The sequence below is a fragment of the Chelonoidis abingdonii genome, chromosome 8 (genome assembly GCF_003597395.2).
Source record: "Chelonoidis abingdonii isolate Lonesome George chromosome 8, CheloAbing_2.0, whole genome shotgun sequence".
NCBI lineage: Eukaryota > Metazoa > Chordata > Testudines > Testudinidae > Chelonoidis > Chelonoidis abingdonii.
In genome coordinates this window covers 55,811,958-55,956,136 of record NC_133776.1, presented here as the reverse complement: position 1 = coordinate 55,956,136, position 144,179 = coordinate 55,811,958, and the positions used below count along the sequence as shown (strand labels likewise).

General features: G+C 46.5%; 2 protein-coding genes across 2 annotated transcripts in view; one reads left to right on the top strand and one right to left on the bottom strand.

Annotated features, from left to right (window-relative positions):
* The first annotated feature begins 53,472 nt into the window (after positions 1–53,472).
* Positions 53,473–109,083, top strand: LOC116818669 (ovotransferrin-like). Its single transcript, XM_032769799.2, has 25 exons — positions 53,473–53,654; positions 57,936–58,099; positions 58,358–58,466; positions 61,100–61,285; positions 61,905–62,043; positions 64,035–64,090; positions 65,190–65,362; positions 65,504–65,675; positions 68,151–68,299; positions 68,699–68,792; positions 69,643–69,681; positions 71,679–71,837; positions 72,857–73,007; positions 73,910–73,974; positions 75,115–75,299; positions 77,501–77,684; positions 79,296–79,356; positions 83,443–83,710; positions 83,950–84,109; positions 85,167–85,261; positions 87,175–87,252; positions 89,109–89,191; positions 98,549–98,685; positions 100,036–100,090; positions 105,272–109,083. Exons 1-25 carry the CDS (start codon positions 53,612–53,614, stop codon positions 105,486–105,488), a joined length of 3,222 nt encoding a protein of 1,073 aa, XP_032625690.1. The 5' UTR covers positions 53,473–53,611; the 3' UTR covers positions 105,489–109,083.
* A 27,956-nt stretch (positions 109,084–137,039) lies between these two features.
* RAB6B (RAB6B, member RAS oncogene family) overlaps positions 137,040–144,179 on the bottom strand; it is a 148,724-nt gene continuing 141,584 nt past the window's right edge. Inside the window, exon 8 of the mRNA XM_032769806.2 lies at positions 137,040–138,226. Coding sequence (XP_032625697.1) covers positions 138,162–138,226 — 65 coding nt within the window. The 3' untranslated portion in view covers positions 137,040–138,161. The remainder of the gene's footprint in view (positions 138,227–144,179) is intronic.

The window sequence follows — 144,179 nt, the reverse complement described above, 5'->3', positions numbered from 1 at the left end:
TAATCTACTAACGTCATAGTGACACACACGGGCAGATCAGCAGTTCCCAAAGCAATGGGTCTTGAAACAGCAGGGTGCATACATGGCTATGGGTTGTGGTAATTTTATGGTACAGCAACCCCTACTGTGTGAAGTTCTATCTGCATGTATCATTACACTCTAGGAGCGCTGCAATGAATAGGAGGCAGACTCGTGAATAGAGTTTGGTGGTGGAACCAGGCATGAGAGTGCAGGAGACCTGTATCTCCATCCATGGGTCCATCAAAGGGCAGTAAGAAGGCAGGGTGGACATGAGCTTCTGGTCTGGAAAATATAGCAAATTTCAGCAGTAATGACTGAGTCTACTTATGTGCCCTTCACCACCATAGCATGTGAGTACTTTAGAAATACCTTCATGCCACCCTGGGAGGCAAGGAGGTATCATTCTCCCTTTTACAGGAAGGGAACTGTGGCACAGAGAGAGTGTGATTTGCCCAAGGTCACACACAGTCTCTGGCAGAGCTAGAATTGAATCTAGGCCTCTTGAGTCCTAACTGAGTGTCTTAACCACAAGGCCATCCTGCCTCCCCGTTTGCTATGATCCCACCCCATAGCCCCTCCTCCTTTCACACTCCATCCTTCAAGGTGTGGAGACTCTAACAGCTGCTGAGAATCAACCTGATCCTTTCAGAGCAAATGCCTAGGGCCCGTCTCAGGCATTCCAGAGGGCATCAGTCCCTCTTCCTTTCTCAAGTGTGCATAAATCTGCAATGGTGCTTTCCTGCACATCTTATTTTGGCCCAGAGCCTTGTAAACTCAAGGGCTGGCCCTGCTCCATCTAAAATATCTACCCATTAAAAATGATAGTAAATCTCTGACCTTCATGTAGTCAATCCTAGTTACTTCACTGCTCTGGCTATTGGTAACAGAGGTTTCCATTCTCCCAGGTTGGCTACTTTTAAACCTTCAGCTCAGGTGGACCCAGATTACAGAAATGCAAACCAGCTCCTCTCTGACGCAAGAGCATTCACTGATTATTTTTAGTGACACCCTCCGGGTTACGCAAACCCTACTTATGCAAATCCACACTTATGGAAAAAGATCTGTAAGCTAGAAATAGGAGGGTTGGGTTTTTTTGTGTAATTGTTGGATATACATTGCTGACTTCACAAAATTCAAGTTACGCGAGGCATTCTGACACCGAATGCTTGCGTAAATTGGAGAGCGTCTGTATTTTGTTATCATAGAGCCTAGGCCTAGCTCAGGACCCCACTGTGCTGGGCACTGTACATATGCAGAGCAAAAGGATGGTCCCTCCCCCAAGACGCTTACAGTCTAAGACAAGACACAATAGTTGGATACAGACAGGGGAGTACAATGGGACTATTCATCAACAGGATAGGCTGGCATGGCAGGCCAATCGGAGGCGAGCACAGGCAGTGAGAGATGAGAGGCAGGGTGGGGATTGACTGGGATGGGCTTTGAAAGTGAAGACAAGCAGCTTATGTTTGATGTACTAGAGAAGTGGGACCCAGTGGAGGGATGCAGACAGAGGGTGATGTGGGCAAAGTGACAGGCTAGGCTGCTGCATTCTCAATGCCATGTCCAGTCACTGCACAGAAGACCCTGCCTTGGCTGTTGTGCAATAGCACCACCTAGTGGGGTGATTACTGTGCTTTTTCAAATTTAAAAAACCCTAAAAATTTAACTTCTCCCTTTGTAAAGTGTAGCGAGATCTGCGTATTACCAGCTGTTTATTCACTGTCATGAAGCATCACACTGAAAACACTGAACTGGCCAAGGAATGTCAGCATAACAAACACAAAACGCCAAGATGTGATTTCTGGATAAATGGGTGAGACCTCTCCCATTGGCTCTAGATACCTGGACTCTCAGTGGGGACTGGAGGAACCCAAAGTTCCTTGTTGGTAAAGTCCTCACATGCCTGCTGTCAGCAGCCTAGTCTGAGGTCTTTGTGTAGCTTCTCTTTCCTGCCAGGTGAGCTCATTGCTCTAGGTGCTGGCTAGAACTGAAGAGAGCTCAGGTAGCCATTAGCATCAAAGCCCACTGTACTCAGTGGGAAGATTTCTCCCTGACTTCCATGGACTCTATATCAGCTCTTTAGGATCGGCATAACGTGTGATGCAGTCAGTGATGTACTGAAACCATGGCTGTGTTAACAAAGGCAGAGGGGAGAGTGCTGTATGAGACTGAAGCATTGCAATGCCGTTGGAGTGCCTCTCCACTTGGCCCTGTTCCCAGCAAGCCCACTTTTGCAGTTCACCCAGCATTGTGGCTTTCCAGGAGCAGCCCTTACCCTGGCTGTAACTAATAGCCTGGCCTCTGCTTTTGGAACCAAGAAGGGACAAGATCAGCCAGAAAAGTGTTACAAGTGATGGAGGTCTCTGCAAGGTGCACCAGGGAGACCCTTTGCAGCAAGGGAAGGGAGTGTGGGGAGAGCACCAGGACATGAGCTGTAAGAGCTCCTGGGGAGTGTCTCCAGGTGCAGCATATGTGGGAGCTGGATTTTATAATGTACTATGAGAATTAATGTATGATTTGATTTCATCCTGTCAGCCATCCTTTTTGAATAGCAGAGAGGAATGGCAGACTAGAACAATCCTCCTGACTGATTATGGTCATCTTTTGTTTTAGGACAAGTTATAATGTCTACTATGGTTTCCCATATGTATTTACAAATTAGGCACTCTAGTTAAATATACATTTCTTTGTTTTAAGGTTTAATAAGTAAAAGACAGGATTCTCTATGGTGTCTATGTTAAGTAGATTAGAGAAACATTGAAGGCAAGGTTTAATTTGCAATGCCTTTCTGCCTGATATGAAATACTACTGTGTATTCTCAATCTGTTTGTGTGAATGAGGATGTATGCATCAGGAAAAGATAAGGTGTAAAGGTCATTGTTATAGCCAGAGTCAAGGAAGAAGTAAAGAGACATCAAAGAATCATCAACGTGCATCCATAATGAAGGGCAGATTGACGACCCTGAGGTAAAGGCTGGCACCCCTGAGGACAATTGATTAAATCAAAACAAAGACAGGATGACCCTCTCGGAGGTGTATTGGAATGTTTACACCAATTAAGAAGTAACCGATCACAAACTGATATAGCAAAATCCATAGACTTCAACAATGGAAAAAAACAAACCTATCAGAACCAGGGTGCTTGGCCATGGAACTTGGGTTAGTCTTGCCACACTCCAGGAGCATCGGATTGCGACTGACAAGAGCCCAGCTCCATGCTCATGCTCAATCTAATTGGCCATTGGATTGACTCGAGCTGCAATAGACTGGTAACTATGAACATCACTGGCAGGACTCTGTGTGTGTGTGTGTGTGTATGTGTGTGTGACTGAAAAGCATATGCTAACTGTTGTATTCTCAATAAATGCTGTGTATTTACCTTCCTCTATAAAGATCCCGTGTGCTCTGTATGAGCATAACACATGGTGTAGATTCTTGGGGAAGGAGGAATCATGTTGAGGTCCAAAGTTGCAAGAGGATGAGCACAGAGCAGTGTAGAGACCAGAACTACCAGCAATTCTAAATGTAACTTGTGTGACCCTTCTCCCAGTCAGAATTAGCTGCAACAAAGGGCTGTGTTCAGTATCTAGGGGTTCTTTTTCAACAATACAACACAAAACCAGCTCGAGCTCCCACCAGGGACCTGGGACAATTACACGCCAGCCTCTGGGCACCGCTGAAGAGACAATACTTCCCCTCTCGCAAGCACAGAGTCTGAGCATAGCAAAAAAACTTTTAATAAAAGAAAGGAAGGAACTTGGCATTCATTTGGGAAAACACTACAAACAGGGTTCATAAACATATACCATGAGCAAAAGACCCACCCCCATGTAAGTTGGGCAGTGTCTTTTTCCCCTCAGGTTCTTAAGTCCAGCAACCCCAAAGTCTCTTTAACGTGCACATCCCTTTTCTGTACCCCATTCATAGTGGCTGTCCTTGGTCAGTGCAGACCCTAGTTCGGAGGTGCATCTGCAGAGTTCACCTCCCACCCTGGGTGGAGGGGGTGGTAAGGAAGCACCTTACTCTCTCTTCTGCTCAGCCACTCAACTCACCGCCCCTCTCTGCAGGGCTCTGCTCTGGCCCTCTCCACTAGCCGTCTTACTGGCTGCTCACTATGTCTCTCCACCAGCCAAGATGTCTTCAGGTTCTACCACTTAACACAGCTCTCAGTGATTTCAGTTGTTAGTAGAGAATCTTTGTTGCTGGTGCACACTGGGCAGCCTCTTGCATCTAACGTAGATCTAATACTTAGACCTAGATATCAGCAACTTCACTAGTTAATTAGACTCTCAATAAAGTCTGAATTAGCTCTTTTATTACACTCCAGGGGAAAGAGAAATAAAGAGAGACAGAACACACAGGGAGACAAAAAGACATGTTCAAATAGCACTTAGATCCTTTCAACCACACCAACACCACCAACTACAAACATATATCTCAGTCCACTAGCCTCTGGAACTCATATCCCCTGTCTAACAAGTGCCGCCTACCTGAGGGCGAGTCCCTCCATCGGGGTATGCCAGGCACAGTTCTGCTGCCATCAATTCACACATCAAGGAGAACAACTGCTCCCACCCCAACAACAAGGAGACAGGGCATCCAACACCAGACGAAAGTGATCATTTGGGCAAGCAATCCCATCATGTTAAGCACCTAGGCAAGGTGGGTGTGCCCATGCAAACGAGATCAGCTCCTGAAGTCCTCGTCCACAGCTCATCACTAGATGTCAGTGAAAAGCTCATTCAGACTCTGCTTATACTTGTTTTAAGGCGGGGGTTCTCAACGTTTTTCTTTCTGAGCCCCCTCCCAACACCCTATAAAACCTTCACGGCCCCCTTGTGCCAAACAACTGTTTTTCTGCTTATAAAAGCCAGGGCCAGCATTAGGGGGCAGCAAGCCAGGCAACTGCTTGGGGCCTCATGCCACAGAGGGCCCTATGTAGCTAAGTTGCTTAGGCTTCAGCTTCAGCCCCAGGTGGTGGGGCTCGGGGCCCTGGGCTTCAGCCCCAGGCAGTGGGGCTTTGGCTTTCAGCCTTGGGCCGCAGCAAGTCTAATGCTGGACATGATTGGTGGACCCCCTGAAACCTGCTCTTGGCCCTTTCTGAGGGGCAGGTGAGAGACAAACTCAGCAGCGCTGGAATCTTCCTCAGATCCCTCACAGCTTAATTGTTTGGTGTACAGCTGTTTGTGATATGTACAGCAAATGTCTCTAGCTGGAGTATGTTAGAAGATGGACTTCCCCCAGAGAAAGAAACAATAAAGGAACTAAGGACAGAGCCTAGAGGGACCCAGAGGAAGAGCAGGGAGGATGAAGAGCCACCTAAGAGGAAAATGCAGGAGGAGAAATCGGAGTCAGAGGAGAAGACCCAAGCGCAAAACAGAGCTATGAAAACCCCACCAGGGAGGGATTGACTATGTCAAAGACAGTGGAAATATGAAGGAGAAGAGGGCCTCAGCCTTAGCCAGCAGTAATCCTGATTGGTAATAATAATTAAAATAAATACTACGTTAGCTCTTGTACAGTACTTCTCATCCCTGGATCTCAAAGCGCTTTACAATCTTAGTACTGAAACATCCATAGTAAGACATTACTCACACTAGACATTCATCCCAGCGCCAGAATTTCAAGTCCCTGGAGGGTCCTAGAGAACGTATAACAAACTCTCTGTCCCACGGAGAAAATAAGTCAGAATTAAGTTTACTGTCCTAGTCTAGTTACCTGCCTCATGCACGGCTACTGTATAAATGTAGACACAGGAGCTCTTCCACATAAAGGATTTGTGAGGCACAACGGCATCTAGACTCTTTACCACTCATTCCTGTAGGGGTCACCAAAGCAGCATCAGAACCTCAGGCAGGCTGCCTACAATGCCAGGAGAAGCCAGGCAGCCACAGCAGGAGTCTATGGGTACGTCTTCACTACCGGCCGTATCGGCGGGTAGCAATTGATTTCTCAGGGATCAGTATATCGCATCTCATCTAGACGCGATATATCGATCCCTGAACGTGCTCCTGTTGACTCCGGAACTCCACCAATGCGAACGGCGGTAGCGGAGTCGACGGGGAGCCGCGGACATCGATCCCATGCCATGAGGATGGTAGGTAGCTTGATCTAAGATACTTCGACTTCAGCTACGTTATTCATGTAGCTGAAGTTGTGTATCTTAGATCAATCCCCTCCCCTAGTGTAGACTAGCCTTATGTAGCACTCAAAAACTCCCCTGCCCAGATGTCATGCTAAGGAGAACTTTGACTTAGCTCTGTCTCTGCCAGGGACATTTGACCAGGCTGTTGAGCAGCTAGTCCCTGTCCCCCTGCCCATGGCTGATGATGCTGATGGGGCACAATGTCCTGTGTAGAGCTGGTCAGGAATTTTGTGGCAATACATTTCTTCGTTGGAAAATGTAGATGTGTTGATACTGGAACTCCACTCTGGGTATGCTAGCGCCCCCTGCACCTTTGAGGAGAGATGTCTCATAACAGTGTCTGTTCAGCCAATGCATGTATTCTAGTCAGTCTCATGCTCCATGCCATTGTTATATAGTACTGCGAGGGTGAACTGCCCTCAGTTCCCTCTCAGCTGCCTTGGCTTCTGGCTTGAGGCAGCTGTCCCCTGGAGATTATCTCAGCTGTGTTCTGGTTTCTTAGTATTCATGTAATTAGTTAGGAAGTAACAGTAACTTTAGCTTCCTAGTTTAAAGAATAAAATGTATTTAAAAAGTCCTATATCTGATATTCAGACAGATGTTAGTTAGTACATAGGAGAGTTCTTGTTCGTGGGGCAGTTATGCACAGTTCACCCGCTTTCAAACGTGTATTTCGTGCCGGGGAGGCAATCCTGGCAAATGACAGGCACTCACAGTGCATGACCATAAGAAAATCTCTTGATCTCTAAAAAACTGCTTGCTTAGAATGTTTTTTTAAGGGATATGTCATTATGTTACTAATGTATAAATAAAGGGGAAAAGTTTGAGGTATTCAGACTTCTCAGAAGGGGCTTCTCTGGACGCATCTTGGGGTCCCACTGGCAGATGGAAGCCTGGCCAGCAAAAGCCTCTTACCATGCTCAGCTTTGGTAATTATCGAGGGTTGGGGGTGTTTTACTAACCTGTTGCAGACATCTGTAAATGCTTGAGACTGTAAAGTGTAGCTTTAAGTGAAAACATTCTTGTGTTGTCCTGTTTGTGCCAGCCATCTATCGGACTGCCGTGTCTCCCTTGATTTATTTCCTAATACCACCTCACAGAGAGTAAAAGTTACCAAGAGCTTTGGGTTGAAAGAACCCTGGGTAACACCAGGACTGGAGCGGGCAACAAACAGTTTTCCTGTCCTGTAAAAGTTCTCAAGACAAAAAGCCAAACTCCAAATTTTCATAAGCCAAAATTTCTAATGACTTTTTGGTTGGGTCAATCTAAATATTTCAATTCAATTCTAAACATTTTTATTTATTTTTTACTACAATTAACTTAAATCTTAAACAAAAAATTGTTTTGAAACAGAAAACCAGAATTTTTCATTGAGAAAGTGTCACAAGAAAACATTGCCTAGTTCTACATTTCCTCAAAACTTTTGGATAAGGAAAAAATAATCAAAACCCATCTTTTCCCACAAAAAGAAATGGTTACTTACCCTGTGCCGTATCTGTGAGTCTTGGTGATGTGTGTCCCTCTTGGTGCTATGGTAGCACACCTAGAGGAGAGTCTATTTCTTGATGAAGCAATCTCTTATAAGAGGGGTCCCTTAAGGGTATGAGAAAGGTGGAGCTGCTCAATAAAAGAGTAGTAAAGCGGATGGAGTACCCTATGGAAGTAATTTCCAAAACCCACTTGTCTGTAGTAATCAACTCCCAAGCGGTAAAGTCTGTTACTGAAGGGAGGAAGGCAGGTGAACTGGTGCAGCTGGTAAGGAAGAGGATGGTAATTCAAACCCTCAGCCAGCCTGTCAAAATTGCTGCTTGGAGGTAGAAGGCTGAGAAGTGGACAGTTTCCTTCTCTGGAATTTCTGTCTCTTTTGTGGCCCCTGTGAGGTCAGGAATTGAGCAGGACAGGATCTCTGAGCCATCTGGGGTGTGCTAAACTTTCTATTGTAGGCAGGTGTATAGATCCCAAGAATACGCAATGTAGCTCTGAAGTTTGTGCTATCCACAAGCAGTTTGGACTCATAAGATGGGGTGAATGAAGGACATCAAGCAGCATATAATGAGGTTCTTTAACCTTCTTCAGAGGGATCTGTAAGGAGTCAGCAATTGTCTTGATCAGATCCTGGAACTGCTTTTTTCACCCTACCTAGTGAACTTGGGGCACGGTCATTGGAAGACTTATGAGAGGAATCTTGCATCTTCCTCTTAGATCCCCTAGAGGAAAGCAGCAGATTTGCTCAGAGACTGGTGTATAAAAGGGTGTCCTTGGACCTGGGTCAGAAGCCGGGCATAGCAAACACTCCATCACGAGGAGACAAAGTTTGATCTGCCTTTTTTTTCTGGCTCTAGATTTCAGTGCAGACAGAAGTTACATTTATGTGCAGCGTGCGATTCCCCAAGGCAATGGAATTTACCAGATATGTTTGTTTTTTTAATTCCAGAGTATCCATGCCTTGGGGCCCTGACAAACATTCCTGGGGGCACATATAAACAGACTTCTTGTTTTTCTAAAATACATGCATCAGCCATTTTAACATTCTTAGCAGGAAAGGCATGGGGTCAAACTGCCTTGTCTGTGGCACCAACCCTCCCACCCCCCGTCTTGGTTATGCTAAGACCCCTGCATGACCAATTTACGACCTGCTGACTTAGCTACCTTTAGCAACACGCCATAGTGGTTCAGTACAGCTTGTTAACTTGACTACCATTAGCAACAAGCAATAGTGGTTTAGGTAATTTACTGGTTTGCCAAAATCTCCCCATACACTGGAAGCCAGCAGAGAAGGTGGAGTCACTTCTGGGGACACGCCAATAGCTCCTTCCAGTTCTAATGCAGACAGAAGACACTCCCTTTTCCTATGTACACACTGGTGTGTCCATGCCTTGCTTCTCCTACATTCAGACCCCCTTCACCAGCCTTCTGCCCCAAAGGATTTGCTAGGACAACCATACAAAAGAAGAGCTCAGTTTAAAGCCCAGATTTCTCCTGACTGCAGCATAACTCAGCAGTGACAACCCTACTGAGCCATGACTCCATCTCTTATTGACATGGATGGAGGGAGCCAGAGACCAAAGTCTCCTGTTCTGCAGGGCTGGGACATGTGAGTTGCAGAACAAGAACAAACAAATCCAAAATATAATTCCCCAAAAGCCAAATAGAATAAAAGCCTCAGACCAATTTTCAAAAGTTGTCCATGCAAACATTAATTGGATGACTCCAGAGTTGTACCTTGTAAAGGGAATTAAAACCAATAGTAAAAAGGTCTTTAGTCATATAAATAAAAACAAAACAAGGAAGAAGTGAGACTATTAAGCACTGAGGATGGGGTGGTGATTAAAGATAATCTAGGCATGGCCCAACACCTAAACAAATACTTTGCCTTGGTTTACAATAAGAATCTTAGAGGTAGTGGCAGGGTGGCTAATGGAAATGAGGATTATGGAGGTAGAAATGACCACATCCGAAGTGGAAGTCAAACCCAAACAGCTTAATGGGACTAAAGTGGGGGGGTCCGGATAACCTCCATCCAAGAATATTCAAGAGACTGCCACATGAAATTGCTAGCCCAAAAGGATTTTTATTGAATCTGTAAACTCAGGGGTCGTACCCTATGACTGGAGTATTGATAATATAGTCCCTATTTTTAAGAAGATGCGGGGGGCGGCAGGAAGAGATCCGGAAAACTACAGGCGTGTTAGTTTGACCTCAATTGTATGCAAGGTCTTGGAACAAATTTTCAAAGAGAAAGTAAGTAAGAGGTAAACATCAACTGGGATAAAATACAACAAGGTTTTACAAAAAGTAGATCGCACTAGACCAGCCTGATATTCTTCTTCCTTGAGAAGATAATTGAGTTTTTAGACAAAGGAAGTGCAGTAGATCTAATCTGCCTGGATTTCAGTAAGGCATTTGATACAGTTCCACATGGGAAACTATTAGTTAAATTGAAAAAGATGGGAATTAATAGGAGAATTGAAATATGGATAAGGAACTAGTTGAAGAGAAGACTACAACGGGACATACAGAAAGGTGAACTGTCAGGCTGGAGGGAGGTTATTAGTGGAGCGCCTCAAGGATTAATCTGGGGACCAATCTTATTTAACGTTTTTGTTACAGATCTTGGCACAAAAAGTGCAAGTGTGGTAATAAAATTTGCAAATGACACAAAGTCGGGAGGTATTGCCAATACAGAGAAGGACCAGAATATCACACAAGAAGATATGAATGGCCTTGTAAACTGGAGTAATAGAAATGGAATGAAATTTAATAGTGCAAAATGCAAGGTCATGCATTTAGCGACTAACGACAAGAATTTCTGTGTAAGCTGGGGATTTATCAGCTGGGAGGAACAGATGAGGAGACAGACCTGGGTGCATTGGTTGATCAAAGGATGACTATGAGCAGTGTATGTGATGCACCAATGAAAAAGGCTAATGGAGTCCTAGGATGTATCTGGCAAGATATTTCCAGTAGAGACAGGGTGTAGCAATGCACACTCACCCCTGCGGCACCTCCTGCTGTTTGTCCTTGGGAATTAGCTCTTCCAGCATCCAGAGCGTCCTCTACAGGCTGATGATCTGCTACCGCTTGCCCCCCCCCATGTCCCTCCCAGACCCAGTGTCATGTCACCTGGGATGCTGCCCCCTGGCAGTAATCCCTCAGTCTTAGGGTCTCCCCTCCCTAGGGAACCCTCACCCATTATCCCCACCTCACCTCAGTATACAACTACTGCCAGTCATTGTCTAGCCCTCACGCCCTGGGGCAGACTGCAGTATCAGCCTACTCATCACTGGCAAGGTTGGGTTTGGACCTGATGCCTTTGCCTACCCCTGGGCTGCCTCCTGCAACCCAAGTGCCCCTTTGGCCTTACCCTAGACCTGCAGCCTGAGGCTTTCTTAGGCCAGAGCTCCCCAGCTTCCTTGGCCTTTCCCCAGTCCTGCTCCACTCTAGGCACTTGGTTAAGCTCCCTGCAGCCAGGTCCTTTTCTCTCTGAACACAGAGGAGGACTGTCTGCTTAAGCACTTGGCTCCCAGCCTTTTTATATAGGCCAGCTGTGGCCTGATCGGGGTGTGGCCCAGCTGTGGCCACTTCCCAATGAGCCCAGCTTTTAGAGCTGCAGCCCTCTCCAGGGCTGCTTTTACCACTGCGGCCCTCTTTCAGGGCTGATTTCAAGCCCTTCAGGGCAGGAGTGGGGGACCACCTCGCTACACAGGGAACTGTTAGTACCATTATACGAGGCACTGGTGAGACCTCATCTAGAATAGTGTGTGCAGTTCTGGTCACCCATGTGTAAGAAAGATTAATTTAAACTGGAACAGGTGCAGAGAAGGGCTACTATGATGAGCCGAGGAATGGAAAACCTACCTTACGAGAGGAGACTCAAAGAACTTAGTTGTTTAGCCTAGCCAAAAGAAGGCTGAGGGGAGATATGATTGCTCTGTATAAATCTATCAGAGGAATAAATACCAGGAAGGGAGAGGAGTTAAGTGCCAATGTTGATACAAGAACAAATGGATATAAACTGGCCATCCACAAGTTTAGACTTGAAATGTGATGAAGCTTTCTAAACATCAGAGGAGTGAAGTTCTGGAACAGCCTTCCAAGGGGAGCAGAGGGGCCAAAACCCTAACTTGGTTCAGAACTGAATCTGATAAGTTTATGGAGGGGAAATGGCATGTAGCCCGTCTGCAACTGCTTTTAACAAATATCGCAAATGGCTGGAGATGGGATACTAGATGGGAAGGACTCCGAGTTATTACAGAGAATTCGTTCCCAGGTGTCTGGCTGGTGGGTCTTGCCAAAATGCTCAGAGTCCACCTGACCGCCATCTCTGGGGTTGGAATGGCAGCGACTGTGGGTTTTTCATCTTTCTCTCCAGCATGGTACACAGGTCACATGCAGGTGTAAATGGAGGATTCTCTGTAACTTGAAGTCTTTAAATGAAAATTTGAAGACTTCAGTAACTCAGCCAGAGGTTAGGGGTCTATTACAGGAGTGGGTGGGCAAGGTTCAGTGGCCTGCGAAGTGCAGAATTTCAGATTAGATGATCATGATCGTCCCTTTTGGCCTTAGAGTTTATGAGAGCTGAAATGAAACTTTAAAAAAAATGTTTGGTTCATCAAAAAGTTCAAAACAATTCAGTTTTAGGTCAACCTGAAATGAAAAAAATCCATTATTCCCACAGCACTAGCAATGATCTTAGTGAAGGCGAGTCCCAAAGGGTCACTGGTCTGCTCAGCTGAAGTACAAGAGAAATCTGCTGTGTTACATCAAACACGAAGTGGTGCAAACACTCCTAGAGTCCAGGAATGTCACAAAGGGCCCAGCACACAGTTTTAGAATCACATGCCCAACCCCTATAGGTAGCGCCTCCTATTGGAGTGCTAGTGAACACCTTTTTCCTAAATCTTTGGGAGTAGGCTGAGCAACACCTGCTGAGCTCTCTGCCCTGATACCTTGGGTTCTGCTACTGTCTTTTCTGTGGGTGAACCAGGGTCACATTTCACCAACATTCAGTGAAGTTTTGCAGTGCTGGTTCGAAGTTATCAGTGGCCAAAGCACCAGCTGAGTCACTCATAGTCTCTCAAAGGCTTCAAGAACCAGATAGGCAAAGATATTTAGGCTCGTAATTTCCATGGATTTCAATACAGACGAGGTGGATGAGGTAATATCTTTTATTGGACAACCTTATGTTGGTGGAAGGGCCAAGCTTTCAAGAATCATGGAGCTCTTCTTCAGGTCTGGGAAAGGTGTCTGAGCTAAATATAAGTTGGGATATAAGGGGTTAACACATTAGGAAAAACTATTTCACTAGGAGGGTGGTGAAGCACTGGAATGGGTTACCTCGGGAGGTGGTGGAATCTCCTTCCTTAGAGGTTTTTAAGGCTCAGCTTGACAAAAGCCTTGGCTGGGATGATTTAGGGTATGTCTACACTGGCAACGTCAAAGTGCTGCCGAGGGGATTAGCTCCAAGCGCTGGGAGCGTGAGTCCCAGCACTCGTAGCCTGCCTACACTAGCGCTTTAAAGCACTCAGACTTGCTGTGCTCAGGGGGGTGATTTTTCATACCCCTGAGCCAGCAAGTTAGAGCGCTATAAAATGTAAGTGTAGACAAGCCCTTAGTTGAGGCTGGTCCTGCTTTGAGCAGGGGGTTGGACTACATGACCTCCTGAGGTCTCTTCCAAAGCTAATCTATGATTCTATGCTGCAGGAGGCAGCAGAATGTGTTACAAATTGTTGTAATGGGCTGTAAGACCAGTGCCTCTGTTTAATCCATGGGTTTTAGTCTCTAGCAGAATTATGAATTTAAGCTCCCAGGCTCATCTTTTGAAGGTGTTGTGCAGGTTTCCTTTGAGGATGAGGACTCATAGGTCAGATATGGAGTGATTGCATTGTGAGAAGTGTTCACTCACAAGTGACAGGGTGTTTTTGTCTTTTGTTCTATGTGAGTGCATTCGAGAGCATAGTGATTGTCTACTTTTGCCCACATAGTTGTTGTTGGGACATGTTGCGATAGGCATGCATAGCACCCATGGATCTTGAAAGGTGTGTTGTGAGGGTACCAATCATTGTAGCAGTGGAGAGATGTCTGCAGGTTTTTCTGGAAGGGTCTGGTGCTGGTTTGAATTGCTGTGTCCTGGTCTGTGGGAACTTGCTTCTGACGATGAGTTTAGTGAGGCTGGGGGGTTGTTTGAATGCAGAAGAGGGGTTTCAGGAAAGATTTTTTTCAGGATGTGATCCCCATGAAGTATGGGTTGTAAGGATTTGATGTTACCCTGTAGGGGTGCCAGTGGGGGGATAGGTGACAGCTAGGGTGTGCAGTCACTGGAGGTTTTTCTGTACTGAAGCAGGTTCTGATTTCAACGGACGACAGGCGCCCAAATACCTTTGTGGATATGGGCAAGGATACTAGTACCAGTAATGATTATTTGTCAGACCTACCCCATCTGATTGCATTAATTTTCTTGAGTTTCATGTTGACCCCTCACTTATCACTTCCCCGTGTGATAATTCACTAGGGGAGAAAAGCTAACAACAGGCCTTGAGAGAACCGGTTGCAAAATGAATGACTGTAGCCCTCTGTCATGAAACAATGAATAATGCTGCATGGGCAAGTTCCTGGGCACTATCCCAGGGTCTGCAGTTTGCAAATGAGACCTTTTGCTTTCTTTGCAGATTGCTGCGCACAAGACAGAATAAGCTCCAGCCATGGTGTTTGATCAAGGACTGTGCAAATGGCAATAAACCCTGGGCCAGTGCTCGGATTTCAGCCTACCGAGTGCAGCAGGTCAGCAGTTCAGAAAGAAATAGGATTGAGGTCCAAAGTACATGCAGTGTGAGAGCAGTAATTAACCAGCTATCTCTGGGGTGCACACCAGTGCTGAGGGCAGGCTGGGAACACAAAGGCCGCCCAGGGTCAGTGCTAAGCAGGGAGAGCATGAGGCTTGGCCAGAGGGATGGGACTGGCAGAGGGTGGAGTAGGCTTTCAGGTGCCTCATTGAGGAAGGAGAGAGTGAGCTAACCGAAATCTTGCACATCAAACCCTGACTCCAACAGTGCTATGGTGACTTATAGCATCTGGGGATCTGGGCCATTGGCTCCAATTTTTTCAAGATATGCTGGCAAAAATCTGCCCAAACAACACTCAGAAGTCTGGCCCAAAATAGCAGCTGCTGATTGTATGCCCCCCCGCGCCCCCCCCCAAGGAACAATCATCACAACCAATGAGAGCGCTTGGAGCAAATCAGTGAGCCTCCCTGCCCAGGTAGGCAGACTTGCACTAGCTTAGCATGCTAAAAATAGCAGTGTGGACGCTGAGGCATGGCCAAGCCCACCCAACGCTCTGGGTCCGAGCTCGAGTGGCTAGCCCGAGCCACCACACTGCTACTTTTAGCATGCTAGCTCAGGAGAAGTTAGCATGTCTTTCTACCCTGGCTGGCAGGCAGCTCCCAGCTGCATTGTGGACAATCCCTGTTTGCCCTCCAGCCTAGTGACCCTACGCTCAGAGCCCAAAGCTCTCGATTAAATATTTCTGCAGTTCTATAGCTGCAGGTGACAGCAACCCTGAACCCCACAACTCACCTAAACTTGCCCAAATAGCAGCTCTGCCCAGCTGCTTCAGCAGCCCACCTCCTTTTAGGGTTACCAAAATATGCCCAGGGCTGTGGGAAGCCCAGGGCCATGGCAGCTGTGTTTGCCTAGCCTGTAGAGCAGGGGTGAGGAGGGATTGATTAGGTTGCATTTTAGTTGACCTTTGCTCTTGGGAATTTGCTGCGTGATTCATCCTCCTGCTACGTCTGCCTCAGAACCCTTATCACTTATTGACTTTGCCTCTTGCACTGGGATACAAATCTCTTCTTGCCTCTCCTATGTCTGTCCAACCCCAGGGCTGTTGGTAGGACCCAGGTAGTGTGAGGAGTGAGGTCTCTGACATTCTTAACTCACCATCCCTCCTGTTGAGGTCAGGGCACAAGGCTCGGATGTCCCTGGCTCACTCCAGCCCTACCTAGGTGCAGGGCTGATGTCAATACAAAACCTTCTACCATCTGACAGGGGTGTAAGAACCTAGGACTTCTCTGCACTGTGGGACTGTCAGGGCTCAGGCCTTTCTGAGGGTAACATGGGGGCTCAAACCATGTTGCTGTTGAGGTACAGGCCTCTGTGAGCTCTGTGTCCCATGCACCTCTAAGGTACTGCAAGGCAGAGGTCATGCTATAAGTTTCTGAGAGTTGCCTGCTTCTGGGCTAGTGTCTATTTCCTGCCTTAGCCGATCCTATTCTGTAACTCTGGATAGTCCGTTATCCACGATGTGCGTGACTCTCTCAGCTTTCCCTGTCTGATGTCAGAACGCTGGCCCCTGACATTTCTTCCTCACTTGCATCTGCCTTTCTGGAGGACTGATGTGAGGGCAGAACTCTGTGAGGGCTCAACCTCATGCAACTGTCCATAGCCACAAAGGAAATGAAGCAGGAAGAAGGTGGTGGTGGGAGTATGGTTAAATGGCAAAGCTCAAGAAGCCAAGTATGTATACTCCAGACATGGAAATCCAGTACTAGTAAAGTCAATAGAAAAAACACATAGAATAGGGCATGGGAAGTGACAGCTGGAAGTTATGAAGGGTAAGAAAGAACTTGAAGAGGACCAGACGGTAGCAAATATTGTACCTGGCTGTCAGAGGTGCTTAGACCAGCTGCTGAAGCAGAAATTAGCATTTGTACTACCAAACTCCTAAAGCATATAACGCATTTGTACTTTCAGAGAGCTTTGGATAAAGTTCCTCTTAAGGTGCTATTAAAGGAAACTGAATAGCTCTGGTGTTACACAAATCGCTGCCATGGATCAGGACCTGGGCAAGCGAGAGAAACAAGGGGGAGGAGTAAGTGGTCAATGTTCAGCATAGCAAAGGTTTAACAGCAGGGTACCCCGAAGGTCCATATCAGGACCAGGATTTAACTAATCAATTTTAGGGAGGAGGAATGGTGATCAGTGAGGTGCCAAACTTGTTGAAAACAATGTTTAGGTTGGTCAAAAACTAGAGAAGCCTGTGAGGAACTTCAGAGGGATGTGTGCATGGGCAACGCAGTGTTGTCTGTGACATTTACTGTATGCATACAGCACACAGGGTGAGGAGGTACAAGGATAAATTATACCTTCCCCTCCGTCCCACCCCATCCCATTGCACAGGCTGAGCTCAGTCGCTGTGCTGGCTTTCCACATGGTGCACATGGTTAGCACTGCTAACCCATCACAAAGGCAGCAGGCAGGACAAGGAGAGAGGCAAGCTGAGGCCCTGCACCCATAGCCAGCTAGCAGAATTGGCCAGTCATGGAAAGAAGTTCAGGCATTCAGGGCCAGAACCTCAGCTGGTGAAAATCAGCATAGCTCCATTGACATCAGTGGAGCTGTTTACAGTTGCTGACTACCTGGCTCCAGACATACGTCACACATTCCCTTTGGTGAAAGCTTCTTCACCATAGCTGTGAGATGAAGCAGCTGCCCAAGTCTTTCTCCGGAGTGGATGAAGTGATCATGGAATCCAGGAAGGTGCCCAAGTAGTTCTAATTATTCCTTCTGAGGTGCAGAACTTGCATTTCTCAGTGCTGAACATCTGCCATCATGCTGCCCATTCATCTAACTTAGCTGCATCACAAGAGCCCAATGACCCTGTCTGCATTCCCTTCACTGTACAGTCCAGCCATGGTGAAGGCAGAAGACTTTATTTCACAAGACTGTGTCAAGACACCCAGCTTGTGTGCTGCCTGCCAGAGTGCTTGGTCTTCATCACAGCCAGGTGACGTGAAATGTCTTGGTAAACACAGAACTAGGAAGTTGCACTGCACCAACAACAGCCTGTTGCACAAGGAAGGACTATTGATACCTACGTTTTTATTTATAGACGAGAACTCACCAGGGCAGCTCTTGGACCCTGCCTGAGCTGCTGTCTTCACAGCTCTGGAGGGTGTCAATGCAAGGTGACTTTAAGCCACATTTACACACCCTTCAATCTTAGCCCATCACACTGCTGGATCAGTCCCTGGGGCTATCAAGAGCAGACTCAGGGCTGCTCTAAATTGCATGTGGTTGCTCATGGCCTAATCCTGAACCTGAGTATTGCAAGGGTACTGTGGCCATGCCCCTTTGCCCTGGCAACACCTGCTATGCCTGGGGCAGGGTGGAACGATGGTGTAGGTGTAGCTATGTTGGGTCTGTGCCACCCAGGCATTCTCCTTATGCAATTACATTGTTTTTCTGGCACTGAGGGTGAGAAAAGTAGTGGCTCTGTCCCTGGAAACATCAGAGGGTTCAGGAGGAAATATGGGGAGTTAGTCTATGGAGACTTATCTTGAGATTGAGATGCAAGTTGGACATCCAGATATTTGAAATGTAGCTGGAGATACCAAGGGGATAGGCTGGGAGGAGATAGACAGATGTGTGTATCTGTCATAGGAAGGTTGTATGTGAGCCATAGATGTACCAGGAGAAGTTGGTGCAGGTCAGGAATATGTTGTACCATAAGAGCTGTTTGATACAAACTCACAGCTCCTATGGCAGCTCTCCTGGTTCTAGGCAGCACTGCCAGCCCCTCTGTGTCATGAGCACTGAAATTCACCCCAAACTCAACTTAAAATAACATGGAAATTCCTCTCCACAGCAGAAGTAGCTCAAAGGAGACACAGGCTCCCTCTCCCCAGATTTCATGGAGTGCTTTATATAAATGGAGCCCCGTTCTTTAGATTCCTCACAGTCACAATATCCACCTCTCTGATTAGACTAGAATAAATACATACTGAAATGAGAAACAGTCCAAAGCTGCTAACTGGAACACCTCTCCTGAGGACACAGTTTATAACTCATCAGGCCCTTCATTAAGAAGCTAATTTACTTGTGTAACTTGCACTGAAGAAATCATATTGATCCTCCTGTTGACTGACTGATTTCAGGACTGGTTTAACATAAAGCTGCCCCAGAGAAGTAAAGACTTCTGGATTTTGCCCCAGCCATGGGCTGTGGTCTGAATTAGATTTTAACTGAATGGAATGGAGCTGTATTGTACCTTTGTTTAGGAGATGGATTCAGTTAAGCTGGGCTTTCAAAATGATGGTGCTAGCTACCATCTTTTTGTGCTCTGTTTGTACAGCACCTAACACAACAGGTGATAGACTATTATAGTGATAGACTCTAGGAGCTCAGTCCATTTAACTTAACAAACAGAAGCTTAAGGGGTGACATGATCTGTAAGTAGCTATATGGAGAACAAATATTTAATAATGGAATCTTCTATCTAGCAGAGAAACAGCTAACATGACTCAAGGGCTGGAAGTTGAAGCTAGACACATTCAGACTGGTAACAAGGTGTACAATTTTAACAGTGAGAGTGGTTAACCACTGGCACAACTTACCAAGGGTCATTGGAGATTCTTCATCACTGACAACTTTTAAATCTAGGTTGGATGTTTTTGTGAAAGCTCTGCCCTATGAATTATTGTGGGGTAGTTCTCTGGCCTATGTTATTCAAGATGTCAGACTAGATGATCACAATGGCCCCTTCTGGCCTATGAATCTATGAAACAACAGAATCTTGGTCGGTAGCTAGGGCTCCTGGGCCCTACATGAACACAAGTAATAACAATAATAATACAAACAGTGCCAATCTACAACATGGCAATGGGCTGCTGCTTAGGGATTGTCACAGCACCAGAGTGTCTGGAGCAAGATGGCCAATGGGAGGGGAGGTTAACAGCACCAGTAAGTGAGGGACCTGGTTCACTGTCCCACCTTCTGATTTCAGCATCCTACACTGAGTCACCAATGCATGAACATGAATGAGATTCTGACAGCTCTGAGAGCTATAATCTCCAGGGTCCTCCCCCAGTCTCAGGAACCCATCACTCTGTATCTCAGAGCTCCAGAAACCCCTCCCAGTGTCAACACAATTCAAATTCACTTTGCTCCTTCCTTTGAGTAAGCTCTTGCACTGGACTAGAATTCTGGCATTCAGATTCTGCTACGTTCATTTTGTGTGATCTGAATCTCTGCCCGTCTCAGTTCTCTGTATGTAAAATAGGGATCACAATACTTTGTGTGATTTGAATGTAAATTCTTCAGTCTCTGTTGGGGCCTCAAAGAGCTACCGAAATACCAATAATAATTCATATTTTCTGTGTGTCTCTGAAAAATGAGTTTAATGAGCTCTGGTCTGGATTGAAACATGTAACTGATGATTGCTAAGATCCTTGCATACACCTACAGATGCTTATCTCTGTATCCAACACATCTCTCCCATACCGGATGGTGGAGCCAGGACAAAAGATGTGCTTTGGCCAAAGAGAGATGTTTGCAGTATGACTCTTGCAGTTTCTCCCTATTGACCATGAGAGCACTTTATCATCACATAAATTGGGTATGGCTACACTTGAAATTTCAAAGCGCTGCCGCAGCAGCGCTTTGAAGTGTGAGTGTGGTCGGAACGCCAGTGCTGGGAGACAGCTCTCCCAGCGCTGCATGTAAACCACATCCTCTACGGGTGTAGCTTGCAGCACTGATTACACTGAGGCTTTACAGTGCTGTATCTTGCAGCGCTCAGGGGGGTGTTTTTTCACACCCGAGCGCGAAAGTTGCAGCGCTGTAAAGTGCCAGTGTAGCCAAACCCAAATGGTACACTGTTGGCTGGAGGGCAAACCTGTTCTGTTGCTGTAGCTTTCCCATTCAAATGGAATGTACTAAAGGAGCAGATGTTCTGTTTGCATTAAGATGTACTGGATCTAAAATACATCCTTCCCATCATTTCTTGCATACTTATCTATATATAGCATGTTAATTGACTGTGGTAGTGGGGCCCATGCTATGCTGCAGGGCAACACGGTGGAGTCCTTTTAAGAGAGAGCTCTCATAAAGCACCTCAATAGAGACATGTTGTACCAGTTACACAGGAGGTGTTTATTGCTCCACGTAATATACTATACAGATGAGTAAACTGAGCCGTGACTAGATTCAGTTGTTTTACCCATGGCCCACGAGTGAGTCAGTGGCCGTCTCCTGGTACCAACCTGTTCTAATTACTAGACAATACTCAGCATTGCTACTGATCACTCAGCATTCTTGGATGTCTGTAATTTACAGCACTAGAAAATGAGCTAACAGCAAGGCTGGTCTCAGCAGCTGGTAAGTTTGATTTAAAATGACAGGTGTTCCTGATAATGAGGTACAGTTGATAGGAGTGATCAACTGAAATTTTAAAGCTCTCAGATCAAGGGACAGTATTGCGCAAAATTAGTGAGCAGAACCTGGGTGGGGGATGGGAAATCCTGCAGACTGTGTGTTCAGGGATCACCCAGCTTTTCAGGGGCTTTTATTCACTGCTCAGGTAGTTGAGCTAGCTAGATTAAAGCTAGTTTAGGTACGTCTACATGAGCAGCAATCACACCCCATGACGGCAGAGTTAGCCAGATTCTGTGTCTAGGAAGCTCAGCCCTTAAAGGCACAGTCCTCGGTACCATATGTTTCTGTTGCAAAAGACATAATCGAATGAAAGGTGGAGGAGACTGGAACCCTAATGAGTCATTAAAACAATGCCTCCCTACAAACGAACAAAGCTCCTCAGTATCCACTAGAACACAAATGAGGCCGGTGCAGTTAGAAGAACAGTAGCATAGGGCCATTTTTTCTCCACCAAGAATACAATGTTCCCTCTGTGATACGCTCCACTGCACACAAGACGAAAACAAGCTCCCTCTCCTTGCATCACTTTTTGTAAGGTATCTGAGGCAAGAAATTCTTTTGTTCCTTCCTTATTTGTATGACACAACTTGTTTTCAGAAACTGGTTCAGGCCATATCAGATGTTACCCAAGCTTTCTTTAAATCCCTCTCTCATGCTGAGAAGCAAAGCATGTGGCTTCCCTTATTGCAAGGTGTGCTACAGACCTATGTGGTTGACAATGGCAGCCTTTTTCTGCAAAAGAAAACTGAAAGAAAAGAAACAACTTTAAACATTTTAATAATAAAATAAACATTTTAAAATTTTTGCTGAATTTTTCTTCAAAGCAAAAATGGCTGTTGTGATTCAAATCAAAATGATTTTTTTGGTTTGTCCCCCTTCTGCCCGCCCCGCCTTAAAGGGAAAGGGAGGAACAAACAAAAATGCATTTTGATTCAAATCAAATCGTTTCTATTATGTTTTTTAATTCAAATGGAATTGAACTGATTTTTGTTGTTTTGAACTGAATCTAAGCACCATTTTTCATGGCCACGTTGATGCTGCCATGGGTTTAGTGCTCTTGTTGCTCGAGCTAGCCAGATCACAGCTAGCTTGGATGTGTCTACCTGGGCTGCAGTCACATCTCCAGCTTGCTGTGTGGACAGAGCCTCACCTTTCCCTGGAATTCAAAACCTTCAGCAAATGCTGCCCTTCCCCATGAATCTCCTTTCTTTCCCTTGCTCCCCATACAGAGCCAGTGCCTGCTTAGAGCTCTCTCCTGGGGCTATGCATCTTGGGCCCCAGTTGGCTTCAAGCACCTCCTAGGTCAGTCTTCCTTCATGAACCCATCCATTACTGTAGGGGGATTGCCGGTGCCACTGCAGCTGTGCTGGGCAGGCTGCCTGGGGGAGGAGAACATGGCACTGGCCTGGCTCAGCACTCTTTGTTAGAGCAACAGCTCCCACCAACCGAACTGGGGGCTTGGCCCAGCTAAGGAGACTGGGAAGATGGGGCCCCAGCCAATTCTCACTGCCTCCAGTGGGAAGCAGGTCAGCCCTCACAGACTATTTTAAAGGGACCATTAAATCACCTAGACTGACCTCCTGCATATTACAGGCCATTAAACTTCAGCCTTGTGTGGATCCCAACGACTCTACAGATACTAAAGCATTTCAGCTCTCAGGGAACTAAACTGTTTTGTGTCATTTGTGGAGGATGGGGGACTAAAGTGCTACCCATGCCCAAGGCCTCTGCAAGGGCAGGAAATTGATGGGGGCATGCCCAGATTATCCTCCCTGGTGATTCACACTGCAGAGCAAGGTGAACTCCCTGTCCCCAGTCCCTGCCAATCAGACATGGGGAAAAATTCTTCCTTAACCCCAAATCTGGCAATGAATTTGACCCTCAACATGTGAGCAAGAGACACCAACCCAACAGCTGAGAGGATTCTCTGGACCACCTCAGAGCATTGGTCCACTCTGTCTGGTATCCTGTCTCCAGTTGTTGCCAAACTCTGATGCATCAGAGGAAGGCAAAAAAGACCTTAGACTACATCTGGCCAATTGTACATCAGGGGAAAAGAATTAATTTCTGACCCGAGGAGGTGGGTGGCTGAAGCCCTGAAGCATGAGATTTGATTATAGTCATTGTTTGAATGCAGAGCTCCAAGTGTTAAGAGCATGTGCAGGGCAATGAAGAGCTTCCTGTTTTCCCCATGGCCCAGGAAAGAAGGGGCTGAACAGAGGAATTCATAGATTCACTGATTCCAAGGCCAGAAGGGACCACCAGTACCATCCAGCCCGGCCCCGTGCACACACAGGCCATAGAATTTCTCCCAGAAGCTGAATTAAAGTGTGTTTTCCACAACGCCATCGAATCAATGTGCTAATGGAATCTTGGCATGTTGTGCTGACCCCTGGATGGCTGCTTGGCCTGCATAATGCACACTCTTTTCGTCTATTATTTCTGCTTAGTCATCCTTACAGAGGGAATTGTCAAGAAAATTAAAAGGATAAGGAAAAATGAAAGCCTTGAGGCAGGGGTCTTCTGTCCTTTGCTAGCACCCCTTGGGCCATGAGTGTTATCTGATAGCCGAGACTTATTTCCTTCATTGCAAAACTTCAATTACTGGAAGGCAGGAGGAAATTTTACAGGCAGTGCCAGTAGCAGCTGCAGAGCTGTGCCAAACTCGTGCGCAGAAGAGGGCAAGAGTGAGCCAAACATGGGGATTTGTTTTCTTTCCTTCCTTGCATCCTGCAGGTATCTGGGTTTGTCATCTCTGTGGGGGTGAAGTCTGATTAACAGCCCTGGAAAGTGAATTCCTGATGGTTTATGGGACTCTTGGCCAGCTGCTGCCAGCACTGTGTCTGCTCTGTGCAGAGGGGGCTCCAGAGCCTTCTGCAAACAAACCTGTACCACAACTGACATATTAAATAGCAAATGAAAGAATCCCACGTTCTCTGCTCTGTCTCATATGTAGTGAGTGATGCACCAGTTACACAGGACTAGCCTACTAACTACTAACTCTTTAAAATAATGGTCACATGTAAGGCTGTGTTCTGTTTTTTTAGATATTAAAGTTACCAGTGACCAAACATTTTCATGGCAGAGCCCCTGTGATAGCTGCCATCTAGACTGATATACCAGAGGTTGTACTGGGAGCTCCTGAGTGAAATGTGTGAGCTGGTACAACTAAAGGGCCAAGTTCTGTAGCTAGAACTGTAATAGTTTCATTCTCTGCAGGCTGGGCACAGAGGGGGACCCGTAATACACACTCCCCAGGACAGCCTTGTAAACCGGAGTAACAGAAATGGGATGAAATCGAATAGTGCAAAGTCCAAGGTCATGCATTCAGGGACTAAAGAGAATTTTTGCTATAAACTGGGGACTTACTTATCAGTTGGAAGTGACAGAAGAGAAGACCTGGGTGTATTGGTTGATCAAAGGATGACTATGAGCTACCAATGTGATGCAGCTGCAAAAAAGGATAATGCAGTCTTAGGATGCATCCAGAGAGGTATTTCTAGCAGAGACAGGGAAGTGTTAGTACCATTATACAAGGCACTGGTGAGACCTCTTAGGGAATACTGCGTGCAATTCTGCTCTTCCATGTTTAAGAAAGATGAATTCAAACTGTAACAAGTGCAGAGAAAGGCCACCAGGATAGTCGGAGGAATGGAAAACCTACCTCAAAGAGCTTGGCTTGTTTAGCCTAACCAAACAAAGGCTGAGGGGAGATATGATTGCTCTCTATACTCACATCAGAGAGATAAATACCAGGGAGGGAGAGGAGTTATTTAAGTTAAAAGCCAGTGTAGGCACAAGAACAAATGTCTATAAACTGGCCAGCAACAAGTTTAGGCTCAAAATTAGGTGAAGGTTTCTAACCATCAGAAGAGCGAAGTTCTGGAAGTCCAAGGAGAGCAGTGGAGACAAACACCCAAACTGGCTTCAAGGCTGAGCCTGATAAGTTTATGAAGGGGATAGTAAGACAGGACTGTCTACAAGGGCATGTAGCTGATCTGTGACAGCTAGCAGCAAATAGCTCCAACAGCTGGTGATGGGACACTAGATGGGGAGGGCTCTGACTTACTACAGAGAATTTTTTCCCTGGTGTCTGGCTGGTGGGTCTCACCCACATGCTCAAGGTCTAAGTGATCACCAAATTTGGGGTTGGAAGGAGAATTTCTCCCCAGATCAGATTGGCAGAGACCCTGGGGGGGTTTCGCCTTCCTCTGCAGCAGGGATGGCCAACCTGAGGCTGAGAAGGAGCCAGAATTTACCAATGTACTTTGCCAAAGAGCCACAGTAATACGTCAGCAGTCCCACAGCAGCTCCCACTACCCGCTCCCAGCGTCTCCCAACCACCAGCAGTCCCACCAATCAGCGCCTCCCTGCACCTCCCGATCAGCTGTTTTGTGGCTTGCAGGAGGCTCTGGGAAGGAGGGTGGAGGAGTGAGGGCACAGCAGGCTCAGGGAAGGGGGCAGGAAGGGGTGGAGTAGGGGCAGGGCCTGTGGCAGAGCCAGGGGTTAAGCAGCAAGCACCGCTCTCCCCCAGCCCCAGTACATTGGAAAGCTGATGCCTATAGCTCCAGCCCCAGAGTCAGTGCCTATATAAGGAGCTACATATTATGAAGAGCCACATGTGGCTCCGGAGCCACAGGTTGGCCACCCCTGCTCTTCAGCATGGCACATGGGTCATTTGCAGGTTTAAACTGGTGTAAATGGTGGGTTCTCTGTAACTTGAAGTGTTTAAATCAAGATTTGAGGGCTTCAGCCAGAAGTTAGGGGTCTATCACAGGAATGGGTGGGTGAGGTTCTGTGGCCTGGGATGTACAGGAGGTCAGACTAGATGATCATGATGATACCTTCTGGCCTTAAAGTCTGAGAGTCTATGCTAGGTAAAGCAGCATACTTTATGGTGCCAGTGCCACCGCACAGGAAATCCTGTAAACTGAACGTGTTTCTTATTCCACAGGGTTCCACTGCATATAACACCGAGCTCCTGTGAAAAGTCACTGAGTGAAATCCTGCCCCATTGAATTCAGCAGGAGTTTTGCCATTGACTTCAGTGGGGTCAGGATTTCACCCATTCACCCCTTTCCTGTAGGGCAGGTGGACTATCTAGGCACCCCCCTCTTCAATCCCTTCACACCAATCTCGTCTGCAAGCAGCCACTGCAACAAAAGAACATTAATTAATGCTGACTCATAGGAAAGTAGCTCTGATCCATGGGAGATGGGTGGGACCATTCATAGAGTAAGGCACTGCTCAGCATGAGTGAGGGAGGCAGAAACTGGTCCATAAGGTGCAGCACATGCTGTTTCTCAGTTGCCAGTGGCTCAATTTTGCCACCCTTGCTCCCGTTGGATAAGTACTCTACTAAGCAATTTCATTCCAATGGGTCCAACTCAATGGGCATAAGAGTGGTGGAATCCAGCCCTCGGCACATGGACAAAACAGTGAGACACCAATCTCTCTCCTTCAGCTGAGATATTAAACCACAGTTTCTCCTGCTGAACGCCCAGAGACTGCTGGCTGAGTGGATGGTAAAACTCTCCTGACACTCTTTCAAATAGAATACAGGAGAACATGGTGACCGGTCAACATTCCCTGTCACAATATAATTAATGCCCAAGGCTATGTTTCAGCTGTGACGAACGTTGCTGCCATGTTTACCTGCACAGTCACTGCCCTAGGATATTCTAGCTCATCGATTTGGAAATGTGTATACAATGGTGCCAGGGAAAACGAAGTTCTCTCCTCTGTTGTTCTTTCTCTTCACAAAGCAGGAGGGAGTTGCAATTTGGATTGATTAGCGGCAATGGTGAATAACATACCGATTTGTTGGAAAAGTGTACAGCCAAATAGCAAATGGTTGCCGGCTTTCCACCATGGTTTTGCGTGTTGTAATTGGGATCAGGCCACTGTGAGAGAGGAAAACCTCCATGGAGGTGTGTGCAAAAAATATTTTTGACTAATGGATTACATGCATTGTTTGCAAATGATGTAAGAGACGAATGCCATACTACAATCTCTCTCTGTCCATGCCAATTTCCGGAACCAATTATAGTGGTAACTATTATAACAATAATAATAGTAATTAGGCATTTGACGCATGCCTTGATTTTTGGGATGTCTTGGGTGGTAGACAGTTTTAATTATACAATCAGTTCTCTCAAGGGCACAGTTGTATGTCAGAGTCCTAGCAAAACTCTAAGCTCCCTTTTCAGAATGTTCTACAGTGTGTGTTCAGTGCACTGAGGCATTTTATATAAACTAAATAATGCCACACATGACCCAACAATTCATCTGTGGATATAAAAAAATAAGATGGATGTTTTTTAAATCCTGTAGGTGTATGTATTCAGCATGGTTAAACATACACCATGACTTCAGTTTATCAGCCCTCCAACAACTTCGGAAACAATATCAAACATGCAATTTGCGGTCTTGATCCTAGGAAGATTGTCTAGGCATCCAAAGCACGGTTTCTTCAGTCACATTTTCACTTCATTTTAAGCAAATTAATAATTTGCATATGTTGATGTTTATCATTTTGAGACTTAGCCAAACAACCATATAAATTCATTTCCAGATGTAATAGAATATTAAGACTTACCAAAAATCATGCATGCTTACTCTCTTGCATCAGTGCATCAAAAGGGAAATATACTGACTAGTTTTCCATAATTATGTATTAATTGATGGTTATATTTTAATTAGCGAATGGATTAAAAAGGTTATAAAACGTGAGATTTTAGCCACTATAGCTGTCGTGTGGTTGACTTGCTAAATCTACTCGTACATATCAAACTTAGAGAGAATGATATTAGCTGGAAACTGGAATCTCCAGTTTTAAGCTTATTAAGCCCTACTTGTATTTTGAAGGTCATTTTCTACTAATATGCTAGAATGTCTCTATTTTCTCAATATTTTGAGTGTGACAAAAATTCTCAATAAAGGAGGCCCAATTGAGATAACTGATTTGAACTTTCATAAAGACTTTATCCATCACAAAGGAAATTAAGTAGTTGTGGGGCAAGGGGTGAAGTGCTGTCATGGATCAGAAAGTGTCTAAAAGATGGAAAACAAAGAGTAACAATATCTACCCAATTTTTTGTCATAGCTGTGATGGGTTCAATCACAGAATCTCCCTGGGAGCTTCCACCCAATGTGCCAAGACTACTTCTGTCCCTAATTTCCCTGTCGGCTTGGGACTCCAGCACCCTGTCTTGCTGAGCCAGACACGACAGTCTGCTCCAACACAGACCCAGGGTCTGAACCACGTGCCCCAAAGCTGCAGACTTAACTGAAAGAAGCTTACAGATGAGTTCCTGTCTTTAACACTCAGATGCCCAACTCCCAATGGGGTCTAAACCTCAAATAAATCCATTTTACCCTGTATAAAGCTTATACAGGGTAAACTCATAAATTGTTCACCCTCTATAACACTGATAGAGAGATATGCACAGCTGTTTCCCTTCCACCTATTAATACATACTCTGGGTTAATTAATGAGTAAAAAGCAATTTTATTAAATATGATTTAAGTGGTACCAAGTAATAGCAGACAGAACAAAGTGAATTACCAAGCAAAATAAAATAGAACACGCAAGTCTATGTCTAAGAAAACTGAATACAGATAAAAACCTCACCCACTAAGTTTCCTTTTACAGACTAGTCTCCTTCTAGTCTGGGTTCAGCAATCACTCACACCCCCTGTAGTTACTGCCTTTTGTTCCAATTTCTTTCAGGTATCCTTGGGAGTGGAGAGGCCATCTCTTGAGCCAGCTGAAAACCAAATGGAGGGGTCTCCCAGGGGATTAAGTAGACTTTCTCTTGTGGGTGGAGACCACCTCCTCTTTCCTATGCAAAGTCCAGCTCCAAGATGGAATTTTGGAGTCACATGGGCACGTCACATGTCCATGCATGACTCAGTTTTTACAGGTAGTAGCCATCACTTACCTGCTACCTTGAACATCCTCATATAGACTTCTTATGTGGATTGGAGCCTCCCAAGATCCATTGTCCTTTAAGTGCTTCTTGATTGGGCACTTAATTTGCACATTCCTTTCTCAAGAAGCTGACCAAATGCTTTACAAAGGCTACATAAAAATCAAGCAAGTATACAGCCAATATTTCTAACTTCAAGTACAAAAATGATACACGCATACAAATAGGAGGAACGTATTCAGTAGATCATAACCTTTACATAGATGTTACATGGCATATGTAGCATAAAACATGTTCCAGTTATACCATATATACATTCATAAGCATATTCCCATGAAGCTCTATGGGGTACACCGTCACAACAGCAATACAGCAGAACCTCAGCATTACAGACATTTTGGAAATGGAGGTTGTTCATAACTCTGAACAAAATATTATGGTTGTTCTTTCAAAAGTTTACAGCTGAACATTGACTTAATACAGCTTTGAAACTTTACTATGCAGAAGAAAAATGCTACTTTCCCTTTATTGTTTTAGTAATTTATGTTTAACACAGTATTGTTCTGTATTTTTGTGTGTGTGTGTTTCTGCTGCTGTCTGATTGCATATTTCCTGTTCCAAATGAGGCGTGTGGTTGACTGGTCAATTCATAACTCTGGTGTTCATAACTCTGAGGTTCTACTGTAGCTTAATGGACAGGTGCCACAAGGTTCTACACCAGGACTGGGGATGTTTGGTGCTAATTGGACATCTTGGAGACTATCCATCAGTTGATTACCATATTCAGGGGAAAAGAATCCAGAGATTGCTTCCAAAAGAGGGCTCCCTGGCACAACACAACCACTGGCAGGCTTTGGGTAGAGAAGAGAAAAGTCAATCAGCCCAGCAATTATACTGGAAATAGTAAGAGCTCTAGGAGTCAGTGTACAAGGGGGAAGTCAAAGCTCCTCCATTTATCAGTGTCTGTGCCATTTGGTACTTCTCCATGCAACCTCTCTGAGAGTCACTCTCTTCTGCAGGATCAGTTGGCCCAAGACAGGTAGGAGTTATTAGCTGACTGGTTCTTTGGTTGTCCCAAAGGCAGATCTTTCCACTAAAGTTGGCTGTGGGTTTCAGGGAATGTGCCCCCTTAACGTATCAGCAGGTGACAGTCATTTGGACCATTCTGCTGAGTCTGGAGAATTGTTTCTCTTCTTTCTGTCTCCAGTATGGCAGAGTTATATTTCTATTCCTGGCATATACCCATTATGTCTCTCTATGTAAACATCCTTTTTTGTTCTCTCATTCTTTCTTTTATGAATGACTGACTATTCAAATACTGATTCATTTCACTGGGGACCAGGACTCCCTGTCTTTGAGTACTCAAGAGGTATGACTGCCTGGGGCAGAAAGGTGGAAGGGGCCTTCACAGGAACAAGTGAGCCAAGGACTAGTTTGGTATTCATTAGCATAGGCGCCAACTTCTGCTGGCACCGGTGGGTGCTAGACCCTCCTCCTCCCCCGGCCCTGCCCTCATTCCAACCTCTTCCACAAAGTCCACCCCAACTCTTCCCCCTCCCTGCCCCCATTGGACTCCTTCCCCAAATCCCCGCCCCGGCCCCACCTCTTCCCCGACTCCTCCCCTGAGAGTTCCTGCTCCTCCCCCCTCCCTCCCAGAGCTTGTTACACTGCAAAACAGCTGTTTTGTGGCAGCAAGCACTGGGAGCTAGGGGGAGAAGCAGGGACATGGCGTGCTCAGGGGAGGAGACGGAGGTGAGGTGAGGTGGGGGGGATGGGGAGGGGAGGTTTTTCCCTGTGGGTGCTCCAGCCCTGGAGCACCCACAGAGTCGGCACCTATGCCCATTACGTTGGTCAGTATAGCTGTAAAACAGTCACTAATCACAGGTACTGTCTATGTTTCTGACTTCTCCAAGGCAGAACCCCAGGCTTCTGGATTTGTCAATGCCAGTATGTCATAAGTCAATGATGTATCTTTGAACACTGTGCCCACCAAACAGCAAGGAGAGAAGGTACTTCTAGTGGAATCTTTTCTTTGAATGCAACTGTTAAGCTGTTTTTGAGAGTTAAAATTCCTGTTAAACATTCCCTTCTCTGAACTCTATGGTCCTTTGGGTCTGTCTTCACTGCAGAGTTAACTTGAATTGTCTATACTCGAGTTACTCCTCTCAAGTTAGACTAGCTCAAGTGAGAGTGGCCACTTTGTAAAATAACCATAACACTTGAGTTCCTGGGTCCACATGAGTGCCGCATTCCACTCACGGGTGGTGGTAAGACTTCTGGGAGCAGATCTAAGGTTCTCAGCAGTGCAGAGAGTTGAACCACATGAATTCTTTCCCAGTGAATTGTGGGAGAACTTGTCTGTCTTTTCTGGGCACATGCAGTGAGCTGTGGGAAGGCACTGAAGGACTGACTGTGTTTGAGTGGAGCTAACCTGCATCTGCTATTCAGAGTGATCATACTAGCAGCTGATGCGTTGTGCTCACTTGAGCTTTAGTGCATACTCTCTCTTGGGCCAGTCACATTGAGTTAAAAGCACTGTTGCACTCTCATTTAGGGTTTTTGTGTTTTGATGGGACCTGATTTAGGGACAAGGCTTCAATTATAACTCGAGTTAATTTTGCAGAGAAGACAAGGCCTTGGGTGCCAAGGTGATAGGTGCCTTATAAATGGCACAGCTAGTGGAAAATAGCTAGAGATGTGACTCAGCAATTCTGCCTGGGGCCTCACTCGAACTGACAGCAAAGGTGGATCCTCTTACTGAAATTAAGTGGTTTAATGTTTGGTGTATAAACAGAGAGATTGGGACAGCCTCCCCCACCCTTATTAGGTTTCAGATCAAATCCTTGGGGGGATGGTGGTTACTCTACTTGTTGCCCTATAACTGACTGACCATAGCTGTCATCTCTCACAGCTGGTAAACAGCCTTGCGCTTCAATGCCAAGAGGTGGGCTTTAGGAACTGCCAGTTCTTTTTTTTCAGACTCTAACAGGCTCAGCGTTACTCTGTTGGATCCTTCTTCCTAAATGCTGATAATTGCTCCAGAAAGGATAAGGTACATTCCTTAGCCTGCCACCCCTGCTGCTCTAATGCCCTCTCCTGCTCCCTCAGAAGGGCACAGGAAATTTCACTTTGAAATTATTTAAATGCTACTGATATTTTCAGATAATTCCACTGATTAGGCAAATAGTTGAGACTGTTCCCAATGTTTGTGCCAAATTGTGGGATATACCTACAACCAACAGTATTCAGGCTGCTCTGTGGTGAACTGTGCACCTTAATTTCCTATGGGCAATTAATGAAACACAAAATTTGGGTTGACTTTTCTAACACAGTATGTTGTCACTTGTCATAATAGTCTGTGGTTGTCACTGTTATAACAGTGTCACTGGCATTGTGTGTGTGTCTGTTTGAATGTATCAATCAGATTTTAACACACACATCCAGGTCCTAAACACCAGGCAGTTCTTTATACTCGCTCTGTCCTATAAATATTGTGAGCAATGACGTTTATTTGAAATAAAATAAGATTCCTGGCAATGCTTTTTTATTTCAAATCAATCAGACTTTAACATATCAGATCAAATATCAATGTAGTGAATTATAGAATCATAGAACTAGAAGGGACCTTGAGAGGTCATCTAGTCCAGTCCCCTGCACTCAAGGCAGGACTAAGTGTTATCTAGAGCAGGGGTCAGCAACCTTTCAGAAGTGGTGTGCTGAGTCTTCATTTATTCACCCTAATTCAAGGTTTCGTGTGCCAGTAATACATTTTAACGTTTTTAGAAGGTCTCTCTCTATAAGTCTATATAAACTATTGTTGTATGTAAAGTAAACAAGGTTTTTAAAATGTTTAAGAAGCTTCATTTAAAATTACATATTATGAATGCAATTATCAGATTTAGTGCAGTGGTTCTATAACCTTAGGTGCACGCACTCTTGGGGTGTGAGAGATGTCCTTATCCGAGGGATGCGAGAAACGCGAGATTTTCTTAGAAGGTAAATATCGAAAACCAATTAAGCACAGGCACATAAGTACACACTACTATCGTTCATCAAATCTAATGTAGTTATTCATATTATCATTTTGACCCCGCTTACTTGGACAGATACAAACTTTTATAAAGTTTTCAAGTTTTAAGCCTAATTGTTAACATAATGTTTTGATAAGTGGTGGCAAGGAACCTATTTTGAGACACTTCAGACCATCAGTCTGGGCTGGAACCGGTCCCGGGCTGGTTTTGGCATGGGTGGGGGGTTCTTTTTCTCTTGATGCTGATCACTCTAATGGTGGCCTTTAACCTTATCTCATCTTAAGCTCTTTCCAACTTTATGGAATGCTCTCTGGTAATTTGCTGCCCTTCTCATGGCATGACAGATGTTCTAGCCGAGATTTTTCCGTGCGTCTTTAATCCTGTAGAACGCTCAGTGTGGCGCAACATCAGACCTGGAAGAGGAGTTTGTCACACAAAAACAGTAATGCAGCATCTGGATTTTTTGACGTAGCACTAAGCCATGGCCTCTTCATTTGTCACAATTGGGGTTTATGCCAGTAATTCGTGTTGGAGGTCTGGATTACTCGTATTTTTTATTTGGCTTTGTGGGAACTGTAGTTGTCACTTGCTGTGGCGCATGCAGTACCACTCACGGAAGTGCCCCTGGCAGGCTACGCTCAAAAGGTTATGTGGGTCACACAGTTTCCTGGAATTCATCTAGATTTTAAGGAACAACTCAGCAAGCAGCTTTTTCTATTGCCTCGCATCCACACGCTTTCTCTTGGAGTCGACACTTTTCTTCAGGAATGTGCATGGTTACATTCATTTGAGATGGAGATATGGATGCTGCACTAGCTGCCAGGTCACCTGCACTCTGACTAACTGGAAGATCAGGCATCTCCTCACCACTCACATCCTCACTGGGGCCAGAAGGCTCACCGTGAACATTTGTGTCTATGTATCTCAGGACAGCTCCTTTCCGCTTAGATAGAAAAGCTTCCTTTGTTTTCTTTCTTTTTCTGAATGCTGCCCCAGAGGGGAGTTTTCATCTTTCATTCATGACTGCTGGTCTCTGCCAGCTATAGTGGCTCTCAACACTCAGTTGAAGGGGACAAATAAGCAGGCTGGTAGCAGGGCCTGAGTGAGGGAAGATATCAGCATCTTAAGGTCCTAACTGGCTCCTACTACTTCAGTTGACTGCCTGTTCTCCTCAAGTGGGTTCAGGGAAGCAACAGGAAACAGAAAGCTCCCTGAGAAGCTGGTGTTAATCAGTCCAGGCTCCTGGAGGTGCTAGAGAGGTACATAAGAGGCTTCTCCTCCTCTCTTTTCCTGAAGCTCCTGCTGCTTTCTGTTATTTCCTCTCACCTTTCATCCTGCCTGCCTGTTATGTCTCTTGTGCCCTCCTTCCTACAGCACAGCACTCCACCATCTCTGTGCATCCAGAGCAGAGAGAATACGTACGCACCAGCAGCAGACACAATTTTCTACACTCTGGGTCCTAGTGGTGCCCCTCCCCCCCAATCTAGCACCTGAGGCAGCCGTCTCAATTCACCTCATGGTAAGGCCAGCCGTGACTTTTACTCACATTAAGTTCTTACTCATGCAAGTAGACCCCTTGACTTCACTGTTTGAAAACCAGTACTCTCAGTCTGTGATTGGTCACTGAGGGCATGTGGCGTAGTTTCTGTTCCCTGATACAGCGCTTATAAACAGGAGCAGCTAGCTGCAAAATGTGGAGCTGAGTTGAGGGGTGATTCCTAGCTCGCACAGACATACTTGCACTAGCTCTCAGCAAGGTAGTGCTGTTGTGGTCGCACATGCAGTGGGTGGCCTAGGCTAGCTGTCCAAGGTACATCCCCTGGCCTTGGTGGGTACATACGCAGGGTGGCTAGCCTGTGCTGCTGCTTGCCACTGCCTGTGCTAATGTGGCTACACTACAATTTTTAGCGCACTCACTGAGAGCTGGTGTGAACCTGTCTCTGTGAGCTAGGAATCACACCCCAGCACCAAAAGTAGACCCAGTCTTAGTGAGAGGGTCGGGGGAAGTAAGACATAGTAGGAGATAAGTAGGCCTAGGAGATTGTGAGGCAGCATCTTGGAGCTGCTCTTGCCCTTCTTGCTGCTGCTTCTGCATTTCCCTTTTCACCTTGCCTGGTGCAGCTGCTTTCCAAATCCTATGTCTCTGGGGACAGGGCTGGCCCCTATTAGCCACTTTTCATCTCCGTGACCATCTCACATGTCACTTTGTCATGTGTAGAAGTGGTTCCATAGAGAGGTTGTCCCTGGGCCCTGTTCCCCTTTCCTCAGCTTCTAGCCACACTACAGACAGCTTGTTAGCAACCAGGACATAGGCAGTTGTTGTATCAAGCAGGCAAGGTACTAACAAGCTTCAACAGGATTTTATTTTTACAGTGGAAACCTCTTTATCAAGCTGCTGCTGCACCCTCTGTAACTCTCACTCAGTCTCCTCAACTCCTCCCCTCTCCTTCCTGTTTCCTGTCCTTTCAGACTCCCAACAGCCAGTGCTCCCAGTTCTGATAATTACAAGCACATCTAAACACCACAGGAGTCTGGTCTAATGGTTGGAATAGTGTCAAAGCCTAGAACAAGAAACCAGGAGTCAACCAAGGGCTGGAGCTTGAGCCAAGCCAAAGATCCGAACCGAAGCCATGAGTAAAGGCAGGAGTCAGAGATGGAGCCAAGCCAACGGTTGGAACCAGAGCCAGGACTCAAGCCAAGGTTCGGAGCTGGAGCCAGAGTCAGGAGCAAGCCAAGAGTCAACATTGGAATCAGAATTGGGAGTCAAGGCAGGGGTCAGAGCCAGCAGCAGGGAGTCAATGCAGGGGACAGAGCTGGAATTGGTAGCTGATGGACAGGAGTGAGGCGTAGCACAGGAATCCAAGATGAGGCCAGGCTCAGGCCTAGAGGAGGAGCACAGCAGGAACTGGGAATGAGTGCAGGGCTGAGACAGGAACTGGGTTGGGTGTGATTACAGGAGACAGGCAAAGAGCAGGGTCTGATGCAATAACAGGGAGTCTGCACAGTTGCTCAGGAAGTCCATCCACCTCACTTCCTAGCATCAGTAATGGATGTGAGCCAATCAGGAGATCCCAACCCAATAGGCTGGCCTGTGGGGCTTGGCCTTCCAGAATTAGTGAGGTGCTGCTTCCCGTCTCCCTTGATAGGGCTGAGGGAGTGTCAGAGACCCACAACCTGAGTTATAGACCTGCTGAAACTAAGGATCTCATAGAATCATAGAAGATTAAGGTTGGAAGAGATCTCAGGAGGTCATCTAGTCCAACCTCCTGCTCAAAGCAGGACCAACACCAACTAAATCATCCCAGCCAGGGCTTTGTCAAGTCGGACCTCTAAGGAAGGAGATTCCACCACCTCCCTAGGTAACCCATTCCAGTGTTTCACCACCCTCCTAGTGAAATAGTTTTTCCTAATATCCAACCTAGACCTCGCCCATTGCAACTTGAGACCATTACTCCCTGTTCTGTCATCTGCCATCACTGAGAACAGCCTAGCTCCATCCTCTTTGGAACCCCCCTTCAGGTAGGTGAAGGCTGCTATCAAATCTCCCTTCACGCCTCCTCTGCAGACTAAATAACCCCAGTTCCCTCAGCCTCTCCTCGTAAGTCATGTGCTCCAGCCTCCTAATCATTTTTGTTGCCCTCCACTGGACTCTCTCCAATTTGTCCACATCCCTTCTGTAGTGGGAGGGACCAAAACTGGACGCAATACTCCAGGTGTGGCCTCACCAGTGTTGAATAATGGGGAATAATCACTTCCCTTGATCTGCTGGCAATGCTCCTACTTATACAGCCCAATATGCCATTGGCCTTCCTGGCAATGAGGGCACACTTCTGACTCATATCCAGCTTCTCATCCACTGTAATCCCCAGGTCCTTTTCTGCAGCACTGCTGCTTAGCCAGTCGGTCTCCAGCCTGCAGTGGTGCATGGGATTTTTCTATTCTAAGTGCAGGACTCTGCACTTGTCCTTCTTGAACCCCTATCAGATTTCTTTTGGCTAAATCGTCTAATTTGTCTAGGTCACTCTGGACTTTATCCCGACCCTCCAGCATATCTACCTCTCCCCCTAGCTTAGTGTCATCTGCGAACATGCTGAAGGTGCAATCTGTCTCATTGTCCAGATCATTAATAAAGATATTGAACAAAACCAGCCCCTGGACCAAATCCTGGGGCACTCCGCTTGATACCAGCTGCCAATTAGACATCAAGCCATTGATCACTACCCGTTGAGCCCGACAATCTAGCCAGCTTTCTATCCACCTTATAGTCCATTCATCCAATCCATACTTTTTTCACTTGCTGGCAAGAATAATGTGGGAGACCATATCAAAAGCTTTGCTAAAGATATATCATATCCACCACTTTCCCCATATCCACAGAGCCAGTTATCTTATCATAGAAGGCAATTAGGTTGGTCAGGAATAACTTGCCCTTTGTGAATCCACGTTGACTGTTCCTGATCACCTTCCTGTCCTTCAAGTGTTTCAAAATGATTTCCTTGAGGACCTGCTCCATGACTTTTCCAGGGACTGAGGTGAGGCTCACTGGTCTGTAGTTCCCCAGGTTCTCCTTCTTCTCTTTTTAAAAGATGGGCACTATATTTGCCTTTTTCCAATCAGCTGGGACCTCCCCATATCCCCTGAGTTGGCTCTGCAATCACATCAGCCAATTCCCTCAGCACCCTTGGATGCATTAGATCTGGACCCATGGACTTGAGCATATCCAGCTTTTCTAAATAGTCCTTAACCTGCTCATTCACCACTGAGGGCTGCTCACCTCCTCCCCATACTTTGTTGCCCAGGACAGCAGTGTGGGGGCTGACCTTGTCTGTGAAGACTGAGGCAAAAAAAGCATTGAGTGCTTCAGCTTTTTCCACATCATCTGTCACTAGGCTGCCTCCTCCATTCATTAAGGGTCTCACATTTTCCCTGACCTTTTTCATGTTGCTAACATATCTTCTTGTTACCGTTCACATCTCTTTCTACCTGCAATTCTAGTTGTATTTTGGCCTTCCTGATTACACCCCTGCATGCACGAGCAATATTTTTATACTCATCTGACCATATTTCCACTTCTCGTAAGCTTCCTTCTTGCGTTTAAGCTCACTGAAGATTTCACTGTTAACCCAAGCTAGTCGCCTGCCATATTTGATATTCTTTCTGCATATTGAGATGGTTTGTTCCTGCGCCCTCAATAAGGCTTGTTTAAAATACAGCCAGCTTTCCTGGACTCCTTTCCCCCTCATATTAGCTTCCCAGGGGATCCTGCCCATCTGTTTCCTAAGGGAGTCAAAGTCTGCTTTTCTGAAATCCAGGGTCCGTATTTTGCTACTCTCCTTTCTTCCTTTTGTCAGGATCCTGAACTCAACCATCCCATGGTCACCGCTGCCCAGGTTACCACCCACTTCTACTTCCCCTACCAATTCTTCCCTGTTTGTAAGCAGCAGGTCAAGAGGATCCTCCACCCTTGGATCCTTACACATGGACTGGGATGAACACAGCATTGACCGGCAAGGGCCCTGTGGCTGTGTGGACACCTCCCCTCTGCACAGCCACCTGCCTCGCTGCTGCCCGTTGGGAGTCAGCACTCAGTTGTTCATTTGAAAATCACTGGTTTCCTCACTCCCTTGGTCTCCTTTTCCCCACGACTGCCTTGCTCCAAATACAGTTTAGCATGGGTGAGTAAGCATTTTGCTGGGAATATTCTTATTATTCATATGCAAGTACACTTATGCTCACAAAACAACCCCTGTTCGCCGATATGCTCATAAACAGCTCCCCAAACATCTGTGCAAACAAAAAGAGGTGCTTGGGAAATGCAGTGAAACAAAGTCCAGCCGTGGTTACATGGAATCTGGAGTCAGCTTTAGTGGTTGCGTTCGTAAATACCTTTCCTCAGCATTGAAAATATTTTTCAGTGCTCTCCTCCAGAAATATCCATTGCATCCTTTGAAAATATAGAAATCCTGAACTAGCCAGGGTTAAGTTTACCCAATAATCCTGTTAATTTTGTGTTAATTATCCAACCTGTAATACATCATTAAAAGGCATTTCACTCATTAAATATCCAGAGGAGTTAGGGAATTTCACATTAACTGCTGACTGTGACCAAGCAGAAATGGGTCACTGACTTCAGCTGTGGGACTGGAAATTTAGCAGGGATATTAGACCCACACACAGCAAGATGAAATGAAAGACCGCACTGTTTCTCATTCACAACAATCTTGCTCACTCCACTTGCATGTTAGCAGCTGGTAAAGGTACAACACACATCTTGGAAGTAGGGGAGATGGCCATTTTTTCCACAGCTGAAGAGGGATATGCAGGAGAGTTGAATTATTGGAATCAGGCTAAATAGTGGGTACTAGGTACCAGCCAAACCAAAACTTCAGATGTCAGTTCCAGCAACATGCCAGATCCAATAGATTAAGCAACTTCAGACAAGGTCACAGCCTGTAGCAGGGGTTAGTGCTGAGTGCAGGAAGGAGCTGATTCAGACACAGGCTCCTTTGTTTGCTGTATGGGATTTATCAATTGGGCAATATTTAGCAACAAATATTGATTCAGAGACCACTAGCTCCTCCTACTCAGCCAGCCAGTTTGACTCATTCCGTCAAGGAGCAAACAACGTATTGCAACACTTGAATAATTTGTCACAGAGTGTTACTCGAGTGTGTTGGGGGAATCCGCTGATGGCATTGCTTTCAAATCAAATAACTGCGAACCACAAATCAGGTGCTTAAGTGAGGTCCCCCAAATTCAAACAGTGTGGACCTCGAGCACCTTTCTGGAAATATTCCCACAGCCCACCAAAGCTCTGAGGAGCTGGGCAGAACCACAGAGTGTGCCCCATAGCTCCAATGTGCCTCTTGCATTATGTATGTAAAATGCCTGAGCTGCTGTGTAGCTACGGATCCACCAGCTGTGCGCTTTCCCCCTCCTGACCAGTGTGGTGGCACTGGGCTCCCCTTTGTACAGAGGTGAAGACCCTGCCCCCAGATTCTGACCTGCTCGTGTGCAGAGAAAGCAAACCAATTCCACGTCCAGGGGACCTCTCACCTTGCTCACACTGTTTCCTCTGCACATGGGATACAAGCAAAGGTCAATCCTGATGAAGTCCACAGACTTCCCCATTTTGGGGCCACCAGTGCTCCCTCTTTCTCTGCATCCCTTACCTGAACACTGTCCTACCCATCTCTCCTTACGGACATTTTCTCCTAGGAGTGTAGGAGGGAGAGGCACTTTCCAAGTCTGTTCCCTGAACTGGCCTCCAGAGCAAGCGAGCAAATAAAATGGACGGCAGTCGGCTTTCTCACTGGGACTCCATTCTACTGTCATGAGACCCATAGGTGTGTGGGATAGCGCATGCTCATGGAATTACATCAAATTGCGGGCTGAGTCTTGTTTCTCCTGGTGTAAAGGTAACCACTCTCTTTGCTTTGTTAATCTCGCTCTGCTTTGTACCTGGCTGCATCTTGCATAAAATCCTCAGCCCTCGACAGAACAACAAGCCAGAACAAGCCCTCTGCCAGAACAACAAGCTGGGTGGTGCTGGGAATCCAGAGACAGACCACAAATCAGACTGCCAGGTTGTGTAAATCACCAGCATGCCTCTGAAGTCCACAGACCATATCCCCAGTGGGCAGGATCCCATGGGAGAATAACATGAGGAGGAAAGGAGTCCAGGAGAGCTGGCTGTATTTTAAAGAATCCTTATTGAGGTTGCAGGAACAAACCATTCCGATGTGTAGAAAGTATAGTAAATGTGGCAGGCGACCAGCTTGGCTCAGTGAAATCCTTGCTGATCTTAAACACAAAAAACAAGCTTACAAGAAGTGGAAAACTGGACAAATAACCAGGGAGGAGTATAAAAATATTGCTCAGGCATGTAGGAGTGAAATCAGGAAGGCCAAATCACACTTGAAGTTGCAGCTAGCAAGGGATGTTAAGCTAGTAACAAGAAGGGTTTCTACAGGTATTCGTTAGCAGCAAGAAGGGCTGGTCAAGGAAGTCGTGGGCCCCTTACTTGAATTTGGGGGAGGAAACCTAGTGAAGAGGTGTGGAACAAAAACTATGTACTCACAATGCTTTTTTATTTTGCTCTGTCTGTCTCTGGAACATTAGAATCATAAGGGTTGGAAGGACCTCGAGGTTCATCATAGTCCAACCACACCTGCTCCTAAAGCCAGGACTAATCCCCAACTAATATCATTCCCAGCCAGGGCTATTGGTCAAACCTGACCTTAAAAACCTCTAGAGGAAAGAGATTTCCAACCACTCCTAAGGTAACCCATTTCCAGTAACAGGTCAAGCTCACAGACTACTGTACTGGGCAGACAGTATGGGGGAAGGTGACCAGCCCTCTGTGGAGACAAAAGTTGGTTCAAGGGCTATTAGAAGGACCTGACAACACAAGTCCATGGGTCCAGATGCCCTGGCATCCAAGTTGCTAAATGGAATTGGCAGACTGCGAATTGGCAAGAGCCATTGGCCATTATCTTTGAAACTCATCGGTGAATGGGGGGACTGGCAAAAGGCTAATGCGTCGCGCTCAATCTTTAAACAAAGGGAAGAAGAGGATTCGGAACTATTAGGCCAGTACCCTCACTCGTCCCTCGGAAGATCCAATGGTAGCAGATCTCAGGAATCAATTTTGAAGGCACTTAAGAAGAGCAGAACGTGATCAGGAACAGTAGCATGGATTCACCAAGGGCAAGTCATGCCTGACTACTAATTGCACTTCTTATGATTGAGATAACTGGCTCTGTGGCATGAGGGGAAAGCAGTGGATATGTTATTCCTGATTTTGAAGCTTTGATACAGTCTCCCACAGTATTCTGCCCAGCAAAAATGTTAGAGAAGTATGGGCTGAGATGAATGGATATATACGTGTGATAGAAAGCGGGTAGATTATCGGCTCACGGGTGGTGATCATGGCCTCCATGTCCAGTTGTGGCAGCCGGTATTCAAGTGGTGCCCCAAGGGTCAGTACTGGGGCTTGGTTTTGTTAAGTATCTTCATTAATAATCTGGCAGATGGGCAATGGATTATGACCCTCAGCAAGTTTGCAAATGACACTAACCTGGGAGGTAGTGGTAGAATACAACTGCGAGCGGTAGGGAATAGAAAACAGAGGGACCTAGACAAATTAGAGGATTGGGCCAAAAAGAAATCTTGATGAGGGTTCAACAAGGACCAAGTACAGATCGTGCATTAGGTGGAAGATCCCACTGCCTGCTACAGACTCAGGGACCGAGTGGCTAGGCAGAGTTCTGACAGAAAAGGACCCCGGGGGGGGGGGGGGGGGTTTACAGTGGGACGAGAAGCTGGATAATGAGTCGACAGTTTCCCTTGTCTGCCAAGTAGGCTACTGCATTTTGACACGTGTAAAGGTAGGAGCAATGCCAGCAGATCGAGGGTATGGTGATTCATCTCCCTTCTATTCAGATTGGTGAGGCCTCATCTGGAGTACTATGTCCGCAGTTTTGGCCTCACACTAACAAGTAAGGATGTGTGAGAAATTTGAAAGAGTCCAGCAGAGTGGCAAAAAATGATAAGGGGCTGGGAACACAATGACTTATGGGAGGCTCTGGAGAACTGGGATTGTTTGTAGCTGCAGAAGCAGGAAGATGATGGGGGATTTAATAGACTCTTTCAACTACCTGAAAGGGGTTCCCAAGAGGATGGATCTAGACTGTTCTCATGTGGTACCTCGATGACAGAACAAGGAGTGAGGGTCTCAAGTTGCAGTGGGGGAGGTCTAGTGTGGATAGTAGGAATAACTTTTCACTTAAGCGAGGGTGGTGATAGCACCTGGAATGGGTTACCATAGAGAGGTGTGGAATCTCCTTCCTGTAGGAGTTTTTAAGGTCAGGTTTGACAAAGCCATAGCTGAGGATGATTTCAATATGGGTTATGTCCTAGCCTTTGAACAGAGGTTGACTAGATGATCTCCTGAGTCCTTCAAATCCTGAATTCTGTGTATTCCCTATGTAATTAACCACTGCAAGTCAACAGAACTTGCGATTACATGAGGGTCTGCCTGTTTTGGCTTTTTTGTTTTTCGTTGTGGTGATTTTTTCCACCGATTCCGCCCCCTACCGCCCAAATCTTTAGTAGGGAATATTTGGGTAGAGCATGATGAATTCTTGATCTTTTCGGTTCATGCAAAACCGGAGCAAAGAAAAAATTTATTTAGGTCACTTAAATAAACTGTTCTTTTTTTCAGTCAGATAACCTCCTTTCTCCCAATACGTTGGGGTCAAATTTAAAATTTTGTTTGACAGAAAATGGAAAAAAATATTTTTATTACCTTTTAGCATATTTGAAGGCAAGTTTTATAACAAAACTTCCATTTCAAAGACAGTGTGGAAATGTCTTCTGTTTAGAAATAGGCGCATGGAAATATTTCGACTTTTCAGAATTTATTTTCCCCATTCCCCCCCCCCCCACCCGCCATTTGCAGAAGTTGAACAAAACTGTATTTTTTTCTCTGAATTTCCAATTGGCAGAAGAAACTCTGCCCAGCTCTTGCTGGCACTCATGATGATGATAACCTGGGCTAGCGAGGCATGTTCGACTTAATGTTAAGGAAACTGTCACAATCTGTCATAATTCTTTGGTTACATAAGTATTTTCTAATAAGAATATCTCTATTGAAATCAATGCTCCAAAGGTTGGTTGAAATACCTGTCGCTGTTTCGGTACCTCTCACAGGGTAGAATTCATCTCTGTGAAAAGAACTAGCACAAGAACAGAGCTCCAATTCAGTGTCAATTCAGCCCATAGGACTTAACTGTTGCATAGGCCTTGAGCTAGATCTCTGCAGAGCATGAATTCCCTCTCACTGAGTGCTAACATTTGAATAATATAGAATCATCACATGGACACTAACTTCCCCCCTAATCTTCCTCCCCGCACCGCCCCAAACACACACATAGTTAATAAACTATTCCTACTCGCAAATGAAGAAACAGGTTGTTGACTGACTTCTTCATTCTGAGTGCAAGTCATGTTCCTTTTTTTGGGGCCAGAAATGTTTATGCTGTGCTGATAGTCTGTGGTTGGTCAGGAAGATTTGTTCATTTGTATTTCTTCATGATTTCTGTAACTTTGCAGTTGTATCTTCTTTCTGAACACCTACCAGCAAGGTGGTGTAATGCAACGAACTCATGATGTGTAATGATATTTCATCTTATTTATGGCCAACTTATTGAGTCATGCTAAGTTGCAGTACAAGGAGGGGGCCCAATTCTCAGCTGGTCTAAATTGGCAGAGATCCATTAATTTCTATTTACATCACCTGAAAATCTGGCCCAATGTTTTAAAAAACAATCAATCAGAAGAACTTTTATGTTTAGGTAATCAGCCCCTTCCTGTTTAAAGTGAAGCCACTCCAATGCATGTGCAAACATGTAAGCATGTTTGTAGCCTTCATTTTGGTGCATGTAAATAGTGAGTTATGTGTCTAACTAGCCACTTGTGCACTGTTAGTTCACTTGCACATGCAATCTTGGTAACTGTGTGTGTGCAAATTAGGTGCACAAATGCACATGCATTTTTGCAGGTAAAGTTGAAAAGCTCAGTCCTAAACTAAACTAGCAGCTGAAAAACTGATTCCACTTCTTGATTAATGAACCATATTTATAGACCTTTGGTTTCAGCGTTTTTATTGAAAACCTCTGAAAAACTCCCAGGTTTTGAAAAATCCAGTATTCGGATTGTGTCTGATTTCTACCTGGGTTTTGTACCGGCTTGAACTCCCTGACTTGACTCCCTGCTCACAGACACCCTGGCGATGGCACAGTGTGCTTGTGCAGGGGAGGATGACTGCTGGTTGGGGGCTGCTGCCAGGCCCTTTCAGAGGTGCAGAGAAGCCCAGGCCACTTCCAGCTTTTGACGCCCTTGGCCATAATAAAAATAAAAAATGAGGACACATGAAAACAAAATAAGGCACCAAAAAAAGAGTGAGACATAATTTGAATATTTTTATATTTAACAAATGTTTTTCTAGCTTTTTCCTGTGCAAATGTACTAATTATTGAGGAAAAATCTAGCTTTCGTGCAGTGCCACAGTTGATATTAAGCATGGCGAGCGCATTCAAATGCCCTTGTCCCATAGCTGAACAGTGATAGGTCTTTACCTGCTTCAACATGTTGAAGGTGCAATCACCTGAAGCCACTGATGCAGGCAAACTGACTAAAATACTCAATGTCATTGTGATATTAGGAAACACCCCAGAGAGTCCAAGTTCAAGTACACCTCTACCTCAATATAACGCAGTCTTCAGGAGCCAAAAAATCTTACCGCGTTATAGATGAAACTGCGTTATATCAAACTTGCTTTGATCCACCGGAGTGCGCAGACCTGATTGAACAGAGTCAATGATGAGAAGGAAGACATTGACCCTATAATGCTGCTTGGCATCAGATTCAGTAGGTAAGTTGTGATTGGTGGAGAACTCAGATGAAATGCCAATATTCTGTGCTCCTAATTTGGACTCAGTCAGGATTGTATCCCATTGTTCATGAATCTATTGAATGTCATTGATAAGACTTTCAATGTTATCCCTCTCAACATCAAGTGTATCATTGTGTGCTTAAATTACCAGATTTGTTTGGTGGATCATTGTAAGTAGCTACATCTACAAAGATGACATCAGAATGCATTCAAATTTGGACATGTACTTCTGAATAGACTGAAGTTCAGTTCGAGCCTGTGCAATGAGATTGAGAGATTCAAGCTCATTTAAAGCCTTTCTCACTGAATTCAAATGCTGCGCATGGTTGAACACCATCAATCTATGCAGACCATCTAGTTTTGGATATCCCATGCAGTGAAACAGGAAGATACTGCTTCAGAATTTCCCACCTTTTGGGGAAACTTTAAATGTTTAAAATGTTCTAGTGTTAATAAGTAGCCTTTACAACTTGAAATGTTCTGCTGTAAATAAGTAGCTTATCCACACTTGAAATGCTCTACTATAAATAAGTAGCCTATTTACACCTGAAAATGTTCTAAAGTAAATATGTAACTGTAGCAAAGCGAACTTACTGGCGTAGTGCCTCCTGCCGGTCATCCTGGGAATTAGTTCTTTTCCAGCATATGGAGTACCCTCTGCAGACCGGTGTCTTGCCTGCCGCTGGCCCCGTGTCCCTCCCAGACTCCGGTGCCCCTTTCCTCGGGATTGTGCCCCAGCAGTTCCGCCTCACTCTGGGTTTCCCCTCCCAGGAGAACTCCCAACCCTCTCACCCACCTTGCCTCAGTGGCTACTGCCAGTCATCATCTAGCCCCCGCTCACTGGGGCAGACTACAGTCTGTCATAGCCACTCATCAGGCAAGGGGGTTTGGACCAGCTGCCTCTGCCTAACCCCAGATTGCACCTCTGCAGCCCCAATACGTTCTTTAAGCCTTGCATAAGGCCTGCAGCCTGGGGAGTTGCCAGGCTGGAGCTCCCCAGCTCCTCTTGTCTTTGCCCAGCACTGCTCTGCCTCTGGTACCCTGCTCCCAGGCAGCCAGGTCCTTCTCTCTCCACTGCAAGAGAGACTCCTCAGCTCCTGGCCCCCAGCCCTCTTATCAGGGCACGCTGGGCCCTAATTGAGCTGGCCACAGCTGTGGCTGCTTCCCCAATCAGCCTAGCTTGGCTGCTTTCACTCCTTTTCCCAGGAGTGACACTAACCTGGGAGGAGTTGACACTAAACTGGGAGGAGTGGTAGATACACTGAAGGGTAGGGATAGGATACAGAGGGACCTAGACAAATTAGAGGACTGAGTCAAAAGAAACCTGATGAGGTTCAACAAGGACAAGTGCAGAGTCCTGCACTTAGGATGGAAGAATCCCATGCACGATGCATTTGCAGCACTTTTGTTCAAAATGAAGCAGAGTGCACAGTACAGAGATTGTTTTTCCATACTCCAGCATAACCAGTCTCTTGTGCAGGTCTCACCATTTGGAAGAGTTTTTGTCAGCAGACGAGTAGGGAAAGCATGATTATCAGCATCTTGTGGAATGTTACTTGGAATTTCAAAACAACTAATTTGAAGAGAACTGGGTTTGTTTAGTCTGCAGAAGAGAAAAATGAGGGGGGATTTAATAGCTGCTTTCAACTAGCTGAAAGGGGTTTCCAAAGAGGATGGATCTAGACTGTTCTCAGTGGTACCTGATGACAGAACAAGGAGTAATGGTCTCAAGTTGCAGTGGGGGAGATTTAAGTTGGATATTAGGAAAAACTTTTTCACTAGGAGGGTGGTGAAGCACTGGAATGGGTTACCTTGAGAGGTGGTGGAATCTCCTTCCTTAGAGGTTTTTAAATTCAGCTTGACAAAGACCTGGCTGGGATGATTTAGTTGGGAATTGGTCCTGCTTTGAGCAGGAGGTTCGACTAAATGACCTCCTGAGGTCCCATCCAACCCTGATATTCTATGATTCTATGAGTGGGGCAGCTGCCCCACTACAGTAGCCTATCCACACTTGAAATATTCTGCTATAAATAAGTAGCTTATCTACACTTGAAATCTTCTACTGTAAATATGTACACAAATGCTGAATGGTACACAAATGCTTAAAGGACTTAAAACAAAGGAATACTAATTAAGAACAGTCAGACAGGTAATTATCCTTATCACTGAATCAAAACTCAAGCACACAGGGTATAATATAACAAGCTGAGCTGAAGACAAAGGGATGACATATATATAGTAAACACAGAAACGGATACAAACAGAGGGATAACGTCCAAAGTTTTCAAACATGTGTCCTCATGAAGCTCATTGTACAAGATTGCCCTCACAAATTTTCACCTTGAATCTGCTCCTATAGACTACAAAAGTCCATGATGATGGCCAAGGTACCCACATAGGGCTCAACCAACCAACCAGTCATCTCTTTTAGCTACCCTCTGAAGATAATAATGACGAATTATTACACATAAATAACTGCTTAGTCAACTAGATGTAAAACTATGAAGACGCTAAAATGTAACAATTCTCTACCCTTCAACACACACTTGATCCAGCACTAGCCACTAGTAGTGGTTTGTTTATGTAATCAGCTGATCTGAGAGGACATGTTCATGACGGTCTAATCTTATGCCAATAGAACCAATATATTTGTACACCTCTATACCGATATAACGTCGTTGGGGGTAGCCAAAAATCCTTACCGCGTTATAGGTGAAATGCCATTATATCAGGGTAGCGGTGGCAGGGCTGCAGCAGTGATTTAAAGGACCCAGGGCTCCCTGCAGCAGCCAGAGCCCCAGACCCTTTAAAGTGCTGCCCAAACCCTGCTGCTGCAGCCCTGGGGTAGCAGCTCCAGTGGTGATTTCAAGGGCCCTGGGCTCCTTGCAGCAGCCGGAGCCCCGGACCCTTTAAAGCACCTCCGGACCCCCGCTGCTACTGCGCTATATGCGAACCTGTGTTATATCGGGTCGCGTTATAGCAGGTAGAGGTGTATTAATATTTATGAACATTTTAAACTCTTTAATATGACAAAATCTATATCAGTTAACAAAAAATATGTCTTTTACCAAATCACATCTCCTATTTGCTTAAATTTGCTGCTCTAAGCTGAAAGTGTGTGTCACATTTTGGTCTGATAGGGATGTGCATAAAAATAAGTCGTGAAACTTATCAAATGCCAAAAAATTAACAAGTGTCTAGATTTGAGGCACCCTTTGAGCTTGAGACCCAGGCCAAATGGCCCTCCTGGCACCCCTCTGATTGGCCCTGGCTGCTGCAGCTGTGCACTGGGGGAGTGAGCTGGGCAGGAAACCTGCTGAAACCACTGCAGTGACAGAATGCAGGGAGCAGGGGCATGGGCTCCCCTCCCAACTCCATCCAGTCAGTTCTGCCTTCGGGCATGCAGGCCCATCTGCTTCCCACTGTCCTCTCCAGTGCCGGGTAACCCCCACCCCCTTCCTCCCATGGGCCACCTCCTCCCCCTCCCCTGCCATGAGTGCCATGTACCCCACCCCCTGTGAGTAGCAGGGCCAGGGCTTGTGTCATTGTCTGAAGTGGTGCCTCATGGCACTGAATTCCATCTGCTTCACCCACCAGACAGAGACCCCCTCCTGCCCCCAGGCCAGGAACAGGACCTGCTGCTGGTGGGTCTGCATCTCAGTGACCGGATCTGCTCTCTCCTGGCACCAGTTCCTATGTCCCACCTCTGTGACAGGAGACATGATGATTTTAGGATGGGAGTACTGTTGAAGTGCTGGTTCTTGTTTAGTCTCTTTGGCATCCTTCAGGGCAGGGCTGACTCCAGGCAGCAGCGCAGGAAGTAGGTGCTTGGGGCGGCCAATGGAAAGGGTCGGCACATCCGGGTCTTCGGTGGCAATTCGGCGGTGGGTCCCTTGGTCCCTCTTGGAGGGAAGGACCGTTGAACTGCCGCTGAAGAATGAAGCGGCGCGGTAGAGCAGCTGCCGAAGTGCCACCGATCGCAGATTTTTTTTCTCTTGGTTGCTTGGGCCAGGGCTGGCTCCAGGCACCACCTGAGGAAGCAGGTGCTTTGGATGGCCAATACCAAGAGGCGGCCCTCCAGCTGCTACTGGGGCGGCATGTCCGGCTCTTTGGAGGAAATTTGGCGGCAGGCCCCTCGGTCTCTCTCAGAGCGAAGGATCCGCCGCCGAATTGCCGCCGAAGAGTGGAGCGGCACGATTGTGCTGCCATGGTTGGTTTTTTTTTTGTTTTTTTTTGCCGCTTGGGGTGGCAGAAAACCTAGAGCCGGCCCTGTTTGGGATGGCAAAAAAGCTGGAGCCTGCCCTGCTTCAGGGGCTAGAAACCCATGTTTTGGTTGCTGGAGGAGGCCTTTTGTGAGCCAGCGTGGAAAAGATACTCTGCAAGGACCGCTGTGAGATTGTGCTGCACAGAGTTTTGTTTGTTTCATAATGGGGACTAGAGATAATGATTTCATAAACAACAAACTCTCATTTTTCTCTATTTGTTGCTTTTTTCTGTCCTCCCATCCCCCCTATTAATCCTGATATATACCTGGGAAGCTGTGAAGTTAATTTTTTGCACTGATTTTCACCCATTTTTGATTTTTTTGAGAAACATTGATAAATTCGTAGGAAATAAAAATAAAATTAAAAAAAGGAAAATGGCACACTACAAGTTCGTTACTGCACTTTGATCCACTCCACTTTGAAATGGGAATAGATCAAAGTGCACTACTAGGAAATTAGCAGGGTCCATATGGCCGGTTAGTGCATAGCAGGCTAGTGCAAAGTAGATTTACAGCCCTGCTGATTGCCCAGCAGTCATCATCACAAATCCCTGCTTTAGGGTTCCTTTTGAAGTAGTACGCGTGTTGTATGTAAAACAAAAACAACCACCACAGAAAATGCATAGCTCACATCAGGTTCTCACATACTCTAGTACGTCGTATGGCATGAAGAAGAACACCAGATGCCTTAATCCACTTGATAAGCATAGATGTTCAGTTGGATGACACTGTTTGAAGAAAGAAGTCCCTTTATCAATTGTTTTTTAAAAACATGTTGGCAACAGCTAGCTAACCCTAACCCTTTCATTGCTCAGTCACTAGCTTCTTTCTTTCATCTAATCTAGCTATCTCTGTCCATTTAATCGAGCCTACACCGTCTTCCCCTCCCCCAGTCCTAATGTGCTTGTTGCTGTAGTATCGCAGATTAAAAGATATCCTGTCAGTGATTATGGCTCATCTCTCCTTCCACAGGATAGTATTTCTCAGGAGCATGTGAGGTGGGGGATCTCAAGGGGACTTGGGAGATGCTAAGCCCTTCGGTATGTATCTTCATTTGGGCAAGGCCTCTGCAGCATGGTATGGCTTGCACTGACCTGCGAAAGAGGCAAGACACATGCTCATCCTAAGCTCCAGGGGAAGATGTTTCCCAGGTTAATGTTCCGCAACCAGCAATACCCTGCCCCAGCATCCAGGGGTTTTCCCTTGGGTTCTGTCACTCCATTGACTAGGGCATTCTTAACAGGTAAAATGTGGCTCACTGTAAAATGGTTTTTCCATTTGGTGGGGAAAATTCTCCAGAATCTAAACATCTGGGGTCTCTTTTTAAATCAACTGTCCTATCACCAAGAATTCCACGGCATCATTTTTATAGGAGCAAATGTTTTGTGCTCCCCCTACCAGGGAACAACAAACACTGCTTTCCTGATCTGTGCTGACACTGCCTCCAAGTCTGGAGCACACAATGCCATGTTCACCTCAAGGTCCATCAGAACTACAGAGCGAGAAAGCAGTATTTGCTCAGTGGAAAGAAGAGGAAACCAGTCGCAGCAGAAAGGATATTCACAAACCCCCACAATCTAACTGCAATAAGACACTTGGCAACTGTTGATGTGAAGCCAGAGGAAATGACTGGATGAACGTCTCTCATTGCTTTAAAGCATTATGAAAAAGCGGGTTTTGAGGATCTGGAGTTCTTTAAATGAGGAATATATAATGTCCCATTAGAGCACAGTATGATACGGTCACTGTGGAATGAGAGATGGCACAGTCACCAGTTTGGGTAGGTCATGGGATCTCAATAGCCCCTGATTATTTCCAAACAGGAACTTCTTACCAGCTCCCTCTGATTCAGCTAGTAAGTGGTAAACAACTTGTCTGCAGTGGTTATCCTCTCCTGCAAAGCCTCTCACCCTCTGGAATGTAACAAGCCCACATTCTTCCACCCATTATTTGCTTTATTTATAGACGTCCTTGTACCATGCTATGCGTACAAGTGGGAGAATTTAAAGTAATTTCTGATATAGCCAGATATTGGCGGTGTTAGGAACTCCAGGCTTAGAATGCCAGCATCTTGGACAGTAACCTCTGGGGAACTGGGCTGGCCTGGGGAGAATGGTGTGAAGCCTTGGTGGTTGCTGCAGATTGTGGCAGCTCCTGAACCCCTCCCTCTTGGTTGCCCCTGAATGAATTATTGCTGTACTTTACTAATTCCCTTAGGGTGAAATTCACCTCCATGCAGAAGGCCAGCACGAAGCATTACTGAGGGATTTAGTGCTGGCGAGGCCTGGCTTAGCACAGGATGAATTTCATCCTTATTTCTTAATCCCAGACTGAGTGCTGGGTGCTGCTTGATGTAAAAATAAAGAAATACGTGAATATCTAAGGGCCAGTTGAAGACTGGACAGGAACATACTGGGAAGCCTAAAGAACAGAGATACCTCATCATAGTTATGCTCCAGTCCTTGCTGTTGTTTTCTATGCATTAGGGTGGGACGGCAGTATACTGAAGTGGGTTAGTGTCTGTGGGCCTCATGGAAGAATGGAGTGAGCAGGAGGGATTTGGATGGAGAAAGTGGCTATCTGGTGCATTGGGCTGGGGAAGGAACGCTGTGCAGAAAGGATGGCGGGTCTTTTCTTTTGGGAGAGTCGAGAGGCTGTAGATTAAAATTTTCCAAAACCACCTGCTCAGAATTTAATAGTCCCAACTTCTGGAATTTATGGGTCTTGTTAGATTGAACTGCATGGCCTCGGCAGAGGGCTCTGGGTAATGGAATAGCTCCCTCAGGAGAAGAATGAGCTAACTTCAATGGGTGTCAAGCACATCCTTAAAGTGAAGGATGTGCATAAGTGCTATGCTGAATATGGGCCTTAATGGGGAAAGACCCAGGCAGCCAATGGAGGGATCTGAGGGTGGGGGAGCTGGCACAACTGGAGGAGTGGTGGGGGAAGAACACTTTAGCTGCCGCTTGTGTAGTTTGGAGAGGTGAGAACCAGGTGGGCCAGAGAAGAGATTCAACAACTGTAAGAGCTATGAGTTGTCACAACCACCTGAACTGGTGGTCTAGCAGAGGAGGGACAGGAAGGAGCAGTCGTTAGAGGGAGCAGGGAGAGGATGTGGTAAGACCACTGTGGCTGTGCACTGTTAGCTCCAACGCTTCGCTCCAGAGGTTGTGTTCCTAGCTATGCTCCGGCCAGTTCACCCCACGCTATGTCAGCTTCCCCCTAGAGAATCCCAACTGCAGAGCAAAAGTCCTTTTAAAGGCACAAGAGGCTTGCAGGGGAATGCAGAGCCAGCACTGCTGCCAGAGCAGGTAGCCCTGGCAAGGGAAGGGTGTAGCGAGGACAGCCCAGGGATGTCCCAAAGGAAGTGAGTCATTCAGCGGGATAATAAAGCACTTTGGATTCATTCCTTCTGTATTGAAGGTGCTCTGTGATTGTGCGGTTCCTCTTACTGACTCCTATTCCTGCATTGCAGTCATGCTATCAGGTGTTCTCGGAGGCACTGACTAATGTCCCAATTGCCAAGACCAGGCATACAGGACAGGAAAAGACTCCTTGGTGAGAAGGAAAGGCAACAGTTAATGGGAAAGAAGACAAAATAGTCTAGATTGGATTTGATTCTCACAGCTGCTCTCTGAGATTAGCCTTTGTAAGGCAGGGGGTGGCTGGAACAAAGAAAATAGCCCTTCCCACTGTATTTCAGACAAGCAGGAATTGAAATGATACAAAGTGGGACTTTCTCATTTTAAATCCCTTGGGTGAACGACATGCACCTGCCCTGCTCCCACTCATGCATGTGTGTGATTCGGTGCCAAGTGAAATGCTGCCTGAAAATGGGCTGACTGGAATGGGGAAGGGAGGCGGGGTGAGGAAATCGAGGAGCTATTGGGAAACAAGGACAAACACTGCCAGTCATTGCTTCTGCTAACACAGCGAGCCCTGTCTCTCTATAAAAAGGCAAAGAGTAGCCCAGGAGCCATCACAGACTCAGAGACGACAGTCTCTGAGTGAAGCTCCTGCAACACCTGGCTGCTGAGCCCAGGAGAGAAGGATGAAGTTTGCTCTCCATGCCGCGTTGTGCTTGGGGATATTGGGTGAGTGTCTGCAGAGCAGCTGTTTCGAGGTAGGGGCATCACTGTCATTCTCAGCAGCCCCCGCACTAGCCAGAGACTGTGAGGAGGTTGCAATAAGGGAGCCAGTTTAATTGCAGTGCACAGTAAACGCCAACAGTCACTGAACTGTGCAGGACAGAAACCAAAGGGAAAATAGCTGCTGGGTGCTGGACTGTGTCAGCTGTTTGCCAGAGATCTTGCTGCCCGGAGATGGCAATTTTAACGCTAATTACAGCAACTTTACCACAGTTCCTATTTTGCTACGGACTTGATCCAAAGCCAAGTGACAACCACAGGAGTTTTTCCATTGACTTCAATGATCTTTGGATCAAGCCTTAAAACAGTCCGAAGGGAAAGCCTGCAGTTTCAGGTTTGCTCTTTATATGGAGCTCCTGTTGCAGGTATGGGTGGAGGTATGTCCCCCTGGTGGAGCGCTGGTATAAGAAGAGAGTCACTGAAAACTTTCCCTACAGAGGATGCACATGTGTTTAGAGAAGATTCTTAAAATAATATTTAGCAAAGAATCTTTAATGTGAAAATTACAAAAAAATACTGCAGAACCTGTAGACTCCTGTCTTTCTAACCTGTCCTATGTTCTTCTTGGGGGGGCGGGGGCGCGGGTCTCTGCAGCTCAACTTCGGACCCCCTTCTTGTAAAGAGACGTGCCCCTTCAACCACCCTCCCCCCGACCCTAAGACCTTGTCTGAGAGTCCAGGGCTTGGCTCTCTCCACAATACCCTGAATTGCTTGGGGTTATCTCAAAGAAGCTTCTGCAATTGTGAAGCATTGGAATGGGTTACCTAGGGAGCCTGTGGAATCTCCTTCCTTAGAGGTTTTTAAGGTCAGGCTTGACAAAGCCCTGGCCAGGATGATTTAATTGGAGATTAAGTCCTGCTTTGAGCAGGGAGTTGGACTAGATGACCTCTTGAGGTCCCTTCCAACCCTGATATTCCATGATTCTATTATTCTAACGGTCTGGTGCCACTAGTGACCGTAACCCCTTCTCTTCTGCCCCAGCCCTGCTGAGCAAGATGAGGCTGTGAGGAGTGCCTCTCTTTCTTCTCCTAGGCCAATAAAGGTCCACAAGTCTCCTTCCACTAGATATGTCTGTACTCCTGCCTTTGGAGCCCCTGCTCTTTCAGGCTCCTGGTTTCCTTTGTGTAAAAGGTTGACTGCGCTCATGACAAATCCGTCTCTCTGTCTCCTCTCCTACCCAGACTCCTCTATTTGCTGATAATGAGGCCACGTCCCTGGCAGTGTTACTCCTTGACTTAAATGGGAGGCAGTAGGGGAAGGCATTTTAGAAATAGAACTGTAAAAAGAAAAACAGGCTGAGATTTTTTAAACCAATCAGTAAAAGCAGAGATTTTAAAATAGAAGCTGGGACTGGGACAACAATTAGAAACAAGCAGAAAAAGCACACGGACAATGGCAGAGTTTTACAGGTAAAACAAACAGAAACAGGCACTGATTATTATACAGACATTCTATTTTGTAGTGATTTGGAACAGGCAAGTTGTGCACACATTGTGACTGCATAATCTTATTACTGTTACCCTTATCCTCTTCCCACCAGGTATTTGTTATGTTCCCTTAATGCTTCTTGTCCTAAATGAAGTGTCCTCTTCTGCTATGAATCTAGCATAACTGGGGCCCCCAATCCCAATCTGGGCCTCTGGACACTAATGTTAGCTAAATAATCAGCATCCACAACACTGTGACTGATCCAAGCTCTCAATCAGCATAAAAAGAGCATCTGTTAATAATGTTCTGTCCTTCCTTCTTAAGGTCCTGATCCTGCAAACACTTAAATGCATGTGTAACTTTATGCATGTGAGTAGTCCCACTGAAGTCAATGGAACAGCTCATGTGCATGCAGTGAAGAAAGGACATGTTTGCAGAATTGGGGCTTAAGTTATCTATCCTTATATCTTATATCTATTCTTATATTCCCAAACACAAAAAACATGGTGAATAAGAGATAAGAGTGCAAAGGTGTTTTTACCCCTTTGTAACAACCTACAGAAAGAAAACTTGTGGAAAAGAAACCACATGCATTTTCTGAAACAGAAAGCTTAGACTTTAGCAGTTCAATACCCTTCACGTGAGGCTTAATGCAAAGCTAAGTGAAGTCAGAGGGAGTCTTTCCACTGACTTTAGTGAGGTTTGGATGAGGCCCTTTTATACTCCAACCAACTTCCACCATCATTCAACATCAGTTTTTCCCATGACAATGTAAACAAGTGGGAAAGCATTACTACACACCAACACCTGCATTCAGAGCCCTGCATTCCTACATGGTGATGGTGGTACCCAATACACAAATATTCAATAAGTAATAGCCATGTGCTTTCAAACAATACCTTAGATTCTACAATGCACAGGCTCAGCATACTCCATTATCCTATGTAAGTCTGTAATGCCACCCTGCATGGAACAGCTTTCTTTGCTTTTGTCAACAATTCAATCTTTACTAATGGTTAAACTATTCAATGCACTGCTGTATCTTCAATCTGTCTTCGTTCTCCAATGGCACAAAAATCCTACCTGGCCCGTGAAATTGGAACTAAGCTTTACACAGCAGATTTTTATTTGCCACCAATTCCCAAGGGTGGGCAGAGTTACCAATACGGGGGTGATGTGGGCTGGTGGTTATGTGAGTGATTGCATAGGGAGGGATGGCAGATGGAGACTGGCTGCATACCTTAACAGCCAATTTCCAAATTCTCCAAGGTGTAGGCTGGTGGAAATGCTGGGCAGATCTTGAGCCTCACTCCAGCTGCTTGATTTGGCTCCAGGGACGCACACAGCAGAGGAAAGCTGACTTATCTGGCCACCAGGGAATTCCCCTGATGTGAGGAGATGCTCTGGGTGATGCCACCTCTCCCCATATCTGGGACAAGAGGCATGCCAATGGACATGGATGTAACTAGGGTGCTTCTGGGCTCCAGCAATCCCCACTTATGGGAACAGCCCTTTGGGCTTCTCTAACTTACTCCAAGGACTGGATCCCGGTCAGTTCCAGGATCAGCTGGGGAAAAGAGGCATCAAGCCACCTTTTCTCACCCCCATGTCCGGTCCTGCACTGAGTGCGGTTTAGCCACGTCAGAGAATATGTTCCTGTGTGTTGTCTTTTTGTGAGGGTGTCTCCTGGGGGTGATCGCAACAGCCTTCCAGCCTTCACTTCCCTCTCACAAAGTGTTTTGTTTGGGAACTTGCAAGTTTGTGGTGAGTCTGTAACAGAGAACATGCTGCGTTTCCACTTCCATTGACACTGTCAGGAACTCAAGGTGCTCAGCCTTCCACTCCAGTTTGCCCTTGCAGCATGAGAGGCCTGCAGCTGCAGAGCTCTCATTGTGCGCACTTCTCTGGGGTCTGCAGGGTAGGAATCCTCCTCCTGGGCACTTCCTAAGCTGCACAGGGCAGGCAGACTGGAGAGCAGGAGAGCCTACGCAGGAGAGCAGCTCCCACCCTGCAGACCAGGAATTCCATGATAGTGGAGCTGCCCTGTTATATACCTTAAGGTCTGCATGGCAGGAGCTCCCCTTCTGCACATCTCTTCAGGAGTGACCTCAGGACTTTAGGGTAGAGCTTGTCTCCTAAGGAATGAAGGAAAAGTGGGAGAGTAGTTCCCTGGCAGAGAAACACATGCAAATTTGGAAAGCTCTCTGACACAGAGGAGGAACCTGGAATAAGGTATTTATTCAAGCCCTGACGTTTACCCTGCTTTCAGTTTGTGGGCCACAGCCTGCTCTCAGTTACACCACAAATCTGGAGTGACTCCACAGAGGTTAGTTACGCTGGAATTACAAAGGTGTAACAGAAGGTTGCATTTGCTCCTATTTCTTCCTCTTCCTGAAAGAGGAAAGACTTTCCTCTAAAAGCACAAACCCTAAGAATCATCCTGCATTTGGGCCAGGGTGAGGAGCTTTAGCAGAAATCTCCTAGTGATTTGAATCTGAGGTGGCCAATTAGTAAGAGCTGGAATATAAAAATATCAACCCCCCTACACTTTGGGACAAATCCATCTGTGCATAACTCCACTGAGGTTACACCAGAGGTGAATTTAGCCCTTTGTATCCACTTGAATCTAGATGTAAGAAACCAGTACACAGTGGCCCTAAGCCCTGGAGTCCTGCTATTGGGAACAGGTAGGGAAGGGTCTCATGGGAGACCTATGTCTGTAGGGAAGGATTATGGCTCTTTCAGCTAGGTCTGAGGTTCATGAAATAACCTCTTAGTCCTCTTTTGCTCTCTCCACAGTGCTCTGTCTTGCCGACCTTCCAGCCCAAAGTTCCGTCCGATGGTGCACAATATCTGATGCAGAGCAGAAGAAATGTGTGGAATTGAAGACGAAAATGTTCTCAATCGCTTCATTAGACTGTGTGAAGAAACTAACTTACTCTGACTGCATAAAAGCTATTGCGGTAGGTTGCCAGCAATGTATCAGGTCTGGGGCTGGGAGGAACAACTTGCCCTGTCGGGTTCCATTTGCCTAATCTGGGATGAAAGCTTCACTATCCTCTTTAAGTGATTGATTTCCTTCCCTCATTGCCTGGCTCCATTGCTACAGCAGCACCCCAGCCAGAAGGACCCCAAAGAGAGGCTCTGTTCATTAACGCTCAGTGTTTTCTGCCCTTGCTGCTGCATGTGCCCACAATTGATTTAATCCTTTTGTGTTTCAGGAGAATGAAGCAGATGCCATTAGTCTGGATGGTGGCCACATTTTCGAAGCACACCTTGCCCCGTATAATCTGAAGCCTGTTGTGGCTGAGGTCCATGGCACAGGAAAAGGTACATTTGCATGGAAGTCACTGTTTATTGACCATAAAGTTGTGGCACTTTGACCACCATGGTGCTAGCTGTCAGCATGTTAGTAACACCGTACTACTCAGGCAAACTGGGAAGGCACAAACCCCTGGGCAAATCAGTGTGCTAACTCAGAGAATACGTACTTCTTCAGAGCTGGCCATAGACCAAGGGCCAGGGCCTTAGCTGGTACACATGAGGACTGATCCGCAGCCAGTGACCTCAACACAGCTGTGCCCGTTTACACAAGCTGAGAATCGGGACCTGGTGGAAAGCAGCAATGATCTGTACTCCTGCTCCCTGCCTCATTTTCCTAGCTGTCCAGAAGATCACACTCTCCTCTGGAGCCATCAGCGTTAGTTCTATCACTCCACTCACCCTGATCTCCTCCCCTTCCCCACAACCAGACTGGACCTTTCCTAATCCTCTTGATTTCTGATTCGTTTGAGGGTGTTTTTCCACTTCCATGAACCTTCTGGTTCTTGCTTCATTCCTTCCCAGTGACCCATGGGTGCTAGAGTAATTTTACCTGCAGACTGGGGAGCAATGCTAGAGCAACCAGTTACATGTTATTACAGGTGACATTATCATTTTCACATGTCCCCCTCAACACCAGCAAGTGAGGTGACTATCATTGCTGAGCTGGGTCCCCATGCTCACATGCCCCCTTCGTAGTACCTGAAAGCTCCAAGCAGCAGCAACCTATGATGTGCTTGGCCATGTTCAGGAAGCGTGCTGTGAACAGTAGCTTTTCCCTGATGTCTCTCTCAATGGCTGTTCACACAGAGCTTAGCTTGTGCGCTACTACAGAGCTTAGCTCATGCGTGTAGCTTGAGGGGCTAGAGGAGGCTACAGGAGGTGGTGGTGGGGTTTCTATCCCAGAGCAATCTTTCCTCTCCACACAGCCCCTCTATATCATTTCTGTTAGGCAGCTGAAATTTGGCTTCTCTGTGGATCACAGAGGAGGAGCAGACCAGTCTATAGAAATGGTTCTTACTCCCACTGCCCTTTCACTGCATGTGGCAGTATCACAAGGGCAGTAACTCGTTCTCAACAGAACTGGAGTAACTCCAGTGTGCTGCTATTGCAGCTCCCTCTGGGGACGTTTACTGCTCACTGCAGTGGTGCTGCAATGGCTGGGGAAGGCTAATGCAATAGCGTGTCTGAAGAATTTTGCGAGGTTAATTTGCCTCAGTAACTAACGGCCTCTGACAAAACACAGCAGGGGGACTAAGCTGAGCAAACCTCAAAGGCTTTCTGCTTTCAGGGACCTTGTACAAAACTGGAAATTAACTGGGCTAATCCAGGCATGTGGGACCCAAGCTGAGTCAGCTGCACTAACAGAAGTTAAAGAATGACATCAACACAAAGTTTGTAGTGTTGGGGTGGCCATGGTGGTCCAAGGATATTAGACACCCAAGTTGGGTGAGGGAGTATCTTTTACTGGACCCATTTCTGTTGGTGAGAGAGACAAGCTTTCGAGCTACACAGAGCTATTCTTCAGGTGTGTGTAGCTCGAAAGCTTGTCCCTTCTCCCAACATAAGCTGGTCCAATAAAAGATATTACCTCACCCATCTTGTCTCTCTAACATGAGGGTCAGTTGTTTCTTGGAGGACCAGGCTGAGTTGAGCACACAGACAGGGCAGTGGATAAACAAGCACAATGAAGAGGGAAAGAAACAGAAAAGAAAGCTAAACATTAAAGCTGCTGCTATCAGAGTTGCTGGGTCTGCATCCCCTGTCTGTAGTTCTCTTCCTGTCTACTGGGATGATTTAGCTGGAAATTGGTCCTGCTTTGAGCAGGGGGTTGGACTAGATGACCTCCCGAGGTCCCTTCCTACCCTGATATTCTATGATTCTACTGCATTACTGATGATTCTTGGAGGAAAATGACAGTACTTCTCCATTCCTATCTCCATCGGCTCCTGCTTTCCAGATCCCACCCAAACTCCCAGCTTTCTCTTTGTATTATAATACAGGTCTCTGTTCAGAAAGTCAGGCTGTTTTGAAAGTGTGTAGAGTTCGGGCTAAAGGCAACATTACAGAGTAATTCTCAGTGTTATGGTTGAGAATTAAAAGGTAAAAAGTCAGGAAATTGAAAGTAGTGGGTTTCTGTTGCCTCCAGAATTCAGTTCCTTTGCACAGATATAATATTTGCCATACAGTCTATGGAGAGAATTTTAACAGACCCCATTTAGAGTCCATTCCTGCAACCCTTACTCACACAAGGCATCTTTACTCATGTGAGAATGTCTACTGCACTCAAAGAGACTTATCACTAGAGTAAGAGCTATTAATAGCAGCACACATAGCAAATAAATGCAAAGACAAGAGCATTTAGCAATTACTAATAATACTAATTAGTAGAACATTTAATATTATGTCCGTTACAACCATTATAGTCAGATTGATATCAGCATGGCAACCCACCAATACTAAACAGGAGAAAGGGGTTGGGTGTTTTACTACATTATTATGGCTCTTTCTGTGCCCAGGATTTGTGTGACATGGGAAAAAACAATTGTGTGAACTGGAAGGGACAGTAAGCGACTTCCATTTCTGTTTGTGCGTTCCTTTGTTCCAATGCTTGCTTGCTTTTTCTCCTCCCTCCCTTACAGATGCGACCACCAGCTACTATGCTGTGGCAGTGGTGAAGAAAGGAACTAACTTCACAATAAGTGCTCTTAAAGGGAAGAAATCCTGCCACACAGGGTTGGACAGATCTGCTGGCTGGATCATTCCCATTGGGACCCTCTTGTACCATCAAATCCTACCCTGGGATAGAGCCTCTCCCATAACCCACGGTAAGCTAGGAAAGAGCTAGGTGAGTAGGAAGTGCTAACATTAAGCTGGGGGTAAGGAGAACTGGGATTGATTAGTGTTAGGGGGAAGGTAACAGGTTTTCTGTGGAACTTTTGGGGAAACCAGCAAACCAACGGAACCACTCACATTTCCTAATTTTCTCTTCTTCCATCAATAAGGGCATTTCCATGACAGCAACAGCTTCCTTGATTTGGAATCCAATATCTTCTACTCAGTCACACTCCAAAAACTCTGTTGTTCAATAGTTATTAAAGTTGCTACCAATGTAATATGCCATCCTGACACAAACCCAAGGAAATGGAAAGTTAAAGCACCTCTACTCCTTCACACACAACACCCTGCACCACTGCCATGAACAGCAGACCACACGACAGAACCTTCACTCTGCCTTGCTGGAGATGCCATCCTTCCAGCATCCCCTTTACCAACCTCCCTTCCAAAGGCATCAGATTACAGACAATCTTCCCTTCTGCACATCTCCTCTCCTCCTGCTACTTTCTCTTAACACCTCACACTACTATACCAAGCATCAACAGCTGAGAGAAGGTAGTTTGGTAAAGAGTGAGTTTGCTGTTAACTACTGCATGTCTTTTTCCATAGCTGTGGCCCAGTTTTTCTCAGCCAGCTGCGTCCCTGGTGCCCCTGCAAATGAACCAAATCTGTGCCGCTTATGCATTGGGACAGGTGCTCAAAAATGTTCCCGTACTGAGCCTTATTCTGGCTATTCCGGAGCCTTTCAGTGAGTGAAAGTTATTTTTATCTGGTAACGATCTCTCCCACACACATGTTTTCAGCTGTACCATAACAAGGTCTCCTAACATGGCTACACTTGTAGAGTAGTTGGGACCTAATTGTCTCATTGGTTTCTGTTGAGTAATGGGCCTCAGTGGAATTTAAAAGGGCTCCAGAGGTGACCCCAGCAATTACAGGCCCATAAGCCTGACTTCAGTACTGGGCAAACTGGTTGAAACTATAGTAAAAAACAAAATTGTCAGACATATAGATTAACGTAATTTGTTGAGGAAGAGTCAACATGGTTTTAGTAAAGGGAAATCATGCCTCACCAATCTACTAGAATTCCTCAAGGGGGTCAATAAGCATGTGGACCAAGGGGATCCAGTTGATATAGTGTACTTAGATTTTCAGAAAACCTTTGACAAGGTCCCTCACAAAAGGCTCTTATGCAAGTAAGCTGCCATGGGATAAGAGGGAAGGACTGGTAACTGGTTAAAAGACAGGAAACAAAGGGAAGGTATAAATGGTCAGTTCTCAGAATGGACAGAAGTAAATAGTGGTGTCCCCAACGGTCTGTACTGGAACCAGTCCTATTCAACATATTCATAAATGATCTGGAAAAAGAGGTAAACAGTGAGGTGGCAAAATTTGCAGATGGTCCAAATTACTAAAGATAGTTAAGACCCAGGTAGATTGCGAAAAGCTTCAGAAGGATCTTTAAAAACTGGGTGATTGAGCAACAAAATGGCACACAAAATTTAATGTTGATAAATGCAAAGTAATGCACATTGGAAAGCATAATCCCAACTATATATATAAAATGATGGGGTCTAAATTAGCTGTTACCACTCAAGAAAGAGATCTTTGGAGTCATTGTGGATAGTTCTCTGAAAACATCCACTCAATGTGCAGTGGCAGTCAAAAAAGCAAACAGAATGCTGGGAATAATTAAGAAAGGGATAGATAATAGGACAGAAAATATCATGTTGCCTCTATATAAATCCATGGTACGCCACATCTTGAATACTGTGTGCAGATGTGGTCGCCCCATCTCAAAAAAGATATATGGAATTGGAAAAGGTTCAGAAAAGGCAACAAAAATGATTAGGGGTATGGAACAGCTTCCCCATGAGGAGAGATTAATAAGACTGGGACTTTTCAGCTTGGAAAAAGAGAGATGGCTAAGGGAGATATGATTGAGGTCTATAAAATCATGACTGGTGTAGAGAAAGTAGATAAGGAAGTGTTGTTTACTACTTCTCATAACACAAGAACTGGGGCCACTAAATGAAATTAATAGGCAGCAGATTTAAAACAAATAAAAGGAAGTATTTCTTCACACAACGCACAGTCAACTTGTGGAACTCCTTGCCAGAGGGTATTATGAAGGCCAAGACCACAACAGGGTTCAAAAAAGAACTAGGTAAATTTATGGAGGATAGGTCCATCAATGGCTATTAGCCAGGATGGGCAGGAATGGTGTCCCTAGCCTCTGTTTGCCAGAAGTTGGGAATGAGTGACAGGGCATGGATCACTTGATGATTACCTGTTCTGTTCATTCCCTCTGGGGCACCTGGCACTGTCCACTGTCAGTAGACAGGATACTGGGCTAGATGGACCTTTGGTCTGACCCAGTAGGGCCATTCTTACATTCTTATGGAAGAAGCACCCCTACTCCAGGGTTGAGTATGTGGCCTGTGATAGCTCCTAGCCCCTACAAGCAGTTAGTGAGTGACCAGAAGTTGAGCTATAAATTGCACATGGCAGTACAGAACATTATCATTGGGCTACTCCTGATGATTTTCATTATAAAATTCTTCTCTGCCGTTGCATTTCCTTCCCCAGCCCACATAGTTTTTTGTGAAGATAAACTGTCATGTATCTGAGGCTTGCTTCAAAGGTAGTTGTCTGAAACGTAGAGGGATGATTTGAGATTAGCAACAAACACAATATTTCAGTGTCCTCCTTTTCTTTCTGCTTTATTTCCCCCAACAGGTGTCTGAAAGATGGAGCTGGAGATGTAGCTTTTGTCAAACAGCTAACTGTTCTAGGTAGGCATGAGGGATCATTCCGTTTCACCACTTTCTGGTCAGGCCTTTCACTGGGACTCTATCCTTGAATTCTATCTATATTGCACCTGCCTTCATTTCTCTCTCGGTTTATCCCACACCTCTTTTCTCTTTGTCTCTGGGAGGAAATATGCTTTGTATGCTGTGTTCCTGACTGCTACATAATCAGCATAGAGAGATTAGATTTCACCTCTTAGTCTAATGGCTCTTTCTTGTGGCTGAACAAGGCTACCAGAGTGGGAACCAGTTTGTATGTTGCATCTTCGATGTTCACAGCGAAATCACACCAGCACATTATTCTTTGAAAGATTAAATTTGGGAAGGGGCTCCACCTCCACCAACATCATGACAGGAATCTACTCACACGACACCAGCGTGAGAGAAAGTATGGTCTTGTGGTAAAGCACTGGGCTAGGACTCAGGAGACCTGGATTCTGTTTCCAGCTTTACCACTGACTACTTAGGCAAGTCATTTCGTGCCACATTCACGAAGGGTCTTGGGTGCCCTTCCCCTTCCCCCACTGTTTTGCGTGGAATTGCAAGAATGGATTCGATGTCTAAGGCCCCTGACTGCAGAAGCGGGGGGCCTGGCGGTGGATTGCAAGCAGAGACCTGCCCCGAATTTCAGGAGAGGGGCAGAGTTTAGGACACACCCCTCTTGTCAGTATCTGCCATTGGCTAGCTTAGGACACACGTGTCTTGTCGGCTTCTCCAACTGGCTAGCTTAGCTGGCTCCCCGCTCAGCATGCTGGCTTTGTGAATCCCATTCTTAGGTCCCTTTGTGTCGCCCCTTGCACTGTACGGGGGGCCTAGGCACAGCTCTCAAGCTTTGTGGATTTCTAGATGTCTAAGTCCCTTTGTGGATCTGGGCCTTCATCTCTCTTGGCCTCAGATCTCCAGCTGTGAAACTGGGATGATGATGATGATACTTCAGGGATGGAGGAATCTGTCTCATGGAAGTTGTCACTCCTCTGGTTCTCATTCAGGGATAAAAATCATTGGGAAGTTTCCTGAAGTGGGGTATTCAAAGCCCCTTTAAATACTGGTGTTGCTGTAACCTATGGACTTCCATTCCTCCCAGAAAATGACTCAAGTGAGAAAAACAAGTATGAGCTGCTGTGTGAAGATGATTCCCGGAAGGCTGTAGATAAGTATCATGAGTGTCACTGGGCCAAAGTTGCTGCTCATGCTGTTGTGGCTCGAAGTGTTGATGGCCGGGCTGACGAGATCTGGAACTTCCTCTCTCAGGCAGAGGTATTTACTTTTTCCCTTCTCTACCTTTCTCTCTGTTCCAGCCTCTCTTTTGCTATTATCCCCTTTTTGTTTGTTCTCTCCACTTTTTCAAAACTATCTCCTGCTCTTGGTAGACACCTGATCATTTCTCCCCTGTGACAGGCAAAGTATGGCAAGGACACAAAAGAGAGCTTCAAACTCTTCAGCTCTCCTCATGGGAAAGATCTGCTTTTTAAGGACTCTGCTTCCAGTTTTATCCGTGTCCCTCGACTGATGGATGCCCAGTTCTATCTGGGCTACCAGTACTGGGCTGCTATTCAGAGTCTCAGGCCAGGTAAGCAGGGACTGGTCTCCAGGGCAGGTGGTCATGAAATTTTAAGGTGTGGGGGGGGATCCATTAGGAGGCCATGGCTCAGATCCTGCTCTTAAAGCATCCTTCAACTTCATTCACTTTGAAGTTAACAGAGCTACTGAGGTGTATCTGGGTGTAGATGAGCGCTGGATTGAGCTGCATGAGTTGTGCTCTGCAGTGTGTGTTCAATAAACAATTGGCACTGCCATAACTGGAGATGTTTGAATGCAAATTCTCTTGGCCCAGGGATCGGACTCCCATGTGCCACTGAGCTGCATTGTCACTAACAAGCAGTAGTTTGGTGTCTCTCTGCTCTCGCAGGATTCTGGGTCCAGCACCAAATGTCCCACTCGGTATATGCCACACAGCCCCAGAAGCACCCAGAGAAGGAATCAGGCAGCAGGAAGACACGTTTCTTTCTCTGTTCTCTCCCTCTCATTCCAAGGGCTATTCACTGCCTATTGGCCCTGACCAAGCAGGCACCTCCCAACCCCCTTCCCCTGGCAGCTCAGTTGTGCAGCTTGGTGGGGTGGGGGTCAAGGGGTAGCCTCGGCGTTGCCTATTTCTCATCCCTCTCCTGCCAGTGGCCCAGCAAGGGGTCCAGGAGCATAGCCCTTTGTCTCCTGAAGGAGCAGGATGCTGCTCAGATGAGGGGCGGGGTTACTCCCCCTCAGGCTCCTGAGCTGCCATGTAGGCTGGGCCATAAATGCCGTGTAACACAGGGCACACTAAGCACAGAGATCCCTGACCGTCCAGTAATGGAGTGAGGGTGGTGGGATCAATGTCCTAACTACCAGCCCAGCTGTTGGTCCCTGGGGTCTCCTGTATTCTGGGGACACCCACTGCCCTTTGGCTTTGCTTTGCCTACATCATCTTTCCCACCACACTGGGTCTCCCTTCCATCCCTGTTAATGATGCTCCCTCACTAGTCGGTGGGGCTGCTGTAGAGCAACATGAGATCTCCCTGGGGCAGGCCATCCTGGCTCTGGACCACGTCTGGGAGAACCATTCTGCATGGATTCAGGAGTGTCACCTCTGGGGCAGTTTGTGCAATGGGCAAGTGATGATTCCCATGACCTGCTCCAGAACAAGGGACACACCAAGAATCAGTCACAGAAACATTTGGAGAGTTAAAAGTAAATCTGTTTGGGGGAATGAGGCAATTTTCTCACATTTATTTGCAGTCCAGAATTATTTGTCAGATGTTTGCTGTCAGTTATTGCTGCTCTGTTGCTCATTCAGGGACAGCTCATGGGCAATGTTGGGCCATTTTGATTGGATGTCTGGGTCACCTGGGGCTAAATCCACTGAGGCAAAACCAAAAAATAAACCAAAAGAAATAATTTCAGGTTGAAACAAACCATTTCCATTCAAATTAAATATAGTCTTGGAACATTTAGTTTTAAAAATGACAAACAAAATGTTTAGACTTCTCTGACATTTATTTATGTTATTTTGGTGCTGGAAGTGAAACTATTAACCAAATTCGACCCCTGTTCACAAATGCTTTCGGACAACCCAAAACTGCTTTTTTTTTGTTTTTTATCAGAGGGGTAGCCGTGTTAGTCTGGATCTGTAAAAGCAGCAGAGAATCCTGTGGCACCTTATAGACTAACAGACGTTTTGGAGCGTGAGCTTTCGTGGATGAATACCCACTTCGTCAGACACACCCACGCAGGTGGGTGAATACCCACCTGCGTCTGACGAAGTGGGTATTCACCCACGAAAGCTCACGCTCCAAAACGTCTGTTAGTCTATAAGGTGCCACAGGATTCTCTGCTGCTTTTTTTTGTTTTTGTTTTTTAAGCAAATAAACTATTTAGCCAAGAAACTTTGCCCAGCTCAACTCTCAACCAGGCTGGTCTAGGGAGTGAAAGGCTGGGGCTATGCTGAGAAGAACATTGGTCTCTCACATATCAATGCACAGCACTACCAATGCTAAGTGACCTGGAGGTTATGAAGCCTAGGACCATATTCTGAGCTGGCACAAATCAGTAGAACTAAGTGAAGCTAAGGCAAGTGGTGGAGTGTCCATTTCTTGCTGTCTTCAGACCAAGAGTGGCTGCCTCTCTGGAAGATGCTTTGGTCCAACACACATTATTAGTCTCAAGATAGGGGTAATTGGGTGAAATTCTCTGGCCAGGGTTATAAAGGAGGTCAGACAAGATGACCTAATTGTCCCTTCTGGCCTTAAAATCTAAGCCTCTACATTGATTTTGAAGCATCCCCCTGTCCAGTGAAAACCAGACCCAGCCAACTGGCATCCTTTTCCTGAATATTCTGCATTCCACTAGTCCAGCATTTGTCAAACGAGACTATTTTGAATGGAGCTGCAGTGATCGTGTGTACACAATGACTTGTTGTCAGCAGCCCTGCTCTTCCTGCAATCAGTCAGTTGGTGGCTTTACATTTTAGATAAGTTTTTGGCTTATTCTCTCTGCCTCGTTGCTTCCCTAGAAACTCCTGAACCCCCTTTGAAAAAGGTGAAGTGGTGCACAATAAGTAAAGATGAGAAGGCCAAGTGTGATGAATGGAGTGCAGTGAGTGGAGGCAGCCTGGACTGTGCAGTGGCAGAAACAACAGAGGACTGCATTGCCAAGATAGCGGTATGGGTGTTTCCGTTTCCCACTGCTCTCTCCATGCATCTGCCAGCTTGGGGAACAGTTTCCTCTCTCTGTCTTTGAGCAGTGCTGGTCAGGAATGTTTCAATGAAACAGTTTTTCATTGGAAAATGCCAATTCATTGAAACTGAAACTTTTTCCAGGAAAGAGTCAGTTCTGATGAATTTCTTAACTTGATTTTTTTTTTTGAAGTTTACAAATTGTCAAAACATTTCGATGTTTTCTAAATTTTCATTTTTCGAGTCAAAGTCATTAAAATGTAAGCTACTTATCCTACCCATCTCTTTCGTGACAGCAATATTTTTAAAAGGCCTCGTCTCTGGCAGGGGGAGGCTGCATGAAAAGTAGCTTCATTTCATATTTGTTGAGTTACTTTCATTGCAGAAAGGTGAGGCGGATGCCATAAGCTTGGATGGAGGTCATGTCTACACGGCTGGTGTATGTGGTTTGGTGCCAGTCATGGGAGAATACTACGGGGGTGAGTGGGGCACAATCTGTCTTTTAGCTTGTTGATGGGGAATTAACTGATATCAGAAGACTTGATTTTATTTTGAACTATGATAAGTCAGTGGTCCTGATTCTGGTCACAATTAGCTTGATCCAGAAAATGAGTGGAGGTGGGGAAGCAAAGGGGCTTTAAATCACTGCACCCTCTGGATGCTGAAGCAGATTTGGACAGGAGTGGTCCTGGGCATAAGCTAGAGCATTCCCTGAATGGCTGGAGCAGGGCACTCTAGCCACACCCTTCCTGCTTCTGACATGCCCCTCTGCCCCTGGAAACCCCCGCCTTGGGGGCTGTGTGGAGGGGATGACATGGGGCTGCTCCATTGGCTCAATCCCTCAGGGAACATCTGCCCTGTATCAAGGTATTCCCAGGTGGTCAGTTCCAGATGACATAGGGCCCCTCCCTGCCAGCAATTCAGATGTGGAAAGGCTGTCTGGGATCCACAATAAAGGCCAATGACAGCTGGTTTTGTCTGACTTGAACAACCCTTATTCACAGAATTCCTCACAATCATTAAATCGTTGTCTTCTAGCCTCCAGCTCCAGTCTCTGTTTACCAAGCTGGTGCCCCAGAAGGGGAGTAGAGCAATGCTTTGCTCTGCTAATGTGCTAGATGTTAGACCAGCCACTTCTGTCTCCTTCTGCATTAAGGCTTCCTCAGAAAGTAACTTGCCAGCTGCCCCACAGAGAAACCACTGCTGTGAACAGAATCCTTACAGAGCTAGATATATACACAGTGCCAGGGAAACCTATTTTTAGCATTAACTGCACAGCTGCTTTTGAAGAGCTCTCTGTCTGACATCTCCTCCTCTTTCCCATTTCAGATGACATTGAACGATGCAAGAAAGAAGGAGCACCTGGAGGTAATTATTGGTAACAGAGGGGCAGAAGATAAAAGCCTGACCTAGAGTAAACTGAAAAAATAAATTGGCCATTTCTTCCTAACCCTTAGCTTTCTGTTTCTTGACCAACATTCACCACAAAGATGGCTACGGGGACCTTTATGTCCAGTGTATGTAGTAATGATCTACTACACAGATCCAGTAGTAAAGGGGAAAGTTTGCTAATGGCCGTCAGTTATTTAGATTAAGGAACACAGGGAGGAACGACATAAGGACCTACCCAAACTAGTCAATTTGACAACATGATCTCAGATAAAATACAACAAAAAAGCAAGGTCAAGGTAGTACATTCTGAAGGGAACAAGTTAAATTACCCAAAGAATGTAAAGAAATGGGGTCAGGAAGAGATTTACCCCTTGATATAATATTGCCCAACTGGCCAGGTGGATTATGCACGATTTTTGTTGTCTTCCTGTGAAAGCTCTTGTGCTAGCCTGGGTCAGAGACTGCAGCAGACTAGATGATCTGTTCTAGGATGGCAATTCCTGTGTTCACATGAACATTAGCGGTATCCACTGTTCAGAGTGTATTACACATCCCCCCTCACTCCCCATTGACTGACCCACAGGGAGCTTTGAGCCTGCATCTGGTTAGTCCGCTACCTTGAGTTGTAGAGGTTCAGACTTTTAACGCTGAAGGTCTTGGGTTCAAACCCTGCTGCTGGCCCAATGACGGGGAAATCTCTAGAGAAGCCTCATGTACAGAAAGGAACCCAAGTTCTCTTATGATATCTAGAAAGTCTGATTTCATGTTATTCAACATAAACCCCTCTAGGGGAACTGAATATCTCCAGGAATTGTTAATGGGATATAGTGCTTGCTACTGCTAGGTCACTGATCAAATCACATCAGTAGCATAGATAGTGTTATTGTCTGCTGCCTGTTTACTGACCTACATGACATGGGTTTGCCAGGTTCAGACCAGTTCCTAGTGGCTTGGCAAGGAAGCATGCACTGCAGCAGCTTGTGCGGTGCCAGTTCTTGGGATAAGCAGGGACTTTAGATCCAGGGCTGCAGGAGCACTGAATAAACATGATGTTGGCTTTTAAGGAAGACATCAACCTTTCATCTGTCTTATTGTGAAACATGGGCCATTTGTCCTTAAGGGAGGTGGAGAGGAAAAACCTTTCCCCCAGGCTTTGAACCTGGAAAGAGAGGGGAGCCCACACTCAAATACCCGTTTCTGGGGTCTCCTCACTACAGAGGCATCAGGGCCAGTTCCTGCACCCTTTCCCCCATGGGAGCAGATGGCCTGAAAGGGATCAGAAATAGAAGGCTCTGTGGTGGGGAATTGGGGTGTTCAGCCCTCGGAGAGCTCAGGCATAGGAGTCTGTCTGCTCCAGTATGTTGCTGAGTTGTGCTCAGCTAGATCTTCATTGTTAGCAGAATGGCGGATGTGTGGCCAGCTGGATCTGTGACTACATGGATCCACCAGCTGATCCCACTGCAAAGTGTGGAAGAGTGGCAGGGAGACAGTTTATGTGGAGCGCCAATATGCCAACACATTACACCGCAGGGACAGAAGGCCTGGGATACAGTACTAGAAAATAGGCTTTAGTAGAAATATTCCCCCAAACAGAGAGGCAGGCTGGTCTTGTAGTTATGGGCAGGACTGGAAGTCAGAAGGCATATGCTATATCCCTGGCCCTGACACAGACTTCCTGTGTGACTGTGGGCAAATCATTTAATGACCTAGTGCCTCAATTTCCCCACCTGTGGGGAGAAAAATAATGGGGATACTACCAGAGGGGTATTGTGGGGCTAAATGCATCACACCTGCAAAGCCCTCTGTATCCTGGGGTGGATAGGCTGTAGGAGGACACACTATTCTTGTTATTCCCATTTGTAGATCCTCTCTATGGAGGGGAAGGATGAAAAGAATTCTGAAACCTTGGATGTTAATTCTGGTTCAGGTTTGACTCTCCTGCTTCACTTCCTTTTCCTTCTGCTCTGTGACAGAAACATATTATGCCGTGGCTGTGGTGAAGAAATCCAACCCCGGTATCACCTGGAAGACCCTGCGTGATAAGAAGTCTTGTCATACAGGTGTTGGGAGAACTGCTGGCTGGAATGTCCCCATGGGCTTGATTCACAAGGAAACCAGGAGCTGCGACTTTGGTGAGTCAACTTGTGTATCAACTTCTCACAGTGACTGTGTGTGTCCGTGTCCCCAGTACAGACATCAGGGGGCCAGTGCCAGAGAACAAGAGCCTCATCCCACAGCTCTTGTCTGGCCTTCGTGTCTCTGGTGACTCCCGGATGCTGGTTGGGCGCTGGCACGTGGGAAATGCTGCTTTGTTAAAGGTTTCAAGTAGCCACATTTCCCTGAGATGGACTTGAGTATTTCCTACCCTGATGGAGCAGCAGTCAGACATGGCATGTCAGTCTGTTTCTTTAGCAGATGTTATTGAAAATGAAACAAGCAATGGTCATTTGTAGGGATAACAAGCCTATCTAGAGTTTTAATAGCCAGGATGAAAAAGACAAGGACTTGGACAGAAATTGGGTTTCTTGCACTTTCTTCTAGAGCAGCTGGTACCAGCTATGATTGGAGACAGGCTGCTGGCTCAGACAGAACCCCAATCTGGACCAAAGTAGCAAAATCTGTCTTCTTGCTGTGAAGGTTGTTAGATCAAACCCTGATCCATACTGACAGTGGTCCTAGTTCACAATGTTTCCCTTATGGAGCCTCTGCCATTTTTTAGGCTGAAGATATTACCTAAATTGTAAACTCTTTGGGGGCAGACACTGTCTTTTTGCTCACTGTCTGTACAGCACCTAGATCAGTGGGATCCTGGGCCATGACTGCAACACAAATAATACTTATTTCCAAATTACCTGCCATTGGCTTTGAGTCTCAAGCTGAATAACTGGTGCACAGCAGAGATGTGTCTGTTTTTTACCGTGAGTTTCTCTGTCTGTAACTTCACTTTGTACACATGCAGCATGGGAACTGATAGTTTCTAAGGAAATGCCCTCCTCAGTCTTTTAAAGAGGTTTTAGTTTTCTTTTCAATGGATTTAAATTATTTCAAAGCCTAATAATAATGAATCATATGAAGATTCTCACTAAGGGATAGAGAAAAGCAAAAGCCAGAGAGGAAATACACAACAGGTGTTCTATATTCCTCCTGGCAGATAAGTTCTTCAGTAAAAGCTGTGCTCCTGGATCTCCAGTTACCTCACCACTCTGCGAATTGTGTGTGGGCTCAGGCAGCGCCCTCCCACCAAATTACACGTGTGCCGCCAACAGCAATGAGAGATACTATGGATACAGTGGGGCCTTCCGGTAAGTGACTCCAATATAATACTAGATGTTCCTTGGGTAGTGATGGAGTGAGAGCCCTGCCTCTGCTGACAGAGCCCTGAGAATCCCATCTCTTTCCCTTCACTCTGATTTCCTCTTCCCTCCAGGCCCTACTGTGCAGACACCATCTTTCTCCTCATAACTCCCCACAAAGCACATCAGTGCTACTCCTTCAGGATGGAGAGGAGCAATAGCAGATGGGGACTGAAACTTTAGCCTTCCCACAGGGCAAGGCCACTAGATCTTACCCTTTATCTGAAAGGGAGAACAAGAACGCATTTTTTAAATCTTTCCCCAAACTCTGTTGTACGATCCCAAAGGAGAATCTAGGAGGCCAGTTCCTGCCCAGGCCAGCTCCTTGGCACTCTCCAACAGCTCAGGATAAGTAGCTTGCACTGGTATGAGCCTTGCTAGGCAATTCATTGTGTTTCACTCCGTACTGGTAAAGAAATGACCCAACGCAGCAGTGCTTCACGGCTTCCAGTAGTTTTGGTGTAAGCTCCACCTTTCACAGGCTATCCCTATCGAAATCCTCACTGACAGGAATGACAAGGATTTTGAGGGTAGCGAATTGAGTTATGCAACAAGAAAATAAATAAAATTAATAATAATAAACAACAGCACACAAGTTTCTTATTCATTGGACAAAATTTATATTTTCTGTTAAATTAAAAAGTGTCAGTGGTGAGATGCATGCTGGACTCCGCACATTGCTGGTGGTAAAATGTTACATTTTAACTGTCCTTGTCAATTCTAGCAGAGCTAAAAACGCTCACAGGTTCAGGTCACAAAAGATGACAAGTGTCAACAGCGGATCTGCAGGGAAGGCAACGATTCACAAACACCTGTAACTCCTGATTGTCTTCTCTCTCGGTATTTGTTAGGTGCCTGGTTGAAAAGGGAGACGTGGCCTTTGTTAAGCACACCATTGTCGAAGAGAACACCGATGGTATGTGATTATTTCACCTTGACAGTAGACTCCATAAATGACTAGACTGGATACTCATAAAACCTATGGTACAGACAGGCTGTCTGTAAAGGTTTAGGCACCAGATCTGTCAGTAAGCACAGAGAATGGAAAGGGCTGTGGACAAGGGGAGCACTTCATCATGCTGGTGGGAATACCCCACGCTGACGTAGCTGCTGATGAAGCACATGGTTTTAGTAGCATTGCTTCCCTTCATAGCCATCCCACTGTGCTCTGTGGGCTTGAGCCAAGGTCAAGTGAAGTCAATGAGAGTCTTTCCATTGCCTTCAATGGGCTTTGGATCAGATCATAGGAGGGCAAAGCCTTGTTATCTGCTCAGGGATAGAAATGTGCAGATCTAGGTGGGCGCAAACACACTAGTGCTAGCTTCAGACTCCAGTGGCTGGTCACTGCAGTCTATGGCCCAAGTCCTGCTCACCTTGCTCTGGTGTTGGGGAGCAGATGGCATGTCCACTCTGCTCCAGATAAAGCCTGCCCGTTCTGTCTGAGATCAGTCTTACCCCTTTCCTGGGGTATGACTTCACGGGTAACTCAAACAACAATCATAGAACAGAAACCCCAGTCCAGGCTTTCTCCCCAAGACTGGTCCCACAGCTTCCTGCAAGGACAGGCTGTCTCTGTCTCTAGTTCTCTGACCACAGGCTAACCCCCTTCCCTTCCTTCCTCATGGAATTAACAAGCTATACCTGCCCCAGTCAGCCCAACTCCCACTCAACAGCTTCATGCAGGGTTCTCGCTCCTGCCAGCCTGTCATAGAGTCTGCCAGTCACTGTCTGTACCCCTGAGAGTTCAATACCCATTTCCACAGGCCTTGGTTACGGTCTTCAAGCCAGCCGAGGGGATTAGACACATCCTCCTCTAGTAGAATGAATATTAACAAAAGATGTGTGAATAAATCCTCCAGATTGCCCTGACAGTCTCCCCCATGCCAGCAGCTTCCTGTTGAGCTCTAGTCAGTGCATCTCCTAGACATGTGCATGTATCCAAATACAAGCGCACACCAAGACATTCCCAATGATACCCCCCCATGGGCAACCACACTCAGAGTAAAGCCTGGTGCTGTCAAACAGCTCTAGAGCTTCCATTTAATTCTCTTTCAAGGACGTAATCCTGCTGACTGGGCAAAGGGGCTGAAAAGTGACCAATTTGAGTTGCTGTGTCGGGATGGAAAACGCGCCCGTCCTGATGAATTCAAGAAATGCCACCTGGCTCGAGTTCCTGGCCATGCTGTGGTCACACGTCCAGACAGAGCAGCTGCTGTCCGTGACATGCTGATAAACCAAGAGGTCAGTACTGGGGGAGAAATCTATTCAGCTTGTTTTTATGTTCCCCTCTTAGCATTTAGCGTGAGCCAATAACAGGTCATGCATAAGTGAGACAAGCCAGTGTTAGAAACTCTTATCAGCAAGTCCAACTCCCTGTTCAAATCCAGACGCAGCTGGCTGTATCAGTGTTTGGATTCATGAGAGTGGATGACCACACTGCTACAAATGTAACAGAAGAGGGGCAGTCTATCACACTGATTTTTTTTCATCCAATCAGCCCAATTTTCTAACAGCCCATTGCATTTAATGAAAGGTCTCCCACTGACTTTGGTAGGCACTGGTGCCATTGCCATAGGATGCCATAAGCCAGATATTTTATGGCATCACAGACTATATAAACTTTCCACTCAGTTTCGCTTGTTTCCATATTATGTCTCATCTACTGGAAATCTGAACCCACAAACAGTGTTTCAAACCATTGCTAGAAAAGTACAAGGGATCAGAACCTTCCTCTTTTGCTGGCAGAGATTCCTGCTGTGACAGCTTGGGTCACAGAAACCCCCCTGGGACTGCCACCTGATGTGCAGAGACTACTACTAAGCTTTCCTTGGCAGGCTGGGACTTCAGTAAATAGCCTGGTTGTGCCAGACATGCTAGCCTGCTACAAACACATACCCTGCTCTGAACCATGTCCCTCAAAAGCTGCAGGCTTAATTGAAAACAGCTTAAGAAGTGCTCCTGTCTCCAGCACCCAGATACCCAGCTCCCAATGGGGTCCAAACCCCAAACAAATTCATTTTACTATGTATAAAGTTTATACAGGGTAAACTCATAAATTGTTCTCCCTCTACAACATTGATAGAGAGATATGCATAGCTGTTTGCTGCCCAGGTATAAATACTTGCTCTAGGTTAAATAATAAGTAAAATGTGATTTTATTAAATATAAAAAGTAGGATTTAAGTGGTTCCAAGTAATAACAGACAGAACAAAGTAAATCACCAAGCAAAATAAAACAAAAACATGCAAGTCTAAGCCTAATACAGCAGGAAACTAAATGCAGGTAAATCTCACCCTCAGAGATGTTCCAATAAGTTTCTGTGATAGACTAGACTTCCACCTAGTCTGGGTCCAGCAATCACCCACACCCCCGTAGTTACTGTCCTTTGTTCCCGTTTATTTCAGGCATCTCTTTGGGGTGGAGAGGTTCTCTCTTGAGCCAGCTGAAGACAAAATGGAGGGGTTTTCCAGGGCCTTATAGAGTCTCTCTCTTGTGGATGGAAACCACTAATGTTCTCCTGTGCAGAATCACAGTGACAAGATAGAGTTTTGGAGTCACATGGGCAAGTCACATGTCTATGTATGACTCAGTTCTTTATAGGCCAATGCCATTGTTAGTTTGAATGTTCCCAGGAAAGCTCAGATGTAGGTTGGCGTCTCTCTAGGTCCACTATTAGCTTTCCCAATTACTTGAATAAGCCCCTTCACACTATGTTGACCAAATCTGCCTTATGTGCTTCCTACAGCAACACTTTAAATACAAGCATAGAGCCAACACTCATAACTTCAGATATAAAAATGATACATGCATACGAATAGGATGAGTACATTCAGTAGAACATAACCCTTGCCAAGATATGTTACATGCCATATCCAGCACAAAACATATTCCAGTTATGTCATATTTACACTCATAAGCATATTTATATAAAGCATTATAGGGTGCAATGTCACACCTGGTATACGAGAGGAATTGTCCTACGGGAATCTCTGGCCACCTTAAATTGAGCCGCAATGTGAATATGTGAGACTGGAGAATTCAGCCCTCTGCATGAGGAAAATATGTATTTTGAGATCTCTCACTATTTCTATAGGACCAAAACTGATTAAGACCAGTCATGTAGTGATACACGGCTTCATACTGCAGTCTCTGCTCTCTGTATTAGGGCTTTCTACCTTGCCCATCACCGTATTATCTGAGCTCTTTCCAGGTAAATCTGCAAGGTGAGACCCCTACTGGATTTTGTGGATTCTTCTGCTCTCCTCCCGTCCCTGTAGAAAGAAGTTCTTTTGGGAGTATATGCAAATATTTTTTCTTATATTGTTCTGTTGATGGTGAGAAAACTTTCTCCAGCTTTACGCCCTACAGATGATCTGACTTTGCATGAGGCTGAGTCTTTGCTCTCATGTATGTCCATTTACCCATTCATTCCTGTATTTCAGGAACTGTATGGAAGCCATGGATCTCAGGCACCTATTTTCCAGATGTTTCAGTCTAAAACCAAGGACCTTTTATTCAAGGATTCCACCACGTGCCTGATTCAACTCTCCATAGGAACAACCTATAAGAAGTACCTGGAAGAGTACTTTGATTCTGTCTCTAGTCTTAATAAGTGCTCACCATCAGGTAACTGTAACAAACCCAGATGAGAAATAGATGAATTGCATCTGTCTGCTACATAGATATGAATATCATGGGGAGTTGGGGCTCAAAGGAGTTATGTCTGTCCCTGCCCAGTCCAGTTTTCCAAGCAAAATGAAGGCAGCGACTTATGAACATACCAATACATGTTTTTTCTTGTAAAAATGTTATGAGTTGAACCATGCTGGATTAGTATCACCAGACACTAGAGTCTGTTATTTATCTCTAGTATAGGTCGCATATGAGAAGTGATGATGCAACTTTCCCTGCCCCGCCAGTGTACTCAGTCCTGTTTTGTAGAAACTACGTATTAGGAGAAGAGACGACGAGTTCCTTTTTCACATCCATTCAGTACTTGGCCTCTCATCTGAGATTGCCAAGGTGGCGGCAAATTAGAGGAGAAGACCTGGCACAGATTTGAACCAGTTCCCTAGAAGCCTCTTAACAAGTCCCTTGAGCCCATCCAGTCCACTAGCCACTAATATTATGAAAAAGTTTATTCTCCAACTGTAACTGCACTTAAGACGGAAGAATCCCATGCACTGCTACAGACTAGGGACTGAATGGCTAGGCAGCAGTTCTGCAGAAAAGGACCTAGAGGTTACAGTGGACACGAAGCTGGATATGAGTCAACAATTTGCCCGTGTTGCCAAAAAGGCTAACGGCATTTTGGGCTGTATAAGCAGGGGCATTGCCAGCAGATCGAGGGATGTGGTCATTCCCCTCTATTCAACATTGGTGAGGCCTCATCTGGAGTACTGTGTCCAGTTTTGGGCCCCACACCACAAGAAGGATGTGGAAAAATTGGAAAGAGTCCAGTGGAGGGCAACAAAAATTATTAGGGGGCTGGAACACATGACTTATGCAGAGAGGCTGAGGGGACTGGGTTTGTTTAGTCTGCAGAAGAGAAAAATGAGGGGGGATTTGATAGCTGCTTTCAACTATCTGAAAGGGGGTTCCAAAGAGGATGGATCTAGACTGTTCTCAGTGGTACCTGATGAGAAAACAAGGAGTAATGGTCTCAAGTTGCACTGGGGGAGGTTTAGGTTGGATATTAGGAAAAACTTTTTCACTAGTAGGGTGGTAAAGCACTGGAATGGGTTACCTAGGGAGGTGGTGGAATCTCCTTCCTTAGAGGTTTTTAAGGTCAGGCTTGAAAAAGCTCTGGCTGGGATGATTTCGTTGGAGATTGGACCTGCTTTTAGCAGGGGGTTGGACTAGATGACCTCCTGAGGTCCCTTCCAACTCTGATATTCTATGGTTCAGAGAGAGCCGGAAACAATATATTGCTGTGAGCTCTCCAGCCAGCTAGTGCTCCTGCCCCATTTCCTATGGTGCTTCTTGCTTGGAGAACACATGGCCAGAACAGCTCTGAGCAGCCTACCCTTGATCCATTCCAAACAGTGAAATCCTGTCGGGACTGGGTTGGAAGAGCTCTTTGAAGCACTTTGTGCATGTAAACCTAGAGTATGTTTTCCACATGGAGAGACTGTTACAGTACTGTTATCTGTGCTGGTAGGATGTGAGGTGTATTTATTTTCTGTTTAAACAAGCTGCCAGCAATATCTGAATCTGCCTGTTCTCTTCCCCCTACAGAACTCCTCCAGGTCTGCAGCTTCAGTGACTTGGACGATCCGATTAACAGGAGCTCCTCATAGTGGAAGGAAAAATCTGGATGCTTCATTCCTTGTAGCGTTCTCAGCCTGAACTCTAGCTAGCTGGCTTCCCACTGCTGCTGTCTCTTCCCCCCCCTTTAACTCACTGTTGAAGAGGTGTCTAGCCTGTTCTCATGACTCCCTGCTGTCACCAGAGCAAGAAATAAAATCTCAGAATCTAACATTGGGCTTGCTGTGATTTAGTTTGAAGTTCTCCTTTGCATTTGGAGTCTCAGCTGTTACAGAATGCTATCAAGTACACAGAATAGCACAAGCCAGCCTCACAGAAATGTACACATTTATTTTTCAGTGTGTATGGTGTGCCTATCATATTTCTTTGGAAGCACTAACAATGCATCTATAGAGCTGCTATGGTAATACAGATAATAATAATACAGACCCAAAATAACCCAAACCAGCAGAGCTTATTCAGCACCAAACCTTAGATACCAAGTGGAACCAGTCAGAAACGTTGAGCTGCAATTTCCACTAATGCTACATGACCAGCATTTCTGATGCAATAGGTTGGCACCTGTAAGCAGCAAATAAACATAGTTGACTGCATGGAAAATTTAGATTGTGTGCTTTTCCAGCAGGACAATTGTATCGAACCAGCTAAAATCTCCGAATTATTGACACATCAACTCTCTCGGAGAATGCATGGTCCGACCAGCCTGTCATAGGTCCAGTCAAGTACCCTTCTTGGCTACTCCCAGACTGCTGCGTAGGGATCTAGCAACTGAATCCCTCAGGGCTTTCAGCTCCAGAGTTGGAACAGAGCCCAGGCACTGCCCTTATCTTCGGGTCCCTAGGCACACTCTTGGGGTGCTGATCCTCTATCTAGCACCCCCTCCTGAGGGCCGAGACTGTACAGTCAAACTGCCCGGGGGTACTGACCCCTCAGGCTCCTCAACAGCTTCAACACGCTCTCTCACAGAACTCCATCCAATGGTAAAAGCCTTTTGGATTACAGTTTACTTCTTCAAGGGGCTATGTAAATAGTGCAACACATGAAACATACAGACAGGACTCTGCTCCTTAGTCATACAAGAAATACACAGATCTAGACGAAGTCACGCCTACCCACATTTCCCTACCTCAGTTTTCTCATTACTCCAGAGCTGGGGGCTAGAGTCAGAGCCCACTACGGCTGTCCAGGCTCCTTCTGCTGCAGTGCACTCCCCCACCCCAGGAGCTGACACTATTCTCATGGGAGGGGTGGTGGTGGGGGTTAAGGGAACAGGTAACGTAGGGCACAGAGAGCAAGAAGGGTTGGATGGGGGCGGGGGGCCTCTGGGGAGTGCTCAAGGGGTGAGGAGCAGGGGATGGGCATCCCAGGGGGATGGTCAGGGGGAAGAGAGCAGGGGTGTTTAGGTAGGATGCAGGAGTCCTGGGGGGGTTGGATGGGGTGGGAGTTCCGAGGGGCTGGATAGGGGGCAGGGGCAGGCCACGCCTCGCTGTTTGGGGAGGCTTAGCCTCCCCTAGTCTTCCCTACCTGGCCCTCCATACAATTTCTGTACCTGATGTGGCCCTAGGGCCAAAAAGTTTGCCCACCCCTAATCTAAGAGAACATTAGCCAACCCCTTCTTGCAGCAGCTCTGATTGGTTGTTCTGCCGCATCGGCAAGTGGGGCAGGCACCAATCATAGGGCTTAAGATTTGCTAGGAGGCTGTGGCTTCTTAGCACCAGACTCAGCCCAAGCCCCGCCAAAATCTGGTTCACTTGTGAAAAAGTTGCATGAGGTAGTAACTGCAGACAAGTAGGAGGAATTATCTTCTCCCAGCTCTTGCCAACTTGCTTAGCTTATCTGTTGGCCAGTCAGCATACAACAATTTAAAGTTAAGGGTCATATCTGCTTAGGGTGACCCGAATTGGGTGGGACAGTCTCAAAATGCAGCATTCAAGTCCTGGGCTGAATGACTCCAGGATGGTATTTGTTCCAGCTGTGCACCTGCCTGAGGCTCAGAGGAAGTGCCAGTCTCACCCCTGCTCCTCCTCTTCCCCACAGGCCTCGCCCACTGGCCAGGCCAGAAGCTGGAGCTGGGCCATGGTAAGAGCCAGGGAGCCTGGGTCACTGTGGGAAGTCCTGGACCCTCCACGCTTGTTGTTTCTAGTGCAGCCCAGCTTGCTTCAGGCTGAATCGTGAAGGGGCTTACAAAGTGCAGTCAGGTTAAGCTAACTTGCTGAGTAAGGGTGCTGATCTGTAATTTATAGCAGTGCTCTTAAAGTACAGGATCTTTGACTATGGGGCTTCAGTTTCAGAGTTCCTTTTGGATTATTTAAACACTAGTTCTGGATTTTTTTAGGGCCTATATGTCCTGAGCGTCTCCACTGATCTGGGCCAGTGTCGCTAACGCTTGTGATTGATTGGAGTTTTTCCCCAAAGCCCTAGCTGCTACAGTCAAGAGACTGTGTGAAAAGTAACCTTAGCTTTCATTAACAAAAAAGGGAAACTTATAGGTCTGATGTTTGCAGAGAAAAGCTTGAAAAAGCTTAGATGTGCCTCCTAAAGTCTGCAAAAGAAGGCATAGAAAAAGAATCCAAAATTTATTCAAAAAAAACTCAAGATTTTTAAGCCCATGATTTTTTGGAGGCCCTGTCTCATCATTTTTAAAAGCTCTGAGGTCAGTAATTCTGAAATCAGATCATAAATGGACAGTTTTTACTTTGCAGAGTGACAGCATGTTTTCAGGCCTCTGTGTATTCCAGCCGCGAAAGTAACTTACAGCCAGAGTCCTGAGAGAGGCATGGCCTCCTAAGATTTAAAGGCCCTGGGGCACTGTCTGGGGCTGGGAGCTTGAGGGCCTTTAAATCCGTCTGGGGTGCCCAGCCACTTTTGCAGCTGGGAGCCCCCTGGGGCAAATTAAAGGGCTCTGGCCGCCGCGGAGCCCCGAAAACTTTAAATACCCCCCGTCCCCCGCAGCTCCGGCGGCTGTGCCAGGATTTAAAGGGCTTGGGGCTCCCTGCAGCAGTAGACTTTGCTTTGCTAATTTACATCTCAGATGTACTTAATGATTTTAGCTTCTGCTAGCAGCTGCTTGCTGAGTTGTTAGTTTTAGAGGAGCAAGCCCTATGTGTTAAAAACCAGTAGTATTAAATGTGAATAATTTCAAATCGATTATTTATATCCAAAAATTCACTACATATCTAGAAATTTAGTAGGGGCCCTGTGGAAAATATAGTACTGTACATACTCATGTCATTAGAGACACTATAATGTACATACACAAGGGGGCATACTTCAGGTTGCTAAGCAGCCTTAATCCTGACCTTTCCTAAATTTTGAGTACTTGACTTGGCAATGCTAATAATGTTCTCTTAATGCCATTTATTGTATGCAATATATTATGTAATATGTAGAATTCAAGGATGCAGCAACAGGCTGATTAAGGATTAATGTTTTCCTTACTCTCACAGTGCTCCATATAACTGCCCGTTTAGCTATGGAACTCATGCAAGTCAGTCTGGTGACCCATGAACTGCTATCTTGTCAAACCTTCAGGAAATGGCCCACTATGCTCTGGAACTATTTGGCATTCTAAATTGATAAATCCTGGTGTGGTGGCAATGCTGGCTGTCCTACGTGGGAGCAGGAGGTAGGCCTGACTGCCACTGACCCTGGTGCAAAGAGAAGAGTTGCTGTTAAAAGTTTTACAGACTATTTGGCAGCAATTGCCTGCAGACTGCTGAGGGAGTGCACTTAGCAAAGCCACTTGTGGCGCTGGGCTCCTGGCAGAGCTGGGCTACAAGCCCCTGTGCACCCAGCTCCATGGGAGGAGGGCTGGGCCCTCACGCTGTGTAGGATTACCATATTTTAAGTTCCCAGATAGAGGACACTGCTGGGAGGAGGGAGAGTACAGTTTCTCCTGTAGTTCCTTTCTAATCTGAATAGCTAATATTTATAAATAACAAGTGTAATGACCTCAAAACCAAATGAAAATCAAATTTAAATGTACCTTTTCCCAGGCAGTCAATCCCAGCCCACAGCCGCTGCTCTCCAGCCACCCAGTTTTGAAGGCATCGCCACCGCCAGCAGCAGTGCAGAAGTAGGGGCGGCCTCCAGTAAACACGCATGCTGGGATTTTCAGTTCGACCAGAATCGATGTTGGGGAAAAGGACGAGCAAGGAAAAACCACAGACATGTATATCTCAAAAATCCACCGGGGCAGAGATTGGAGGAGAGGCCGTGTGCGGGGAAACCCGGTGACCCTGCGGCCATGGGCATTATGGAGGAGCAAGAAGCAGGCGCTTGACCCAGTGGGACTCCCAGCACGGGCCCTAGGCTGCACAGATGAGCGGAAGTGGCCTGGAAAGATGCCCTCTGTGCCTGTGACCTCCACAAGCGCACGGGGGCAGGTAAACTGGGTCAGGCCAGGCAACCCTAGACGGGACTAACACCCTGTGGGGCCCGGCTCAGGGCGCCGCCCTCCAGGCCCTGAGAGGGAAGAAACTACAACTCCCATGAGGCTCCCTGTGGAGGACCACAACTCCCGAGAGGCCTTGCGGTGAAGCCGTCTGCGGGTGCGGGCGGGGAACTACGTTTCCCATGATGCATCTGCACGGCGCGGGGCTCTGACGGCGCGGGCCGCGACTAGGGACACGTGGCTGTCAGCGCAGGGCAGGGGATGGCGCCGGAGGGCGACCAGCGAAGCGGGCTGCAACCTTACCTGGACTCGCTGCGGCAGGAGCTGCAGGTGCCGAACGCGACCCTGCTCTCGGTGCTGCTGGCGCTGCTGGCCGTGGCCCTGACCCTTGGTGAGTGACCGCGGCCTGACACCCCGATTCACTGCGCGGCCTACCTCCCCCCGGCCGGTACTCCGACCCGATACCGCTCCCCCTGGCCCGTACCCCGACCCCCTACCCGATTCGCCTCCCTTCGGCCCGGTGCCCCCGACACCGTGCGCGGCCCGGGCCGCCTTCCCCCGGCCGCCCCGACAGGCTGCCTGGCCTAACCCCCCCGGCTCGGTACCCCAACCCCCTAACTTACTGAAAGTACCAGTGTCCCAAATTCAGTGCGCCCAACCACCCCCTCTTGTAGGTGATTTTTCAATGCGCTTTTAATTTACAGTGGAACCCAATTTATCCGATCTAATTAGGACTGGGGCCAGAGCATTGATCAGATAATCAGAAATTAGGATAATTAGGAGAACTGGCAAACAGCTTTCTATCCATTATTTTAAGATAAGGGGGGAGCTCAGGCAGTCATCTCCTGGTGGTTGGTAGCTCGCTTAATATGGAGGCTCGGATAAATGAGGTTCTATTGTATATCAATAAAACGTGTTCAGACTGATACCTGTATATATTGGGGCTCAGGAAACTAAAGGTCAGCGTTTCGTCTTAATTGTGGAAAACCACAGATTTTTGTTGTTTTTATCATCAGAGAATTTTGGTTTTTGTATCATGGAAAAGTAGGATCCCAGAGCCTTTGCTCTGTTGCAGCTGAATATCTTCAGATGTGCTCAATGAGTTTTCAGTGAAGTCTGGCTATCTGGAAAATTTAGAAAAGTTTTGTATGAACCATTTGTTAGCTAGAGAGATTAGAGAAAAGATGGTGGGACTTGCAAAATTAAAGGGAGTATTATTTAATTTTAACAGCTAATTGTTCATCTATACCAGGTAGTATTAAACCTCGTCAGTATGAAACTCAAAGCCTGAGAAGGTGCTATCAATAATGCTCAGAGCAAGGTTAGAAGAAAAGGAGTAAGACATCTGAGCTGTATCTAGACTAGTACTTCCACTGATGGCGAATTACAAATCCAAGATGCACACTGGGTCATATACTGGTATCCTGTAATTTTTCCTCTGTCCACAGTGGTTTGGAAACTTATCCAGGGCAGGAAGAGCAGCCGGAGGACAGTGCTTCTGGTAGGCCTTTGTGACTCAGGAAAAACACTGCTGTTTGTCCGAGTAAGTCAAGTTTGGTGTGTTTTATTAATACTCCCACTACTGAGATTGGCAAGGTGAATGAAAGTTGCGTGGCTTGTGCTCTTCTTTTCAAACCTGTATTGGGCTCTTTGGATGCGTTTGTGGAAGAGGAGAACGCTCTTTAAATTAAAACTTGCAAGTATAGTAGATTCTGCTTAATAGAAACCTGAATGTTATCAGCTTCCAGTTAATAGTATCATTTTGTTGGGAATCAGCCCTGTCCTATTGACTTGAAGGTTAATAGGATTCAGATGTTGGCAGTGGCATGCCATTTATTAAGGACAATTTTTTAGGAGGAAAGCTCCAGCTGCAGGTAGGTTTGCAAGCTGCAGCCAAGAAAGGAAGTGCTGGACCGGGCCTTCTCTAGGTGCAGCCTAGCAAACTGCCTGCAGCCTTTAGTGCTTCCTTCTGGGACTGCAGCCCAGCAAGCCTGCCTGTGCATAGGGATTGCACAGGTGGTCAGGGGCTGAGGGCTCTGCGGGGAGGCTGGGAAAGGAGCTGCAGCCAAGAGGGAAAGTAACTTAATGGACACAAGTCAGCCAGGGTCCTGGGCAAGGTGGAGGGGGGGGCTCAGGTGGAAGGGGCGGGGTTGGGGCTAGACTCCCTCAGCCAGCCCAGCCAGGGCTCCAGTGGCAGTTTAAAGGGCTCGGTGCTCTGACCGCTGGTGCAGGGCCGAAGACGGCTGCCCCTTTTGCCCCCCGCCCCTGCCAATTGGTGGCCCTGCCAGTATGGTTGGCTGTGTATGCCATACCATACTGGTTTACTTTCACCTCTGACTGCAGCCCAGATGCCAGAGCTTCATCGTACCTCTCCTTGTGCTCCCCAGGCTGCACCAGGGAAGAAGGCGCTGGGATGTGCTGAGCCCCAGTCCCTGGAGAGTTGAGATGCTGTGCAGCTCTGTGGACTCCCACTGCCTCTACTCACTCTAGAAGCCCCAGCATCTGGGCTGCAGCCCCACTGCCCATAGGCACGTTTCCTTGGCAGCAGTCCTACAATTCGAAGGCCAACGTTTCCTACCCTGGCTGCAGCTCTGCAAATATACCTTCCGCTTATTGGCAACTGCTGGATAATGGCAATTTTTTGCAGGCCACTGAGGGGGTTGCTAATAAACAGAATCTGCTACACTTTGTTTTATTCCCTCTTGTTTGCAAAATGCTCCTTGAAACATAAAGATTAGAAAACATATTTTTTCTATTTGGCACATATTTATTGAGTTCTGAAAGAACTGGAAATGATTATGACTTTGTAAATGCCTTTTTAAAACATGTATTTAAATCTATCACCCTTTCCCAATCAGCTTGATTATAAAGTGGGCCAAATATCAGACCTATATTGTTCTTTTTTTTAAAAAAGTCTCAAAGCTGAGTTCATCTCTTTATATATTCCTGTATTTCCATTACCTTGTTCTAAATGTTGTTTCAGCCCTGATTTTAGAAATCAGGCTGATTAAACAACTTGTTCATACATAAGTAAAAATTACTTATAACTTGACACGATGCTTTTTGTTTGCTTGGGTAGTCTTCAGTGTCCCTATTCTGTTTCCAGTAAGGCTGCTGAGATACATAGCAAAGAATGTTAAGTGTTTTCTTGAGAGGAAACTGCCTACAGCATTGTAATTGCATATCATTCTGGGCTGTGATTAAGCATTAATGGCAGCTTTGAATTAGACTCGATATTGGAGTCCTTCATTTCGGAGGATGGAAGTGTTCCATGGAGATGAAGCCAGCCAATGTTAATTGATTGGGAGGTTCCTGGAATGATAGGAAATAATAGATTTAACATTTCCTAAAACAGACAATTCCATCATTTTACTGAAATTTCATTGAGTAGAAAAAACATTTCCTCGGAAGCCTGGAAATAGGATTGATTTTCGTCTCTTGTTTTATTTTTAATAGCTGTTAACAGGCACTTACCGAAACACCCAGACCTCCATAACTGATAGCTCTGCTGTTTACAGAGTCAGTAATGACAAGGTAAGCAGACACTGGTTTGGATTTTGCAAAAAACTCTTGGGGTATGACAAGTTTGGTTGTGAGTTGGTGGCCTTAGAATTTACCACTGATTACAGTCAGATTCTGCAGAGAGAGGCACTAGTCTCTGCGTAGTAAAGCAGAAGCTGTACATCTGATTTAGTGTCTCCTTCTGCTAGCTTTGCCAAAACTGGAACGGGTCTGCCTAAAATTTCACTCAGTTGGTCTTAACCTGGGACAGAATCTTTCTAGAGAGGCTGGGACAAATCCGTGATGGAAGGGCAAATAGGGAATGGAGGTCTGAGAAGCTCAAGTGGGTTTCATTCCGTTTTCAGTTTTTATTTTTGTTTTTTTTGGCTCATCATGTCTTCAAGTGTTTTGATCTAGAAAGTACAGATTTGTTCCAGTCTTTTAAGGAGGTTGGTTGCAGGATTATTTAGATATTAAGAACTGGGTTCATAAGCTAAATAAAGGACGCATGGTGCTAATGGGGCAGGAGTCATGAGAACGGAACCATATGAGGAAAGGGGGCTGGTCAAGAAGAAGCCACAAAAATCTCCAGCAAAACTTTAAGCTCGTGTTCAACTTGAAGTTTAGTTATCTAAGTCTTACACCACTCTCACGCTGGTAATTTTTGTAAACTTTATAATCATATTTTCCTGGTTTTAGACATATTTATCTCCCTGTTGTGTGAAAGGCCTATACAAATTTTAGGGCAGAGGTACCCAATCTGTGGGGCGTGGTCCCCTAGAGGGAAGCTGAGGAATGTTTAGTGGTGCATGGCTGGGGCCTGGGGCAGTGAGGGAGCGACACCCATCTCTGCTTCCGCCCCTGGCTACCAGCCCCATACCTCTGACTGCTGGCCCAGGGCTCCGTGCCTACCCCTAACGGTGACTCCAGCCTCGGCCCCCTTACCTGCATTTCTCCCCATCCCCTCCCCAGAGCTGAGAGGGATGGCAGCAGTGCCAGCAGGCTCCTTACCTGGCTCAGCTCCTAGGCAGAGGGGGAGATGCAGCCAGGTAGCTCTGCATGCTGCCTCCTTCCTGATTGCCGGCTCTGCAGCTCCCATTGACCAGGAACTGCAGCCAATGGGTGCTGGAGGAGTGCTGCCTGCAGGCGGAGGCAGCGCATAGAGCCACCTAGCCCCTCTGCCTAGGAGCAAAGGGATGTTGCCGCTTCTGGGGAGCCTCCATGAGGTAAGCGCTGCCTGGATCCCTCTCCCGCGCCCCAGCCCTGAGCCCCCCGCCACATCCAAACTCCTGCTGCTGTTCGGGAAGGGGAGTGCAGTGACCTGAGACTGGCCCAGTAGAAGCTGGTGTGGCTGGGCCTTGGGCTGTCTGAGCTGCTCAGATAGCCCCTGGGACAGCCGCAGCAGCCACTGCAGAAATCGCAGAGGTCCTGGAAAGTCACGGAATCTGTGACTTCTCCATGACACCTCCATGACAAATTCACAGCCTTACTTATAACTAGTTGTTGCAACACAGAACACGACCATGCTTGTGAACATGTGAAGTGTGTGGGGAAAGGTTCAACTAGCAGTTTAGTCAGCCTGGAGCTTGGCCTAGGAAAGAGAGAGTTGTGATGGTGGCATGGGGGCCTCTTACACTCATGTATAGAAGCTGCCTATCAACAGCAAATAAGTGGGGGATTTTGGGCACACGTGCTGTAGGAGAAATGATGATACCAAAGGGGACTGAGGAACTGCAAAGCAGTCTTGTTTGCTGTATAGGCCATGGCTGTCTGTAGAATATGAACTGTTGTATGTCTTGTTACATATTTTATTACCCAGACCTGCATGATCATGCATATTTGTGGATTAAATATTGATGGAATTGTTACTGCTTCTGGTCCATTTACAGGGCTCTAGTGTGACGCTGGTTGACCTCCCAGGCCATGAGAGCTTGCGACTTCAGTTCTTGGAGAAGTTCAAAGCTACAGCTAGGTAAGTGGTTGAAGAATGGAGGAGATGGATGCTTCAGTCTGTAAATGGAGAGAGGCCAAATTATGATATGAAGGCTGGGTTGGGGAGTGAGTTGAGAGAGATTTAAGCAAATATGGAGCCCCTATAAAGCTGTTCTCTTGTGCCTTGTGTTATAACGTCAAAAACCAATGTGCAACCTCCTTCATTTCCTCCACCCTTCCATCCCCCAGAACTGCTCTGCCATGCCAGCTTGGGGGAGGGGTGTGGGAAGAGGGTGGTAGAAGGCAATAGGAAATGCGCATGGAACTGGTGTGTACATTTCTGGAGAGAGTAGAAGGAGGTTTCCACTCAACTCTGTCTGCACGTTGCAGGTGTTGCTTCATACCATGATAAGCAAACATCACACTGGCATCCCTGGTAAGGCAGCACCCCCACCTGTCCAGCACACTGACCCATGCTGATAGGGGCAGGGGTTCAGTGCTACCTTTGAGCAGAAAGTCACCTATGGTACTGAATCAACAAGGTTGCTTGTGCAGCACCTAGGCTTTCCTTGGAGGCCTTCCATGCCAGTGCTGTTCATGTCAAACCCTGCAAAGCTTACAGTGTGACAGCCAAGATAACATAGTTGCCTGGCCTCATTGTACAGACAGAGGATGCAGGTGGAATTTAGCAGAGTTGCATTCCCAACATTTTATTCAACATATTCCAAACTTCTGTATAATGGAGCAACTCTTAGTTCAGGGGATTTGCTCCAGAGAGTAGCATAGAGAGAGCTGAAGTCAGTTCTTTGCTGGATTTTTGATAACAGCTTTCTGAAATAGAAAGTGAACCCACCAAGATGTTTGGTTGTTTTTTTTTTGTTTGTTTTGTTTTTTTAGGGGAGGGGGCACAACTGAGCTTTGAGTGGATCTTCAGCACCCCAAGCTAGTACAATCCCTGCCCCTTGGGACTTCTCCCCTTTTCTTAAATCTTTCCCATGCTAGTGAAATCCTGTACTTCTCTCTGCGTCCAGGTCCACAGCCTCAGATAGTGGCCTGAGTTCAAGCTAAGGTTGCTTTGGGAAATGAATTACTCTTTTACATTTCATAATTAATGTTAGTCACTGGGAGGGCTGTCGGGATGTCTTTGGTGGGGTTATCAGCTGATAACTGGTAGGAATGGCTGAGCCATCCATACCATAGTGTTAGCAGGAGGTGAACAAGCTCTCTTCCCCTATGTGTAGCCAGTGCTGCGTTCATGTTGCTAATCTGTCCCAAGTGTTCCAGACCTGAGCCTCTTCCAGTGCACCTCAATTGTGATCTGCAGCTTTCCAGTTCTGGTTCATTTCTGAGCAGATCACCAGATGTAGCAAAATGTCTGGCTCTTGTAAACATAGGGCCTCCAGATGTCAGGCCAAAAATGGCTTTGACTTGGGAAGTGTTCTGAACACAAAAACCAATTGCTGATGCATTAAACCCTCTGCCCTTGATGGTATTTGTTAGGGCTTTCCTTTCACCCTCCCATTTCCCTGGTTCTTGTCATGCAGACAGTGTGACAAAGTGGGACTGTTCTTAATATTTTCTCTGAATACTGTGTGAGTACCTCAGTTTCCCCTGTGCATTTCTTAAGGATCTAGGTGGTGGGTTAAAGATGTGTGATTGTTGCAGAGCCCTAGAGGGCAGGGGTGATGCTGTCTGCACAGAGAATGGCTGACACCCTGTCTCCTGGCAACTGATGGCCTTGGCCCCTTCCCTGCAAGGGGCCAACTGAAGGTGTTGGAGAACAAAGAGATCAGGTGGCCTCCTGGCCCTGGGAAAGAAACGAAGGCCAGAGGAGGGGCTGGAGGGAGTCTCAGTTTGGAGCTGGCTGGGGAAACAGAGGGAGGCCGAGCACTGGGGTCTGGGCTCCCTACCCTCCCATGATGGACCTGACTGAGAGGTCCTGTTTTCTGTATCTACAAGCTCTGTTTTGGACTGTGTTCCTGTCGTCTGATAAACCTTCTGTTTTACTGGCTGGCCGAGAGTCTCGGTGAATCGCAGGAAGTGGGGGGTGCAGGGCCCTGACTCCCCCACACTCAGTGACAGACAGCAAGCAACAAAAGACCAGACATCTTAAGTGCAGACAGTGCAATGTTTATTGGGGTTAGTTTCCAAGCAAGCCCATTCCGAAGCCCTTCACACCAGTTGGGCATATCTCCGATTGTCTGTTACCCAGCGTTCTGTTCGCAGCTCTGATGCTGCAAAGCATTTACCCCATGTCCCCCTTCCCAGCTCTGGCGCCACAGAGCCTTGCCTGTGTCCCTGTTCCCCGTTCCCTGTTCTTGTTACCCCACCTTAGCAAGCATGATTCCACTTTCCCCTCCACTTCCTGTTTGATACCAGTTTAGATAGTAATATTCTCAGCTATACCTAAACCAGTCATTTTACTGAAATTTAACTAACCAATCCTAACATGTTGTAACATTGATACGTGATTTCTTGCCAGACAGGATGCTATCAAACGAAGTTTTCTTTAATCATCTTAAGATCTGTTCCTTTATCTGGTGGTGATGGTCACTATCAGGACAGGATCGTCTTCCTAAAAGCTCAATGCCACCTTATTTCAATGTAACTGGTTTAGGATGTGAGGATGTGACTGTTTGCTTCCCAGCTTATGGCTGGCTCTGCTGCTTAGCCAAGGGCCTTAGCCTAAGAACAAGGCCTCGGACTATCCTAGTGAGAGAAGGCCCATACACAGCAGGACTGTGATTTTGATTCTTCGTTTTTATACCCCTGTAACTAGCTAAGTGATAAAAATACACCTAAGTTCTTAAAGTATAGGCCTTTACAGGCAGGCCTGAATATCTATATTCTAACAGTATTGTCTGTTGCAGCTGTTCAGAAAAGGAATTCTACTAGTCCGTCACCTCAGCCTGTCAAAATGTATTCTTACCCTCTTGGCTTCCTGGTGTTAAATCCAGGCTTGCTCAGACTTGAGATGTGGAGGTAATTGTAATCCTAAACAATGCTGCCAAGAAAGAAATCTCATTCTCTCTGGTGTCCCACAGCCAGCCTGCAGGCTCACTTCCTCTCGAGCCCTAATCCCCAGCAGTAGCTAGGGGAAGCCCTTAATGAAGGTACATTGATTGCCATTCACGTCAGCCATAGAACTAGTATAGTTGCTTGTTTTGTAATTTTGATTAAATTTTCATTAGTGTCCTACCTCCTCTTCTGTGATGTGCTTCTGCTTCCCATTATGCATAGTACAGAGACTGTCCTAGTAAGGGAGCATTTCTTTCTGTCACTCCTCTGGGAAACCTGCTCTCAAAGATAAGATACTGAGTTAACAGCTAATGGCTTCTTGCTGGGTAGGATGTGTTTCAGTAGTCCCAGTCTGAGATTGTTGAGTGGGATAATGCTTATTTAGAAATACAAGCTTTTGCTGGGACTGTGAGGCTGGGAAACCCATAGATCACTTGTTGCAGTTTTAACTTCTGAAACCACCCCTGTAAATTCTGATGGAGAAAGATACTGAGAACTCAGGATCTTAATGGCGGAAGGTCACAAGTCCAAAAAGGAAGTTGTTTTCTCCTTTGAACCTTCTTATTCAGTGGAGGGGACATGGTGATGTTAGCACTCGGGATAACCTTTAGCCACAGAGCCTCACAGTTCAGGAAGGCCAAGAGGTAACTTGCATGTGCAGAAATGCAAATTAGATGGTTGCTTGCTGTAACTAGGTTGTCTGAGTGACGCCCCCTTGTGGCCTCTCTGGGCACAGCTTGCCACACTGCGGGTCCTCGCAGATTAGGGGTCATAGTGCTTTAGCCCTCTGGCTATGGCATGTTCAAGTTCTACCCCCTTCGGGGGCGTCAGTGTCCAGAACAAAAAGGAGAACATCAGACTTCAGAATAAGTGTGTTGGGAGCATCCCACCTATCTGCTCTGGGCTTGTCTCAGGTGGCTAGTCTCCTTGTCAGTCCCACCCACCACATGGCTCATTCAGGCAGCAAGCTGCCTTATGCTTTTGGCTGGAGTCAGGCATCCCTCGTTCAGGAAATAGCAGAGCCCCAAGCTGGGCCAGGTTTCCCAGGGTGGATAAAAATCAATTTTTTTAAAACATTTTTTAGAAAATTGGATTTTTTTTATTTAAATGGGATTATTTTGATAAAATGCTTTTTGAGGAAAAACCTTTCTAGAGATAGTTTTAATTAAGATACGTTATAGCTCAAAGATATCTCATCGTGGAATAGGGATTATAAATTCTAATTCTATAAGATGAGACAATATATTCATGTAATGTTTAAGAAAAAATTTGTAAATGAGTTCCAATAGTTCATGGATTAGGGACCCATCTTGTGGGGTTCCAAGGGCTTCTGTATAGATTATTTAGGTTAATCTTTCTATCTACCCAATGGGACTCAGTGCTCAGTCTAGAAGATACCATCAGAGATGCTTAGTTTTGTAGTTCTCAAACTGTGGATTTGTGTCTCCAGAGGTAACATGCTTGTTAACAGTAAAAATGTTTTTAAATAAATATATAGATATATAGAGGTGAGAAAATAACAGACCTCAACCCTATTGTCCCTCTGCAAATTTGTGTACACAGAGTCAATCCCTTACCTCTCTCTAAAAGTGCAAAGTTTCAAAAAGTTCAATGAATAGAAGATTGTTGGGGGTGGAATAGATCTGGACAAGGAGAAGAAGTCTGGAGATAAATGTGAGAAGGGAGGGACAGGCAGTAGAAACAAAAGTGAAACTGTTTGAGCAGCATATTCCAGAAGTCTTGAGGTCTTTCTGAGTGTAGCCTTCATTGATTTGAGATCTACCATACCATTCTCTCACTAGAAGGGAAAACCTATAATGGCAGCAGGCCGTAAAAGAGACCCAGTTTGGGATATTTTAATGAAGTTCCTCTACCTGTGGGTAAGACAGGCATGTGTGCAAAATGCAAACAGTGCAACAAAGAAATGCAAGGCCTGGTTGCCCCTGAATGAAACAACATCATGAGAAGTGTTCCTTCTCAGGAGGAAGCTGCGTTGAAGATGATGAAAGGAACATGTCTGAACATGCAGGATCTTCAGGTTGGTAAACTTTTTTTATTTCATACTTCTTTCTTAAGGACTGCCTGTCTTCCTTCTGGACTATTTGAATTCTCATGTTTGAGCAAAAAATATAGTGTTACTCTATGGTACTATCATTTTAGATGCAGTTGTGATAAAAAAATAAATAGCTGAAATAGGCAGATCTTCCTTTTACAATTTCACCTTTAAAGTAGTACTGAGTGTCAGTGAATGCAATGAGTAATACTAAATGAGCAGTATGGTAATAATAATTAAATAACTGCATTGACTTATTTTGTTTAGGAGAATCCATCCTCAACATACAGGATTCTGAAGACTATCCACCTTCAAGATCACCATCATTTTCTATAGTTTCAGAGTTATCTGCCAATGATAGTGTTTCAGTCACATCATGTATGTCACATAGCCACAGTATATCACCTGTAGCAAAAAGAAAAAAAAATCTCCATCATCCAGAAACAACATAGATAAGTTTGTGATAAGAACCAGCAGATTACAAAAAGAGGTAATTGATGAAAAAATTGCCCGGTTTGTTTATGCAACAAACTCTCCTTTCCGTATGATTGAGAACCCACACTTCATTAACATGGTTCAGTCATTAAGACCAGGATACAGTCCACCCAACAGAGCAGATGTCAGGCAGGCAAATTGCTGGATAAAGTGTATGAAAGAGAAATTGAGCAGTGTGCAAAAGGTCTAGAGGGTAAAATTGTTAACCTGAGTCTTGATGGGTGGAGCAATGTCCCAATGATCCTGTTGTATGTGCTTGTGTGACAGACAGAAGGGAATGTCTTCCTTACAGAAACAATTGATACATCAGGAAATGCACACACAGAATACTTACAAAAGTAAGCAAAAGCTATAACAAACTGTGAAAAAAATCAAATGTCTAGTACGCAGCTTTGGTCACAGACAATGCTGCAATGTATCCAAGATGAAAAGAAATTTTTAAAGAGAATGTCGATTCTCGGGGATCGTTACAAGATCTAAGTAACATAGTCCCACAGCTTGGTCACAGACAAGTTGCTATGCAAATTGAAAAATAGCCTAGTCCTTTAGTCACAACAGAAGCAAATTATCCAACTGAGAAGAAAGTGTATTTAGAAGAGAAGAGAAAGTCTCAAGCTAACAAACTATCTGTTGCATAGGTGGATGCAGTGCTCATTTGATGCACTCCTAGCCAAAAGACTTCAGTGTTCCAGAAATAAAGGCTAATGTGTTGAAATTGCAAAATACTTCCCGTAACAAACCACTTTGCAGCAGCTGCTCTGAAAAAAGTGGAGGAACCAAGCTAACTCTCCCACAAGTGTGCGATGGAACTCAGTAGTGGACTGTTTTTGAGCACTATATCAAGAACTGGCCTAATCTGATGACAGTTTTGTGAAAAAATGTGAAAAAAATAGATGGCACTGTCACAGCCAAAGTTCTCAACATTGGGCTTAAGAGAAATGTTGAACACATGCTGAGTACCCTGAAGCCTATTTCTGTAGCCTTGAACAAAATGCAGGGAAATAGCTGTTTTATTGCTGACACTGTTGAAATTTGGAAGGAACTGAGTGAGATCTTAAAAGAGAAAATATGCAATGACAGAGTTAAATTACAAGCATTAAAAAAACAAATGGGACAAGCACTATCTCCAGCTCATTTTCTTGCAAATATTCTCAATACTCGGTAGTCCAGGGTCAAACCTTAACTGCTGAGAAGAGGAGTTGGCTATGACATGGACATCCAGCAATCATCCCTCCATAATGCCAACTATAATAAACTTCAGAGCTAAGGGTGAACCATTCAAGAAATATATGTTTGCTGATGATGTTTTAAAGAAAGTCACACCAGTGAACTGGTGGAAGTCACTTAAGCACTTGGATTCAGAGACTGTTGAAAGTGATAATCTCACTTTTAACAGCAGTAGCTTCTTCTGCCGGTGTAGAAAGAATATTTTCTTCTTTGGACTAATTCATTCCAAATTGAGAAATCGTTTGGGACCTGAAAAAGCAGGAAAGCTTGTTTTCTTTTCCAGATTATGAACAAACAGGAAAATGAAGGTGAAGACAACTGAGTTAGCTGCAGAAGCCAATATTTTAAGTTTCTCATGTTGACCTGGCTGACATAGTCGATTTAATTTTTTTTTTGTTTTTAAAAAATATTTCATTTAACTATTTTAGTTAAAAACAATTTTAACAAAAACAAACCTGATTTTAAAAAACTTGAATGTTTAACTAAATTCAAAAATTCATATGCTTGTTTTGTTAAAATATTATATGTTTGCTGTTGAAGAAAAAAATCCAGAATACATAAATGTTGTTGTTTTAGTTAAATAAAACAATTTAAATGTCTGTCTGTGATGTTCTACTCCTAATACAGCATGGCAAGAAAATCCTCCAAATATTAATGATTAACCTGTTGAATTGGAGATAATTCACCTCCCAATGACTTCGTAAATATCTGCTTCAGTTACCTTTGGTAAATGAAATAACCAAACAAGCATTCGTTTTCTGATATAGCTGTAAAACTAATTTGAAAAGTTTTCAAAATAAATCTATATTTATAGATCTATGTTTAAAAATCTATAGTGAGTACCTTCTAAAAATGAAACCTACATCTATCTCTGAGTTGTGAAGAATATGTATTAAGGTTATAACAACCAACAAGAATTCACTTTTATGTAGAAAATCATGATTTAATCGAGTCTTTCTGACTAGTGATTTAAATCAAATCCCCCCTGAGATTTCCCCATTTTAATTCCACTCTCCCCACCTGACATTGGCTGCAGGTGGAGTGGGGTGAGGTCCAGTGGATCCACAGGCTCTCCTGAACCCCATCATTGCCCTGGTGGAGCAGAGAGGCCCCGTTATGCTTTCCGTTTGCAGCAACCTTCTGTGGGTGGTAACAGGACTGCACTCAGTCTGCCCAGCTATATGGGCCTGGCTCTGGCCTGAGGGGGAAGATAGGGCAGTCAGTTGACGCACCAGCCTTTCACCTGGTTCTGGGTTCAACTGTGGCATGTTCAGGAGTGAAAACGCATTTGATAATATTGTTCTCGTACCTGCTAGCACAGTAGGCAGCTTCTGCTTAGAAGTGGGCTGGATTGAACGATCAGGAAGTATTACAGGAGACTGTTCTGGAGAGTAGTGGGAGGTGAACTTACCTTGGTGCCTTTCTCCATCTCTGGCTTGAGGACTTACCCAGGAGAGCACCCGGCCCAGCTCAAGAAGGGCACCCAGTCCAGATTTAGGTGCATCCTGTGTGGGCTCCCATGGAAGCGAGTGAGACGTTGCACTCCATATGTTTAGGGAAATATGCTTATGAGTGTAAATATAACGTAAATGGAATGTGCTTTATGCAAAAGGTCTCTTGTAAGGTATCATTACAAAGCTTATAATCTATTGAGCCCAGGTCTACAGCAGCAGCGGGGTCAACCTAAAATACACAACTTCATGTAGCTGAAGTCGGCGTATCTTAGGTCGACTTACCTGGCCATGAGGATGGTGGCAAGTCGACCGCTGCTGCTCCTGAGTTGACCGGGAGCGCGATTGGGGATCGATTTTTATCGCATCTACAGTAGATGTGATAAATCGACCCCGATAGATTGATCACTGCTCACCGGATCGGCAGGTAGTGAAAACCTGCCGTTAGTGTGTTCATCCTCTTTGTATGAATGTATTATTCTTGTATCTAAAGCTAGAAATATGAAGTATAACTCTAGGGTCCTATTGTAACTATGCAAAGTGTGGGCCATTAATGGTGGCTTGGAATCTTTATGGCTCCCATTAACTAGGACAGTGTTTCCCAAACTTGGGACACTGCTTGTGTAGGGAAAGCCCCTGGCGGGCTGGGCCAATTTGTTTACCTGCCATGTCCGCAGGTCCGGCCGATCACGGCTCCCACTGGCCATGGTTCACTGCTCCAGGCCAATGGGAGCCGCTGGAAGCAGCGGCCCATATGTCCCTCAGCCCGTGCTTTCTTGCAATTTTCTTTCATTTTATGTTTCGAACTTCACAAATGTGAACTGTTCCAGCTGAGAGGCTTTTTTTCCAGCTGAAATGATTTTTTTTCTGACTTTTCCGACATTGCCAGTGAACAGAAAAGTCTGTTCATCACCCAGCTCTGGACAGGGCTCAAGTGAATTGGCAGAGCTGCATGGGAAGGCTTGGCCTGTGCTGGCCCCTCCCTCTGTCAGGAGCGCTCTGAACGAGTCCAAAATAAAAGCGTGCTGAGCGATCGTGTGAGAAGCCAGTGGGGGAAGACCCCCTCTGGGGTTGAGGGCTTGGGATGTGGGCTGCGTGGCAGTCTGAGCCTGCCAGCCACATGGCTATGTTGTGTTCATTCCCTTTTGCACAGAGCAATCGTGTTTGTCGTGGACAGCGTAGCGTTCCAGCGGGAGGTGAAGGATGTGGCAGAGTTCCTGTACCAGGTCCTGACTGACTGCACCGTGCAGAAAAACGCTCTGCCACTGCTGATAGCCTGCAACAAGCAAGGTACTGTTCATTGATTGGGAAACTGCAGCCCTAAGGGGCTGGGGGCTGGATGTTCAATAGGCCAAATCTTTCTGGGTTAGCTCAGAGTTTGCAGTGTTCTAGTACCTCTTTTCTTACCTAATATGGGTGTTGGGTGGGCAAAAAGCGGGGGGACCTGTCAAAGGGCGACTGGCTCTTTAAGTGAGACTGGGTCCACGACCCCTGCTGCCCAGCTGGGCTGAGAGAAGGCACCTGGGCCTTATAAAGGGGGAGATGGGTTGGCAGGTGCCTGCAGACAGTGCAGGGAGTAAGAAGGTTTGTGGAAAAAGGCCAAACTCCAGTCAAGAGGTGCTAGAAGAGCCGGAAGGCCTTCAGGGAGGAGAGGCTGGGCCCAGCTTTGGACTGGGGCAAAGGCTGTGTAAGTTTGAGTTCTGTATTGAAAGATTTTTGTGTAGGACATAATAAATTGCAATGTTTTGAATATCTGGCTTGTGTGGATGTTTTAAGGAGCCTTGAGTGAAGGGGAAACTGAGGCAGGCTTCAGCAGGCGTGCTAAAGAGCAGACATGTCCTTTGACAGGACCACATGGAAAAAACTCAACAGGACACACTAGGTTTTTCTAAGTTTGGGCCCCACCAAAGTAGGGTGGGAAATTAATTCCAGAGTCAAAGAGCTCTAGGTAAGAACGCTATCACCCGCCCTGCTTCTCCAGGTTATGCTAGGGGCTCTGGTGCTTTGATGATCCTAACTGCATGGGATTTACCCGGGGAGAGGCAGCTTATTAGCGAGCCATTGAGGTAGGGAAGATAATTTTCCAAAGGTGAATGGAGCACAGAGTTGTCTTCCTGAATCTGCAAACAGCATAAAACATAGCCCCAAGAGCAGTGTCAGCTGCCTCTGCATTATGCAGTATTGCCTCTGAAACCGAAAAGCAATTTGAATGTCAGCATTAACTATCCTGCAAAATTGTCTCCAGTAGACAGATGCCTGCAGCACATGGAAAGCTCAGGCAACGTGAAGTCAGTGTAATTTAATATCTAAATAACACAAGGGAATCTGTCCTGGCTGTGGTGTTCGCTTCCATATGTAATTCAAATGAACCCTGCCATTTTGTATTCTGCCTGAGGCAGCTGCAGAATTCCCAGTTTGCCATGCTGGCCTGCTGCAAAAAGTAGGGGCTCTTGCTGTCGACTGTAACTCCAGCCAGCCTTAATTCACATGGCGGGCCCTGGTTAACATACCAGGTGATAGTATTATAGCGATGGGGCTTGTCACTGAGCATTCATCCCCACACGGAGCCCGCTTTTCCATGTCTTGGAAAGAAAATAATGATCTTCCAAGTGTAATTTTTTTAAACCACTTCTTTTCTAGATATCACGATGGCAAAATCGGCCAAGCTTGTTCAGCAGCAGCTGGAGAAAGAACTGTAAGTGTGGGGTGGATTTTGTTAGACATCTCAGTGCCCCTCTCTCTATTTTATCCTCACTGATCTCTCATGTCAAGCAAAAGTCTCCTTTTGTGCATGTGTGTGGCTATTTCACAGTGAAGAAAGGAGCCAATACATGAGCTAATAAAATCGCAGCAACCCTGGCAGGTGGGGATTTCCTGAGGGAAAACACTGCTGCAAAATGTGGGCATGCGCACAGGCTCCTTATCCACAGGGGAGGGAGTGTTGGACCGTAGCTACGTGGCAGAAGCAGTGCCAGAGCTCTCCTGTGTTCCAGTGGGTTACGTGTTCACAGCACGCTGCAGAGTTTATTTACAAGGAAGGTGATTCAGCTGCTATTGGTTGTCCTATCCAATTCTGCCCTTTAAGTGTTTAAATTGTCATCACTTTAATCTGAATGAGGCCAAAGCAGATAAGTAGAGAGAGATTTCCCTCTCCTCTGCCCTTCCACTTTTCTATTTTTTTAATCAGTCATGGAATCATCAGCTCATTAGCCCTTCCTGGGACAGTCAGTGTGGCACCTGATTTCTCGCAGAACAGAAAATCAGAATCTGTTCGATACAGTCAGTCTTGCTCCCCATAACTGTAACCAGACTGAGTCGGCTCTGGTCGGCCCATTAAATCAGTTGTAAAATGCAGGCTATGACCCAAGGGCATGAAGAAGCATGCAGGAACAGTATTTTAAGATTGTTCATCAGTCTGCGTGTCTCTCTTCCGCCCTCTCCCCCCACCCCCAATGGTGATTTCACAGAGTCCAGGGCCGGAAGGGACCATTGTGATCATCTAATCTGACCCAGGCCAGAGAACTGCCTCAAAACAATTCCTAGAGCTGATCTTTTAGGAAAACATCCAGTCTTGGTTTAACAATGGTTGGGGATGGAGAATTCAGAGGAAGAGCTTGCAGTACTCGCGTATCCCCGAGGGTCGCCAGTGAGGGATAGGGCAGGGAGACTAACATTTCACACTTCACATATAAATCGCTTCAAGGTGGAACTTTGTGCCCCACCAAAGATCTTGGTTTTTATATTCACTTCTGCGCCTTGTCCAGTAGATGGTGGTAGTGTTATTTAAATAGGGCCTGTTCCAACTTGAATGTACGCCCCTCCCTTTCATAAACAGATTCGCACTATGGAGCTCAGAGGGGAAAGAGGCAGCAGGTTCATTTCCTGCAGTTCCGATGCTAGGTGTTTGCAAGTTATTTATGTTGTGAGACTGGGTTTCTGCATAGAACTCACCCAGCATTGAACAGGGCTTTACTATTCCTGTGGTGTTTGCTGCTATACAGGCCCCTCAAAACATTACACTGGCTCTTCTTGGCATGGCAGGCTCTTTTCCAGCCACGCATCTGCTGTGTTGTCTGTAAAGTGAGATCTTTGCTGCATCAGTGGGTTCAAATAACAAAAACTGCGCACACTTGGGCGAGTAGTTCAGGCATAAGAAGGGCTGAGGATTTGTAACAATAATGGAATGAAATGACTCGACAGTCCCATCCCACCGGCTTTTCTAGATGCCCAGAGGCCTGAGTTACTATTTACATCAGAGCCTGGCTTGGGCCTGACAGTCTAGAATTCCCCAGGCCCAGCTCTGCTCTCCTCTTTGGCCTGTCAGAGGCAACTGAAGCATACGGTGTCAGCTTTCTTAGAGCACTTCCCTCCTTTCTGCCCCCCTTTCTGTTAACTTCAGGCCTCCCAGTGTGGCAGAGGAAGGAGAAAGGGGATAAATGAACTCAGAGGCTGACAAGGAGGGTTTCCCCCCCACTCCAGGGAAGTGCAGAGAGATGGGGAACTGTGATTAAGGGGGAGAAACAGGGTGAGAAATCTGTCACATTGCTTTCGTTCATGAGTGTGTCCTAGAGCAGATAGCTGCACAATTAGCAGGGATCCTTCACAGAGTCTGAAGGGAAGGGGGAGGGGAGCTCCCTCCTTTTACCTTTCCTCCCCTGTCAGGTGTTCTGATCTTGGTGCCTCCTCAATAGAGGAGGGGCTGGCTGGCTGCATTGATCCCTGCCACCCCCAGAGCCTATCCTCCTCAGTCATCTCTTAAATACGCCAATAGAGTTTTTGGGGCTGACTGCCCTGCCCCAACTTCCTGATTCCCTCCAGGTGAGGGACCTTCTTCTCCACTAGAGAGCCAATCCTACAGCCAAAGGGTAAAAAGGTTTCTCCCCCACATGCTGGTCTAGCTGCTTTTGTAATGTGTAATTCTGTATGGTTAGGTGTATGCTAGGTCAGCTTTCCCCTCTACTTTGAGCTCTGTGATGGGATATTTTATCCATAACTGTTCAGTTTGTCCCTGTATTAGCCAGGACTCCTCATGCCCGCACATTTCTGCATTAGGCCTGACTCTTTCCAGATGGTGTTCTGCACCTTCATTGCTTTTCATAAATTTCCCCGGTAGTGCAGATTGTCGGGAGGGAGTGTCTTTGGAATTTTTCACTTTCGCTTGCAAACGCTTACCTGATTTCTGAAGTCTCGCCTCCCTTAGGAAGTGAGCAGAAGCATCTTCTCGTGGATAGAGTCTAGGGCCAGGAGTTGGACAACGGAGGGTTTTCTTCTCAGCTCTGCCACTGACCTGTACTGTGTGGTCTTGGGCAAGTCCCTTACCCTTTCTGTGTCGGTTTTCCTCTGCAGAATGTAGAACACCCTGCGCTCTGCAGGTGACGAGTGCGGTGTATGTTCTAAGTAATGTTCTCTACTGACACATTTGGTTTCAATCGATGAAAGAGTAATGTGGCAACTGTCCAGTTTAGAATTAATCAATTCCGTTGTTGGTCTGAGTTTTCTTCTGCTTCAGCAGAAGTGTCTGCGGGTGGGGATCCCAGTGCGCCACAGGCAAGTATTCCTCAGGGACCAGGCCACAGTGCCTCACGAAATCTCAGCTGGCTGCTCCAAGTTCCCTCTTTTTGCTTTAAACCACAACACCTAGTATCCCCAATGAGGTAAAGCCCTGTAGTGCCAGGTGCTGTACCCCCAACCAGCAAGAGACAGCCCCTGCTCCAAAGAGATTATGGTCTAAGTAGGCAGTGCAATCACAAGGTCAGAGGAAAGAGAGATTGTCCTCTCCGTGTTACAAGTGGGGAACTGAGGCATGGAGTGGTTAAGTGACTAGCCCAAGGTCACCCAGGCAGACTGTGGCAGAGCCAGGAACAACCCCCTCCAGCCCTTAGCTCATTCATTTTTTTTACAGTGTTGTTGCAATAATTTTTCAGAGTGTCCTGGATATCAAGCATGTCAAACCATGTGGTAGTGGTGCTCTGCTCTGTTGTGGCCAGGTGCACTGCCTTTGCTACCCTACCCTTGTGTCATCTTTGCATTTCTCTCTCTGTCCAGCCTTCCCGTCTCTCCAGCTTTTCATGTGAGTTCGAATTTAATATTTTTTTAGTGCCGGAATTAAATCCAGCACCATCTGCCGAACTCACTAGGTTCCTTATTTGCATTAGATTAGCATATTCTTCCTAAGGAATGATCAGACCTCTGAATAGCTGACTCTGCTAATCCACATCTAAATACGGCCAGCGGTAATTCCACTCCCCTAATTATCCCTTGGTAATCTTCTTAGTTAGTATCAGGCTCTGCTCTTGGCAGGCTAATTGCATTGCTGGATAACAAGATTTATGGCTGTTTAAAGCGATATCACTTCTCCTGGCAGCAGGATGGGGAGGTGCACTGAAGCGTGCAGCAAGACTAGTGAGGAAATCATGGCCTTCCAGGAGGAGATGCTTTAGAAGGTGTTGCCAGTTCATGGAGTCGGAAGGGAGGCTGGATCTAAACGCCCTACCCTGCTATCGCTGCCTTCTGCACTCTAAAGGCAGGGCTGCCCAAGGCCTCGAAGCACACTGGTGTCAGCAGGTGTCAGTGCTTTTTGCCAAGGCTGCTGAATTCTTGTGCCAGGCAGGATTTGGGGAGTTAAGTGCAATTCCTTTGTTCAAAAACACGTAAAACCCTTAATTTTCTCCAGCTGCTTGTAGTATGAGGGGGAAGGGAAATAGTGTGAACCTTACTGAGGCTGTCGGAGCTGAAGTCTACGGGCACATAAATTATTAACCCCCGTCTATCCCCGACGCTTTGCCCAGGGCTGTCTAAATGTGAAATCACATAAGGCTTTTTCTTGTTCACTTCCCATCTGCTGTAAGAGAATCCCAGTTTATGGGGGGAAAGGTTAAATTCAGCTTCTTTTGAATCTCACGCTTTCAAATGAAGGTTGCGAGATACTGGCTGTGGTAAATTTTGAATTTGATAATTATAACAAGGGGCCAGGCCTTTTCGCCTGCAAGGGAAGGACTCCCACATCAGAATACCACTCTATACACACAGACAGAGAGGAGTGCAACAAGACATACTCTGCTGAAGGGGAGATTTTCATGAAAGAGAGGGAGGTATTTTCAGGAACTGGGGACTCTGCGAATTGAAACTGCAAGTTTCACCCAGAGTCCCTGATGGGAGTAGCTGGCATGTGAATGGCCTAGTGTTCACTAGTATGTGCTTCCCAAGAGATCACTTTCCCCGGCTTTGTCACTAGTTTTAAAAGGAACCATAATGTTCATGCAATATGATAGTCATGCAAAGGGAATCAGTCCACACCGCGGGTGTGGCAAGCTCCCCGACAATGCTTCTCCATGAAATCTCCATGCTGCTTTGGAGGGATCCCCTCTGCCAGTCAATGGGCAGGCCATTCCTCAGGCCTCTTCAGACCAGCTAGGAACTAGCTGGTGCTCAACAGTTCATTGCACTCACTGAGCAGCCATTAAATGGGAACTTTTGGTCCCTGCCAGCCTAAGCTGAGGTTAACCAGCAGCATCAGCTTAAAAGCTCCATGTCCCATTTTCACACTCCTGTATAGCTCCAGTGCCCTGAAGAGACTATATTCTGTGGCATGAGCATTCTAACAGGTGGGCAGAATAGCTGGATGCTAGGCACACACTCTCCCTGCCTACCTGCTCCTTTCAACTTCTTGTTAAAGCCGTGCACATGTGGGGATTTTCTTATTCACGGAACTAGCTGGTAGCTCAGTACTAAATGCACCGCTCCCCAAGCTGCAGCAGTGGGTGAGGAAGGTTTGTCAGAGCTGGTATTTACTGTTCCACTGGTAGCCCCTTTGCATGCGAAAGGCTGGGTCTCTCCCCAGTTTATAATGTTTTCTACTTTCTCTCCTGCAAAACAGCAACACCTTACGAGTGACTCGCTCAGCTGCCCCCAGCACCTTGGATGGCTCAACCTCCAGTGGGACGGCTCAGCTGGGGAAGAAGGGCAAGGAGTTTGACTTCTCACAGCTGCCCATGAAGGTGGAGCTGGTGGAGTGCAGCGCCAGGGGCAGCAAGGCGGAGGAAGGCAGTGCTGACATCGAGGACTTGGAGAAATGGCTGGCCAAGATTGCCTGAAAGCTGGGCTGGGCGGGAGGCAGAAACTATCCAAGGGGAAACTAATGATAAAGGCATTTGGCATCTGATACAGAAGTACTGATGGGAAGGGGTGGGGCCCGGAATGTAATCTTTCTATGGAAAGAACTTCAGGCATGTGCCAGCAGTAAATGCACTGTAACCTGCACTGAGCTGGGGTTTAATCAACCTATGAACGTATTTGCCACTGTGATTTCTGCCAACTGCAGCCCTTCCTGTTACTATCCCATGCTCCCCTTCTGGGAGGCTGCCTCTAGTGCTTGAGCTGCAGAGAGTTTAGTGTGGGGTTTCAGTTGGGGTAAGAAGCCTCTGGTTGTCCCAGGCGGCCTCCAAACAGATGGGAGGGTTATATTTGGATAGCGAAATTATTTCAAGATTGGACTTTGCAGCCATTCCTGCTTTACCTTGGCATCTCAGCCCTGGTGCCCATGGTATTTACTAATAACCCTACTCATAGTGTCTGATTTCTTCTCCCATTCCTGTTCTCTGTGAATCAGGCACAGTGACTTTGTGATCTTTGTGCTGCCACAGCTAAAATGTCCAATTGCGCATGCTACCGGGAAATCCCTGCCTGCTATGGAATGTACTAAAGCTGCTTTCACAGGGGTTGGCCAGCCTCCCACTGCTCCCCCCTTCCCACCTCCCTTTCAAAAGGAACACACAGCCGGATTGTCAGATGTGCTCAGCACTCATGTAAGCACTTATATGGAAGTGACCAGATTGTCAGACATGCATAGTAGGGGCTGGAGAGTGCTGAACACTTCTCAAGATCTGGCCACTTCAGCGTGGGTGCTGAACTCTTGGAAAATCTGACCCGGATAGTAAAGGTGATTGATGATCATTGTGTACATGGGGGCTGCTGTTCTATTTGGCTCCAGTCCAGTCTTTGGTGCTGATTTGTTTCTGCAGAGCACACAGTGCTAAGGAAGCTCATGCATTCGTGTACATGACTTCTCAGGAGTGGTGTACAGTTTTATAATGTGATTTTCATAAATGCACACAACGGTGTTTGTAACAAAAATGGTTGGTCTAGGTTAAACTACTGGGAGGCCTGTATGCCTGGGTCTGAATATAACCCACTTCTCCTTCCCGGGGCTCCAGCCTGAGTGCTGGATTCACCTCTCTCCATGCAGACATGCCCCACTTTCGGCTCTGTTTTTTCTTGAGACAGGACAACAGCTTGCTGGTCCTCAGGATGTGCTCTGGAGTCACTTGTGCCTTTAGGATCAGGAGCGCAGCACCCATACAGAGGGAACGGAAACCAGAGTAATCGGAAGTGAACCTGACTAGCTAGATGGTGTGTCTCATATAGAGGCTTGACTTCTTATCTTATGTTATGATGCCCTAATCTCCTGGTGAAATCCTGGCTCCTTTGAAGTCAGTGGGACCTTTTGCCATTGACTTCATTGGCCAGGAGTTCACCCTTGATCTTTAACTGGGGCAGGGTCTGGAATTACAGATGATTTTAGCAGACTCGCACAACGAATATGTATTAAAACCTCATTGAGGTACGTATTTCGCCGGTTTTTTGTGTCTCAGTCTTTCGGTTAGGCCCTCCTGCAAACGTGCATGAATTGGCGCTCTCAGTTCAGTGAGGTTTGAAGAACAGAACCCTCCCCTTGTAGGAGCTGCATGCGCCCCGACTCAGTGATGTCATAAGCAGAATTTGACATCAGAATTGTCCTACAATGAATTGTGTTGTCACTTCAGTTGGACGAGACCCTGGAAAGAGAGGTAGAGGTTGACTTTTAAAGGCATTTTTTCTTGTTTACCGATAATCAGTGATTGTCATAGGAGCTAGGAATAGCTGCACAGAGGGCTTAAGATCAGTTAGGCCATGACGTGAATGGGAGCAGACTTTGCAGTTTAGGTGTTTCTGGTGAAGGTTCTTGATCACGAAGGGGAAAGCCTTGGAGTTTCCCAGTTCTTGTTACATGTTTGTCCCCTGTAATGTTTAAAGCCAAGGGATCTGTTGTGGTTGCCAGATGCGGTGCCCTGTTGTGTGTTACAAGTATTATGCTTAATTTTGCAAAGGAACAATTCTGTAGCAGTCTGCTTCTTCCTGCAGATGTACTCAGCCTGTTGGGGTCTAGTCCAGGACCTGTCGGCATCTGACTTTAGCGCATGTTGGATTAGGTCTAAGAGCTCTTTCCAAAGGTGGAAAGAATGAACTGACTGAGCTTGGGAGAGATTCCACAAACAGGCCTGCAGGGTGTTAGCAGCAGAAGCTGGGGGGAAGGTGGTGGCAAACTCCTTGATTGCAATGCTGCTGTGGAGATAACACATCCTCTTAGTGACCTTTTTCCAATGGGTTTCTTCACTCACAATGGGGGCTCAGGCAGTGAGCATTGTCTGTGCCTCCAGCAGTGTCCTCCAGCAGAGCTCACTGCAGGCTCAGCTGGAGGAATCCTTTGTGATGCTGGATTGTTCATCTTGCCTCTGCTTCCTTAACAGGAAACTTCTCTGCAAAGAGGTGCTCACTGAACAGAGGCCACCTGCTGCTAATAGGTTTGTGGTCTGCTGACTCTTGCCTCCATACAGTATCTGAAGAGAGCAGCTGCTGGTACACAGGAAATGCCGTCGCTGGGTTTTTTTGTGGCAGGATTTGGCATTATCTATAACCCAGCCAGTCTCTTAGTCTGGAAGGTGGGAGGGAGGTGGTGGCTGGTCCTCTGCTTGGCTGTGTTGGTAAGAATTCAGTATTTGAACTTTGCTCCTGGCAAATCTTGTTCCCTTCATTACTTTCAGCCTGATGTTCTCTGTGGACCCCTTCTTGCCATGTCAAGCAATACACCACAGCATATCTTCTGTCAAAGGTTACATTCTGTATCCACATATTCTTCTCTCTGACGTCTGTACACTCTGCTCTCCTTAGCACTAATGGGTGTGTAAAGCTGTGCAGCAAGAGCAGATCGACTTGTGCTACTCCCGTCAATTGGAGAAAGGTGTTTTGTTTGCAAACAGCATCTTTTCTTGAAGAGAAGTGAATGTCTGAGCTGGGCTTTGCATCCAAAACTGCGGGACTAGGTGAATCTTCTCAAAACTCTGTGACCAGCCCTGTTCATTACAGCAGCAGTTGGGAGGATCAAATATATTGCTCCCCCTATCCCTTCCCATGGCTCCGCTTTGAGTTGGGAATGCTAAGACAGTACACTTTCCAACGCCTCTTTAAGAGACAGGTCCTTCACAGGCTGCTCTGGTTTAAAAACGTGTTCTTGGGCCAAGAGAGGAGCCAAGTTGGATGTTCACTAGACAAATGATTTTTGCATTAAGGATGTTGTGCTCTTCGATTTCAAAGCATAAACTTTTCAGCAACAGAACGTTACTGGAGCTATGTCACCGGTCACATTTTGAATTTAGTTAGCCAGGGCAATTGTCTGATCTGGTCAGTCTGTGCCCGCAATGCTGAAGCAAGGAATGAAGAACTTACCCCCTTTTTCCCCCCCCCCCTTTTTGCTACCAGCAGCCGCCGCCTTGAGAAGCCCCAGCCTATAGGGGGCGAGGACCTAGGAGCCTGTGTTTGCTTTTAAATTATTCTCGGTAAATGTGGTTACTTAAATAAAGAAGTTTGGCTACATGTGGTGAGTCGTCATTCAGTGCTGGAAGCAGCCATCTATTGCTGTCCTTTCCTGGCTTCTCTTTTCACCAGGTCCACCAACAGTGCTAAGCCAGGCAGAATATGGCAGCTCTGTATTATCAGGGCACTAAATAGCCCTTGAGCCAGAGGTGTTTCTCTGAATGTTGGTTAGTGGAAGGGTTGTTGTCCTTATGACAGATTTCACACGGTTTGTTCTGGCTCAGCACTGTGAGACCAGGGCAAACCTGGCTTCTATTGATTGAGCTTAATTCAGTAAGTAATCGACTTACGCTAAATCATTAAGTAAGGCTTAAATCAAATTCAGTGCGTCCACATAGGGGCTTGCACTGCTTAACTGGCATTATTAAACTGCTGTTGGTCACACCAGTTTTAACTTCCTCATAGATGTAGCCTCACCTGTGTCTCTGAACCCTGGAGCGTTAGCAACGATCTTACAGCGTTTGTCTGTGCGGTGACATACCCCAGCCCCGTGACTTTGTTCTGTTCAGCCAGCTGAGCCAGCACAGTGCTGGTGGGAACCTGCTGTTGCTGCTCAGTTTCCTGTCGTGTCCTCCAGAGAGAGACCTGCCCTGGCTCCTACTGCCCCTGGGAGTAGAGATGTTTCTTAGCTTGGTGTCCTGCATAGTCCCTTCACCCATAAAGCTGATGTGCCACTTCGTGGTCACAGGGAGGAGGGACTGGAGGGGTGCTACTTCAGTAAAAATAAGCAGGCTCCTGCCCTCCTCCCCCCAACTGCAGCCCCACTTTGGCTCCCTTCAAATCAGCTGCACTTAGTGCATGTTGAAGCAAACCCCTGGGCATCCGAAGGTTGGGACTCTGGTTGCCGTCAATGCAGCCATACCTCCATGAGGGGTCTGCTTAACTGGAGCAGGGGCTATGGCAGACTTCTCCTATGGCTGCTAATTGGTCTCTTCCTCCTCCACAGTGCAGCACTTTGCTAAGTCTGTGGTGCAGCGAGGAGCTGGTTCTGGAAGAAGGAAGGCCCAGCAGCCAGGCAGTGGTTTAACATCATCACCTGTTCCCCTGCATCAGGCTGGAGAAAGCCCTCCTTTGCTCAGGGGTGAGGTATAGAGAGAGTCTTCTCTGGCCTGCCAGGAATAAAGGGGCATAGAGTGTATCAGTAATGACCCTCACCACAGGCTGTCAGCTAGGCTACAACCTGCAGTTCCCAAAAAGCAAGTCTATGCTGTCGGCATTAGTAGGCTATTAGCTTCTATGTGAACTGCCCGCTTGAGGGGAATGCTGCAAACTCAACTAGCGGGTTACCCCTCCTTTGTACTAGAAGCCAAGATGTGCTAGAAGAGACAATGGAAAGTCTCATAGACTCATAGTCCCGTCCCCTGACTAGCCAGCAGATGAGATTCAGGGAGTGGAGACCATGGCTTGGTATTTTCCCCATGCAGTCATCATCTTAATGCCTTTCCCAAGCCCCACCCGGCTGTTGGGAGAAAAGGGCACTGCACTTGCTTTGTCCCCGTTGAGCTGGCTGGAAGAGGTGGTTTCAAATCACAACTGCTCTCAAGAGATGGACAAGAGGGGCTCAGGGTGTCCTGGGAATTTATTCCGCTGGCCCTTGGGCAACCCACCTAGCTGAGCAGTAGACAGGGTGAAGAGGAAAAGAAACGCCACAAATTTCCATTCTGTTTTTAATAACCAGGCTAAGTGCTTGGATTAAGCAACTTCCCATGAAGTGTGTGGCTTAGGGGGGAGCGCAGCGTGTGCAGAACTCTGCTACGGCCGGGAGGAGGGCAAAAGCCCTGTTGATGCTCTCAGCATGTAGGTCCTAGCCAAGCTGTGATGGGGAGGATGCATCAGCCCCAATGTGTCTTCCCGTGCTGCTGACACTATCCATGAGTGCTGCTGTCAGAGAGGAGCTGTTTTCATTTGGTCCTAGATGTATGGGTTTTCACATGGGGAGAGCTGTGATGTGTAGGAGCTGCAATGGTGCGAAATGGTTTTGAGAGGGGGTTCCCATGTGATGGTACGTCAGCTTGTTGGAGGTTGTATGCTGCAGCAGGGGTCTGTCCCCTTTAAGGGGTAATAAGCTGGATCAGCCAACCCATTCTGTGCCATGACTCCTTTAAAGGAGAAGCAGAGTAGCTGGGCAATAGGGCCAGGCTTTATTCAGGGAGTCTATGTGCTTAACCTGATAACGCAGCTGGTACGTGACTCCCCAGAGCAAGGGCAGACACAGCCTCAGCAGGGGAATTACGGGAGAGCTTGGAGTCATGAGAGGGGTTCCCTAGGATGGGAGCCAGAGGGGGGACTGGGGAATTTGGCTGAATCAGCCCAGTCCTAACTGGGAGGACATGAACCAAGGCGAAGGTGTGAGAATTCTTTCTTGGGTGCTGGCTGGTGAGTCTTGCCCACATGCTCAGGGTTTAGCTGATCGCCATATTTGGGGTCGGGAAGGAATTTTCCTCCAGGGTGGATTGGCAGGGGCCCTGGAGGTTTTTCGCCGTCCTCTGCAGCGTGGGCATGGGTCGCTTGGCTGTGGATTCTCGGCAGCTGAGTCTTACCAAACCACAATTTTGAGGATTTCAATAACTCAGGGCATTGTTAGGGTATAAAAGTGGATGGTATGGGTTCTGTGCCTGCCTTGTGTCCAGCGAGTCAGACTAGATGTCAGTATTGTCCCTTCTACCTATGAGTCTATATTGAGTCTGAGTCTAGGAACTGAGAGCAGCCCTCTGCCAGACCAGGCTAGAGCGCAGCAAGGGAAGCTTGTTTGAAAGCACAGCCCTACCCCGAGCTTCCTCACCAAGAGGAAGGAGTTGTGAGTCCAGGCAGTTAGGGACATTTCAAGGAGCCAGACTGCAGCACATCCTGCCACAGAGGGAAGGAGGGAATGGGAACCCTGAAGCCTTAGACAAAGGGCATTTAGTGGAAGTGGGGGCTTTACCTGGACATTAGCTCCAAGATTTTCCCACCTCTTTACCCCTCCCCTGTGAGCCCTGCTCGCCCTTCTACATGCACATGGGCTATGCACAGCACCGAACATCTGGCGCTTTTATTTCACACACACACGTGTGTACAGAGCACCCGAGCCATCTTACACTACACACACACACACATATATATATATATATATATATATATATCTTGGCCAGACTGCCCTTTAACACGCACTGACACACCACACCAGAGCATCCCCTGCTCTCTCGCCCGAGCCCCTGCTTTCAGTCTAGCCTCATTGGAGTTGGGCAGGAAACAGCTGTCCAGTCTCACAGAACTTTGTGTAACTTGGAACGCTTTCCTGTTCTGCACCAGGCTGGACATGAGACATCATAGTTTGCTGTGACAAGCCAGAGAGATGCCTCCAGGCCAGACCAGCCAATAGCCTGCTGCGCAGGGCACTCACCTGGGATGTGGGAGGCCTGATTCTGAATCAGGGAGATCAGGGACTTGACTGGTCTCCCCCATCCTATGTAAGTGCCCTACCCACCATGCTATTCTGGGGCAGGTCTTCCCTCCCCCCACCTTTCTGAGTTGGGCCACTAATTCCACCATGGACCTCAGGAAAGTTTATTGAAACTGGCTCATTGCCATGAAAAGGTTTGGTTTTGACAAATGGGCAGTTGCTGATGGAAAAATCCATTATGTTGCAAAATTCCCAGCCAGCTTGTAGTAGGAAGAGAACCTAAAACATAAGCCCTTGCATCAGAGGCCTGGTATGAGGCCTAAGGCCTGGGCTAAAGTAGTCAAAGCTTTACTAATATAAAGCAAAAACAAACTGTGAGCAAAAGGCAGGACCTGCTCACAAAATCTGGCAAAACTGGGGATAATATTGCAAAAATACCCATTCCTAAGAAGTGCTAGGCACAGAGTACTCGTGCAAACACATCCCAGTATCATGGATGGCACATTGTACAGGTCTGTGGTGCCCATGCTCCAGGAATATTCAGAGCACGGGGGCCCGGCTCCACCAAAGTTTGGGAGTGGGTCTCTCCCCTGGCCCTGCCTACTGCCCCTGGAAGTGGCCAGCACTTCCCTGCGACACCTCGGGGGGCAGGGGGGGCAGGGTGTCTCTGCATGCTGCCCCTGCCCCAAGCACTGACTCTGCCATTGAAACTGCTGCCAAAGGGAGCTGCGGAGGTGGTGCCTGCAGGCACCAGTGCATGGAGACCCCCGGTCCTCCCACCTAGGAGCTGCTGCCAGAGGGGTGTGTGGGTCGCTTTTGAGTCGCCCAAGGTAAGTGCCTCACCTCTCCCACACTCCAACCCCCTGCCCCAACCCAGATCCTGCATCCCTCACCCAAACTCCCTCCCAGAGCTTGATCCCTCACCCCTCCTGCACCCAAACTCCTTCCCAGAGCCTGCACCCCAAACTCCCTCCCAGAGCTGGCACTGCTTCCTGCACTCCAACGCTCTGCCCCAGCCCAGAGCCTGCACCCAGCACCCAAACTCCCTCCCAGAGCCTTAGGCAGGTGTGTATGTTGGTCTGGGGGGAGGGGGACTTGGACCTGTTCTAGGCACCACCAAAAATTATATAAATCTGCTGCCCTTGCCCAATATCAAGTGATACCAAAATATCCCGATATCAAGGATGGTACAAAACATTTCCCAAGGATAACAGGAACACACTGACCTCTCCTAAAAGATAAAGTCAGGATAACAGTATGTAATAGAGATGTTTTAATCAAACCAACATGTACAAGGTGATGGATAACAACTAGCCACATCAAGGGGCAATAACTAGCCACATCAAGGGGCAGTAACTAATCATGTCAAAGGTGCAGTATATACATTTTTATACCCCAATACAAACAAGTTATCTCAGAGGAAGCGTCTTTGTCTAGCCTAGGGAGGAATGGAAAGTTCTGCCGTTCACTGAGCTGATCCATTGTTACGGGCATACATGTATTTGAGATCCAGTAGAGTCTGTGAGATACTAGTAGCATGCTTTGTCGACAATAAACCTGGCCCGGTGCCTTCGTACCTTGACAGATCTTGTGGTCATTGAGCGGTTTGCTCAAGTCTGCTATGCCGGCTGTCTGCACAGAGCAGGGGCAGCACACGGAAAGAACACACACACACACACAGCCAAACATCTAACACACAGCTGTCAACCTCAAGTCCTCTAACCCTCCCCTCCCCAGGTTCCCCCAGCCAGATTCCCTTCTCTTCGAATTCCCCACAGGCAGATCTCCATCAGCCCCAGTCAAAACTTAGTTCATTCTGAGTCCATAATTACTTAAATTAAGCTGTTAAAGCTTAAAATAAAATTCTATGAAATGCAGAAATTTGCATGTAGGGGCAGCACCTGAGTCAGAACCCATTTTAACTCTGCAGGGAAGACAGACCTGTAAGTTTGTCTACACTTAACACGCTACAGCGGTGCTGCTGCAGTGCGTCAGTGGAGACAGTACAGCAACGGGAGGGGTTCTCCCATCATGGCAGCTAATCCACCTTCCTGAGAGCCGGTAGCTAGGGTGATGGAAGAATTCTTCCATTGGGATTAGATCAGCTTAGCTAGGTCTCTTGAAGTGTGGATACTTCACATCCCCAAGAGACACAGCCATGTTGATGTTAAGTTTTCAGTGTAGACTAGCCCATTGATCTTACAACTGAAACAAATAAAGTGGGAGGAAAAATAGGGGCCCAGGGAGGTCAAGTGGCCAGCATGATGTCACCCAGCAGGACAGTGGCAGAGCTAAAATAGAATCTGGGTCTTTTGAGTCCTCCATTAAAGCAAGATGTGTTAGTACAAGACTGTTTATTACTCATTTTGGTCAATGAATTTTCTTCCAAATGCCTTCAGCGCTCTCTTTTTCCCTGCCCTGCCCCAAGCCTCTCAGGTTGTGTTGCTGCTGCTCCACAGGAAGTAAAGCCTTTCCCCAACGTTAACATCCATTGTAAAAAACAACTGCAGCAGCGCAAAAGAATGACTGCACATACCTATACAGCATGGAAATCTACAAAATGTCATAACTATATATCAGCTACAGCACCCAGTTTGTCATCTGCATTGAGGGTTATGGGGGGAGGCAGGGAATGGAGGGAGAGGGTAAATGGATAGGTAAATAATGTTACACAAACTGACAAAAGCCAGGCATTTCAATGTTAATTCTTCAGTGCCAAGAGACCAGCTGAAAATTCCTGGTGGAACTGTCTCCACTGGAAGATGTGAAACTGATGATAACAGGCCTACAGTTAAAGGGACGGAACTTAATAATCACGCTGCTGTCCAAACCCCTTACTATTGTTACAAGTCTCCTCTTAAAGTCATAGATGTGAAAGAGATTCGGCAAGGAATAGTTACTGTTGAATTTGAAAGCAGTTTGCACAGAGAATGCTGTATGCCCCCCATGAACAGTCAAATTTCCTTGATTGTTTGTATGGGTCTTTTACACAGCAACAGGAGAAACCAGTTAACATGTTTCAGTCAAACTTTTTTTTTTCCCAGGGAAAATGTTTCTTTAGATATTTTTCAGTTTTTGGAGGTGGGGAAAAAACCTTATGAAAATAGAAAAAAAATCAGTTTGGCTTTTAAGCTTTCATTGAAAATGAACATTTAAGTGGGAAAAGATGTTTAAAAGACAAAAAGATTTAATTTCTTTTGAATTTTTTGTGTGGAGATGAATGATCATTTTCAGACAAGTTTCAAGCTACACAAGATCAAGGAACTGGTTTTAGAAGGGGAAAATGCAAATGAATCTTGTGGAACAATGGCCCATCAGGAAGGATTCTTCCAAAGGCTGTAGCTGGCTAGAGCATGGCATATACTAAAGCATCAGGCCATTCTTATTCAAGTGCCTAGTGTTAGAATCAGAGATTTTGGGGCCAAAGGGGACAATTAGATCATCTAGTTGGACCTCCTATATAACAAAGGTTATAGAATGTCACCCAGTTCCTCCTGCATTGAATCCAATAAGTCGTGTTTAACTAAAGCATCTTCCAGACAGGCACCTGGATTGGAAAATGATAACCTACATTCTTTGCTTTCCATTTGCAGTAACACCTTTTTTTGAAAAAAGGAGTAAAGTGGAGTAATATTTATCCATCTGACAGCACATTCCTTTAGGCAAAGACACTTTTATAGAAGGTTACAAAACAAATCATTTACCCAAGCAAGTGGAAAAGCTCCAAATGGAGCCATGCTTGTCTATTAGCTACACAGATGCTCACATGGGGGTTTCCAAGGAAGCCTCATCTAAAAGAGTTATCTGCGTGATAAATGAACATATTCCTCCATGAGCTAAGGGCCTATGCAGGACGTAGGGGTTGTCTACAGTGGCACTTTACAGCACTGCAACTTTCTTGCTCAGGGGTGTGAAAAAATACACCCCCCCCCACCCCCGAGTGCTGCAAGTTTCAGCTCTGTAATGTGCCAGTACACCAGCACTACTAGCTACGCCCCTTGTGGAGGTGGGCTATGCCACAACTACACAAGCCATGTTAAAGCGCTGCCGGAGCCCTTAACGTTGCCAGTGAAACATGCCCTTAGTGTGTGACAATGACTCAAATGAATTGGGGGGACACACCACACGCAAATACTCATACCAGAGCCTTAAAATGCGGTGGGATCCCTTCTGTTCATAGAAACAACTCTCTCCTGAGTCTGTCTGACATAAATACTCTGCATCTACGAACGTAAGGAGACACCAAATATGTCTGGAACACAGGGAAGGTTGGGAGCAGAATGAAAGCCACCTGGTGTGGTTAGAAGGTGGGGAAATGGACTTTCTTGACAGCTCAGCTATGCTCCTTCAACGCTAATCAAGAAAGCAACATCCAGTCTCCTAGAAGACCAAGTGCCTAGTAATAAAGAATGTGCTCTGTGGTGATGGCTATAAATCACCACCAGATGGCAGTGGTTCAGCTGGGTGGCACCTTCTGCCACAAGGTGGATGAGGGGACCAGGACTAAGACGGAGCATGTGCAAAGACCGCCAGCTTGCAAACGCTTTTAGTTCCACATACACTAGTGTATTCTGCTGGGCGTCTGGTTGGAGGTCTCAGAGATGTGGCTGGTGAGCTGGCTCAATCTTTAATTGAAAGGGCAGGTACTCCTGTGTGTACGTGTGGGTGGGATAGGCCTAGAACTGAACTCGGCACAGCTGTGATGTTCCAAAGCCTTGTTAATATGATTTTATTAATGGAGACAGGTACTGATTTTTTTATTGGCAGATTTTGGGCCAGATCCTCAGCTAGTATGAATGGGTTTCACTGTAAATGGAGCTGTGCCAATTAAAAATGGCTGAAGATCTGGCTTATAGGGTCTTGGTTGTGTTTGTTACAACAAATGCCTGAATAGAAATGAATTGTTAGTAATATTCAACTCACCACCCATTCAGCTAAGCTCACAGCCCACGTCTCAGCCCTCCAATCTGTCCTCCGGCGAAGACTAGCCTGGGGACTAGGGGCTGTACAAGAGCCATCTCCCCTTGGCTTGACCATTGGTTCCAGACAAATGTTTCATGCTCAAATATTTAACTAGCTACTTAGTCTTCAGCACTGTTAGTGGTGTCAGTTTTTGAGCTTCGTTACTGCCTGGGCTGGGTGTGCATTTGTGCAGCTTGTGGGATGTCGTGCCGAATGCCTGGGGACTTTCCCTCTCTCTGTGGAGCGCAGCAGTTTTTTAAACATACTGAGAAACTAGGTGGACTACAAGGTCCCCTGCTCTCAGAGATGTTTTGAGGGCTGGCTGTTTCTTTACTTGTGCTAGGAATTGAGTTCTTAGTGGAGAGCACCCCCGGTATCCAGCATGAGTAACACTTACTTCTCTGTCCTACATGGGAACACACAGGTAGATACCATCCTAGAGCATCTGAAAGAGCCATGGTTGCCCTTAGCTCAAACCGCCCTTGCACATGTCTACAGGCAGGGGTCAGCACCGGTGCAGGTACACTGATTGTAGACCCAGTGCTACTCCAGACAAAGACCTCTGTGCATTTCTTACACTTTTTCGTCTAAAAGGCCGCGCATGGGAGCTGGTTTGGAGCAGAGAGAAAGTGATAGAGCAGCTGCTTGTTACAGACACCTCTGACCCTGGGCTGACTGAGGATTGGTCATGCTTTGAGCAGGAGGTTGGACCAGATGGCCTCCTGAGGTCCCTTCCAACCCTGATATTCTATGATGGAACACACTTCTCTTTCTGATTTTACCCTTCTGGATCATATAGAGACTGGGCTGCCCCTCAAAAGCTAGTGATCACAGCTCCTGGAAACAGGACTACATTCTGGTTATAGCAAATGGCCGGTGTGTCTGTGTACACAAACACACATTATGCGATGCATGGTGGCATGTGCTGCATTGGAGGGACAAGAAGTGTAGCAAGTAAAACAGATTAGTTTGATTATCTTTCCAAAGCAAATTTAGTGGGTTTATGACCCTTCCTCACCTTGAAAAACCTGTGCTTCTTTAGGGATTCCCATTCTCAAATCAGATTCTAATGGCTGCATTAGACCTAGCTCTGCGTGATGATTTCTATAACAAATACATCTTGCTGCTTTCCCTCCGCAATGCGCTGGCCTCAGCTGAGTTCCAGTTGTTTCTCAGAAATGCCCTGTGCCATCTAATCCTTGAATTGTTTCCCTGCCAAATTAATCGGGGCAGCAGCTGCTTGTGATAAATCAATCAAATAACCCACAAACAACACCCAGGACCCCCTGTGTTCTTCCAGCCCCTTGCCTGGTAGAAATGAGACACAAACTGACTTGCCTGTTAGGAAACTGAGCGATGTTAAAAAAACCCAAACCAGACACAATGAATTTCAGCCCCCTCTGAATTCTTGTTATTCTCAGCCAGGGAGGCCATGCTAACTGCCTTCAGGGGAGCAACAAACCCTGCAAACTATTTTAGCTTGATGCAGCGACAGTAGGAGCATAACAAATGATCTTGCGGAGCAGTCGAGGGAAAGTCTGGTAACTCGCAAGGCATAGCTGAAGGAGAGAGCTGGGAGCTTGTGTGTAATGGAAGAATGAATGCCCTGATTATGTAGTAGGCGGCCACCCAGTCTGTGATTCATGGCTGGTTGGGCAAGCATTCACGTATTCAGCTGGGTGTGATTTTTTGCCTGGGGAGAGCTGCATGAGCAGGCCAGGAGTGACTCTTCTGACAGCAAAGCAGTGTAAAAGACACAGCAGGCTAGAGAGTTAAGGGGATACTGCTGTTTCACAGTCCAGAGTGTACCCTGGGGACTATCACAGGGCGTGAACGTTGGGGATCCAGGTGTCCAGCTTCTGGTAGAGTTACATACAAGAGACTCAAAATGATAAATGCTGTCAGAGTGCAAAGATGAGCAATACGGAGAATTATGCCAACAAAGTCCATTTATAAAGACGGCGTGTAACATCTTTGACTTCAGCTGCCTCTCTGGCCTCCAGCCCCTCCGCATGTCCACCACCCATTTCCCAGCCTCGTTTCTCTTTTATTCTCTCAAGAGCTCAGTTCTCTGTGCTGTGATTGGACTCCACAATTGATCCCCACCTCCTAGTAGCTAGGTCAGGAGCTCCCACAGCCTCTGAATAGTGCCATTGGTGCTGGGAATCCCCCGCAGTTCAGGCCACGGCTGACACCGCTGCACCTTTCCTGACTCCCTTTGGCCAAGCGGGACACAGTTCCATCTGCAGTGATCTGCATGATGAACGAGAGCAGGGCTAGCACTGGTCAGGAGGTGTGCAGTGGACGTCAGGAGCAGCAGAGGGCTGCCATGGAGGGGCAGACGCTGCGGGGCCATGGTTTCTGCTCTCTGGTGGGCTGAGGATGGCTGCTAGGGCATGGCAAAAAGATGCGGTAAAGAGGCTTGACTGTCACCCGGGGTTACACTGTAGGGGTCTGGCAGTAGGTTCTGGCTTTATTGCCACGGTGCCTCATTGTCAAAGCCACCGTAGGCCATAGCCAGTGTAATGTGTATGTGAGGCACAAGCCTGCACTGACCTGTACGCTCATTACTGAGCTCTCTGGCCTTCACCAAATCAATCCTGCTCAGAGCACAACTGTGGTCCCTGGAGCCTCTGACAAATGTGCTGTCAGTTGGACAGAAGCTTTTAAAGGATGTTGAGCTAATTAAACTCGGCCAGGTGCCTGCTGCTCTCCAGCAGCATCTTCATCACCCCCAATGGGAAGAGGCACGACAGCTCATGACACAGGCAGGGCTTCCTCACCTGGGCTTGACAGCCTGGCTGTGGATCTTCTCCAGTTTCTGGCTGGTGTAGCCTGGAGACTGAATGCTGCACAATCTACAGTCAGGGCCTGCTGGGTGGGCTCATTGGCAGAGCCTTCACGCCAGTGTCCAGGGAGGGAAAATGAGAGGGAAGGGGGAATTCTGGAAACCACAGTGAGGGACTGAAGTGGGAAGCAGACCCCTAGGTGTGCAAGTCACCCAGTAGTAGGGCATATTCCAGACCTATCTTACAGGATTAGGCAGGCCCGCGAATAAGGACCAAAGGCCCAGGAGTTAGGTGCCTAAATCTGTTTGACAATTTGGATCTAAGGCTGTTTAGCTCCACGTTTTGCCCTCTGACCTTTACTGTCGCCACCTTATACAGGAATGACCATACTGAGTTAGACCAATGGTCCATCCAGCCCAGTAGCCAGTTTTCTGACAGTGGCCAATGTCAGATGTTTCACAGGGAGTGAACAGAACAGGACACTTTTGAATGTCATCCAGCCCCAGATTCTGGCAGTCAGAGGTTTAGGGACACCCAGAGTATGGGGCTGTCCCCTTGACCATCCTGGCTAATAGCCACTGATGGACCTATCGTCCCTGAACGTGTCTAATTCTCTTTTGAAATCAGTTATACTTTTGGCCTTCACACCATTCCCTGGCAGTGAATTCCACAGGTTGCCTGTGGGCTGCATGAAGCAGTACTTCCTTTTGTTTGTTTTAACCCTGCTGCAAATTAATGTCATCAGGTGCTTTGTGTCTACAGATGGTGATGGTGGGCAGCAGTCCCAGGGCATGGCAGACCCTCATTGCCAAGCAGCACAGGAATGGCCTCATGGATGGAAGATGCTTCCTGTGACCATCTGCAAGGCCACTAGGTTCCCCTCTTTCAGGTTGTGCCTTTAAATTTACCTCTGCGAGGACAATGGCTAGGCCACTGATGGGCTGTGACTGCTGATTATTACTCTAACCACAACAGTCTCACTGGTGCATTGTGCTGCCCCTGTCTGTACTAGTGGATCCACCTGTTGTCTTTTGTCCTAAGTCAGGCAGCAGTTTAGGGCTGGGAGTGACTTTTTGTGATATGTGTATGTACAGCGCTTAGCACGATGGGGCCCTGATCCCTGATTGGGCCCAATCCCTGAATGGGATCGCTAATCACTACCACAGTACAATGAATAGATGACTTTAATAGTTCCACGTAGCAAAGCTGTGAGGTAGGCAGATCGTCCTCTGTAAGTGCTAATGGAGCATTTCTGCAACCACATATCATTATGTTGGCTTTATGAAACACAGACAAGTGATGTCAAAATGATGTTACATTCAATGTATTTATTGGTTGTATTTATTTTTAAGCACTATTGAAAAAATAGTGGGAGAAAAAGTCACCAAAAATTTTTCCTAAATTTTGCACGATCCATTTTCAGCAAAATATTTGAAAACATTTCAACCAGCGGGTCAAAAGGAAAAAAACCCACCAAAAAACCGAAACCAAACCCCCCTGGTCATGATCAAAATCTGTGCTGTTCTTAATTTATATCATGGCAAGTCACTGAGACACCTAATGAGAACAGGCATCAAGTTGTACAAACATAAAGGAGGACACAGTCCCTGCCTCAAAAAAGCCTGATATAAATAGCCAAAACCTGTAGTGCCAACCCCGGCATTCAAAAATCACGTCAGGCCACCTCCCCGAATGCACACGATCGCATGAAATTAAGAAAATAATAAATGTTAGAGCCTTTTAATTTATCGCCTGACTTCTTAACCTTTGGGCACCTTTTCAAGATTTCCTTTGCATCCTGGAGGGCTGGTAATATATCTTTTTTCCAAAGAGCCTCACCTAACCATGTAACTCAAGGAGTTTGGGAGTGGAGGAGGGTTTCAAGCAACACAAGACTCATGATAAAACAGTGAGGGTTGACACCATTATAAAAGAGATGAAGAGTGGGAGGGGAAACTGAGACACAGGGTGGGGGCATGACTTGCATGTTTCATATCCCATTGCCAGGTTGCTTTAATAACAGGCCTCAGAGGGGTCAGAATATTAGCATCCATTTTCCAACCCGTTAATACTGGCATTTCAGAATGATTAATCTATTAGAGTTCTTTGAAGGGGGTCAACAAACATGTGGACAAGGAGGATCCAATGGACATAGTGTACTTAGATTTCCAGAAAGCCTTTGACAAGGTCCCTCACCAAAGGCTCTAACATAAATTAAGCTGTCATGGGATAAAAGGGAAGGTCCTTTCATGGACTGAGAACTGGTTAAAAGACAGGGAACAAAGGGTAGGAATTAATGGTAAATTCTCAGAATGGAGAGGGGTAACTAGTGGTGTTCCCCAAGGGTCAGTCCTAGGACCAATCCTATTCAATTTATTCATAAATGATCTGGAGAAAGGGGTAAACAGTGAGGTGGCAAAGTTTGCAGATGATACTAAACTACTCAAGATAGTTAAGACCAAAGCAGATTGTGAAGAACTTCAAAAAGATCTCACAAAACTAAGTGATTGGGCAACAAAATGGCAAATGAAATTTAATGTGGATAAATGTAAAGTAATGCACATTGGAAAAAATAACCCCAACTATACATACAATATGATGGGGGCTAATTTAGCTACAACGAATCAGGAAAAAGATCTTGGAGTCATCGTGGATAGTTCTCTGAAGATGTCCACGCAGTGTGCAGAGGCGGTCAAAAAAGCAAACAAGATGTTAGGAATCATTAAAAAAGGGATAGAGAATAAGACTGAGAATATATTATTGCCCTTATATAAATCCATGGTACGCCCACATCTCGAATACTGTGTACAGATGTGGTCTCCTCACCTCAAAAAAGATATTCTAGCACTAGAAAAGGTTCAGAAAAGGGCAACTAAAATGATTAGGGGTTTGGAGAGGGTCCCATATAAGGAAAGATTAAAGAGGCTAGGCCTCTTCAGCTTGGAAAAGAGGAGACTAAGGGGGGATATGATAGAGGTATATAAAATCATGAGTGATGTTGAGAAAGTGGATAAGGAAAAGTTATTTACTTATTCCCATAATACAAGAACTAGGGGTCACCAAATGAAATGAATAGGCAGCAGGTTTAAAACAAATAAAAGGAAGTTCTTCTTCATGCAGCGCACAGTCAACTTGTGGAACTCCTTACCTGAGGAGGTTGTGAAGGCTGGGACTATAGCAGTATTTAAAGGAGAACTGGATAAATTCATGGTGGTGAAGTCCATAAATGGCTATCAGCCAGGATGGGTAAAGAATGGTGTCCCTAGCCTCTGTTCGTCAGAGGGTGGAGATGGATGGCAGGAGAGAGATCACATGATCATTGCCTGTTAAGTTCACTCCCTCTGGGGCACCTGGCATTGGCCACTGTCGGTAGACAGATACTGGGCTGGATGGACCTTTGGTCTGACCGGGTACGACTGTTCTTATGTTCTTATGAGGCTAATAATAGCTGCAGCTATTCCTGGGAATGTCGGCTGTTTTGTGGTTTGCTTGGTTGCCATCGTTTCTGTTGCTGTTGTGGTTGAAATAATTGTTTTAAAGGAAGACGTCTTGCAGGAAGGTCTCTGCTAATACCCTTTCTAATTGAATTGAATTGAATTCTTGCTCTCTCATTCCAGGACAGGTATGGGAGAGCGGCATTGTGGGTGATCACCAGCGGTGCAGCGTGTTAGCTTTAACAGGAGGAAGGGATGGCCTTAAGGAGCAGAAAAAAATAAGTAATCATGTTGATGGGCCTGATGCAGTTGATGGCAGGACTGGTGAGTTCACTGTGCATTGGCTCAGGCCCTACAGCACTAGAGAGTGCAAATATTTGTTTTAGTGTTTCTTTTGATTTTTAAAATGTTGTTGAAGGGGCCAGCGGGCAGAGCCAACACCAGCCATTTCCCTCCCCTGTACCTACAAAACAGGCTTGTTGTATTTATTCTGTGGGGAGGAGTTTGCTAGGGCTGCTTTACTGGTGTGTGCTACTCAAAGCCTTAGGATTGCACCACCAGGCTCCTCTAAGCTCCTCGCATCAGTAATGCAGAAACACCTTAATTAGAATGTCTGCATGGCTCTGTGGCGGCTTCCCTGCTCCCCCAGCTGAACTACACCTGATTTCCCCCCTGCTCTGCTCCTTGCGGCCTCACTTACAGCAGGCACAGTTATGTGAAGCCAGCCATAAACGAGCGTGGAGGGTTACCCAGCTCACAGGTGTAATTAATCACAGGAGCAGCAAGGGACTGTGGCCTCATGGCCTAATGAGTGTGATCTATGGCTGTTGTCAATGCAAGGCTTTGATTTAATCTTATGTATTAATTATTATGTTTATTATGGTAGCACTGGTATGCTCCAATCAGAGGTCAGGGCCCAGTGTGCCTGGAGCTGTGTATGCACCCAGCAGAAGACAATCCCTGTTATGTACCATCACAGTATAGCACTGCCCCTTTGGGAAGTTACTGATTGTACCAGTCCTTGCCCTGAAACATTTATAGTCCAATTCAAGCCAAGCTGCCAGAGATGAGTGTTGCAGGCTAGAGAGAGGGAGGAGATGGGGCTACAATTGCCAACTTTCTAATCAAAGAAAACTGAACACCTTTATCCCGCCCTTTTCCCCACCCCTTCTCTGAGGCCCCACCCTCCCATTCACTCCATCCCCCCTCCCTCAGTTGTTTGCTCTCCCCAACCCTCGCTCACTCGCTCATTTTCACCAGGCTGGGGCACAGGGGTGGCTCAAGCCATTTTGCCGCCCCAAGCACGGCGGCATGCCACGGGGGGTGCTCTGCCGGTCGCTGGTCTCACGGCGCCGGTGAACCTCCCACAGGTGTGCCTGTGGATGCTTCATTGAAGCCGCGGGACCAGCGGACCCTCCGCAGGCATGCCTGCGGGAGGTCCACCGGAGCCACCTACTGCCCTCCCAGCGACCGGCAGAGCGCCCCCCACGGTATGCCGCCCCAAGCACGTGCTTGGCGCGCTGGGGCCTGGAGCCGCCCCTACTGGGACAGGAGGTTGGTGAGTGAGAGTGGGTGAGGGTTCTGTCTGGGGGGTGCAAGCTCTGGGGTGGGGCTGGGGATGAGGGGTTGGGGTGCAGGAGGGGGTTCTGGGTTGGGGGAGCCAAGGGGTTGGGAATGTGGGAGGGGGCTCAAGGCTGGGGCAAGAGGTTGGGGTGTGGGAGAGGGTTTGGGGTGTGGGCTCCAGGTGGCTCTTACCTCAGGTGGCTCCCGGCATGTCTTTCTGCCTCCTAGGCAGATGTGCTGCCACGAGGCTCTGCGTCGCGCAATGCACCCACTAGCTGGCACTGCACCCACAGTTTCCTGGCCAATGTGAGCTGCAGAGCTGGTACTCAGGGCAGGGACAGCGTGGAGAACCCCTGTGGCTGCCCCGATGCCTAGGAGTCAGAGGGACATGCTGGCCACTTCCAGGGAGCTGCGCAGAGCCGGGCAGGGAGCCTGCCTGCTCCGCCAACCAGACTTTTAACAGCCCAGTCAGCAGTGGCTCTGAATCAGGTTTACAGTTGGGGAGGATGGGAAGTGCGGCTTGCCTGACTTCTTTTTTTATCATTTAAAAACTCCCTGTCAAGCCACAACCCCCTGGGGGGCCTCACATCCCGTCCCTCCCCAGAGCAAGTGACCCCTGCAGCCTCCACCACCCCCCACCAAGCATGTCTCTCCCACCCCTCCCTGGGCTCTCATTCCCAGTGGGTGCTGGAGGGGTAGGTGCTGGAGTGGCAGGGTAGGAACAATTAGTGCCTGCCCAAAAGCCAAATCTGAAAAGTAGCTGTGACGCCCCCCAACCCCGGCAGAAGCTGTTGTGGCAGGGGGTGGAGGAAGGAAGTGTTACTCAGGGTGATGGTTGTACTGCTCAGGTCTGAGATGGGGGCGAGAGGCCCCAGGTGCATTGCATCCCTTTCTGGCGTCTCAGCACCCCTAGGAACCAGGCAAGCCCTTCTTAGCCCCTGAGGGAGCAGGATGGCACATGGGGCCAGGTGCTTCTACGTAGGCGACCCATCCCCGTGCTTAGAGGCAAACTCTGTGAGCCAGAATATTCCCCTCTCTGCAGGCACCCTGCAGGTGTGTCCATTCTGCCTGGTTGTTGCTAATTGCACAGGCACCTCTGGATATATAAAGGCATTTGGCTTCCCCTACTTTCCCTGAGCCCTGCTCTGCTCCCTCTTGCAACGAGACCATTGCGACAGGTAGCGTTTTATCTCTATGGCCTAGGGAGGCGCTGAAATTATCCCTAGCCAGTGATGTCATCGCTGGGGAGCTGGACCCCTGGCTGGATTAGCTGCCCCCGACCAGAGGCCTGGTGCCCGTCTGATCGCAGCAAGCCTCCCTGCTGCAGCCCTGGCCCTGCTGCGATACTCGCGGGGCACGTGGAGGTGGAGCCCTGTGTGATCACAGCGATTTGGGGCTGTGTCCAATTACAAGTCGAACAATGTTAAAAATTGTCCCTGTGGGACAATGAAGCACCCAGCCTCCTGCGTTGTCAGGATAGCTCACTGGTGCTCGCTCAGAAATGAAATCAGCAGCCGCCCCCCTTTCCCTTTGTTATTTTTGGTAGTTACCCACTCGTCCAGAGAAATCTGCTGCTCTCCCTACCGATGTCCCCTCCCCAAGCCCAGTCAGCAGTTATTTAGGCTCTAACGCCACTGACCATCTCTTTTTGCTTGGTTAATTCTGTAACCTTTCTACCAGGTGAAGCCAGCAACCACAAGGGCCAGGTTCAGCATCTAGGGGTTCCTTTCCAATAATACAACACAAATCCAGCTCGAGACCCCACCCAGTGACCTGGGACAATTACACAACACCCCTGGGCACCTGTAAGAGGCAATACTTCCCCTCTCACAAGCACAGAGTCTGAGTCTAGCAAAAAATTTTAATAAAAGGAGGGAATTAACTCAGCATTAATTTGGGAAAACACTGCAACTAGGGTTCATAAACACAAACCATGAGCAAAAGACCCACCCCCAAGTAAGTTGGGCAGTGTCCTTTTCCCCTTGGGGTCTTAAGTCCAGCAACCCAAAAGTCCCTTTAATGTGCCCATCCCTTCTGTGCTCCCCACTCACAGTTGCTGTCGTTGGCCAGTGCAGCCCCCGAGTTCAGAGGTTCATCTGCAGAGTTCACCTCCCACCCTATGTGGAAGGGGGCAGGGTAAGGAGGCACCTTACACGCTCCACTGCTCAGGCACTCGCTTGTCACCCCACTGACCAATTGCCACGCCTCTCTGCTGGGTTCTGCTCTGGCCCTCTCCACCAGCTGCCCTGCTGGCTGCTTGCCACACCTCTCCACCAGCCATCCTGCTGGCCATGCCTCTCCACCAGCTGCCCTGCTCGCCATGCATCTCCACCAGACACCCGGCTGACCACTCACCAAGATGTCTTCAGGACCCATCACTTAACACAGCTCTCAGTGATTTCAGCTGTTAGTGGAGGGCGCCTCACTGCTGGTGCACATTGAGCAGTTTCTTGCAATAGAGACACTGTCTCAAAGTTGGTCTAATATTTAGACCTAAGTATCAGCGATTTCAGCTCTGCAGCATGTAATAAGACTCTCAAATGAGTCTAAAGTAGCTCTTTTATTATTCTATGGAGAGAGGAAGAGTCACATGGTGCCTAGGACCCTTAAACAGGGTCCACAGCACCAGGTACAAGTACACTTTTTTTTTCCATTTGCTATTATCAAAAAAATCAATGTTTTTAATCAAACTCCCCCTCCCTTGATATTTTACCTAGAATTGTTTTTTTGAAAATAAAACATGTTTTTGTGTGTGTGTGTGTGTGTGGAGGGGGTGCTGGTTTTGTTTAAAAAAAAATCTGTAGGAAGTTTGGAAAAACATTTCCTCCCACAAAATAGGAGTCTGCTATGCCTGTGCCCAGTGAGCGTAGACACTGCCATTCTGACCTGGCAGCATTGCACACCCATTTTACAATCTCTTTGCAGAGGTATAAATGCTACACAAGGTGCAACAGTGAAGAGGCCGAACCTACATTCCCTGTATAGGCCAGAGATGCAAATTCCAGGGTCGCTCAGCCAACCTGGATCCAAATCAGTGAGTGGTGGCCTCAAAATAGAGCCACGAATCAGAAGAACCTAGTGATCTAGACAGGGCCAGCCCTGCTCTGGCTGCTTCACACTGCTCCAGTGGTGCAAAGCCAATTGGAAAGTGGCTTAGTCAGCTACCCCGGGATCTCCCCAGAGTGAAGGAATCCCTGGCTCAGCTGGATCCTACACACAGCTCTACACTCCACATCCCTGGAGGATGACCAGGAGAATGGGGGCAAAACCAGAATGCTGCTACACTTTGGTGATCCCTGACTGGGCTGTGGTCTCCTTAGGGCTACAACCAACCATTGTAATTTAGAGCAGACCTGAGGCTGCTCTAAACTATGCTGGCAACAGTAGCAGGGTAGAACTGGATCTTGGGCGGGGGAGACTCAAATGGCTCCTTGGCACCCTCAGCCTCCCTGGGCCAGAGCTCCTGGGAACTGGTTTGGCAATAATGAGAAGGCCCATCATATCTGCAAGAGTTAGTGATACACACTCACATTCCTTGCTTTGAATCCAGTCCAGAGTCCGGTTTGTTAACCAGCCCCCAGGTGCATTTCTCATAGCCTGGCCTGGATGTTTGTTCTGGAGAACAGTTGAGCACGTGAATCAGGTTTCCAGACCCCTGCCAATTTAACAGGCAAACATGACAAATGCCATGCAGCATTATTATCAAAGCACTGATTATGCTGGGCCCCATTCAGTCCAGGGTGTAACACCGGTGGCTCCAAGACCTAAGCAGAATGAAGTGATCCTGGTAAAGAGCCAGTGATTATTTGTCACGCAGTGTGTGAGCATGGGTCTTTCAGCCACAGGTACTCACAGCCCCTGATAACCACTGGAGCTGATCAGGAACCACTGGAGCTGATCATTTTTGTCAAGGTTTCATTGAAAATCCCAAAATTGAATTTTTTTTTTTTTTTTTCCATTTATCAGAGGGGTAGCCGTGTTAGTCTGGATCTGTAAAAGCAGCAAAAAGGCCTGTGTCATCCTATAGACTAACAGATGTATTGGAGCATAAGCTTTCATGGGCGAATACCCACTTTGTCGGATGCATGTATTCACCCAAGAAAGCTCATGCTCCAATACTCTTTGATGCTTTTTTTCATTTAATACCTAAAAATTTTTGAAAAAAAAAGACTTTTTTGGCAAAAATTTCGGTTTGATGCTGAAGCCATTTCTCATCTTTAAAATGTTTTGAGGGAAAATTTTTGACCAGCCCTGTTAATAATGGTGGTGTGATGGTCTGACTCCCTTGAGTTTATTCCCAGTAGTACTGCCTGGCTAAGAAAGACAGTGAAAGCTTGTGCTCCATGCATCACTCTTGGATGCAGGGAATTGGGGAGTAGCCTGTATTAGCCCTTTGTTAGTTCAGACTTGCCATAATGACACATGGGCGGAACGGTCCCAGAGGGGTCTGTACTGGATGCCTGGTGATAATACAGCTGAGGCAGTGGGATTTTACTAGAAGGACGAGCACAGAGACGTTAATTGAGATCTCTGTCCAACCAGCACTTGTAGGTATAGTGATAAGTGACCTCATAGAACTCATCACCAAAAGCACAAGCCTAGACCATTTGAGCGAAAAGATTAACTCCATTATCAGGCAGCAGTAGCAGGTTCTTATCCTACATGTTCCACTTGGCCAGTGGGTTACATAGGTGTTGGCTTTAATAAGGCAGCCCTTGGAAACAATCCGTTGAGAGAGTATGTTCTGTCACTGAAAAAACCCAGGCAAGAGACTGTGTTTGAGAAGAAGTCAGTTTATTGTTTGTTTGACTAACATGCTAAGTCTTTTATACACAGTTTTATGGAAGGTTAACATGGCAGTCTGCACCCTCTGAGCCAACAAGAAACTGAAACACCATGATGAAAACTGCCTACAGCCAGTCAAGTGATGAGGGAGGAGTTGGAGTGAGGAGTAGAAAGTGAAGATGAGAAGGGTGAGAAGAGAGGATGGAGTAGGGCTACTCAACAGACAACCCACAATGTGATTTTGGTCCCACAAGCCAGGAAAGCCATCGCTTTGGTGGAGTAACTTAAAAGCTTGTTGACTAATCCAAGGCAGTGGCTGTTTGGCTTCCTTTGTGATAACTTTGATGTACCATGTAAAGAACCATTTTAGCTCCCTCTAGTTAATTTGTAATTTCCCCATGCAGCTTGGTTTTGATTAAGTTTTCAGTTTTATGCTCATTTCATTTATCATTTGACCATCACTGTGAATGTTTTATTTGTTTCTTACACTTATCGGAACTTATGTTTGATGTGAGCCACTTTAAATCCTGATGCTGGTAGGTTCTTGCTTTGTTTTCTGACAATCCCAAAGCAATGCCTTGGATTTATTTGTGCATCTTTTTGCCAGCTTTAAGGGTTGAAATCAGAGGCTGGTTATCCATTTAGTTTCATCCCTCATGTTGAGTAGCTGCAAAGAATTCTGGTGCTGTTTGCTCAATGGGCTGGTTTGGAGGCATTGATAATCTGATACTTATGCATGTGCATCCCTCAAAGTGAAACACAAACTATACACAGTACATACAGGAATCACATCATAGATGAAATGCAGCCACCGCTGCATTAGTACGACACAACAGTTTAGGACATCAAGTGAGGAATAATATCACATACAACTGAAACTTCTGGGAGAATTTAGATAGGATGTAATTTCCCTCATAAAAATTGGGCCAGAGCTAGCATCCCTCCTGCTGCAAAAAATGACAGGAGGTTTTTTTTTCCAACAAGCACAAGTGTGAATGAGGACACCTCCAACAGCATGGAGCTGTGGTATTGGTTCTGTGCTGAGTGAGAGGGAAGAGCGTTACCTTTTGAACCTCCAAGGTCTTCTGGAGTGGGAGCAATCTAGACTCATAGAGGAAAGGGGAGAGCAGCGAGGGATAGAGAGTTGTAGAGAGATGTCTTGGTATAGGATGAGGATCTGTCTTCTTGTAAGAGCAACTGAACTTCAGTGTCAGAGCAGAGGGGGCTGTGTCACGTTCTGGGGCCACTGTAGCCATGTAACATGGCTATGGCTTTCTCTCCTGACACTCTTCTCTTAGAAGCTGGTTTTCCTGTTCAAGGGTCTCATATTTATTGATGGCAACAGATTGGCCAGGATCCTAGCCTGGAAAATAATCCTGTAACATGTTCCTCACTCCCCCTTTATATCTCCCACATCCTTAGAGTGTTCTCCTTTGACTTCCCTAAGAAAGTAGAGACAATTTGATTCTGCTTCCTTTCTTGGTGCCCTGACTGCAATTTGCAAGGCTCTGGGACTTCCTACATCTTCCAAATGCCATCATGTGGGTTTAATGGTTCTCATACGTTCTTTTTGGAGGTTTCACCATGTCCCAAAAATGTCCAGCTATCTGACTCTAAGCTCTGGAATATCTTATTCAGACATGGTAATACAGAAACTTGGCTTTGGCTCTGTTAAGAGTGCAGTGCCTGAGGGATAAGCCCCAATGCTACAAAAGATTGCTTATCCTCCATACCAGGTTTCTGTTACAGTTATTGAAATCTGGCTGGACTCAATGGGCATCATCCTTTTCATGGAGACTTCACCAGTGCCTTATGCATTTGCTATGGTCCTCATCTGTCTAACTGAGCTAGAGGATGCAGCACTATTGGGTTTTTTTGACTTTGTGCATTGGTCTCTTAACGTGTCCACTTTTGTCTGCAGCCCTGTTCACTTCTTGTTTTGACTCTGACCTATCTAAGAACAATCCTGATGTCCATATAGGTTTTTAAGAACTCATGTTAGATGGGGTAGCTGCTTCCTCGGTGGGTGACATTAAGAATTTACATCACTTTTGGCTTAACTCAGCATGTTAATGTTTATGTGTGAACTCTCATTTGATCATTTCTTTGGCGGCTTCTACTATAGACATCATGTGTCTAGCCATCACTTTTTCTCACCACTTCAGTCTTTTTTCCTCTTCCTCACATCATTGCCAGTCCTTCTCCTATTTCTATCCAGCAATCCTCATTTTACTTCCTTGCTCTCTCTAAGTAACTCCAGACTGCCCCCTCTGATTTCCTAAATTCTAAGACTGTTCATTAGTAAAGAGTGGGTTGATCTCTATAATCCCACAACAAATTATTTGACTGATGTTACTGCTACCAAGGGGAGATGAACGCAGATTTCTGCCACCCATTGCTTTCTTTAATACGAGTTTGCTCAGGAAGATGAGGGAGAGTGATTGCTGGCTGTAAAGTTTTCCTGGGCTTTCTCTCTATCTGGAACAACTTCATACTTTATGTGGTTATAGAAAAGTTGTGAGGTGGGAAATATATGCTATTTTATTCTTAAATGAGCCAAAAGATTATCTTGTCCTGGTTAGAGTTCTGGTGGTCTGTTACACCCTGAGACAAGGTCTTGCATGGGTAATGGTCTGTCTTCCAAAAGTTGCAAACTCTTTCTCTACTCTTTTGCTTGGAATATCAACCACACCTGTTTGCCCAGCTAATCTCTGTCAGTCCTCTTGTTTTTAAATATCTAGTCACCCTCATATATGTCCATCTTGGGCAGTCCCAGAACATTGGTGAGAAGGTATTGTCTTATTTTAAAGTGATATGAATTTGTAAGGAAACCTAGGCTCTCTGGGGAAATTCTGTTAATTACCATATCCCCTTTAACAGATTTTTGAGAAGGAGACAGGCACCTAATTCCATTGGCACTTCTAATAGAATAAGTTATTTAACATATCTCAGTGTGCTGTTGATTTTCCCCACTAAAAGCATGGGGGACTACTCTAGGGTATATCTGCAGTTCTGGGATTTTGTGTTCCTACTGAACTCTTATGTGGGACACAATGTTTGGAACATTGCATTAATTAGTTTATCTGGTATGGACTCACCTAGCTTCAGTCTTATCTGCCTGAACACCTGCAATTTGTTACCATGGGCCCCTGCTCTTCTATCGTTACATGTATGGTTTCAAAGATGTCCCGGGGGAGAGTCTGGTTTTTGCTTTAGTCTAGATTTACATGCACTCTTGGGTCAATAAGTTACTGGTGATGGCCACCAATGATCTCTGGTGTCAGATGTACACAAAAGCTATCTAGTTCTGGGGCAGATGGAGACAGAATGAGGTTTATATCAATCAAAACCATTGGGCCGTCAAACTTATTTGCATATTTCCCATAAGATGCTTGCAGAAGTGGGTATAAATATCACCCAGTCCAATATCACCACTGGGAAGGCACTTCTCCTAGGATTAATCTCTAGCCCCATGCACTTGAATGCTAGACCCGTACCCCATGCTCCCCACTCACACATCTCATCTCCAAACATGGTTCCCAAGTCCCTAAACTACCATGTCCCCTAATACCTAAAAACTACCATTTATGTGTATCTTATTGTAACATTTGACATTAAGTTTTTCAATTGAATTGAAATCTATCCTTCCTTCTTCTTCCCCCTCTGCACTGTCTCTTTCTTCAGTCTAGTTTGTCAGTGCATTTGAGAACATTTCAATTATTTTTTTTCTCTGCCCATTTTCCTCTCCTCCATCTGACTAGCTCTCTCTGGCATTTCTAATACACTCAGGGCATCTCTCCAGGCTTCTCTTCTATCTGATTCAGCCTGTCTTCACCTCCATATTAGTCATCTCCCTATCTTCCCCATCTATATATTCTCACTTCCTGGTACACTGATCTCAGTTTCTTTTTCTCTTTCTCTTCTTTCTTAACCCTTTCTCTCCCTCTCAGCTCTTCTTTCCCCTTTTTTCCCGGTGTTCTCACCTTCCTCCATCATTCCTTTCTCTCTCATATTGCTCCCCTTTGAGATGCCAGGGGCCTATTTTCTCCTCTGGGAGAAGGGGGATCCAGTAGTTTTTTCCTGTCTTCTGGAGTGGAGAGTCTGTTCTTTTTTTCCTTTCCCTTCTGGGATCCATTAGGGGACTGTCCTCCTCTGGTGGGGGCTGTTCCGACTACCTCACATTGGCTCCACATTCTCCTTCATCCCTGAGATGGGGATGAGGTGTCTGTCTGAGCACTGCAGGAAGGACAGGCCTCTCAGTAGGTCTCCTGTTTCTTGTTAGAGTATCCCTAGTGCCACACAGACACCAAGCAGCCCTGCAGGAGACAGCAACCCGTGGTGCCTATTGCCAACACTCACTGCTGTGGAACTGGCAGCTGCTCATTGTCTTGCCATTGTTTTCATTCCGATACTACAGCTCTGAATGAAGACTGACAAGGAAGAACTGTTCTTGATGGGTCCCTCCAATGCAGTGCTCATCTGTTCACCCCAGTTGCTTGTTCTGAGGGGGGTTCCATTTCTCCTGTTTCCAAAGCTAACATTCTTGGAGCCATCACTGCCCTGGCCTTTCTTCAGAAGTCTACATTAGTTACACTGAAAATATGTCAAAGCACAATAACCTCTCCAGCACGCTTTCACCTCTTGCCACGGAGATGAATAGCAAGTCGCTAGTTAGACTTAGACAGCCTTTTAAAATGATTTGGTTAGCACTGATTTTTCTCTGATTTTTTTTCCATTTCATCTGGTTTTATCATTTGCAAAGTGCTCTCTGGTGTTCCCGTGAAGTATGCTAGAGAAGTAAAATTGGAGGGAGTCTTACTGGTAACTGTTTAAATCAGTTATGCCCCAGGGATTTTCCATACCATACAGGGTCCATGTCCTTCTGCCCTTGTACGGTTCCACATGACTGGCTCTTGTGCAGCCAATGACGAGTCAGCTCAGATAGCATCACCCCCAGCAAAGGGCGAAGTCAAGGTTCCGTTCCAGGTTTCTGAATGAAATTTAACAACACTGTATTCCAGACAGCACAGGAGACAAACAGGAGTGGAATGTACAGTGATGACAATGTAGCAAATAAAGAGATCTGGTTATTAACACAATGAATGGATCATAGTATGAGGCTGGAAAAAATTAAAGTCTACATGACATGAGAGCCTATGCAAGTGATGTGACCAGGGGGAAAGAGGGGGAGCAGAAACAGTCGGAAAATTGCCTTATGGCCAAGCAGAACTGATTACTAATGCAACCAGGGAGGAGATAAAGGAAATTCTAAATACCTCATATTCAGGTCTGGCTGCAGGTCACATTGAGACAAGCGACTCTTATACTGAAGCTCGGCAATCACTTCTCTAACGCTACTGATGCGGGGAAAAGAAAAAGGCTAAAGGTTCTCCAGATTGTGTGCGCGCATCTGTGTGTGGGAGGGGGAGGTTTATTTTTCTACAGGAATATTGCACGAGGAAAGCTACTTCATAAAGCAAAAATCAGTACATTCATTAAGTTCACACAGTATCTTGTCACTCAGGCCAAGTACTGTACTAAAGATAAGACAATACACTGCAACCCAAGTGACACTGAATTGGTTTGAATTGCTGTGAGGTAACAGGCACTCTTTCGACAACCACCATTGTTCTGTGTGTGTGTGTGTGTTTACACTGAGTGTGCATCTGCAAAACTCTCATATACAGATGTAGTGGATGTGGAGCTGTTTCCATGTGCATTTTTTTCTCACTTAATGCACATCTATGTGTTATTTTATTGATGAGATGAAAAATCACAAGTTATTTGACAATAACAAGAACTTCTTATTCCCACACATTTCATTTTCCACAACTGTTGTCTAAAGCAGTTGCATGTCATAACAACAGCGGGTGAAACAAAAACTTTATACGGTGTGGGTGGGTGAGTGTGTATGTGCCTGTGTGTGAGCGAATGGATGCTTTATAGATATATGTAAAATGTGTGTACACAATACAAAAATTACATCCATGTTACCAAAACAGTCTTCCATTTTTAGAAGCCAAGACCTCCCCCCACCCTCCCCGATTCATCAGCCACCTGACTTTTTTTACTCATACAGAAAATGTTCCATAATAAAGAGCAACCATCATGTATAGGCCAGTCAGCTGAAAAGTGTGGTGGCCCAACTAGACAAACTTCATGATTTTGCAGTGATCTACATGATTTTGCTCCTGATCTACAGGAGTGGCCAAACTTTGGCCACCATTTTGGAGCTGGAAGAGTGGGTGGACACTTAGCGCTCAATCCCCATTGAAAGTGAAACACACCTGAATATTGCTCAGGCTCAAACAGGAGCTTTCCAACAGGAACAGGAATTTTTTTACAAAGGTACCAACTGTTTGCAGGCACTTACTCCTATTCAAGGGCGAATACAAAATGGTGGCCACTGTTAACCATGGTGAATGGAATTCCATGGGCCAACCATACTTTTTAAGTGATAGTAATGTAGTTTTTTCAATATAATCACTATAGCATGTGTGTGTCTCTTATACTATACCCATGAGAGAAAAAAAAACACCAGTACATTATACTTCAAGAACTATGCCATACAACATTAGCAACTAAAAAGTCTTAAAAACATTGATTGCTATATCAGTAGTTCTGCACACACCTCCTCTGGGATGGTATAATACTGTGTAATGCATGATAGTGAGACTTGCATGTAATGAACACTCTGTCTCACCATCTGGGAGTTGGGTAGTCACCCCTAAAACATGAAATAACAAGTGTATTATACCACCTCCTATCATACATTTCCCCCTGTTTATATCTCTCTAAATCAGGGTGGGAAAACTCTTTGGCCTAAAGGCCACATCAGGGAATAGAAATTGTATGGCGGGCCATGAAAGCACACAAAATTGGGGTTGGGGTGTGGGAGGGGGTGCGGGCTCTGGGGTGGGGCCGGGGATGAGGAGTTTAGGGGGTAGGAGGGTGCTCTGGGCTGGGACTGAGGGGTTTGGAGACCAGGAGGGGGATCAGGGCTGGGGGAGGGGGAAGGACAGAAGCTCGGGATGTGGGGAGAGGCTCGGGATGTGGGGAGAGGCTCAGAGGTGCAGGCTCCGAGCTGCGCTTATCTCAAGCGGCTCCCGGAAGCAGCAGCATGTCCCTTCTCCGGCTCCTACGTGGAGGTGCTGCCAGGTGGCTCTGAAGGCTGCCCCATCCACAGGCACCGCCCCTGCAGTTCCAATTGGAGCGCTGTAGGGGGCCACTGGAGCATGTAGGAGCTGGAGCGGGGCCATGCCATGGCTTCCTGTAGCTGCGTGGTGCAGGCCCTGACCAGAGCAGGGCCAAGCCACGTGGTGCAGCCCCGACCCTGTGCCCCGGCTGGAGTACTGGAGCAGGGCTGAGCCATGTGGTGTTGTCCCTGACCCATTGCCGGAGTGGGGCAGAGCCATGTGGTCCAACCCAGCACCCTGGCCGGAGCAGGGATAAGGCTGTGTGGTACGGCCCCCGACCCAGCACCCTGGCCGGAGCAGGGCCAAGCTGCATGGTACAGCTTGCGGACCGGCTTAAAATGGCTCATGGGCCAGATCCGGCTCATGGGCCATAGTTTGCCCACCCCACTCTAAATCTGTATATGAAGATATAGAGATATAGTTAGAGCTATCACATCACACACTTATTTTGTGTATTTGCAGTATGATTTGTTCTACCGTCAAATCTTTTACTGTACAGTTAACATTTTGTTTAACCAATCAGGGACTAGTTTTCTACTAGCGATGTCCTATGTCAGATGCTGAAACTAACCAGACTGTAGTATTCTGGAGAGTTTTTCTGTCAGTTTACAAATATACAAAAACAAAAGACCAACCTCCTTCCAAAAAACCCAAAGTCACTACTTTTCTTCTGGCAAAAAGTTGTATACACATGATTTAAACTTTCCTTTTTAAATGTTGAACTGTTTTTGGCAATTTTAATAAAGTACAATATATTACAACCAAACCAAAAAAATAGTAAGTTTCAGTAACAGCTGTTAAGAGTGATGTGATCTGAACATTCCCACCCACCCGTCCCCAGAGACAGAGAGAAAAAAAATCCTCCCCCATCTGATAACTCAATTTGTTTCTTTAGGAAGCTAACCAATAGGAAGCAACACAACAAGCGTGTGGTATCAAATGAAGCTGACCAATCCTGTGCTCTGTATTAGCAAGAACACCCGCCTTCACTGGCTGGAGGATCCTGTGGTTTGTCCAACTTGATGTCAATCACTGATAGAGGAAAGGAAGGTTAAGGACGATGATATCGTTATTTAAGATAAACCTGTGTATTCTGGGTGCTGGGGTAGTTACCGGTGCTTAATTTCTGGCAGGTGGTAATTAATTTTAGTGTGCATGGAAGTGATACACTGACTGGCAGCAAGCACAGTTCAGGTTGATGCTGTGTATATCCACCCTCAGCCATCTCTATGGCACTTCTGCTCCACACACAGAGGACCCCCAAAATTTCTGCTAAGGCACTTCCATTCAGACTTATAGTGTCCTCTGCTTTGATCTGGGCAGAGATTACCAAGTGTGCTGAGTTGAGCAGGGGCGTTAACAGACAAATACCCTCTAAGACAAAAGCACCAAACTCAAATCACATGGGACCGAAATCTGCAACTGAACTCACGTCTCCAGAGGGGACAGCAGACAATTAGTTCACCCAGACGCTCACTTTGAAGCAGACCAAGTGGTTTGTTCTTTCTCTCATGGTACACATAGACTGCCAGCAGCATTGATGGAATGTGCTCTCGCTCTCTCTCTCACACACACATAAAAAAATCTTTAGCTGTGCATCGTGTTCTCATTACTACATTGATCTGCTTATCAGGCACAACCTGCACGGCCAGTAACTCGGTGGACACATTACAGAACGGCCTGGGCTGCCTTTGAATGGCAGATCTTAGTGGTGTATTTATCTCCAGCCCGCCCACAGATGATCTGTCCCCAGCCTGCTGGGGCACCACTTTTCCTAAATGAAGCCAGCAGACTGGACTTAAGTCTCAGGTCTAAGCAGTGCAAATGGAGGAGGAACTTTTCAGTTACCGGAGACAAGAGGCTGTGGCAGGTGGAAAGTGTTCACTGACCGAGTTTCACGGCCATTGCTGAGGGAGGGGACACCTTTGGTGTGCTCCCTGCGAATAATTAATTAGTAACTGTTTCTCATGTGATGGCTGTAGGTAACTCCTTGCCTGCACTAACTTGAGTCAAACTAGGCCAAACACTGAAATGGTTAAATCAATAGAATGCTCTGAAATGCAATGACTCCCCCCACACTCAATGGTTTGTAGCACTGGCTCCTTATAGGCTCAGTCACTGGGCAGGCCCCAGTGGACCTCACGTTCAGCTATTGAAGTGAACTGGGCATGGGCATCGTCTGTTACCACGCAGCACACCCAAGTCTGAAGACCAGATCGCTCATGTCATGTGTCCCCTGTGAAAAAAGTGCCATGGTGGAGACTCTCAATCCCACTGAATGGAAGTTCTTTGTATCACTATTATGGCAGCACCTATCAGTTGATTTCAGTGGGAACTATTTCTCGGCCAAGGCAGGGAGATGATTTTTTTAGCTGGGAGATTCTGCTGTCCCACAACAGGCCCTGGCAGCAACAGAGCAGCTGCATTTCTCAGGTGCTGGGGGAAGAGTTGGATGGGGAACTGCCTTTTTGGGTTTGTCTGGGCTGGGGCTGGGAGTGTAACTGCCAGCTTGGGCAGACATACCGGCGACAGCTTTGATAGATTTAGTGTGCTAAAAATATCCTAGTAGCCACAGTACTGCAAGCAGTGAGCTGGGCTAGCTGCTCCGCATACAGGCCCACCTGGGAGCCGAGGCATGGACCCAGGGGGCTAGCCCCTCACACCACCATGGACACGCTGCTATTTTAGACACAAGCTTGCTCAAAGCTAGTGTGCGTAGGTCTACTCACCTGGACCTACACCTCTGACTGCAGTGAGATGTACCTGTCCTCCAAAGGCTCTAGTGGGGAGTTTGCTACAGAAAGAAGCTGTGTGGGAAGCTTTGCAATAGGGTACTGCCTCCCCCCATCCCCACCAGCTATTTTCCTCCTAGGGAAGGTGCCAAATAAGCTATAAACTTGTACACTAGCCATAAAACATGGGAGCAAAATTGCAAGTACCCCACCCTGCTCTCACGTAGCAGGATGAAAGGCCCTCGTTCTGCTGTGACAAATGTCGTGGAACTCAAGAGGCCAAACCTCTCCTGGCCCTAATGCCACATGCTGCTGCTGCTGCTTTAAAGCGACACAGCAATTCCATCTGGCTGTGCGCTAAATGCAGCTGATTTAATAATTCACAGGCTTCCCCGAACAAAGAGTTGAACTGAGGTGCACATGAACAGCCACAGCCAATTCCGAGAGCCGTGCCTGCCAATGCACGCACGGATAAATACATTAAAAAATAATGAGCTGGCTGATGTGCTGCAGACAGGAAGCCCCTTCAGTGTGACAAGCCACTTGCCAGCCTGGGAATGCAGGAAGGTCTCAACAAGCAGGTATGTTAAGGCTCAAGGCTGATCCTGGCCTCCCGGACCCGAGTATTCCACCCTAATGGTTCCAAGAAAGGACATCAGGTTCTCATCTTGCCTTAAACTAGCTTCTTCCCTGAATCCTCCCAAGGGACTACCAGCTCATCTCATCTGACCTCTTGTACTTCACAGGCCACCAGCCCCACCAAGCACTCGCACACCAAACCCAACACCTGAAATGCGACCAAAGTATTACAGCCCCTCAGGAGACTATATGATTACATGCCATGGGAGAGATTGGGAGGGACTGAGGTGCACCCATGCCTGAGGCCCCCTTAACTGAATGATAGAATCATAGAAAATTAGGGTTGGAAGAGATCTCAGATCATCTACTCCTATGCCCTGCTCAAAGCAGGACCAACACCAACTAAATCATCCCAGCCAGGGCTTTGTCAAGCCAGGCCTTAAAAACCTCTAAGGATGGAGATTCCACCACCTCCCCAGGTAACCCATTCCAGTGCTTCACCACACTCCTAATTAAACAGTTTTTCCTAATATCCAACCTAGACCTCCCCCACTGCAACTTAGACTCATAAACTTTAAGGTCAGAAGGGACCATTATGATCATCTAGTCTGACCTCCTGCACAATGCAGGCCACAGAATCTCACCCATCCACTTCTATAACAAACCCCTAACCTATGTCTGAGTTACTGAAGTCCTCAAATTGTGGTTTGAAGACCTCAAGCTGCAGAGAATCCTCCAGCAAGTGATCCGTGCCCCATGTTACAGAGGAAGATCAAAAACCTCCAGGGCCTCTGCCAATCTGCCTGAGGAAAATCCTGTCCTGACCCCAACTATGGCATCAGTTTTAAACCCTGAGCAGTGCCGCAAGACTCACCCTGCCCAGTGACCCAGAAATACATTCTGAGTAACTCACGAATTCCCAACCCATCTAACATCCATCAGCAACCACTGGCATAACTTACCCTGCAGCATAATCAAAGATCAATCCCAAATAATCGCCAACCAAACTAGCCAGTGATCATACCATCTCCTCCATAACGTTATCACGATTAGATCTTAAGCCAGATATGTCTTTTGCCCCACTACTCCCCTTGGAAGAACATTGCGCCTTGTTTCTGTCATCTGCCACCACTGAAGAACAGTCTAGCTCCATCCTTTGAAACCCCCCTTTTTGCCCCTCCCACTCTTTTTTTTCTTCTGGGCATAAATAAGCCCAGTTCCCTCAGCCCCTCATAGTCTTGGCCCTAACCCCCCTAATCATTTTCATGTTCTCCGCTGAACTCCATCCACTTTGCCACATCCTTTCTTAGTCGGGGGGGGGAGGCCAAAACAGATGCAATATTCCAGATGAAGCTCACCAGTGCAAATCACTTCCCTTGAGTGGCTGGCAATGTTCCTACTAATGCAGTCCAATATCTCATTAGCCTCTCTCAACAAGTCACTGTTGGACGTCACTATCCAGCTTCTTCATCCACTGTAATCCCAGGTCCTTTGCTGCAGAAACTGCCACTAGCTAGTTGGTCATGGAATCATAGACATCAGGGCTTGGAAGACTCAATGGAGGTCATCTAAGTCAACATCCTGCTCAAAGCCAGGACCAATCCCCCAACTAAATCATCCAAGCCGGCTTTGTCAGATTCGCGTGACCCTAAAAACCATCTAAGGGAGATTCCCACCTCCTCGTATCCATTCCAGTCCTTCACCACCCTTCTAGTGAAAAACTTTTCACCTAATATCCAACCTAAACCTTCCCCCACTGCACAATTGGAGACCATCAACTCCTTATTCGTCATCTGCTACCACTAGAACCAGTCTAGAATCATCCTCTTTGGAACCCCTTTCAGTAGTTTGAAAGCAGCCATTCAAATCCCCCCTATTCTTCCTCTCTGCAGACTAAACAATCCCAGTTCCCTCAGCTCTCCTATAAGTCATGTATGTCCCAGCTCCTAATCATTTTTGTTCCCTCGCTGACTCTTTCAATTTTGTCCACATCCCATTCTTGTATGTGGGCCCCAAACTTGGACACAGTATCCAGATTGAGCCTCACCAATGTCGATAGAGGAATGATCACTCCCATCAATTGCTGGCACTGCACACCTCTTATACAGCCCAAAATGCTGTTAGTCTTACTTGGCAACAGGCACACTGTTGCTCGAATCACTTCGTCATCCACTGACCCCTAAGGTCCTTTCTGCAGAACTGCGCCTAGCCATTCTGATTCCTATGTCTGTAGCAGTGCATGGGATTCTTTCGTCCTAAGTGCAGGACTCTGCACTTGTCCTTATTGAACCTCATCAGTTTTCTTTTGGCCCAGTCTTCTAATTTGTCTAGGTCCCTCTGTATCCTATCCCTACCCTCCAGTGTATCTACCACTCCTCCCAGTTTAGTGTCATCTGCAAACTTGCTAAGGGTGCAGTCCACGCCATCCTCCAGATCATTAATGAAGATATTGAACAAAACTGGCCTCAGCAGAGACCCCCTGGGGCTCTCTGCTTGATACCAGCTGCCAACTAGATAGAGAGGAAATCACTGGATGGTGATATTGAGGAAAAGCCAACTAGACATCACTGGCAGGAAAACGATTAAGTGAGAGAGACCCAAATAATCCTGGCAAGTGACCCACACCCAAATGCTATAGAGGAAGGTGGAAAACCCCTGAGGTCCATATCAATCTGACTTCAGGGAAAATTCTCTTCTCCCCTGGGAGGCAATCACTTAGACCCTGGGCATCTGAACCAAAACCAGCCAGCCCAGCCCCTGAGTGAGAGAATGAATGTTGCTATCTCAGAGCCCTGGCACACCCCAGCCAATTTCCCATCTTCAGATTTGGCCATCACTGATGCTTCAGAGGAAGGAGATTAAAGAAAAAACCCTCCCAGAATACATAGGTGGGAAAAACTGCCCTCCTGACCCTGCTCGTCGTTCCACATGGCCAGCCCCTATGCTGTTTGGTGGGGTTGGGATTCCTCTGCCTTGCCATGGTTTTTAATCCATTTGCCAAAATGTCTAGCTCAAGGCTCTGTTTCCTCAAAGACTTCAGGGCACGTGGCTCAGGAGGGACAAGCGCTGCAGAGAAGGGGTTAGGAGACAGGTCAATGTCCTTGTCACTCAAGTCTGGGGGAGTTAGGTCCCTGTGAGGATCTGGGCTCCAGCAGAAGGCCCCTGAAGGGAGAGGCCCAGGCAGAGTCCAGGAGTGAATGTGGCAGATACCACTGGGTTCAATACCCAGCACAGCACTTTTAACTGCCCACCTCCTACCCCATAGATCTGCCAATGGGCTGATAATCCATTGCACTTGTGGAACGTTCAGTACAGAAGGTGCTAAGTGTTATTTCCCAACCTGATCCATATTAAAGCTGCAGCGAGAGATACCTGAGACACAGGGCCATGAAAAGCTAGAAAACTGACTACTGGGCTCTCTAGGCCAGATTGTCAAAGGTTGTTAGGCACCGATGGAAGAAGACGGGTGCCTCATGGACTATCTCTTACCTAAGCAGGTTAGGTGCCTAGTTCCCATCAACTTCACTTGGAGCTGCAAGTGTTTGGCACATCCGGGAAACAAGTGAAAGTACAGTGCTAGTGCTAGTGTAGACAGGGCTCCAGGTGGTATCATTGGCCTAAGCACCATGTCCTCTAGCTCGGCTTAGAGCAGGTCTGCTCAGCCCAGTGGTGCC

What these genes read in the sequence shown, in the direction of transcription:
- LOC116818669 (XM_032769799.2), top strand. Translation starts at nt 53,612, where the DNA reads ATGAAGTTTGCTCTCCATGCCGCGTTGTGCTTGGGGATATTGG. An exon ending in ACTGCATAAAAGCTATTGCG is followed by an intron (nt 58,100 to 58,357) that starts GTAGGTTGCCAG and finishes TTTGTGTTTCAG; the next exon opens with GAGAATGAAGCAGATGCCAT. An exon ending in GGATACAGTGGGGCCTTCCG is followed by an intron (nt 73,008 to 73,909) that starts GTAAGTGACTCC and finishes GGTATTTGTTAG; the next exon opens with GTGCCTGGTTGAAAAGGGAG.